Source organism: Schistocerca piceifrons, chromosome 7, assembly GCF_021461385.2.
Source record: "Schistocerca piceifrons isolate TAMUIC-IGC-003096 chromosome 7, iqSchPice1.1, whole genome shotgun sequence".
Taxonomy (NCBI): domain Eukaryota; kingdom Metazoa; phylum Arthropoda; class Insecta; order Orthoptera; family Acrididae; genus Schistocerca; species Schistocerca piceifrons.
The window spans coordinates 168771342-168915520 of NC_060144.1; positions in this window are offsets into that span (position 1 = coordinate 168771342).

The window sequence follows — 144179 nt, forward strand, 5'->3', positions numbered from 1 at the left end:
GCTTGAAAGATAATCGTTCATGTAGGAATGTTTATCTCGTACACATTATTGAAATAATTACACTAAATGTCAATTTGAGGATTGTCCTAATTAAATTTTTAAAAAAATACACATATATATTTATGAATAAACGTCAACGGATTTGGTGAATCTTCAGAGATTTCCGTTTAAAAACATAATTTGTTCCACTTTTTTCCCTGTCAGGCGATTTCTTCTGTCAGTTATAAGGTGTCCTGCCTTCGAGAACACTCTTTCACATGGCGTGGAGGTTGCGACAATACACAGTCGTATTTTTGCAAGTTCAAAGAGCGAGGGGTATACTGACAGCCGTTCAGACCACCACTGAAGTGGATTGCCTTGTCTCTGTAGCAGGGGCTCTTGTAAATATTTGTCCACTTCCACTATTGCAGCAGCTCTCGGGTGTGGATTACTCTGCAGCCTGGAAAACACTTCATCAAATTCGAGCCAGAGACTGGAAGTTGATTCTGTGGTTGGAACTGAGATTGTTGCAGTAGCAGTGGATGTGTTCGTCACAAATTTCTCACAGTGCCTGATCAGGTTTAATTTCACCTTCTCAGCAGAATTTTTATCAGAAAAACCATGTAATTTGAACCGGGGATCCAATGCAGTTGCTTCCGCGAAAATGGAATTTTCCTCTATATTTCTAAATCGTCGTTTTAGGTCTTCAGCTAACTTTCCGGCCATCTGTTGCACGTCTACATGAATTTCAGTGTTATTAACAAACCTGCAACACCATTTTTTCAACGACCGACTAAGTAGTATAACTTTAGAAGCAGTGACAACATTTTCACTTGACATTTCCTCAGTGCAGTCTTTGAAAACTTTCAACAGGTCACAGGCTTGTGTTACACTTGCAATGTCCTCTGCAGTCAGATTTGGAAGATCTGGATAATTCAGAGTGATAACTGTCATTAGAGAATTCTTAACCTCGATTATTCTTCGCAGCATATCATAGGTTGAATTCCATCTTGTAACAGTGTCCTGTTTTAGTATCAGAACTGGCTCTTTTAACTGTTCCTGCATCTTTTTCAGTTTCATGCAGGCCTGTGAACTTCTTTTAAAAAATTCAACAATTTTTTTTACTTTATTCAGAATGGGTTGAATGTGCGGAAGCCCATTCTGAACAATTAAATTGAGTGTGTGCGCAAAGCAGGGGATGTGTTTCCAGGCTGTGAGTCTTATAGCTGCCACAATGTTAGCAGCATTGTCGCTGACAACACAGATGACTTTTTCTTGAATGCCCCATTCCCTCGTGACATGTAGCAGTTCTTCCGAGAGTTTTTCTGACGTGTGCCTTTCGTCGTATTTAAAGCACTCTAGGAGGGAAGACGCCAGCTCCAGGTCTTTAACGTAGTGTGCTGTCACCGACAAATAACTCTCATTTGTAGTTGAGGTCCACCCATCCATTGTCAGCACAACCGCTTCCGCAGAATTAATTTTGGCTCTCACAATTTCTTTCATCATGGCGTACTGTTGCTGTAGCAGCATATTGGAAATGGTCTTCCGAGATGGCATTCTGTAAGCACCATTCAGTTTGCCTACAAAACTTTGGAAATGTTTGCTTTCCACTATGTTGAAGGGCAAATAATCCTTTACAACAGTCTGCAGAAGTGCGAAATCTATCTCCTGATTTCTTTTCTTAGAAAGAGGTTTCGGAAAATACATGGGTAATGTACCGTGATATGGAGGTCTGCTTTCTGATACTGAAGTGGTACTGTTATTTTCTGGCACCAACTGTTGTTCGCTTCTGGCATTAGCTGATGTTAGTTCCGGATTGTGCGGGTTTTTTATCCAAGAAATATCGGAAGATGCAGGAGCAGGGGGCGCTAAGCGTCTGACTGACAACGACACTGTTGGATGCAGCACTCGAACATGACGCGCTGGATTAAATGTATTTCCTCCTTTATATGAAATACACTTAGAACAATAATTGCACTTTGCTTTCCCATCACCTAAATCGGCGAAGAAACCCCAAATTTCACTACTTTTACGCGATCGCGAGTTGCTAGCCATTGTATAAGAGTGAACAGACACAAAAACTGCTTTCCAAAGAAAATAAAGAGGGATTTTACCTTAAATCGTACCAATGACTACAGGTGACAGTTTACGTTTTGAATTTGGTGGGTTATTATTCTCAACAAAAATAAAATCTACAGGAAAACTTCTGAATAATTACTTAACGTAGGTATATAGACTTTGTAACAGTGGTAAACATACTCATTCTATTTTGGTTTAAATTTTAAAAGGAACAAAATTGGACTGCATTTCGTTGGTAGCCCTAGTTTTCAGTCCATGAATACAACCAATAAGGTTTCACTTGGCGGATAAAGACTTTTTTGGGCGCTTCATGAGAAAATGTTGAGAAAGATTAAATGTAATCCCTTCTTTATATGTGACAGGTTTCTCTGTTTATCTTTCCTTTGTCCCCTTCAACCATGCTCTATTTAACTCCCAGACACTGTAAGAGCGTAAAACGTTGCGTTCACGTTACTGCATAGTTCGGCCATCTGTTGGTAAATTATGAAGTATTACGAAGCTTCATTGTACGAGCGAGGCAAAGCGAGCGTAGCCGCGGCTGAGCGGCGAACTGGGCAACTTCGCCAGCCTTCCGTACTTCATGAATGAACTACTTCATTTGAATGCTTCACGGCAAAGAGTGAAATGAATGAAGTAGTTCACGAGAATGAACGAGCTCGACCCATCTCTACATCTAACTGTGTTTTCAGCACTTGTTCAGACACTAAATTCACTCCATCCGAAATGGCAAAACCCAAACAAATTAAAAGCAAGTGATCCAGAAAGATTCTCTGTACATGTGTTATCTACAACAAGAAATGTAAGTGACCAGCCTAGTGACTTGTCAGTCACTGGGGCACAGAACTGGCTGAGAATAAGAATACTCTGTTTATTGTAATTCACTAACTTTTGTGACACAGGACGAAGTGGAAGGGAGACCAAGTCCATTTAAGTTTCTGAGTTCAAAAAGGTTATTTCAGATCCTGCTTCCACTTGTGTGTGCAGAACTTTGCAAAAAATTATAACATCATGCTTGTTTGGCTCAACAGAAATAGCCAGTACAATGTTTATTCTCCTATCCACATCAGGATTGTTATGCTGAATTTTTGCATTACAAACAGAGGCACTGTGACCTTTCTTGTTGCAATTATGACAGGTAGTCCTGCACTTTGGACAGTCTGGGTGCCCAAGGTTAATGAAGTAATAAGGGTAGGATGGAGGCATGGAATGTGTACATTGCTGTTTAATGGCCTGTTTACTTTGTTCATATGGCTGCTGCTGGGAGTGAGGCCAGGTGCCTTGATACTGTGATAGTGTGCAAACCACTGCGACCCTCTTCCCCCGCGTAACTATCTGAAGATTGGTGTGGACGAGAGGGTCGGATTGCTGATATCTCGCACCATGACTCAATATGTTTACCTGCAGCTTGAGACACCTCAGACAACTGTGTAATAGCTAAAGCCTCGGAGAGGAACAGATTTTCACACTAGAAGGCATGCTGTCACACCTCATGATCCGGAGCTGAAAAAATGATAGCATCTCTCACCATCTGATCATCATAAGGCTCTTTACATGCATCAGACACAAAATGATGGCAACAATGTAACCCATGGAGTTCAGCCACTCATGCTCGATAGGATTGATGTGGTTGCTTTCTATAGTGGTAATACTCAATCCAGGATGCGAGAACATGGATATGCTACAGTAGTATTTTGAAAGAAGTTCAACCATTTGGTCAAACGTTACAGAAGATGGATTCTGCAAAGGGGCAAGCAGACATGGGACTCGATACAGTCTTGATGATATCCTTGAAAGGAATAAAGCATGACATAAAATAGCATCAATAATCTCAAAAGCTTGACATTGTTGTCACAGACATTTCTCATATGTGTCACATTCCTCAATGGAATCATCCAGTGTAGAAAAGGGTGGCACAGATAAACCATGGAGGCCATTGGGGGTGGGAGTGGACCAGGGGGTCGGGGGATGGGAGGGGGGGGGGGGTAGAATAGCAGACAACTAGATAAAATGGAAGCCAATGATTGAGGTATCTGAGTCTGACTGTCCAGTGCCTGTGATACTTAGCAAACTGCAGATCTGATTTAATATATTTAATAATCTGTAAGAGCATGTGTTTGTCCAATGGATATGAGTAATTAACAGAACTTTTACCAAGAAAAAGTGATGAAGACATGTACAACAGCACATCTTTTTTTATGTGGTACCCTATTCTTTTATTGGGTAATCCACATCCTCTTCTCAAAAACTGTTCAGAAATGTATCACAGTGTCCCATTAGCACAAATATGTTTATTAAAAATGTAAGACTAAATTTTGAACAATCCCCGTACAATGTCCTCTGTAACTCCATCAGCCATCGTGAGAAAAACATAGGACCAACCACACTAGAAATTTATAAGATGTACAACTTTGCTTCCTCTGTTTGCTGATAGGTGGCAACAGTGGTAAGTAGCGGTCGAAAGAAACAGATCGCAGACATCAGGCAGTTAGCTTGGTCCTTGGTCAACATAACCTCATTCAAACATTAGTCAATTTGTGTCTGCATCATAAAGTTGTTCTTGATTGAAAATGTCAGTTTACGAGCCTAATTCTCGTCATTTGCTGGAGGTGTTACCATTTTGTTTCAATGTGAAGAAAACAGCGGCTGAGTCTCATTGAATGCTCTCAAGTGCATACGGTAAGTATGCTATTAGTGAAAGAATATGTTGTGAGTGGTTTCAACACTTCAAGAACGGTGATTTTAATGTCGTAAACCGGCACAGTGGTGGGAGAGAGAGTGTTTTCGAAGATGCAGAATTGGAGACTTTGCTGAGTGAAGACTCGTGGCAAACTCAAGAACAATTGGCACTATTAAAGGGAGTACACAGAAAGCCATTTCAAAATGTCTAAAGGCTATGGGCATGATTCAGAAAGAAGGAACTTGGTTCCCGTGTGAGCTGAAACCAAGAGGCGTTGAACAGTGTTTGTGTGTTTGTGAACAGTTGCTTCAGAGGCAAAAACATAAGGGATTTCTGCATCACATTGTGACTGGGGACAAAAAATGTGTTCATGATGATAACCCTAAATGCAAAAAATCATGGGGATATACTGGCCACACTTCCATGTCGATGGCCAAACCAAATATTCAAAATGATTAATGGAAAATCTCATATAAGATGTGAAACAAATACTAACAAAGAGATAGAGGGGCTGGCCAGTACTTACCTCAGCTCAGTACAGCCGATAGATACACATAAAACAGAACTGAAAATTTACATTCCTAGCTTTCGGAACTTTGTTCCTTCATCAGGGAGGAGAGAGGGGAAAAAAAGGGAAGAAGGGAAAGTGGATTCAGTTACTCACAACCCAGGTTATGAAGCAACAGGGAAAGGTAAACAGGGAGGGTAGCAAGGATGGAGGCATGGTTGTCAGAGGGAAGCCAAAGATATTCTACTGTAAGTACTGTGCCAGCTTCAAACCAAAGAGGATGCATACAGAAGTAAAGTATAAAGATAAACACAACTATGTAGGATGAAAAGATGCGTGAATGGCTAAAGAGGAAAGGGAAAGAGGAGAAGACTGAAGAGTGAATGGGAGTGAGGTTCTTTAACGTAGGTTCAGTCCAGGGGGATGGCGGGATGAAAGGATGTGTTGGAGTGCAAGTTCCCATCTCCGCAGTTCAGAGGGACTGGTGTTGGGTGGGAGAAGCCAAATGGCACATACGGTGTAGCAGGTTCCTAGGTCCCTAGAATTATGCTGGAGGGCATGCTCCGCTACTGGGTATTGGGCATCTCCTAGGCGGACAGTTCGTCTGTGTCCGTTCATTCGCTCAGCCAGTTTGGTTGTTGTCATGCCGATGTAAAAGGCTGTGCAGTGCAGGCACGTCAGTTGATAAATGACATGTGTAGTTTCACACGTAGCCCTGCCTTGAATTGTGTATGTTTTACCAGTAGCGGGGCTGGAGTAGGTGGTTGTGGGCGGATGCATGGGGCAGGTTTTGCAGCGGGGTCGGTTAGGGGGGTAGGAACCGCTGGGTAGAGAAGGTAGTCTGGGAATATTGTAGGGTTTAACAAGGATGTTACGGAGGTTAGGGGGGCGACGAAAGGCAACTCTGGGTGGTGTGGGGAGAATTTTGTCAAGGGATGATCTCATTTCAGGGGTTGACTTGAGAAAGTCATATCCCTGGCGGAGTAATTTGTTGATGTTTTCGAGGCCAGGATAATACTGGGTGACAAGGGGGATGCTTCTGTGTGGTCTGGGGGTAGGAACATTGTTGTTGGACGGGGAGGAATGTATTGCTCGGGAAATCTGTTTGTGGACAAGGTCTGCAGGATAGTTGCGGGAGAGGAAAGCACTGGTCAGGTTATTGGTGTAGTTGTTGAGGGATTCGTCACTGGAGCAGATACGTTTGCCACGAATACCTAGGCTGTAGGGAAGGGAGCGTTTGATGTGGAAAGGATGGCAGCTATCAAAGTGAAGGTACTGTTGTTTGTTTGTGGGTTTGATATGGACTGAGGTGTGGATGTGAGCTTCAACAAGATGAAGGTCAACATCCAGGAAGGTGGCTTGGGTTTTGGAGAAGGACCAGGTGAAATTCAGATTCGAAAAGGAGTTGAGGTTATGGATGAAATTAAGGAGTGTTTCTTCACCATGAGTCCAGACCACAAAGATGTCATCTATAAACCTATACCAGGCCAGGGGAAGCAGCTGTTGGGTCTTCAGGAAAGCCTCCTCCATGCGGCCCATGAAGAGGTTGGCATAGGAGGGAGCCATCCTGGTTCCCATGGCCGTTCCCCTGATTTGTTTGTAGGTCTGGCCTTCAAAAGTGAAGTAATTATGGGTGAGGATGAAGTTGGTAAGTGTGATAAGGAACGAGGTTTTTGGAAGATCTTCGGGTGGGCGTTGGGAGAGGTAGTGCTCAAGGGCAGAGAGACCATGGGTATGTGGGATGTTTGTGTAAAGGGATGTAGCATCTATGGTGACAAGAAAGGTTTCAGGTGGGAGAGGAGTGGGAATGGATTTCAGGCGTTCTAGGAAGTGGTTTGTGTCTTTGATGTAGGATGGGAGTCTGCGGGTGATAGGTTGTAGGTGCTGGTCTACCAGAGCTGAGATACGTTCGGTTGGGGATTTGAAGCCTGCTACAATGGGACGGCCAGGATGGTTCTCTTTGTGGATTTTGGGTAATAGGTAGAAGGTAGGGGTACGTGGCTCAGGTGGAGTGAGTAAGTCTATGGAAGCCGTTGTGAGGCCTTGTGAGGGACCTTGGATTTTTAGGATTTTTTGCAGCTCAGTCTGGATGGAGGGAATGGGATCCTGGGTAACAGCTTTGTAGGTTGAGGTGTCAGAGAGTTGACGCAGTCCTTCTGCCACATACTCCACACGGTCAAGTACGACAGTTGTGGAGCCTTTATCCGCTGGGAGGATGACAATAGAGTGGTCTATTTTCAGCTCTTTAATGGCACGGGATTCAGCTGGGGTGATGTTGGGGGTTGTCGGGATGTTCTTCAAGAAGGACTGGGAGGCAACACTGGATGTGAGGAATTCCTGAAATGTCTGCAAGGGATGGTTTTGGGGGAGGGGAGGAGGATCCCTTTGAGAAGGCAGTCGAAACTGTTCTAGACAGGGTTCAACACTGGGTCTAGTGCTTGGGGGCTGTGCTTGGGTAGTGAAGTGATATTTCCAGTTGAGGTTCCGGGTGAATGAGAGGAGATCTTTAACCAGGGCAGTGTGGTTGAATTTAGGTGTGGGGCTAAAGGTTAAGCCTTTTGATAGAACAGATGTCTCTGGAGGAGAGAGGGATCTGGATGAGAGGTTTAGGACTGAATTGGGACTGGTGATATGTGGCATTTGACTGTGGTTATAGTTGAGATTTGGTCTGTGTGGGGTATGTGCTGGGATGGGGAGATTGAGTAGGGTGGCTAGGCTAGGTTTGTTGGCTATGAGGGGGGTTTGTTGAAGGTTCTGTTGTGGTTGGTGTTTGTGAGGGATAGGGAGAGGGACCCCACTTCTTAGGTGTTGCACTAGCACTGTGGATAGTTTTTTCAGGTGTTGTGTGGCATGGAACTCAAGTTTGCAGCTGGCTTCTAGGATGATGTTCCTCAGTGTGTTCTCCAAGCAAGGGTTTGAGAGGTGGAGGACTTTGAAGAGAGATAGGAGCTGTTGGGAGTGGTGGTTACATGAAGTAGTGTAGAGATTCAGGACAAGTTGGGTAAGGGCTAAGGATTGAAGGTTCTGGAAGTCCAGGAGAGACTGGTGGAAGGAGGAATTGCACCCAGAGATGGGAACTTTTAAGGTAAGCCCTTTAGGGGTAATTCCAAAGGTTAAGCAGGACTGGAGGAAAAGTATGTGGGATTGCAGTTTGGCTACAGTGAATGCATGTTTCCGGAATGAATGTAAATAATGTGGTATAGGATTAGGGTACATAGTGGGTAACTGGTGGATAGGGAAATTAGATAACTAAAGTTGAGATAGTAATCATAAGAAGGAGTAAAACACGGAGGGAAGGACGAGAAGGAAAGAAATTGTGTTGGTAATGTTCAATACCAAAGGAAGACCAGTAAATAAGAAAAATACGGAAAAAGTTAACCAATAACCTGACCAGTGCTTTCCTCTCCCGCAACTATCCTGCAGACCTTGTCCACAAACAGATTTCCCGAGCAATACATTCCTCCCCGTCCAACAACAATGTTCCTACCCCCAGACCACACAGAAGCATCCCCCTTGTCACCCAGTATTATCCTGGCCTCGAAAACATCAACAAATTACTCCGCCAGGGATATGACTTTCTCAAGTCAACCCCTGAAATGAGATCATCCCTTGACAAAATTCTCCCCACACCACCCAGAGTTGCCTTTCGTCGCCCCCCTAACCTCCGTAACATCCTTGTTAAACCCTACAATATTCCCAGACTACCTTCTCTACCCAGCGGTTCCTACCCCCCTAACCGACCCCGCTGCAAAACCTGCCCCATGCATCCGCCCACAACCACCTACTCCAGCCCCGCTACTGGTAAAACATACACAATTCAAGGCAGGGCTACGTGTGAAACTACACATGTCATTTATCAACTGACGTGCCTGCACTGCACAGCCTTTTACATCGGCATGACAACAACCAAACTGGCTGAGCGAATGAACGGACACAGACGAACTGTCCGCCTAGGAGATGCCCAATACCCAGTAGCGGAGCATGCCCTCCAGCATAATTCTAGGGACCTAGGAACCTGCTACACCGTATGTGCCATTTGGCTTCTCCCACCCAACACCAGTCCCTCTGAACTGCGGAGATGGGAACTTGCACTCCAACACATCCTTTCATCCCGCCATCCCCCTGGACTGAACCTACGTTAAAGAACCTCACTCCCATTCACTCTTCAGTCTTCTCCTCTTTCCCTTTCCTCTTTAGCCATTCACGCATCTTTTCATCCTACATAGTTGTGTTTATCTTTATACTTTACTTCTGTATGCATCCTCTTTGGTTTGAAGCTGGCACAGTACTTACAGTAGAATATCTTTGGCTTCCCTCTGACAACCATGCCTCCATCCTTGCTACCCTCCCTGTTTACCTTTCCCTGTTGCTTCATAACCTGGGTTGTGAGTAACTGAATCCACTTTCCCTTCTTCCCTTTTTTTCCCCTCTCTCCTCCCTGATGAAGGAACAAAGTTCCGAAAGCTAGGAATGTAAATTTTCAGTTCTGTTTTATGTGTATCTATCGGCTGTACTGAGCTGAGGTAAGTACTGGCCAGCCCCTCTATCTCTTTGTTAGTATTTGTTTCACATCTTATATGAGATTTTCCATTAATCATTTTGAATATTTGGTTTGGCCATCGACATGGAAGTGTGGCCAGTATATCCCCATGATTTTTTGCATTTAGGGTTATCATCATGAACACATTTTTTGTCCCCAGTCACAATGTGATGCAGAAATCCCTTATGTTTTTGCCTCTGAAGCAACTGTTCACAAACACACAAACACTGTTCAACGCCTCTTGGTTTCAGCTCACACGGGAACCAAGTTCCTTCTTTCTGAATCATGCCCATAGCCTTTAGACATTTTGAAATGGCTTTCTGTGTACTCCCTTTAATAGTGCCAATTGTTCTTGAGTTTGCCACGAGTCTTCACTCAGCAAAGTCTCCAATTCTGCATCTTCGAAAACACTCTCTCTCCCACCACTGTGCCGGTTTACGACATTAAAATCACCGTTCTTGAAGTGTTGAAACCACTCACAACATATTCTTTCACTAATAGCATACTTACCGTATGCACTTGAGAGCATTCAATGAGACTCAGCCGCTGTTTTCTTCACATTGAAACAAAATGGTAACACCTCCAGCAAATGACGAGAATTAGGCTCGTAAACTGACATTTTCAATCAAGAACAACTTTATGATGCAGACACAAATTGACTAATGTTTGAATGAGGTTATGTTGACCAAGGACCAAGCTAACTGCCTGATGTCTGCGATCTGTTTCTTTCGACCGCTACTTACCACTGTTGCCACCTATCAGCAAACAGAGGAAGCAAAGTTGTACATCTTATAAATTTCTAGTGTGGTTGGTCCTATGTTTTTCTCACGATGGCTGATGGAGTTACAGAGGACATTGTACGGGGATTGTTCAAAATTTAGTCTTACATTTTTAATAAACATATTTGTGCTAATGGGACACTGTGATACATTTCTGAACAGTTTTTGAGAAGAGGATGTGGATTACCCAATAAAAGAATAGGGTACCACATAAAAAAAGATGTGCTGTTGTACATGTCTTCATCACTTTTTCTTGGTAAAAGTTCTGTTAATTACTCATATCCATTGGACAAACACATGCTCTTACAGATTATTAAATATATTAAATCAGATCTGCAGTTTGCTAAGTATCACAGGCACTGGACAGTCAGACTCAGATACCTCAATCATTGGCTTCCATTTTATCTAGTTGTCTGCTATTCTACCCCCCCCCCCCCTCCCATCCCCCGACCCCCTGGTCCACTCCCACCCCCAATGGCCTCCATGGTTTATCTGTGCCACCCTTTTCTACACTGGATGATTCCATTGAGGAATGTGACACATATGAGAAATGTCTGTGACAACAATGTCAAGCTTTTGAGATTATTGATGCTATTTTATGTCATGCTTTATTCCTTTCAAGGATATCATCAAGACTGTATCGAGTCCCATGTCTGCTTGCCCCTTTGCAGAATCCATCTTCTGTAACGTTTGACCAAATGGTTGAACTTCTTTCAAAATACTACTGTAGCATATCCATGTTCTCGCATCCTGGATTGAGTATTACCACTATAGAAAGCAACCACATCAATCCTATCGAGCATGAGTGGCTGAACTCCATGGGTTACATTGTTGCCATCATTTTGTGTCTGATGCATGTAAAGAGCCTTATGATGATCAGATGGTGAGAGATGCTATCATTTTTTCAGCTCCGGATCATGAGGTGTGACAGCATGCCTTCTAGTGTGAAAATCTGTTCCTCTCCGAGGCTTTAGCTATTACACAGTTGTCTGAGGTGTCTCAAGCTGCAGGTAAACATATTGAGTCATGGTGCGAGATATCAGCAATCCGACCCTCTCGTCCACACCAATCTTCAGATAGTTACGCGGGGGAAGAGGGTCGCAGTGGTTTGCACACTATCACAGTATCAAGGCACCTGGCCTCACTCCCAGCAGCAGCCATATGAACAAAGTAAACAGGCCATTAAACAGCAATGTACACATTCCATGCCTCCATCCTACCCTTATTACTTCATTAACCTTGGGCACCCAGACTGTCCAAAGTGCAGGACTACCTGTCATAATTGCAACAAGAAAGGTCACAGTGCCTCTGTTTGTAATGCAAAAATTCAGCATAACAATCCTGATGTGGATAGGAGAATAAACATTGTACTGGCTATTTCTGTTGAGCCAAACAAGCATGATGTTATAATTTTTTGCAAAGTTCTGCACACACAAGTGGAAGCAGGATCTGAAATAACCTTTTTGAACTCAGAAACTTAAATGGACTTGGTCTCCCTTCCACTTCGTCCTGTGTCACAAAAGTTAGTGAATTACAATAAACAGAGTATTCTTATTCTCAGCCAGTTCTGTGCCCCAGTGACTGACAAGTCACTAGGCTGGTCACTTACATTTCTTGTTGTAGATAACACATGTACAGAGAATCTTTCTGGATCACTTGCTTTTAATTTGTTTGGGTTTTGCCATTTCGGATGGAGTGAATTTAGTGTCTGAACAAGTGCTGAAAACACAGTTAGATGTAGAGATGGGTCGAGCTCGTTCATTCTCGTGAACTACTTCATTCATTTCACTCTTTGCCGTGAAGCATTCAAATGAAGTAGTTCATTCATGAAGTACGGAAGGCTGGCGAAGTTGCCCAGTTCGCCGCTCAGCCGCGGCTACGCTCGCTTTGCCTCGCTCGTACAATGAAGCTTCGTAATACTTCATAATTTACCAACAGATGGCCGAACTATGCAGTAACGTGAACGCAACGTTTTACGCTCTTACAGTGTCTGGGAGTTAAATAGAGCATGGTTGAAGGGGACAAAGGAAAGATAAACAGAGAAACCTGTCACATATAAAGAAGGGATTACATTTAATCTTTCTCAACATTTTCTCATGAAGCGCCCAAAAAAGTCTTTATCCGCCAAGTGAAACCTTATTGGTTGTATTCATGGACTGAAAACTAGGGCTACCAACGAAATGCAGTCCAATTTTGTTCCTTTTAAAATTTAAACCAAAATAGAATGAGTATGTTTACCACTGTTACAAAGTCTATATACCTACGTTAAGTAATTATTCAGAAGTTTTCCTGTAGATTTTATTTTTGTTGAGAATAATAACCCACCAAATTCAAAACGTAAACTGTCACCTGTAGTCATTGGTACGATTTAAGGTAAAATCCCTCTTTATTTTCTTTGGAAAGCAGTTTTTGTGTCTGTTCACTCTTATACAATGGCTAGCAACTCGCGATCGCGTAAAAGTAGTGAAATTTGGGGTTTCTTCGCCGATTTAGGTGATGGGAAAGCAAAGTGCAATTATTGTTCTAAGTGTATTTCATATAAAGGAGGAAATACATTTAATCTAGCGCGTCATGTTCGAGTGCTGCATCCAACAGTGTCGTTGTCAGTCAGACGCTTAGCGCCCCCTGCTCCTGCATCTTCCGATATTTCTTGGATAAAAAACCCGCACAATCCGGAACTAACATCAGCTAATGCCAGAAGCGAACAACAGTTGGTGCCAGAAAATAACAGTACCACTTCAGTATCAGAAAGCAGACCTCCATATCACGGTACATTACCCATGTATTTTCCGAAACCTCTTTCTAAGAAAAGAAATCAGGAGATAGATTTCGCACTTCTGCAGACTGTTGTAAAGGATTATTTGCCCTTCAACATAGTGGAAAGCAAACATTTCCAAAGTTTTGTAGGCAAACTGAATGGTGCTTACAGAATGCCATCTCGGAAGACCATTTCCAATATGCTGCTACAGCAACAGTACGCCATGATGAAAGAAATTGTGAGAGCCAAAATTAATTCTGCGGAAGCGGTTGTGCTGACAATGGATGGGTGGACCTCAACTACAAATGAGAGTTATTTGTCGGTGACAGCACACTACGTTAAAGACCTGGAGCTGGCGTCTTCCCTCCTAGAGTGCTTTAAATACGACGAAAGGCACACGTCAGAAAAACTCTCGGAAGAACTGCTACATGTCACGAGGGAATGGGGCATTCAAGAAAAAGTCATCTGTGTTGTCAGCGACAATGCTGCTAACATTGTGGCAGCTATAAGACTCACAGCCTGGAAACACATCCCCTGCTTTGCGCACACACTCAATTTAATTGTTCAGAATGGGCTTCCGCACATTCAACCCATTCTGAATAAAGTAAAAAAAATTGTTGAATTTTTTAAAAGAAGTTCACAGGCCTGCATGAAACTGAAAAAGATGCAGGAACAGTTAAAAGAGCCAGTTCTGATACTAAAACAGGACACTGTTACAAGATGGAATTCAACCTATGATATGCTGCGAAGAATAATCGAGGTTAAGAATTCTCTAATGACAGTTATCACTCTGAATTATCCAGATCTTCCAAATCTGACTGCAGAGGACATTGCAAGTGTAACACAAGCCTGTGACCTGTTGAAAGTTTTCAAAGACTGCACTGAGGAAATGTCAAGTGAAAATGTTGTCACTGCTTCTAAAGTTATACTACTTAGTCGGTCGTTGAAAAAATGGTGTTGCAGGTTTGTTAATAACACTGAAATTCATGTAGACGTGCAACAGATGGCCGGAAAGTTAGCTGAAGACCTAAAACGACGATTTAGAAATATAGAGGAAAATTCCATTTTCGCGGAAGCAACTGCATTGGATCCCCGGTTCAAATTACATGGTTTTTCTGATAAAAATTCTGCTGAGAAGGTGAAATTAAACCTGATCAGGCACTGTGAGAAATTTGTGACGAACACATCCACTGCTACTGCAACAATCTCAGTTCCAACCACAGAATCAACTTCCAGTCTCTGGCTCGAATTTGATGAAGTGTTTTCCAGGCTGCAGAGTAATCCACACCCGAGAGCTGCTGCAATAGTGGAAGTGGACAAATATTTACAAGAGCCCCTGCTACAGAGACAAGGCAATCCACTTCAGTGGTGGTCTGAACGGCTGTCAGTATACCCCTCGCTCTTTGAACTTGCAAAAATACGACTGTGTATTGTCGCAACCTCCACGCCATGTGAAAGAGTGTTCTCGAAGGCAGGACACCTTATAACTGACAGAAGAAATCGCCTGACAGGGAAAAAAGTGGAACAAATTATGTTTTTAAACGGAAATCTCTGAAGATTCACCAAATCCGTTGACGTTTATTCATAAATATATATGTGTATTTTTTTAAAAATTTAATTAGGACAATCCTCAAATTGACATTTAGTGTAATTATTTCAATAATGTGTACGAGATAAACATTCCTACATGAACGATTATCTTTCAAGCGTGGATTCCACGCATGCTTCAGTTCCAGACTCACAAGGTAAGCATTTTATTTTCATGTTGGCTGTGCGTGCTCACACAGCCAGCCTCTTCTTTTGTGTTTTAATATTCATTTGTCTGCAAGCGCTGCCAACGGTAGCTTACCCGTAGACGCGAAGTATAACTCCACAAATAGTCGCTAGTAATGATGTCAGCACTGCAGGAAGCAGCTGACGCTACCTTCCCCTCGCCCCACACCGCCTGTATCCCTCCTAACCCTATCGTTCCCCAGAAACACCGCGCGATTCATCGACAGGCAGTAGAGGGGGGACTGAAGTGAAGGGAGAATGAGTGACATAGCGCCGATGTACTGGGGGAGGGAGAGGGGAAGAGAGTGAGTGAACTGGAAAAAAGTGTGGAGTGTGCTATCTGTGAAGAGTTTGAAGTACCAGTTCATTGAAATTGAGTGGTTAGTTCACACTTCACTGGAGTGAAGCGTTCATTTGAACGACTCATTCACGAGCTCCCCATCACTAGTTAGATGCATTATGTTCTGAATTTTCCTCCTTGTTCTCTCTTGGGTTGGGGTGCACCAACAATTTTCGAGCACACATTGCCATTAAACCTTCTGCCTGGTCTCATTTTTTCCGGGTCCGTCCACTACCAGTGGCACTCAGGGAACAGTTTGAAGGTCAATTAGATCACCTCATGGAATCTGGCATTGTTCAATCTATTGCATCAAGGGTATGGTCTACCCCCTTAGTCATAGTAAAGAAACTGCTGGGCCAGTTATGCTTCTGTGGCGATTTTAAAGTTTTTGCGAATGCACAATCTATGATACATACATACCTGATACCATGCCTGGACGAACTCTTTGCAGAGTTGTCAGGTGGTCAATATTTCTCATAAACTGACTTGTTGGATGCCTATTTACAACTCCCTTTTTGATACAGAGATGCATCTTATGTTAGTTGTTAATATTGCTTTTAGGCCGTACCAATACTCACAATTGCCTTTTCGAGTCGCCAGCAATCCTGCTATTTTTCAACGTTTTTTGGAACAACTTACAGCATCTGTGCTGGGTTGTGCAAACTATTTGGATGACATTGTAGTTTTGAGTGCCTCCACTGTATTCTTTTTTCAGTCCTCCAAGTGGTCATATTGAAATGCATAACCTGGGTTGTGAGTAACTGAATCCACTTTCCCTTCTTCCCTTTTTTTCCCCTCTCTCCTCCCTGATGAAGGAACAAAGTTCCGAAAGCTAGGAATGTAAATTTTCAGTTCTGTTTTATGTGTATCTATCGGCTGTACTGAGCTGAGGTAAGTACTGGCCAGCCCCTCTATCTCTTTGTTAGTATTTGTTTCAAACCAAATATTCACGGCTCCAAGATCATTCTCTGCATTTCATGGGACCAGCTCGGTGTCTTGTACTGTGAGGTGTTGAAACCAAGTGAAACAATGCAATTAATGCATCTGAGCAGAGCATTAAAAGACAAACGGCCACAGTACATCAAGAGGCACGATAAAGTGATTTTGCAGCATGACAATGTTCAACCCCACATTGCAAAAGAGGTCAAAACATACTTGGAAACGTTAAAATGGGAAGTCGTACCCCACCCAAACCTATTCTCTTGACATTGCTCCCTCTGACTATCACCTGTTCAGAACCATGGCGCATGGTCTGGCTGACCAACACTTCTGATCTCACGAAGAAGTCACAAATTGGATCAATTCGTGGATTGCTTCAAAAGATGAACAATTTTTCCAACACGGGATTCGTACACTGCCTGAAAGGTGGGAGAAAGTAGTAGCCAGCAACGGAAAATACTCTGAATGATACATGTGTAACCAATTTGTTTCATTAAAGCCTCAAATGTTGGGGAAAAAATGGCGGAAGTAAAGTTGTATATCTTGTACTTGAAGTACAGGACCACACTCATCACCAATGCTGTTTTAATCAGATATAAATACAACAAGCCAGTAGACTGAACATAACTTTAGTTCTAAGAAGCATTAACAATTTGAACACAGTATTTAAGTAATGTTCAGAAGGAAACAATTATATTGACAAAGAGCTGTAACAATAGACAGAGAGTATGGTGGATGAGTACAGCTAGGCTAGCCTTAAATAGATTGTAGAGGGCTCTGATGGTGATCTCTCTCTCTCTCTCTCTCTCTCTCTCTTTCTCTCTCTCTCTCTCTCACACACACACACACACACACACACACACACACACACACACACACACACACACACACACACGTACGCTAGTCGAGGTGCCCTTTGCGGATGACATCATAAGGTTGTGGGATGAAAGAAAAGCCATTCAACAAAATGAAACAATGGAAACCCCAGGTAGGAATATCAGCAATGTGGGAAAAGACAGATTGCTACTTATTGGAAAGAAGACACGTTAAGCAGTTAAGTTAAATATCACAGGCACTGGACACTTTCATCAGTGGTGGTGATTTTCACCTGATTTCTTGCTCACACTGGGAAATGCCTTCTTCTAGTAAATCGTTTATGTTTTTTTTTTCTTTAGACACTGGTGGTTGTGGTCTTAATTTTGAGTTGTAATGCATCACTGTGTGTTTCTTATGTTTTTCACACAACACATTTTCGCTGACCACTGTTTACTGTTTACTGTGTCTAATGAAAAAAACATTTGTAGTTGCAGCAACAGAACAAAAATACCCTCAAGAACTGTAAAGCAACTACTGACAACATGGCCACACAAATGAAATACAGAGGGTGTTCTATTTATCTTGACCACTTTAAATAGGTCCTTCCCAGAAGCAAAATAAAAAATGCATCAATCAGGTGTTATTTAGCTACCAAGGGAACATTAACCAGCATGACTGGTTCTCTTGTAATTCTGTTTGTTATGAAGATATGAAAAACAGTACAGCTTTTTTTATATCGTACCACATATCTTTTATTGGGTAATCCACTTCCTCTCCTCAAAACATGTTCAGAAGTGTATCACAGTGTCCCATTTGCATAAATATCTTATTAAAAATGCAAGAATAAATTTCAAACAATAGAAACTCCTGGAAATAAAACCAACATGTAGGAAAAAACAGATTGCTACTTACCATAATGAATACGAATTAAGTTGCAGACAGGCACAATTAAAAGACACTTACATAAAGCTTTCAGCCACTGCCTTCATCAGTAAAAGAGAAACACACACTGTTCACACACACAAGCAAGCACACCTCATGCACACATGACTTCCAACTCTAGCATCTTGGGCTGGAATGTGATTGTTGAGACTAAATTTCCTTTGACTCTACTACGCTAACAGGCAGTGCAGGAATCAAGGATAACCAATAGTCCACTTGATAAACAAATGGAAACAATGAAAATGCATACTGACAACTCAGTCAACTATCTTCAGTTGAAGGTTTATGTGAGCACAATGTACACCAAAGAAGAGAAGGTAGAAATGCTACCCATCTTTGGAAAAAGTAAGTTTGTGGAACAGTTGTTTCAATAATATTTTCTTATTTACAATATTGGCACATGTAATATAGTACTGTAGTACTTTTAAACAATATGTTGTCCACAGCAAAGTTAATCCTTGATTAAAGGCTGCACTGTCATTACTTTTCTTTCCTTGTGGTTAAAGATTGGCATAATGCTACTAGGCAGAGTAGCTACACATAGAGTGATATCCCAACATGAACACACCTGCTCAATGAATGTTTTTCCATCTTCTCCTGACACTTCAGGAAATGGCAAATTTCAACTCAAAGCAACACAATTTTTATGGAACTCATGCAGATGAAATTGCTGAAGTTATTGTTTGCACTTCTTCTGTAATTACACCTTCTAACACATCCTCTGTTCCATCCTTAGCAGTTACACCTACCCTTAACAACTGCCTGGGAATTACTTCCAGAATCTGTGCAGTTCCATCAGTGGGCACAGCAGAAAATCTTCACCAACCAGAATTTCTTATGTGGAGCCAACACAATGACTGTCTCCTGACTTAACTCATCCAGGCTTTTTTCTATGAAGACATTGTGTATTGTGATGCTTTAACAACTCCACAGACGATAGAGAAACTACACTCCTGGAAATTGAAATAAGAACACCGTGAATTCATTGTCCCAGGAAGGGGAAACTTTATTGACACATTCCTGGGGTCAGATGCATCACATGATCACACTGACAGAACCACAGGCACATAGACACAGGCAACAGAGCATGCACAATGTCGGCACTAGTACAGTGTATATCCACCTTTCGCAGCAATGCAGGCTGCTATTCTCCCATGGAGACGATCGTAGAGATGCTGGATGTAGTCCTGTGGAACGGCTTGCCATGCCATTTCCACCTGGCGCCTCAGTTGGACCAGCGTTCGTGCTGGACGTGCAGACCGCGTGAGACGACGCTTCATCCAGTCCCAAACATGCTCAATGGGGGACAGATCCGGAGATCTTGCTGGCCAGGGTAGTTGACTTACACTTTCTAGAGCACGTTGGGTGGCACGGGATACATGCGGACGTGCATTGTCCTGTTGGAACAGCAAGTTCCCTTGCCGGTCTAGGAATGGTAGAACGATGGGTTCGATGACGGTTTGGATGTACCGTGCACTATTCAGTGTCCCCTCGACGATCACCAGTGGTGTACAGCCAGTGTAGGAGATCGCTCCCCACACCATGATGCCGGGTGTTGGCCCTGTGTACCTCGGTCGTATGCAGTCCTGATTGTGGCGCTCACCTGCACGGCGCCAAACACGCATACGACCATCATTGGCACCAAGGCAGAAGCGACTCTCATCGCTGAAGACGACACGTCTCCATTCGTCCCTCCATTCACGCCTGTCGCGACACCACTGGAGGCGGGCTGCACGATGTTGGGGCGTGAGCGGAAGACGGCCTAACGGTGTGCGGGACCGTAGCCCAGCTTCATGGAGACGGTTGCGAATGGTCCTCGCCGATACCCCAGGAGCAACAGTGTCCCTAATTTACTGGGAAGTGGCGGTGCGGTCCCCTACGGCACTGCGTAGGATCCTACGGTCTTGGCGTGCATTCGTGCGTCGCTGCGGTCCGGTCCCAGGTCGACGGGCACGTGCACCTTCCACCGACCACTGGCGACAACATCGATGTACTGTGGAGACCTCACGCCCCACGTGTTGAGCAATTCGGCGGTACGTCCACCCGGCCTCCCGCATGCCTACTATACGCCCTCGCTCAAAGTCCGTCAACTGCACATACGGTTCACTTCCACGCTGTCGCGGCATGCTACCAGTGTTAAAGACTGCGATGGAGCTCCGTATGCCACGGCAAACTGGCTGACACTGATGGCGGCGGTGCACAAATGCTGCGCAGCTAGCGCCATTCGACGGCCAACACCGCGGTTCCTGGTGTGTCCGCTGTGCTGTGCGTGTGATCATTGCTTGTACAGCCCTCTCGCAGTGTCCGGAGCAAGTATGGTGGGTCTCACACACCGGTGTCAATGTGTTCTTTTTTCCATTTCCAGGAGTGTATTATGCCTGCTTTTAACTCACATTAGTAGGAAATCCTGGAAGCAGTGATGAACTATTTCATCCAACTCATGGACTCTTATATTAGTGTCCATAGTCAACAAATTAAGCACCTAGGAATGTTCTATCACTTTTTGAGCCCACAATGGATTACAGTATTACAAAACAGTATTAAAGATTTCCATCAGTGTTTATTATTAAGCTGATACTGTGTTTATATGGATATGTGATAGGCTTCTAAACAGATCTTCAGGAGAGAAAATGGGTTACCAAATAAAAACAAATAGGGTGCTATTTAAAAAGGAAGTATTACTATTCATATCTTCAGAACAAACAATGTTCGTTATATTTAGCTTAGCTGCAGTTGTTATTTAATATATTTACTAATCTGTAAATGCATTTGTTTGTGCACTGGATATATGTAATTAATAGTACTTTTCCTAAGATAGAGATATTGCTCATAGTGTACGTTGGGGAAGGGGAGGGGGGGGGGGGGGGGGGGGTGTTTGAGTGTTGGGTTTCAGAAACAACAAAACTACTGCATCTTTAGCCTTGCAGGCTGAGGGTTTTCATGTGGCAAATTTTAAATCCTGCTCTAAAGACCAAGTCAACAAATACTGCACTATTTTACATAATTACAATTTTGTTTAATACCTTCATTTCATGTGTCTTTAATGGCGTACTACATGTGTGATGGATAAGTCCTTCAGAGAGTGCCATACCCAAAAAGGAGATACTCTTCGTGGTTGTGTATAGTTGTTAGTATTAAAAACTGTAGGGACTGCTCCCACAGCCTAGATGATTTGCATTGCGTGTTTTAAGCTGTTCTGTCTAATGCCAAGAAAATGAAAGTTTGCATTTCATAGCATATTTGCAGTTTGCATTCATCTGGGCCCACTGCTTCATATATATCATATAAGGACATTATTTATTACATTATGAAACCAAGATGCTGTTGTGTTTGATTACATTGTTTATTGCAATAGGTATTTTCAGCGCGATTGACACTTCAGGTCATATCAAGCAGTCTTGTTATCCATATGACATGAATGTCTCAGTTGCTGTCACATTATTGTGGAAGTTTGCACCTTTGATGTTGGTGGAGCTGTACTAGTTGTTAAACTTAAACTTTTGCTGGAGCAGTTATTTGTGAAGCTGTCGAATTACGAAAGTTTATTTCATAATGATGCAATGTTCGCCTGCTTTATTTCTTCGATGATAGTCTTCAGTGTCGACATACTGCACTGTTATACTGGCTGCAAAATAGGGGAGGGGGGGATTTCATACTGACTTCTGTAAATGATGTAGCCGACAGCTGCACAATAACATTTCACAGTTCTTTACGTTCACTGTTCACAATACCCCAATATTACACAGTTATATGGGCAGTTCACTATTGGTAAATGTTGATAAGCCTCATTAATAGGTTGCAGGCAAACATCAGCATACTGGTACCATAGTTTGATGTCAAACAGCAATGAGCACTAAAAACCACACAGTTCTCATTCTTGCAGAATAATACAGTCCGTGTGACAGTATTTTTCAAATACATTAAACAGACATTGTTCTAATGTTAATGGTAATTAGCAAAAATGAAAATAAAATGAATTTAAGGAGGCAGATGGCAAAACAAGAAAGGAAGTAAAGAGATCCCAGCTTGATTCGTCACAACATTGCTTGGCAGCTGTATTCACACTGCTGATTCAACTGTCAATGCAGCTGTCAAGTGACATCACTATGATGTAAAATTTCATAATTTGAGAACTTTACAAATAACTGCTCCAGCAAAAGTTTAACGCCTACTATAGGTACAACAGCGTCAAAGGACCAACTGAGACATTGATGTCATATGGACATCAAGACAACATGACATAACCTAAAGATGGCAATCATGCCAAAATAGGGCTATCGTAATAAACAATGTAATCAAACACAGCAGCATCTTGGTCACAAAGCATAATATATTTGCAGTTGTATCTAGTATATTCTAAGGCCAGTAAATGTACACAGTGTGATTTTGCTATGAGCAAAGAAAATCAAGAAATATACAGATAACACTGAAAGGAATCAGGAAGCAATCAGTTGCCAATAGTAGTCCATATAACCAAAAATGTTTTATGTCCAACCAATCAAAATATGAAAGAGGACTCTGTCTGCAATTCATCTGTACTTCCTACACAAACCAGAAGACACCATCTATGAATGTGTGCAACAACTATCTATTTTACCAGGAATAAGATATTGTGCATGCTGAGTGTTTAGGTGAGTTGGAAGTTGTTATTAGGATTCAGAATTGGTGAAGCAACCTCGGCACTCTAATATATCCTAAAATTTTCAGGAAATCAATTCCATTCTGTTCTCTACAAACTGAATAAATGAATGTTTGTCTCTTTTCGTCCATCTGTGATTGTATGTAGTATATTCACAATTCTGTCTGTATATGGATGTTTACCAGAAGTGTGTCACCAAAGGGGGGATAGTCTCTACGATGTGTGTTTGGGGAGTATGAAAGTTGTTTTAGGAATCTGATGTGAAGGATCTAAGAAATTTCAGGTGATTTCTGTTCTCTACAAACAATGCAAATCACTGTTCTGCAATTTGTATATTTATTATTACGGTATCTGTAAATGTGTGTATACTGGACATGCGTAATGAGTACTACTTCTCACAAATAGGAGATACTGCTTCTGGTGGTTATTTAGGTGGGAAATATCTAGGTATTAAGATTCAAATCTGGTGTAACTTCTTCTCTAGCTCATTAGACTGATAGGTTTCAGGTCGTGAGATTCGTTCTATTCTCTACAGATCAGGTTAAAATTGTTAGCTGGTTTTTATGAATATTCAGTTGCAAATTATATATTTGTTAGTCTGTATGTGCATGTATGTTTGCCTAATGTGTGTAATGAATAGAATTTTTTCCCAAGCACAAGATATTGCCTGCGGTGTGAGTCTGTTGGATGTAGGTGTACTTGCCATGAATCACAGGTGATGCAGCTTCTTCAGCCATCAAGTGGTCTGTGAGATTTCTGATGGCAAGTTCTGTTCTGTTCTCCACAGTGAGTGTGAGAGTATGTTGACTGTTTTTAACAAAAATTATATTGTAATTAATATACACTGCCAGAAAAAATTAATACAACTGGAAAGACAATGTTGATTCTGATCCAAAGACAGTATATGACACCTGGAGGATAGTCTATGTACTGATAATGGTTTCAACATTGTCTGCCAACAGATAGCATAGTGGCATAGGTACCAGAGCACAATTTGTGTTTACCGTTTAATAGGAAATGTTCACAGCCAGAAGGTTCAGTGTAGCACAAATGTGTGAAGCTAGTAGGCAACCATGTCATAGAGATGCACTCAGGCTTCCTATAGCCAACTGAATAAGTTTGAAAGGAGTCAAATTATGGCTTTCCGAGTGGCAGGATGGGCCTTTAAGAGAACTACCACACAGGTTGGATATTCTGTCAGTTTTACAATGATGCTGGTATCAGTCATCATGTGATCATGTGATCATTCTTGCACCTGTAGATGAGGTTCTAGAGTCCACGCAACACCGATGCCCACCGGGATCGGTGTATTGTAAGGACAGCAGTGGCAGATCATATAGCTGCTATAGCACACATAACAGCACTTGTGATCCCAGACATGTCAATACGAACTGCTGAAAACTGATTAGTAGCAATGGGACTTCAGGCATGCACACGGCATTGATGTGCATGGCTCGACTGGTGTCATCAGAGGATCACTTGGAAGATTGAATGGCATGCCATGCTCTTCACCGATGAAAGCAGATACTACCTGAATGCAAGTGATGGCTGTCTGCATGTAGTGCGTAGACCTGATGAGCACTGTCTCATAGAGTTCATTTGAGCATGACACTCTGGCCCCCTCAGGCCTTATGGTCTTGTGTGTGATGTGCTACAATTCTTGTTCATGTTTCTGGATTGGATGCTAATCAGCACTTCGTATATGCAGAATGTTGTTAGAGCCATTCTTTTGCCATTATTGCAACATGAAACTGATGTGTTGTTACAACAGGACAATGTTTTCCATACACTGCCTGTGAAATTCAACATGCTGTGCAAAATGTGCAGCAACTTCTCTGCCCAACACAATCTCCAGACTTGTCTCCAATCGAGCATGTGTGCGATATGATATGACAATAAATGATTTGTGCAACTTGTCAGTGAACAACTATTACAGAATTATGTAAACAGGTGAAGCAGGCATGGTATAACATATCCCAGGACAGTATTTGCCATGTGTATGATCGACTGGATGCCAGAGTCAGCACTTGCATTGCCTCCCATTTTCGCTACACCATATACTAATAAGGATGTTGATACCTGGTACCTAAGAACCACTCGTGCTGTTGATTTGTAAATCCAATCATTCCATGTATTCCATATGCACTGTTGCATCAATAAATCTTGAGTGAAATGGAAACCTCTGGCAATGTATTTACTAGTCTGCATGTGTATAAGCTTCTGAAGTGGATGTGTGTAACAAACAATAACTTGCCCAAGGAGGACATATTGTTAATTTGTGTATCTAGTCCAGATACACATGGCTGTTGGGATCTGGAACTAGTGCAGCTTTTTCCTCAATCTGGGGGCTTAGGGAATTCAGGTGTACGTTTTATTCCATTCTCTTCAGGACAACCCAATGAAAAGCTTTTAGTGAAATAGCAATTTTTACAAGCATTTGTATGTGTATGTACGTATAATGTGTAATAGTTTTCAAAAGGAGGAGATATTGTTTGTACTGTGTATTTAGGTGGAACAAGCCCAGCTGTTAGGATTCTGGAGTGGTGAAGTTATACCACTAGCCTGAGGGATTCAAAGTTGAATTTTATTTTTTCTCTACAGATTTGTTTTTTGTTTTTGTTGGTAGCAGAATTGTGATTGTATTTAAAAAAAATACTTAAATATGTTCATACTCTAGATGTGTGTGGGCCCAAAATTATTTTTGTCCACACTCATGATGACTCATACAGGTATTCTTTCCATTTTTTCTTTTTTACTACAAGAAATTGATTCATACAACCACCTATGCAATGGTAAGTAAACCTGCACACTCAGTGTACTTCAATAGTGTGCCCTGCATCTTCAGTTACAGATGGGAATGTGCAGCCTGTGTACTCTGTTGAGTGTGCTAACATAATTTTGAACTGTCATTTCAGACTTGGACCTCACATACGTTATCACAACATGACATGAAGGGTTGCCAACAGTGGGAGTTGTTCACTGAATTGGCATACAGTACAGTGTCACTATTTGTAGTTCCAACTGCTACCATGAGGCAAAGAATGCACAATCTGCCTAGACACATACAGAAATACATGCACTATCCTCACTTCCAGAACTAACAGTTCATTCCCTGAGGAGAAGAGGGGGGTAGACTGAGTAAGGTTGAATATAACTCTGTAACAAATAGTGCCTTTTACAAAGGGGGGGGGGGGGCAGTTTTCATGGTGCACATACAGGTGGTGTATGTGGTTACTATATTTGAGAATTGTTGTAGCTTCTTCCCCAGATATGACAGAGAGGTTTCATGTGCTGAGTTTTACTTCTTCTCTTCAGACTGAGTTAGCAAATGTTTATCATTTCTAGCATGACTGCTAATAGTATTTAACATATGTATTTGCCTATATGTGTGTATATGGATGTGCACCAGATGTGTATGTGAAAAGTACTTTTCGGAAGATGGAGATACAGTGCATGGTGTGAATTCATTGGATGTGTGTGTTGTTAGAATTCACAACTGGTGAATCTATCCCCGCCTCCCCCCCCCCCCCCCCCCCCCCCACACACACACACAAAAATTGGAGTCTTAGATATTTAATATGGTGAATTTTATTCTGTTTTGTGATTTTTTAGAGTAATTCCAATCACCAAAATGGCTTGTAACATAATGTAGTCAACTGTATGTTCAACCAGTAGGTGAATAATTTAACACTAAAGATCTGCCTTTATGGTTCCCCATGATCACTAACACCACCTGATGACACCAACCTAAAACTTATGGGTCATACGAGGGTGGTTTGAAAAGTTCTCAGAATGGAATAGAAAAAAAGTACTTATATCACTGAAACTTTTTTATTTTTTCAATATAGTCTCCTTGTAGGTTAATGCAATTGATCCAAATATGTTCCAGTGCCTTGATCCCATCTCAAAAAAGAGTTTCCTCCAGGCCTGCTAAATAGTTGTCAACTCCAGCTATCAATTCTTCGTTTGAAGTGAATCTTTGTCCCCAAAGAAAAATTTTCAGTTTTTGAAGAGATGGAAGTCTGGCAGAGCCATATCAGGTGAATAAGGTGCATGTGGCAACAATTCATACCTTAGTTTGTGTAATTTTGCCATGGTGACGGCACATGTGTGTGGGCACATGTCAAGAGTCATGGCACCCATCTTGCAGATAATTTTTTCATTTCTAATTCGTCAGTTAAAATGTGATATACCTTTTCAGATGACATCTGGCAAGCATGAGCAATCTCACACACTTTCAATCGGTGATCCTCCATGACCATTTTGTGTACTTTTGCAATAATTTCTGGAGTAGTGACATGTCTTGGCCAACCACTGCGCAGATCATCATCTAAGCTCTCTGAACCAAATTTAAATTCATTTGTCCACTTGGCAACTGTTGAATATGAAGGATCAGATGTATGCTATAAATCAGCATAAATTTTCTAGTTGCTTTCGTACCTTTCTTTACGAAGTACTTAATCACTGCTTGAATCTCAATTTTTTTCCATCTTTGCAAATCACTACAAGGGAACAACAACAGAGCCACATCACTGCCACAGCTCTCTCCAATGAATATCACATGAACAACTTGTTGCACTAGTGCTGACCTCTTGTGGCGATTCTGAGAACTTTTCAAACCATCTCGTATATATGTGAAAGAGAAAGCTCCTTAATTGTACACTTCCTGTTTGCAGGAATTTGAAGGGCTGTGTCAATCCAGACAGTACACAGCTGTCATCACAGGGTATTTGGTCTCCATTACACACAACAGTACAAACCCCCAGCACTACTGGTGATCCAAAGATACTGGGGAAGGGAAGACATGGATTTAATCTTGATTAAAGACACTCAGTTCTCATCACTAATTAGAGCAAGATTTATCTGACACCTAATGATCACCATAGAATTGAGTGGAGGCCACCATGCACCACTCTATGTCTAAAACATGCAGCCCTCACACAATGAATTACCTCTGGCGACCTCCCATCAAATTCTTTAGCAGTGAAGTCTTGACTGCTTGTGGACAGCAAACTGAGAGGATACAAGCATGTTATGATGCAAGAAGTGGAGAACCAAGTACTGAATGTTACCCAGAACAGATTTTGATTCCAGTGATGTGCAAAGATGTGCCCTGTTTAATATGATGCCCTTACAAGCAGTGAATACAACTGTCAGGAATTTGATGGGATGGAATATTTCCAACAGCTAAGGCTGAGGGGGGGGATTTCAGGTATTGAATTTTTATCTCATCTGTACAGATGAGACCAATAAAATATTTGAGATTTTTGTTAAATTGGGTCATCTGTGATACAGACTGGTATCAGGTACCGATAATGGACATCTCTCATTATAAGTGAGCATCTTTTCAGAGCTGTGCAGTGCTTTGAGAGGATCCTCCAATGTACTGTACAGCTCTACAGCCAACATTTCACCATTAGGTTAGTTTTTCTATACGACAATACATGAGCATCCTACATACAGTGTGGACAGCTTTTTCCAAGATGTCGAGATGAATCTGCCAAAATGAACACAAATGAACTTGCTTGGAACTTGCTGAAAGTTGCAGTTCATTTTCAGAACCCTTCTGACACACTGAATTACCTTGGGAGAGTGCCTGTCAAATTCTTGAGCAGTGACATCTTGACCACTTTTGGACAGCAAACTAAGAGGATCCAAGCATGTCATGATGGAAGGAGTGGAGAAACAAGTACTGATTGTTACCCAGAGGTGATTTTGATTCCAGTGATGTGCAAAGATGAGCCCTTTTTAGTATAATGCCCTTAGTTTCATTACTATTTTGTTTTTATTTTACAGTAAAGCTATGTTTTAAGTTTCATGAGGCTTATACTCTCAGATCCTGTTCCTCTTGAATCTTGGTCCACATGTAATTTGAGATATACATATGATAAATGCTCTACATGCATATAAATGTGCACTAAATGTGTAAAAGAATAGTACTTTCCCCAGGGAGGGAAGGAAATATGATTTGTGATGAATTTTGACAAGCAGTGAACACAACTGTCAGGAATTTGATGGTATGGAACATTTCCAACAGCTAAGGTGGTGGGAGAGGAGGAGAGCAAGCAGTTTCAGGTATTGAGTTTTTATCTCATCTGTACAGACTATCTAAACAAATATTTGATATTTTTGTTAAATTGGGTCAGCCGTGATATAGACTGGTATCAGGTACTGATAATGGACATCTCTCATTATAAGTGAGCATCTTTTCAGAGCTGTGCAGTACTTGGAGAGGATCCTCTAATATACTGTAAAGAAATATTTGAGATTTTTGTGATACTGGAGCTTTATTTATATTAAGTAGCCTCTGTGTGTTCTTGCATATGTAGCAGATGTATGTGACAAATAGCACTTTTCCCTAGAAGGAAAAGTTCTTTGTGGCTAGTATTTGTTGAAAATAGGTGCAGTTGGCAGGTCTCAGGAAAGATGGGGCTGCTGTACCAGTATAGGAAGCTGATAGCTTTTACGTAGTGGATTTTGTTTTGTTCTCCACAGACCACATAAATGATCATTTGTGGTTTTCAATGAAGCTGCAAGTGCTATTAATGTACTTACTGGCTTGCATTTGTTCATGTGTATGTGCCGGATGCATAGAACAAGTAGCACCTCTCAACAAAAAGGATGTATTATTTGTAGTTGTTTATATCAGCGATATGTGTGGTTATTAGGACGAGAAAGGAGATAAGCTTCTTTGCCTGCCTAGGGCCTGAGTGGTATTGGGTTATGAGTTTGACAAACCCGGAATTGTGTGGGTATTCATTTTGGAAATTTTCTATTAGAAATGACAACAAAAAATGTACTGTCTTTGTACTGAACTATCAAAAAAATCTAATTCCACACTTTTCTCAAAACACCTTTGAAATTATGAAACAGTCTTACAAAGAAATAAGCATTATGTACAAATGCATAAATACAGTATCCAAATTAAGAAGCATGATCCTGGTCAGTTTATGTAGACTGAGTGCAGCTTCACATGTGTATAACACAATTTTATAAACGTCTCTATGGTGACACCTCTTCATAAATATATAGACAGGTACTGTTTTTGTCCACAGCAAATTTGTGCTCGACAATTGAAAGCTGTCAAATGAACTGTCAGTTGTCATGGATTACCTTATTTTGACTCAACTACATGAGTGTCTTACAAGGGAATGGTCAGACTTGTCATGTCAAAACCTGTGTTGCTTTTTTTACCACTGTGAGTTATCATTGCAAGAAGTCTGTATGCAGAATTTTAGCTGCTGGCATGACCTGGAAGTCTGTAAACAATTTTATGAAGTAAGGCATTATTGTCGCATGGTTTCCGCGCTTATAACTGCCTCTTGTACAACCCTGACCTCTCTCACTACGTTGTACCAACGCCATCTAGGGACAAGGTGGCTTGCCACAGCAGTGAGAGAGCTGATTCCCCCAGTGAAAGCAATCGTATGATAACTGAACATTCGTTGACAAATGTGACTGATATGTTATCTACAACATTCTTTCCAAATAGCTATGAAATAGACACAAATAAATATACAACACGTCCAAATTTTATTTCCTGTAATTACCACAAAAATGCGAAATATTGATATAACGTTCAAAACGTAGGTTTTTTGTGCACCAAGAACATACAAGCAAAGACGACATATGACAGCCCTGCGAATCACAGACGTTGTTAGATGTCCGTAGACAAAACTGGACTGGTGTTAGGAATGAATCACGCCTAGTATCAGTATATTTCGAGGAGTGCCACACACATTCAATCAAATTCTGGAACCATGGGGAGGAAAATTGATAATGTACTACTGATTGCAGCTTTGGAATATTGTCATGGTGATAGACAGGAAATTGCAGTGATCTGTACACAATAATTTTCTCTGTTAGTTTTCTGTAAAATGACTTCCACTGATGGATAAATTCTCTGTCTAAAGGTTGAATTACGTTTGTCGTGCCAGGTGGAATCTGAAGTATCCCTACTTCTTTGTCAGGGTGGGCTCAAAATACAGCTTTTAATGAATCAGACCTTTTATGACCTGACCACGAATCTAGAAGGAGACGAGATTTGTTCCCTCAGAACAGAGGAAAAGCATGATGCATGAAAAGTGTAACATTTTCATTTCCCATTTTTCCAGACTTCGATGCGTGTACCACAAGATTGTTTGCGTAGAACATTGTTCTTTTGACATGTGGTCCAAAACGTCCAGTTGGTTCTTGAAGACACACATATAGTTCAGGCAGCAATGAACCATCCAGACTAATTATGGGCATTATAGTGTATGAATGGGTGAGTGCAGTCGTGGTCTGCGCAATCGCCTCAATATGTTTTCCCCCTTTGAATGACAGTGTTCTTTCGCACGCATTCCTTTTTGAAAACCTGACTGATCTGCATTGTACACATACGATTCACTAAAACTAGCGATCTTATTTTTTGCATTTGTAAGAAAAACTTCTATCATTTCGATTTGTGTCACTTCATTTTCCGGCATGTTTCACGATACAAATTTTGTTATTTTTCTTGCTACAATTTTATGTGATCTTTTGAAGCAACTAATCCAACTTTGAGAAGCTGTAAATTCTTTAGCGCCTATCGCGTTGACAATCTCTAACGCCCAATCACGCAAAGTTGTATCACTGACACTAAATGACTGTTGCCTAGCATTGGTAAATAGCTCAAAAAGTCGAGCATTTATCTCTGTCGCAATTTCCAGTCAACTCTTACTTCATCCAGCGACTTCCTTTTTCCATCTATACAACTCATATTCAGAACTGACAAAGTGATACTTATTTTGAACAGTACTGACACGTAGGCATTTCTTACCACTTTTGTTCAACCAATACGTCGCCGGCCGTTGTAGCCGGGCGGTTCTAGGTGCTTCAGTCTGGAACCGTGAGACCGCTACGGTCACAGGTTCCAATCCTGCCTCAGGCATGGATGTGTGTGATGTCCTTAGGTTAGTTAGGTTTAAGTAGTTCTAAGTTCTAGGGGACTGATGACGTCAGATGTTAAGTCCCATAGGGCTGAGAGCCATTTGAACCATTTTTTGAACCAATACGTCACTGCTTTTTCTTTGTCTGATAAGGTAATTGTAGTCGCTGGTGTTACTTTCGGAGATAATTTATGATGGTACATGGTACTATCAATCGAAGAGTCTCCATGAGTGCAACTTTCATCGGTGTCTTCGCCGTCTGTAGATTCACAGTCTGCAATATCAAGTGTTTCTGTTGTTTCTAGCCACATGTCTGCGCCATTTACATGCTCGTCTAGAAGTTTAACAACCATGTCGCACAACACATAGTCTTCACGCGAGTTTTCTGTTGATTGCTTCATTTGGCGTCTGTGGTATATCTCCATGGCAAGCAGCAAAACATTTACAGGGTTCGTCATCACCTGTGAGGGGAGATTGAATTTTCACCGTAAAGTGACTTGCGGAGTATAGATGAACATGTACAGAACATCTTTCACGTCTCTAACCAGTTTCAGGGCGGTATGTCTCGGAATACATACCAGAAATTAAAAGGACGTGCATGCCACAGAAACAAACATTCATTTCCCCTTTCTACCAAAACCGTGCAGCGATATTCCTCTTTAGTGAACGCTGCGATAAGGCGGCCGCACTTCCCAACCATGTGCACAACACTCGTAACTCGCCATTTCCAGAGGTGGCCAGCCGTCACTGCAAGTGCCAAGCAGGAAACACAGCCATGTTCGTAATTTTAGTTAGGTGACTTCTAGTTCATGTCAGCAGCTACAGTTTTGCATACGGACCTTTTGCACAGTTAAATAACAGTGCTAAAAAAAGCAATACATGTTTCGGCATGACAAGTCTGATCATTCCCTTGTTAGTAGTCAAGAATGAATCACATTATTAGAAAACAAACAAAAAATTTAAACATCATGCACAATGCAGCAGTTTTTCATGCACCTCACTGTTTATGACATCATATTTCCTGAACTGCGTGTGGTACCAAGATATTCTGTTTTAGGTGCATTTAGTGGTATATGATGACACTGCCTGCAAAATTTATTGCGAATACAGTTAGTAGCACAAAAGTGCTACATTTCAATGTCATGGATGATGCAGTAGTTTTTCACGCATATCATTGTTTATGATCATATGTACTGAACAATGTTAGATGTTTGTGTGTGTGGTCTTCAGTCAAGAGACTGGTTTGATGCAGCCCCCCTTGCTACTCTACCCTGCGCAAGCTCCTTCATCTCCAAGTAACTACTGCAATCTGCTTAATGTATTCATCTCTTGGTCTCCCTTTACGATTTTTACCCTCCACGCTACTCTCCAATACTAACCCTTGATGCCTCTGAACATATCCTACCAACCGATCCTTCTTCTAGTCAAGTTGTGTCACAAATTAATCTTCTCCCCAATTCTACTCAGTACCTCCATCTAGTCTTCAGCATTCTTCTGTAGCACCACATTTCGAAAGCTTCTATTCTCTTCTTGTTTAAACCAGTTATCATCCATGTTTCACTTCCATACATGTCTAGACTCCATACAAATACTTTCAGAAATGACTTTCTGACACTTAAATCTGTTCTCAGTGTTAACAAATTCCTCTTTCTCAGAAACACTTTCCTTGCCATTGCCAGTATACATTTTATATTGTCTCTGTTTCTACAATCATCTCTTTAATTTTTCTGTAGGCAGTATCTATCTTTCCCCCAGTGATATATGCCTCTACATCCTTACATTTGTCCTCTAGCCATCCCTGCTTAGCCATTTTGCATTTCCTGTCAATCTCATTTTTGAGACTTTTGTATTCCTTTTTGCCTACTTCGTTTACTACATTTTTATATTTTCTTCTTTCATCAATTAAGTCCAATATCTCTTCTGTTACCCAAGGATTTCTACTAGCCCTTGTCTTTTTACCTACTTGATCCTCTGCTGCCTTCACTGTTACATCTCTCAAATCTATCCATTCTTCTACAGTATTTCTTTCCCCCGTTCTCATCAATCATTCCCTAATGCTCTCTCTCAAACTCTCTACAACCTCTGGTTCTTTCAGTTTATCCAGATCCCATCTCCTGAAATTCCCACATTTCTGCAGTTTCTGCAGTTCATAAACAATTGATTGTGATCAGAGTCAACATCTACCCCTAGAAATGTCTTACAATTTAAAACCTGCTTCCTAAATCTCTGTTCTACCATTATACAATCTATCAGAAACCTTACAGTGTCTCCAGGCCTCTTCCATGTATACAGCCTTCTTTCACGAATTTTAAACCAAGTGTTAGCTATGATTAAGTTATGCTCTGTGCAAAATTCTACCTTCCTCTTTCATTCCTTATACCCCAGTCCATATTCACCTACTACTTTTCCTTTTCTTCCTTTTCCTACTATGGAACTGCAGTCCCTCATGACTATTAAATTTTCATATCCCTTCACTATCTGAATAATTTCATTTAACTAATCATACATTTCTTCAATCTCTTCATCATATGTGGAGCTAGTTGGCATATAAACTTGTACTACTGTGATAGGCATGAGCTTTGTCTCTATCTTGGCTGCAATAATTCATTCACTATGTTGTTCATAGTAGCTTACCTGCACTACTATTTTTTTATTCATTACTAAACCTACTCCTACATTATCCCTATTTGATTTTGTATTTACAACCCTGTATTCATCTGACCAGAAGTCTTGTTCCTCCTGCCACCGAACATCACTAATTCCCACAATGTCTAACTTTAACCTATCCATTTCCCTTTTTAAATTTTCTGACCTACCTACCAGATCAAGGAATCTGACATTCCACGTTCCGATCCGTAGAACGCCAGTCTTGTTGCTCCTGATAATGACGTCCTCCTGATAAGTATCCAGCCAGAGATCCAATTGGGGGACTATTTAACGTCTAGAATATTTTACTCAAGAGGATGCCATCATCATTTAACCATACAGTAAAGCTGCATCCCTTCCGGAAAAATTACGGCTGTAGTTTCCCCTTGCTTTCAGCCGTTCACAGTACCAGCACAGCAAGGCCATTTTGGTTAGTGTTGCAAGGCCAGATCAGCCGATCATCGAGACTGTTGCCATTGCAACCACTGAAAAGGCTGCTGCCCCTCTTCAGGAACCACATGTTTGTCTGGCCTCTCAACAGATACCCCTCTGTTGTGATTGCACCTACGGTACAGCTATCTGTATCGCTGAGGTATGGAAGCCTCCTCACCAGCAGCGAGGTCCATGGTTCCTGGGGGGCTATGTTAGATAGGTGGTTCTTATCCCAATAGCAGTTATTGCCAGACAGAAATGTGGAACACCATTGCCCATGTGGAACATCAGACCCTCCAAAGACCTGACACAAGACTAGCCGGTATGGAACTAACGCGACGTGCCTGGAAAACAACTAATTGGATCCACAAAGGCCATGGCATCTCTGCTGATAATCTCTACCAGTGGGTAAGGGCTTCATCTTCTCAGTGCGACTGTGGAAATGAACATTAGATGATCCATCACATTGTACCAAGCTGTAGCAGAAGAGCCTACCATAGGAACTTGGAAGATTTCTTTGAAGTGACAGAGGCAGCCCTTGAATGGATCGACAAATATGATATTAATTTATATACTTATTTTTTAAATTATGAAATTAATATATTTTTGTAAAATTTTGTAAAACTATATAATCTACAAATGCTAGTCACTGTTCATATGTAATGCCATACGTTAAATAAATAAATAATAAGTAAAGGATATGTGTACCATGTTTGGCTGAAATTTCTCCAGCTTCACAGAGTTGATTTGTTGCTGTTGGGAAGAAACAAGCTGAGGTCCTTGTGTAACAAACACTGACCAAGTGGGTAGCAATTTCCACATTAATTCATGCCACATAAGATTTTGAGTTTCAATATTGTTTATTTCTATGTTGAAGTAATTCCAGCAATAAGAGAAGACATAGTACAACTGTACAAAATTGGCCCAGTGTGTGCCTCTAAGAATCATAATTACAAAACTGATCAACACTGAGGTCACCTCGAATATCTTGGGCAAAACTGGGCACATAACAGTGGTTCCACATGGATCTTATGTGCATTTTGCTACAATGACATGATTGTCAAAAACAAAAAGTTAAAGAAATATAATGAATTCTGACAGATATCAGAACAGTAAATGACCTCGTACGAATCATGAAATAGAATGACATTACATAGTATATGAATTTTATTACAGATCAGTCTCATTCACAATGAAAATAGTCAGACACCTAGATATTACAATAAATATTGCATTTTAGTGGATTACTCACAAAAAATTGAAAATAATTTCTTCCTAGTCTGTTTCCTAAAATAAAATTAAAACAATTTGGAATATTATTAAAAGAGAAACAGGTCACCCAAGAGCAGAGGAAGACAGTATTACCAATAAACTGAATGAAAACTTTACAAACAAAAAGTCAGAAGTTGAAAATATTTTTAATAATCATTTTCTAAATGTTGTGGATATAGTAGGATCCAGGTGTTCATTAGAAGATGCTAGGCTGTTAATGGAAGAGGCCATACCTATGCAATTTGATACAATTGAAATCTCACCCACTTCTCCCTCTGAAATTAGGAAAATAATAAACTTGCTTAAAAGCAAAAACTCACATGGAATTGATGGCATTTTGAGCAAAATGCTAAAAGCTTGTTCTCAACAGATAAGTAAGATTCTCAGCCACCTGTGTGATAGCTCTCTGAAACAGGGCATTTTCCCTGATAGACTGAAATATGGTATTGTTATACCTTTGCATAAAAAAGGGGATAGATCTGATGTCAACAATTACTGTCCAATCTCCCTTCTAACAGCTTTATCCAAAATTTTTGAGAAAGTAATGTATTCAAGAGTAGCTTCACATATCTGTAAAAATGAAGTACTAACAAAATGTCAGTTTGGTTTCCAGAAACGTTTTTCAACAGAAAATGCCATACATACTTTCACCAATCAAATTTTGAATGATCTGAATAACCGAACACCACCCATTGGGATTTTTTGTGATCTCTCAAAGGCTTTTGATTGTGTAAATCATGAAATTCTGCTAGATAAGCTCAAGTATTGTGGCATGAGTGGGACAGTGCACAAATGGTTTAATTCGTACCTAACTGGAAGAGTGCAGAAAGTTGAAATAAGCAGTTCTCATAATACGCAAAGATCAGCACATTCCTCAAACTGGGGAACTATCAAGAATGAGGTTCCACAGGGGTTGGTCTTGGGCCCTTTGTTATTCTTAATATATATTAATGACTTGCCATTCTATATTCATGTAGAGGCAAAGTTAGTTCTCTTTGCTGACGATACAAGTATAGTAATCACACCTGACAAACAAGAATTAACTGATGAAATTGTCAATAATGTCTTTCAGAAAATTACTAAGTGGTTCCTTGTAAACGGACTCTTACTGAATTTTGATAAGACACAGTACATACAGTTCCGTACAGTAAATGGTATGACACCATTAATAAATATTGACCTTAATCAGAAGCACATAGCTAAGGTAGAATATTCAAAATTATTAGGTGTGTCCATTGATGAGAGATTAAATTGGAAGAAACACATTGATGATCTGCTGAAACATTTGAGTTCAGCTACTTATGCAATAAGGGTCATTGCAAATTTTGGTGATAAACATCTTAGTAAAGTAGCTTACTATGCCTATTTTCACTCACTGCTTGCATATGGCATCATATTTTGGGGTAATTCATAACTGAGGAATAAAGTATTTATTGCAAAAAAGTGTGTAATCAGAATAATAGCTGGAGTCCACCCAAGATCATCCTGCAGACATTTATTTAAGGATCTAGGGATATTCACAGTAGCTTCTCAGTATATATACTCTCTTATGAAATTTTTTATTAACAACCAAACCCAATTCAAAAGTAATAGCAGTGTGCATAACTACAATACTAGGAGAAAGGATGATCTTCACTATTCAAGATTAAATCTAACTTTGGCACAGAAAGGGGTGAATTATACTGCCACTAAAGTCTTTGGTCACTTACCAAATACTATTAAAAGTCTGATAGATAACCAACAAGTATTTAAGAAGAAATTAAAAGAATTTCTGAATGACAACTCCTTCTACTTCATAGAGAAATTTTTAGATATAAATTTAAAAAAATAAAAAAGTTGTTATATTAACTTAATTATGTTGTTAAATTAACTTAATTATGTCACGTATTGGAAAATTTGACTCGTTCCACATCATTACGAAATATCGTATTCATGATCCATGGAACTAGTATTAATCTAATCTAATCTAACAAAAATGCACTTCATTTCCGTAATAACAGTCTTTTGGAAATAAGCACATCATCTACTTGAGGCACAAGGAGTACATTGTGTGGGTTTATTTCATCCTAACTGTTTCCAAAGTGTAGTATTACTTATAGTGCCCATATATGGCTATGCTTAGGACGTTACTTGCTTATCTATCAATTAATGTGAGAAAGAATCTGTTGGTAACAGCCTTTAAAGAAGCAGAAATGTGCTAGTTGTTATGTTACAACACACACACATTTTCAAAACATGTATGGATTTACAAGTTTGCATGAGAGCATGCCAGATGTGTGTAATAAACAGCATGTTTCCTCAGGAAATAGATACTGTATTTGTTAGTATTCATACGGGTGCAGCTGCTTAACCAGCCTAAGGAGCTGACAGATTTCTGTTTTCTACAGACAATGTAAATAAATATATTTGATTTTTTTTTAAATTGGAAAACTAATTTTTATATTCACTTATCTGTAAGTGTGAATGTTTATTCTCTGGAAGTGTGTTATGAATAGAACTTTCTCCAAGAAGGATATACTGTCCTAAAGTCTGGAATTGGTGGAATTTTTTCACCTGTGCAGGTGATCAACAAGTTTCAGGTGCTAATTTATTTTGTGTTATCTACTTTTCACACAAACTAATCTTAGCAGTTTATTTAAAAATTCAACTGTAAATAATTTAATTACAAGTATCTATCTTCTTTCTTTTCCCTAGTGTTTACACGTTATAGTACAGGGTCCACTTTTCAGGATTTCGCAAGATTCATGTTATTTTCTTTGTGGCAGCATGCTCTTTCTGAACCTAAAGTAGCAAGGCAATCCAAGAAAGGGCAATCATGTGATCCATCTACCTATTAATTGTGCAAACTCTACTCTGAGTGTCATCATATTTTAACTGTTTGCATATTGCATTCTCTGAGGGGGAAGTGCGAGACCAGCTCAGCATTTACCTAAACAAGTGTGGGACAAAGCCAAAAAACTGCACTCTGCCTGGCTGGTGAACCAGTCCACAGTTATTAATACACCATGCAGATTTTTTTGGGTCTGGCTCACCTTCATGCCTCACAAGCTAACGTACTGAGTATTATGCTGTACAGTGGCTAATTACCAGTCTCTCTATATGTAGGCCTACTGAAAAGTAGTTTTCCAAAGAACTATTGTTCATGGTGTTTGTGGAGTGGGAACGAGTTTCAGCTAAATGGGAAATATATTTAACTTTATTGCTATTCACTATACGTATAACTGTTGGCACCAGATGAATTTACTGAATAGAACTGCCCACTAGGCTGTATTGCTCGTGGAGTGGAGGATTCATGTAACTGTTGGGCTTCTAAAGTGGTGGACTACCTGACTGAATCAAGGGGTTGAGAAAGTCCACTTACTGAGTTTGTTTTATAGATACATTTTAAATGATTATGCGTGGAATCCTGCTACACTGCAACTCCATAGAACCGAGGAGAAATGGGTGTAGTTGTCAGAGCTCTAAAGCACTGAAACTTCACATCAAACCAATGGCCAACAGTTTTAGGTGTTGAGTATTGCCTTGGTCTGAACCATCTTTGTGAATGATTCTATGTTGATGTAAGCAAAATTGCAAGTATATTTAATTATTTTTCTAATCTCTATATTATGTATTTGTATCTGTATCAAATGTGTGTCCTCAATAGTATTATTTGCAATATATGTAGGTAGGGGGAGGGTGTAGAGTTAGCTTCCAATGTCAGCATGAGTATGTTAAGTTTGTTTGATTCCCTACATATTTTTTTAAAAGTATTGTGTGTTTCATGGTGTGGGTTCCTGTTTTCATGTCCTAGTTCATTAACCACGGGCAACGTATGAGTGGCCAAGTAAGTGGCCCTGACAGTCGGGATACCAGTTACTTTGGAATAAGCCTGGGCATCTCGGACATATTCTGAGTCGTGGTCACCTTTGTGCTCAGACGGCAAAGACTACCAAATCCACCGGTTAGTCCCTCACCTGTTAGGGGTAAAACTCAATGGGACCCAGGGCAAGTAAGGCTAGCAGCCTGCTTCCCTGGTACTTTAAATATGATGTTGACAGTGCCTAGCAAGAAAATTAGGATTGTGTCAGTATATTCGCATTGTGAAGGGACAGATCAAGGTAAGATGGATAGTTTTTATGACACACTGAGTGACGTAGTTGTCAGAGTAAAGAATAAGGACAGTGTTCTGCTCATGGGTGATTTTAATGCCAGGATTGGAAATCGAACAGAAGGGTATGAAAAGGTTATGGGTAAATTCGGTGAGGACATGGAGGCCAACAGGAATGGGAAACAACTCTTGGATTTCTGTGCCAGTATGGGCTTAATAGTCACAAACTCCTTTTTTTAAACATAAGAACATTCACCAGTATACTTGGGAAGGCAGGGGAACCAGGTCTGTCATTGACTATACAATAACAGATCAGGAATTCAGGACGGCTGTGAGGGACACACGTGTATTCAGGGGATTCTTTGATGACACTGATCACTATTTAATCTGCAGTTGAATTGGTATTGTGAGGCCGAAAGTGCAGGAGGTCAGGTCCATATGTAGGAGGATAAGAGTGGAGAAACTTCAGGATAAGGAAATCAGGCACAAGTACATAACAGTGATCTCAGAAAGGTACCAGTTAGTTGAATGTAGTCAATTACAGTCATTGGAAAAGGAATGGACAAGGTACAGGGACACAGTACTAGAAGTGGCTAAAGAATGTCTTGGAACAGTAGTGTATAAAGGTAGGATGAAGCAAACAGCTTAGTGGAATGACACAGTCAAGGCAGCCTGTAAAAGGAAAAAGAAGGCATTTCAAAAATGGTTACCTATGAGAACTCAGGTAGACAGAGAAAGTTGTGTTGAAGAAAGAAACAAATCCAAACAGATAATTGCAGCATCCAAGAAGAATTCTTGGGAAGACTTTGGAAACAGGTTGGCAACTTTGGGTCAAGCTGCTGGAAAACCATTCTGGAGAGCAATTAGCAGTCTTCAAAGGGAGGTAAGAAGGAAATGACAAGTATTTTGGACAGGTCAGGAAAACTGCTGATGAATCCTGTTGATGCCTTGGGCAGATGGAGGGAATATTTTCAAGAGTTGCTCAGTGTAGGTGAAAATATGATCAGCAATGTTTCAGATTTTGATGTACAATGGGATAGGAATGATGATGGAAATAGGATCACATTTGAGGAAGTGGAGAAAATGGTAAATAGATTGCAGTGCAATAAAGTGGCTGGGGTGGATGAAATTAAGTCGGAACTCATCAAATACAGTGGAATGTCAGGTCTTAAATGGCTACAAAGGATAACTGAAATGGCGTGGCAGTCAGGACAGGTTCCATCAGACTGGACGAAAGCAGCAATCACACCAATCTTTAAACATGGAAGCAGAACTACAGAGGTATTTCTTTAATCAGCGTTGTGGGTAAAATCTTCTCAGGTATTGTTGAAAGGAAAGTGCGAGTATTAGTTGAGGACAAATTGGATGAAAATCATTGTGTCTTTAGAGGTTGTCAAGACCAGACCTTTAGCTTACGGCAAATAATGGAGAAGTGTTACGAGTGGAACAGGAAATTGTATCTATGCTTTATAGATCTAGAAAAGGCATATGACCAGGTTCCTAGGAGGTAGTTATTGTCTGTTCTAAAAAATAGGGGGCAAACTTTTGCAAGCAATTAAAGGTCTATACATAGATAGTCAGGCAGCAGTTAGAGTTGACGGTAAATTGAGTTCATGGTTCAGAGTAGTTTCAGGGGTAAGACAAGGCTGCAACCTGTCTCCACTGATGTTCATATTATTTATGGATCAATGTTGAAAACAAGAGATTGGCTGGGTGAGATTAAGATATGTGAACACAAAATAAGCAGTCTTTCATATGCGGATGACTTAGTTGTGATGGCAGATTCGATTGAAAGTTTGCAAAGTAATATTTCAGAGCTAGATCAGAAATGTAAGGACGATGGTATGAAGATTAGCATCTCCAAAACGAAATTAATGTCAGTGGGAAAGAAATATAAACGGATTGAGTGCCAAATAGGAGGAACAAAGTTAGAACAGGTGGACAGTTTCAAGTACTTAGGATGCATATTCTCACAGGATGGCAACATAGTGAAAGAACTGGAAGCGAGGTGTAGCAAAGCTAATGCAGTGAGCGCTCAGCTACCATCTACTCTCTTCTGCAAGAAGGAAGTCAGTACCAAGACTAAGTTATCCGTGCACCGTTCAATCTTTCGACCAACTTTGTTGTATGGGAGCAAAAGCTGGGTGGATTCAGGTCACCTTATCAATAAGGTTGAGGTTATGGATATGAAAGTAGCTACGATGATTGCAGGTACTAGCAGATGGGAACAATGGCAGGAGGGTGTCCACAATGAGGAAATCAAAGAGAAACTGGGAATGAACACTATAGATGCAGCAGTCAGGGCGAACAGGCTTAGATGGTGGGGTCATGTTACACGCATGGGAGAAGCAAGATTATCCAAGAGACTCATGGGTTCAGCAGTAGAGGGTAGGAGGAGTCAGGGTAGACCAAGGAGAAGGTACCTGGATTTGGTTAAGAATGATTTTGAAGTAATAGGCTTAACATCAGAAGAGGCACCAATGTTAGCACTGAATAGGGGATCATGGAGGAATTTTATAAGGGGGACTTTGCTCCAGACTGAACGCTGAAAGGCATAATCAGTCTTAAATGATGATGATGATGAGTATTGTGTGTGGATTTCACGTAAACTGGAATTAAGCATAATTGTTTCACTAGTATTTAACAGTATACAGATAGTGCCGGGCATGAGTTCTGAATAGAACCTTCCACAACTAGGATGTATTGATTACATAGATTTATCTGGTGTAATGGTTGTTAGTGTTCTACATGGCTATGTGGCCATAATTAATTGTCCTAACAAGATGATATTTTGACAGTCCAACTGGCCACCATCTGCAGGTAAGATTGCAGATGCACTGTCATGCCGAAACTGAGGTAACATCCTCAGATACTGCACCTCCTTAATACACTGGGAACAGGCTGCTGCTGCTGCTTGTGTGGAGAACGAAAGGGCTGTCCTCTGCGAAGCAAAGAATTGTAGTGCTGCCAGTGGTAGAAACTAACAAAAGCAATGAATAGCAAATTAAGATGCAGCTGGTCAAAACCCAGACTGTTGTTGTTTTATATCTGATAAAATAGGGTGCCACGTCTTGTATAAAGGAAAATATTAATCTCTGCTAATAATGTCACTGGATAATCTTATTTTTGTGGTTTCCTTAAGTACAAAATCCCAGTAACCAGAAGTCATAACAATAATTTGTTCTTCTGTAAATGACATATTATGCCCTTCATTGAGACAGCATTCAGTGATCATAGATTTTTCAGGCTGGAGCAAACATGTGTGATGTTGATGTTCTACACACTGGTCATCAACTGTATGAATAATCTATCCAAGTATAAGTCTTTCTGCAGTGACACGGAATTTTATACACCCCAGGCTTCCTCAATCCCAAATCATCTTTTACAGATCCAACAAGAGTACTATCTTTGGCCAAAGGCAAAAGGGCACTATTAATATCACATTTTCTGAGGAATCCTGAAATTTTCAAAGAAATACTTCCTGCAAGGGTAAAAAAGTAACTCATTTACAAGTGTCCACTGTTGGTTCACAAGACAGTCCCAACTGAAAAGCACGAACAATCTGATGATCAGTGTAACCCTACAATAATCCAGTTCCTGTGTCAAATTGTCAGAATCTAAAATATCTTAAGCTCTTTTGACCAGTGTACATAAAACTCACATGTGTTGAAATTATCAGAATCCAAATTAGCATAAGTTCTCTTGACCAGTGTGTGTAAAACTCCAATACGTTGGTGTGCATGTAAGAAGGCAGCTGTGTGATGCATTCTGTGCAGAGAGAGAGTTACTTTGCAGCACTGCCAGTGAGATCCAGCTGGCATGTACCCTTGTAACTGGGTAAGCACTAAACCAGGCTACTGATTCTGTTTATAACTCTCCAAAGAAGACACAAAGGAAGTAAAGACATTAGCTGCCAGTGGACATTGATTTATATCAATGAGGAAGTTGGAAATTGTGCTGGACTTAAATTTGAACCAGGGTTTCCTGCTTATTAGGCAGATGTGCAAGCCACTACACCATCTGGACACAGTGGTCACCACAGTCGCAGACTACCCTAGCACATCTAGATTGCTGATTCCCATTAAAGTTCGAGCTTAATGTTCATCTGCATGGAAGGCTAACTGGTTACCATCACCTTAATTATATTTCATATATAATTAAGTCAAAGATGGCTAGGGATACCTTCAGTGCAGATACACTTCATGCTTATATATAATTAAAATGATGATGGCCAATGATCTCTTTACTTCAGATGCACACGAAGTTGAACTCTCACAGGAATAGGCAAGATGCCATCAGTAGTGTATGGTGTCAGCTGACCATTTAGGTCCGCTGGGAGATGTACTAGAGCTGTCCGTTCAGTTGTGGTGACCACTGTTTTTGGACAGTGTAGTGGTTAGAGCGTCCCCCTAGTAAGCAGGAGACCTGGATTCAAATATTGGTCCAACACAAATTTTCAACTTGCCCCACTGATATAAATCAATGCCCACTGGCTGCTAGTGCCTTAATTACTTGTGTGTTTTTATTCATAGTGGCTGCAGGATCAAAATTGTGTCTGTTCTTTTGGGTATGTTCAAAAGAACAGACACAATGTACATATTTCCTAGTAGACTTTGTGTGCCTGGGAAAGTATAGCTGCCCATTTCAGAACAAAACAGTCAAGGCCCCAAGAAATTAAAATAACTCATAAAAATCAGGATATCGAAGAAGTGGATTCTGTGAAATTTTTAGGGTTAAACCTAGATAATAAATTAAATTGGAGTAAACATGTTGACTACCTGTTAAACAAATTATGTAGCTTTGCATTTGCTATACAAATATTAGCTGGTGCAACAGACATGAATACAAGGAAAATTGCATACCACAGCTACTTTCAATCAGCTGTGAGGTATGGTATTAATTTTTGGGGAAATTCAAGCAATATATTGCGCATACTACAGTTACAGAAAAGAATAATGAGGAACATGTGTACTGCCCATCCAAGGACATCATGTCGCCCACTATTTGAAAAACAACAGTTATTAACAGTTCCCTCTCTATACATCTATGATATTATTACCTTTCTACACAGCAATTTAGAGTTATTCGAGAAAAACTGTTTCAATCACACATATAACATGAGAAACAAAGACAATTTTATGCTTCCTACTCATCACTTAAACCTATATGCGCAGTATATGGCAATGAAAATTCATAACAAGCTAAAAGAAAAGAATGTTCTGAGTATGAACCTAGAGACACTGAAAACAAAGTTACATGATATACTTGTCAAATGCTGCTACTACACTGTTGAGGAGTTCATGAAGGATGAACTGAACATTTGAGCAGGAATTGTATGTTATGAGATGAATAAAACACTATTCTCTATTCCCTCCTTCATATAATACTTGTTCTGTTTGCTTTATGCTACCCATAATGAACACTGTAATGGCTAAGTAACCAAACCATACCTAAACTTGCATAAAAATCAACAGTAAATGTTCTATGCACACCCTGAAGCATATTCTACAAGCATATGTATAAAACAATGTTACCAGATGGTGTGTCATGTGGTTTAGTGCTACTTGCCACTGTGTACCACCCCACCACCCACCTTGTATGTGCACACCATTATAGCACTTCGTCACAAAAAAAGCCCAAAATGTCACAGAACCACTTCCAACTGAAAGGAGGCAAAACTGTGTCATGAGACTGTACTATGTGCCTACAATCAGCTAATGTCCAGATGAGTTGTTGTTCAGCACACTTGAGATGTGATGCTTTTTAAACTGCTGTAGGCCTAAGCAACGGTCTTTTGCAATGTACCTGACTCCAAACATCTGTTGCTCCTAGTTCCCTCTGTAAAGTTCACTCACGAACTGGTTTAGATAGAGCTGGATTCAACGACAGCAGAAATTCCTGTCAAGCTTGAAACCAACTGTCACTGATAAGGTGGGATACTCATTTCTGTTCTCTGTTGGCATCTTTGTCAGACCAAGGTCTTGTGCCGTATTATATCAGTGTAAGTGGTGAATATTCCTTATAGAGAGCGACAGGAAAAAGTCGTTTTATTTTATGCCCAAAGTTGGTGTTCCTTTTTTGTCAGATTCGGTACTATTGTTTCAATGATATTTGTTACTTCTGCAAATTCGTTGAATTTTTTGCCAAATCTGGTATTTTTTTGTTACTGTCACTGTAATTTTTACGTCAAATTTGGTGGTTTTACCAAAATGGTGACTTTTTCCCAAATTTGGCGTTCTTTTTTCTCCAGATTCTATGTTATTTATTTTTTCCGAATTCAGTGTTGTTTTCCGAATTCAGTGCTATGTTTTTACCAAATTCTATTATTTTTGACAACTTCTGTGTTATTTGTTTTTGCCAAATTCGGTAATGTTTATTGTCAAATTCAGCGTTGTATTTTTGCCAAACTGGACGTCGTTTATCACCAATTCAGAATTATTTTTTGCTAAGTTCGTTGCCTTTTGTCAAAATTCCTGTTTATTGCCAAATTCTACGGTTTTTCTGAATCGGTGCCAGTTTTTTGCCACATTTGGCGTTCTTTTAAGCCAAATTTAACGCCATTTTCGTCATACCATCAAGTTTTGTTACTTGGGAAATGAACTGTTGTTTTAAAATTATACATGAGGAGAGTAGAAGACAAAATGCAACAATCAGTAACTGTCAGTTATCATTATCAGTAAATGGCTCTGAGCGCTATGGGACTTAACATCTGTTGTCATCTCAGAACTACTTAAACCTAACTAACCTAAGGACATCACACACATCCATGGCCGAGGCAGGATTTGAACCTGCGACCGTAGCAGTCGCGCGGTTCCGGACTGAGCGCCTAGAACCGCTAGACCACCGCGGCCGGCCGTTATCAGTAACTGCCATCCTCAGAATTATAACATTTATATATGGCAGAATTACATGTTTCGAGATATCTCTTTAAAATCGCCTATTTCACGTTATTTCACTAAAAATCTATAATTTCACGTTACCGTTTTCCCGAAATTTTCCTGTCCATACTCATTGACACATTGTAAAGTTCGCACTAATATACCACCAAACTGAGAATCTTCATTTACAGTATGGTCTTGAGGACATCCAAACATGGTCATCCCTTTCTGCTATGCTTTCAGGTCTCCACAATAGTCATTTAATTGCGTTGATACCACACAACTAACATATACACACCACTTCACAGCCATGACTTACATCACCGTTCAATGGTCACATGTACATCTGCTACAGATCCACACCATATACAATGCTTCATAGTGACCATTGTGTTCTTTTAAGCGAATGCCTAATATTTAGTAAGGGTTTTTTTATTTTTGCTGATGGGTGTAGCAAATACTATTGTGTTTCGCCTACCAAGAGAGAGAATTGAGTGTGCATGTGATGAATTGATAGTGTTGGAGTTTCTTATTGACCAATGTGGCTAAAAATTTCCTGTGTTATGATATTTTCTAGCCACTACTAACTTTTAACTGATTGTATGTACATTTCATCCAAAATGGAACTCCATTTTCATTATTTTGCTAGCATGAATATGTATGTATATTTATGAATAATATTTGTGGTAAACAGTAATGTTGACCAAGTTGGATGCATGGTTTGTAGTGTTCATAGATGGGGAGATAGGTGTGGTTATCAGAAAACTAAAGCTGTCGCGTTTTTAATCAGGCCAAGAGGGTGTCAGAATTCGTATGACGAGTTTTGTTCTCTTCCCTGTAAAGTTTGTAAATGATTGTGTTTAGATTACAGCTACTTTGAGAAGCTATTTAATTATTTTGTAGTCTGTGTATGTACAGCACTTTTCACACAGTACCAATCACTGTTGATGGTGTTTCTAGTAGTATGAGTGCGTTTGTTAGGAAGAGAATGTGGCAGAGTTTTTAATGAAGTCCTGGTGACAATTAGCTTCACTTGCTTAAATTTGTTCTTTTCCAATATACTTTATAAATGACAGTGTGCAGATCTTAAATTAATTGCAAATCCAATTAATTATTTTGAGAGTAAGAAAATGAAGAAATGATTTTGTTAGGTTTATGTAATGAATGGAATTTTTCCCCAAGTAAGATAGACTGTTTGTGGTATCTGTACATGAGGAAGAGATGTTGTCATCAGGAAATGAAGCCTGTGGAGTTTCATATCAAGTCAAGGCGTTTACATGACTCACAAGTTAAGTTTTGAACAGTTTCCTATATGCTTTGTAAATAATTATGAGAGGTAAATTGATATTTTTGTATTATTTTGCTAGTTTGTATATTGAGTAATCAGTCTTATGACTAGTTCAATGAGAACCACCATGAATTCCTCTCCTGTACCAACCTTTTCATCTCAGAGTCACATTTCCACCCTACATCCTCAATTATTTGTTGGATGTCTTCCTATAGTACTTTGACCCCAACATATTGTATTGTCCATGGTGCCTGTAGAGGATGGCTGGGCATGGTTATTGGTATTCTAAAGTGACAAAGTTTATAACTGAACCAAGGAGCCTGCAAGATTTACATGCCAAGTGTGGATGTTAGCTACACTGCAACTCTGTTTTACTAGTTTAACAATTGCAAATTTCAGGGAAAGCCTACAGCAGTTAGACTGGGATGAGGTGTACCGTGAACCTGATGCCAATTTAAAATATAATTTATTTCATGACATTTTTGTAAATGCATTTGAAAACTGCTTCCCCAAGAAAATAGTTAAATATACTCGTAAGAAACCTTGTAACAAACCATGGCTTATTAAGGGTATAAAAATATCTTGTAACCGGAAAAGGGAAATGTATCTGACAGCAAGAAAGAGTAGTGACCCAGAAACTATCAAAAATTATAAAAACTACTGTGTTATATTAAGAAAAGTTATTAAAAAATCCAGGAGTATGTGTATCATGTCTGAAATCAGCAACTCTGATAATAAAATTAAAACAATTTGGAATATTATTAAAAGAGAAACAGGTCAACCAAGAGCAGAGGAAGACAGTATTACCATCAAATTGAATGAAAACTTTACAAACAAAAAGTCAGAAGTTGAAAATATTTTTAATAATCATTTTCTAAATGTTGTGGATATAGTAGGATCCAGGTGTTCATTAGAAGACGCTAGGCTGTTAATGGAAGAGGCCATACCTATGCAATTTGATACAATTGAAATCTCACCCACTTCTCCCTCTGAAATTAGGAAAAAAATAAACTTGCTTAAAAGCAAAAACTCGCATGGAATTGATGGCATTTCCAGCAAAATACTAAAAGCTTGTTCTCAACAGATAAGTAAGATTCTCAGCCACCTGTGTAATAGCTCTCTGGAACAGGGCGTTTTCCCTGATAGACTGAAATATGGTATTGTTATACCTTTGCATAAAAAGGGGGATAGATCTGATGTCAACAATTACTGTCCAATCTCCCTTCTAACAGCTTTATCCAAAATTTTTGAGAAAGTAATGTACTCAAGAGTAGCTTCACATATCTGTAAAAATGAAGTACTAACAAAATGTCAGTTTGGTTTCCAGAAAGGTTTTTCAACAGAAAATGCCATATATGCATTCACCAGTCAAATTTTGAATGATCTGAATAACCGAACACCACCCATTGGGATTTTTTGTGATCTCTCAAAGGCTTTTGATTGTGTAAATCATGAAATTCTGCTAGACAAGCTCAAGTATTGTGGCATGAGTGGGACAGTGCACAAATGGTTTAATTCGTACCTAACTGGAAGAGTGCAAAAAGTTGAAATAAGCAGTTCTCATAATATGCAAAGATCAGCACATTCCTCAAACTGGGGAACTATCAAGAATGGGGTTCCACAAGGGTCAGTCTTGGGTCCTTTGTTGTTCTTATTATATATTAATGACTTGCCATTCTATATTCATGAAGAGGCAAAGTTAGTTCTCTTTGCTGATGATACAACTATAGTAATCACACCTGAGAAACAAGAATTAACTGATGAAATTGTCAATACTGTCTTTCAGAAAATTACTAAGTGGTTCCTTGTAAATGGACTCTCACTGAATTTTGATAAGACACAGTACATACAGTTCCGTACAGTGAATGGTATGACGCCATTAATAAATATTGACCTTAATCAGAAGCATATAGCTAAGGTGGAATATTCAAAATTTTTAGGTATGTCCATTGACGAGAGATTAAATTGGAAGAAACACATTGATGATCTGCTGAAACGTTTGAGTTCAGCTACTTATGCAATAAGGGTCATTGCAAATTTTGGTGATAAACATCTTAGTAAATTAGCTTACTACGCCTATCTTCACTCATTGCTTTCATATGGCATCATATTTTGGGGTAATTCATCACTGAGGAATAAAGTATTTATTGCACAAAAGCGTGTAATCAGAATAATAGCTGGAGTCCACCCAAGATCATTCTGCAGACATTTATTTAAGGATCTAGGGATATTCACAGTAGCTTCTCAGTATATATACTCTCTTATGAAATTTTTTATTAACAACCAAACCCAATTCAAAAGTAATAGCAGTGTGCATAACTACAATACTAGGAGAAAGGACGATCTTCACTATTCAAGATTAAATCTAACTTTGGCACAGAAAGGAGTGAATTATACTGGCACTAAAGTCTTTGGTCACTTACCAAATAGTATCAAAAGTCTGACAGATAACCAACAAGTATTTAAGAAGAAATTAAAAGAATTTCTGAATGACAACTCGTTCTACTCCATAGAGGAATTTTTAGATATAAATTAAGAAAAAAAAAGAAAGAAAAAAAAAACAAAAATATTAAAAAAATAAAAAATAAAGAAAAACAAAAAACACAAAAAATAAAGTTGTTATATTAACTTAAGTATGTTGTTAAATTAACCTAATTATGTCATGTATTGGAAAATTCGACTCGTTCCACATCATTACGAAATATCGTATTCATGATCCATGGAACTAGTATTAATCTAATTGTCTGAATATGTAAAAACGTGTATGAATCCTTGTGTATCAATAACACAGGTTGTATCAAAAAGAATCATCCAATTTAAAATAATAATTTGATATGTGCCTGAACGATGTACTGTTGGAAAGAGCAAACGCGAATTTTACATGGTTCCTGCTAGGTAGCAGCAGTGTGCACCAACTTCAGATCTAGTAAAAATAGTGTTGGAACAACAGAAGGCACTTTGTGTCCTACATTTTTCGCAGTGCAGGTCAGTAATAACTGTTCAACGTGACTTTCGTACTAGGTATGGTGTGAATCCTCCTACAGCACAGAGGATTAGATGAAGGCATGAGCAATTCTGAGAAACAGATTGTTTATGTAGAGACAAATCGCCAGGCCATTCCCAACTGTCTGACACAGACATCAAACACATCTGATATAGTTTCACAAGGAGTCCATAGAAATTCATTTGCTGTGCAGCTTCACAGCTCAACATGACCTCAATGTCAAAAACCATACAAAATTCAGCTTATGCAAGCTCTTCATGAAGGTGACAAACAACAACATGTGGAGTTCTGTAATTTAGTTCTTGGCAGGACGGAAGGTGACAGTTTTCTTCCATGCTTAGTCTACAGTGATGAGGCAACATTCCATTTAAATGGAAAGGTGAACCATCATAATGTGAGAATATGGGGTACGGAACAACCACACGAAGTTGTACAACATAAGAGGGACTCTCCAAAAATTAATGTGTTTTGTGCAGTTTCACAGGAAAAGGTGTATGGTCCATTTTTCTTTGCTGAGAACATTGTTATAGGAAGCACATATCTCAATATGCTTGAGAACTTTCTTATCCCACAGTTGGAGACTGATTTGAACAAGTTTATTTACCAAGCACGATGGGGCACCACCACATTGGCATCTTGAAGTGTGGGAATTTTTACATTAAAGGGTTACTGAACAACAGATCAGTCGCACAGGACCAAATAATTCAGCCTTACATTACTGGCCTCCAAGCTTACCAGACGTGACTATATGTGATTATTTCTTGTGGGGGTTTATAAAACACTCTGTTTATGTGCCTCTGTTGTCAACAACAATGAATGAACTGAGACATTGCATAACAACAGCTGTGGGAGCTGTAACTCAAGATGTGCTCACTGCAGTGTGGGAACAATTCGAATACTGCACTGACGTATGCCATGCATCTCAAAGGGGGGCATATTAAAGACCTATGAAAAAGAAAAAAAAGTTTTGAGTTTCCCATTCATCAAAAAACAAAATTCATTGTATATGTTCATTAGTTTCAGAAACATGTTGTTGTTATTGTTATTATGGTCTTCAGTCCTCATACTGGTTTGATGCAGCTCTCCATGCTACTCTATCCTGTGCAAGCTTGTTCATCTCCCACTACCTACTGCAACCTACATCCTTCTGAATCTGCTTAGTGTATTCATCTCTTGGTCTCCCTCTACGATTTTTACCCTCCACACTGCCCCCCAATATTAAACTGGTAATCCCTTGATGCCTCAGAATACGTCCTACCAACCGATCCCTTCTTCGAGTCAAGTTGTGCGACAAACTTCTCTTCTCCCCAATCCTATTCAATACCTCCTCATTAGTTATGTGATCTACCCATCTTATCTTCAGCCTTACATTACTGGCCTCCAAGCTTACCAGACGTGACTATATGTGATTATTTCTTGTGGGGGTTTATAAAACACTCTGTTTATGTGCCTCTGTTGTCAACAACAATGAATGAACTGAGACATTGCATAACAACAGCTGTGGGAGCTGTAACTCAAGATGTGCTCACTGCAGTGCGGGAACAATTCGAATACTGCACTGACGTATGCCATGCATCTCAAAGGGGGGCATATTAAAGACCTATGAAAAAGAAAAAAAAGTTTTGAGTTTCCCATTCATCAAAAAACAAAATTCATTGTATATGTTCATTAGTTTCAGAAACATGTTGTTGTTATTGTTATTATGGTCTTCAGTCCTCATACTGGTTTGATGCAGCTCTCCATGCTACTCTATCCTGTGCAAGCTTGTTCAACTCCCACTACCTACTGCAACCTACATCCTTCTGAATCTGCTTAGTGTATTCATCTCTTGGTCTCCCTCTACGATTTTTACCCTCCACACTGCCCCCCAATATTAAACTGGTAATGCCTTGATGCCTCAGAATACGTCCTACCAACCGATCCCTTCTTCGAGTCAAGTTGTGCGACAAACTTCTCTTCTCCCCAATCCTATTCAATACCTCCTCATTAGTTATGTGATCTACCCATCTTATCTTCAGCCTTACATTACTGGCCTCCAAGCTTACCAGACGTGACTATATGTGATTATTTCTTGTGGGGGTTTATAAAACACTCTGTTTATGTGCCTCTGTTGTCAACAACAATGAATGAACTGAGACATTGCATAACAACAGCTGTGGGAGCTGTAACTCAAGATGTGCTCACTGCAGTGCGGGAACAATTCGAATACTGCACTGACGTATGCCATGCATCTCAAAGGGGGGCATATTAAAGACCTATGAAAAAGAAAAAAAAGTTTTGAGTTTCCCATTCATCAAAAAACAAAATTCATTGTATATGTTCATTAGTTTCAGAAACATGTTGTTGTTATTGTTATTATGGTCTTCAGTCCTCATACTGGTTTGATGCAGCTCTCCATGCTACTCTATCCTGTGCAAGCTTGTTCAACTCCCACTACCTACTGCAACCTACATCCTTCTGAATCTGCTTAGTGTATTCATCTCTTGGTCTCCCTCTACGATTTTTACCCTCCACACTGCCCCCCAATATTAAACTGGTAATGCCTTGATGCCTCAGAATACGTCCTACCAACCGATCCCTTCTTCGAGTCAAGTTGTGCGACAAACTTCTCTTCTCCCCAATCCTATTCAATACCTCCTCATTAGTTATGTGATCTACCCATCTTATCTTCAGCATTCTTCTGTTGCACCACATTTTGAAAGCTTCTATTCTCTTCTAGTCTAAACTATTTATCGTCCATGTTTCACTTCCATACACAGCTACACTCCATACAAATACTTTCAGAAACGACTTCCTGACACTTAAATCTATACTTAATGTAAACAAATTTCTCTTCTTCAGAAATGCTTAACTTGCCATTGCCAGTCTACATTTATATCCTCTCTACTTCGACTATCATCAGTTATTTTGCTCCCCAAATAGAATAACTCCTTTACTACATTAAGTGTCTCATTTTCTGATCTAATTCCCTCAGCATCACCCAATTCAATTCGACCACATTCCATTATCCTAATTTTGCTTTTGTTGATGTTCATCTTATATCCTCCTTTCAAGACACTGTCCATTCCGTTCAAATGCTCTTCCAAGTCCTTTGCTGTCTCTGACAGAATTACAATGCCATCAGCGAACCTCAAAGTTTTTATTTCTTCTCCATGGATTTTAATACCTACTCCAAATTTTTCTTTTGTTTCCTTCACTGCTTGCTCTATATACAGATTGAATAACATCGGGGAGAGGCTACAACCCTGTCTCACTCCCTTCCCAACCACTGCTTCCCTTTCATGTCCCTCGACTCTTATAACTGCCATCTGGTTTCTGTACAAATTGTAAATAGCCTTTCACTCCCTGTATTTTACCTCTGCCACCTTCAAAATTTGAAAGAGAGTATTCCAGTCAACATTGTCCAAAGCTTTCTCCAAGTCTACAAATGCTAGAAACATAGGTTTGCCTTTCCATAATCTTTCTTCTAAGATAAGTCGTAAGGTCAGTATTGCCTCACGTGTTCCAATATTTCTACGGAATCCAAACTGACCTTCCCCGAGGTCGGCTTCTACTAGTTTTTCCATTCGTCTGTAAAGAATTTGCATTAGTATTTTGCAGCCATGACTTATTTAACTGATAGTTCAGTAATTTTCACATCTGTCAACACCTGATTTCTTTGGGATTGGAATTATTATATTCTTCTTGAAGTCTGCGGGTATTTCACCTGTCTCATACATCTTCCCCACCAGATGCTAAAGTTTTGTCAGGACTGGCTCTCCCAAGGCCATCAGTAAATCTAATGGAATATTGTCTACTCCTGAGGTCTTGTTTCGACTCAGGTCTTTCAGTGCTCTGTCAAACTCTTCACGCAGTATCATATCTCCCATTTCATCTTCATCTACATCCTCTTCCATTTCCATAATATTGTCCTCAAGTACATCACCCTTGTATAGAGCCTCTATGTACTCCTTCCACCTTTCTGCTTTCCCTTCTTTGCTTAGAACTGGGTTTCCATCTGAGTTCTCGATATTCATACAAGCGGTTCTCTTTTCTCCAAAGGTGTTTTTAATTTTCCTGTAGGCAGTATCTATCTTACCCCTAGTGAGATAAGACTCCACATCCTTACATTCGTCCTCTATCCATCCCTGCTTAGCCATTTTGCACTTCCTGTCGATCTCATTTTTGAGACGTTTGTATTCCTTTTTGACTGCTTCATTTACAGCATTTTTATATTTTCTCCTTTCATCCATTAAATTCAATATACCTTCTGTTACCCAAGGATTTCTACTAGCCCTCGTCCTTTTACCTACTTGATCCTCTGCTGCCTTCACTATTTCATCCCTCAAAGCTACCCATTCTGCTTCTACTGTAGTTCTTTCCCCCATTGCTGTCAATTTTTCCCTTATCCTCTCCCTGAAACTCTGTACCACCTCTGGTATAGTCAGTTTATCCAGGTCCCATCTCCTTAAATTCCCACCTTTTTGCAGTTTCTTCAGTTTTAATCTACATTTCATAAGCAATGGATTGTGGTCAGAGTCTACATCTGCCCCTGGAAATGTCTTACAATTTAAAACCTGGTTCCTAAATCTCTGTGTTACCATTATATAATCTATCTGAAACCTGTAAGAGTCTCCAAGCTTCTTCCATGTATACAGCCTTCTTTTATGATTCTTGAACCAAGTGTTAGTTATGATTAAGTTATGCTCTGTGCAAAATTCTAACAGGCAGCTTCCTCTTTATTTTCTTAGCCCCAATCCATATTCACCTACTACGTTTCCCTCTCTCCCTTTTCCTACTACCGAATTCTAGTCACCCATGACTATTAAATTTTCACCTCCCTTCACTACCTGAATAATTTCTTTTATTTCATCATAAATTTCTTAAATTTCTTCGTCATCTGCAGAGCTAGTTGGCATATAAACTTGTACTACTGTAGTAGGCATGGGCTTCGTGTCTATCTTGGCCACAATAATGTGTTTGTAATAGCTTACCTGCACTCCTATTATTTTTATTCACTATTAAACCTACTTACTCCTGCATTACGCCTATTTGATTTTGTATTTATAACCCTGTATTCGCCTGATCAAAAGCCTTGTTCCTCCTGCCACCGAACTTCACTAATTCCCACTATATCTAACTATAACCTATCCATTTCCCTTTTTAAATTTTCTAGCCTACCTGCCCAATTAAGGGATCTGACCTTCCACGCTCCGATCCGTAGAATGCCAGTGTTCTTTCTCCTGATAACGACATCCTCTTGAGTAGTCCCCGCCCGGAGATCTGAATGGGTGACTATTTTACCTCCGGAATATTTTACCCAAGAGGGCGCCATCATCATTTAACCATACAGTAAAGCTGCATGCTCTCGGGAAAAATTACGGCTATAGTTTCCCCTTGCTTTCAGCCGTTCGCAGTACCAGCACAGCAAGGCCATTTTGGTTAGTGTTACAAGGCCAGATCTGTCAATCATCCAGACTGTTGCCCCTGCAACTACTGAAAAGGCTGCTGCCCCTCTTCAGGAACCACACGTTTGTCTGGCCTCTCAACAGATACCCCTCCGTTGTGGTTGCACCTGTGGTACAGCTATCTGTATCGCTGAGGCACGCAAGCCTCCCCACCAACGGCAAGGTCCATGGTTCATGGGGGGGATTCAGAAACATAGATGTGCGAAATTGGATGATTTTTTTTATGCGCCCTGTATTTTTCCCCAAATGGGATCAATGTTGATTGTCATTGTACATGGGGGTGGATGCAGTTGTCAGAGGACAAAAGCAGCTGTATTTCTCGTCAAAACCTAACAGTTCACATGTCAACTTTTAACCCCATTCCACATACATTTTGTAAATTATTGTGTCTGGATACAGCTAAACTGTAAGTGCACTGTGGCGTTTTGGTAGTATGTATAATCATCTGTGACAGATATGAGGGCTACCCAAAAAAACAGAATTATATTGCCCTGCGTGGAGCTTATGTAGTATGCATTTCTACTACAAGGGGTGTATAGCATAACTTATTGCCAGTTCAGTGCGCCTGTGTTGTTAACTTGACATGTGTTGTTCATTTGCAGTGATAGTTTTTGTTAGTGCCATTTTATTCTTGTTTTGTTTTTTATGACACCAAGTTTAAGTGAACCATGAGCAGCTGTGAATTTTTTTTTCTACTTAGTAAAAATGCTGCTGAAACTGTTTTAATGTTGAAAACACCTTGCCAAGATGACGCCGTGGGAAAAATTCAAGTTTATGCGTGGTCTGCTCAATTTAAAAAAGGGCAGCATGTCAACTGATGACAAACCTTGTTCTGGACATCCATCAACTGTCCAAATCAATGAAAATATTGAAAAAATTCTAGAGCTTGTGCTCACAGACCATCAACAGACAATTGATCAACTGTCAAAGATTGTGCAACCATGTTTGCTAAAAAAGACTCGATTTTTGGCAGACAGGAAACTGGTTCTTCCACCATGACAATGCACCTGCACACACAGCAATCTTTGTTAGACAGTTTTTGGCTAAAAGTGGCATGAGTCCACTGCCCTTCACACCATACTTGCCTGATCTGATTCCATGTGAATTTTTCTTATTTCCGTGTAAGGAAAGGGGCACAAAAGGACACAGATTTCACAATTTGAAGAAGTAAAAAAAAGGGAAAAAAGAAGGCCATTACTAAAGATGACTACAAAAAATATTTCTAACAGTGGAGGTGGCTGTGGGACAATTATATTAGTTGTAATGGAGAACATTCTGAAGGGAAACAATCTTGAAAATATATAGCTTTTAAAAAATAATTTCAAGTTTCTTTTTTTTGTGTGCCCTCTCATAGGTGTACCAAATACCACAATTCCCCTAGCTGAACGTATGCTTTATGATGTATTTAGAGGGTGGATGGGTGCGGTCATCAGAAATCTTAAACAGTGAAGTTTCTATTCAAGCTAAGATACCATTAGGATTCATGACTTGAGTTTTCCTGCATTCATTATATGCTTTTTAATGATTGTGTGTTGACTTTAGCTGGTTTGCAACTCTGTTTCATTATCTTGCATCCCATAAATGTATAAAAATTTGTACTGCATGTGTGTACCAAACAGTATCTTTCTCCAAGTAGAATGCATCGTTTCTGGTGGACACAATGGGGAATGGGTTTGATTGTCAGGAATCAAAAATGTTTGAATTTTGAAATGAACCAAGAGTACAAATCTGTTCATACAGTATGTTTCATTTTTTTCTGTTCTGTAAATACTGTGCACATTATTGTGTGTCTTACAACTAAATTGCTACTATATTTAATATGTTGTATATTTGTATATGAATAAACATATTTGTCAGATGTGTGCACCAAACAGTAGTTTCTTCCTAAGTAGATGCATTGTTAATGAATGGCATTGGATAATCCTAGAACATATTTTTGAATTCAAAATTTAATGAAGTCTCTCAAACAGAACGACTTCCCCATGCAAATGGGAATGTATTTCAAAAAACACCCATCATGTGAAATCCGCCTTCCACTTTCCTCTCCTGACATCAGGAAAGAGATAGATAAAGGAACCCAGGTGGGTGTAGTATTTTGTGACTCCTGAAAAGCATTTGACTCTGTAGCAAACCAATGTTTATTAACATAAGTATGTTTATATGGAGTGTTTGTTAACAAAAGTATGATTACGTGCAGAGTTAAACAAAAATTATGACTGAATTGAGAAGTTATTTGTTGGCAGGATACAGCATGTTAACTTGGGTTGATAGTCATTGACAGAAGTGGAAATACCTTAAAGTGTGCCTCAGGGAAGTCCATTAATGACATGGCGGACAATATTAATAATAATCTCAGACTTTTGGCTGATGAAACAGTTAACTGTAATGAAGTAGTATCTGAACAAAACTGTAAGAATATCTCTTCAGATCTTGACAAGAGTTTAAACTGGGCAAATATTGTTAAATTGCTTTAAATGTTCAAAAATGTTAAATTATGCACCTAACAAAATGCAAAAATGTAGTATACTGTGACTATAACATGAATAAATCAAATACATGACTGTAACAACTGGTAGGGATGGAGAATACAAGAACGACATAGCCCATCATAGATAGGAGTGAGAGAGGTGGAGTAGGAGATTGACAGAGAGAGTGAGGGAAGGGGGGGGGGGGGGGGCAGACAGCAAGTGGTGTTTTAAGTGAGTGTGCATAATTAAACTGTGTGCACCTTCACAGCAGGCGTAAATGGGGCATGTACAAACAGCCATATATAAGCCTATGCACCATACTCTCAGCCACTCTAATGTTTTTGTGTCTACGGAACACTTCACGTTTAGACAGTGCTTTAATGTAACCACTGATTTTGTGTGCTGGTACTTATTTCCAAGTTTTCACTGGCATCGACCCTGGCATGTGTAAGGCTTCCTTTCTGTCATGGATTTCTCCTTGTGTTCATCATCCTTTGTGTCAGCTTGCTCCTCTGCAGGAATCTGCCAGTTTCTTTTTTGATGATATGTGTGGGTTGCACTGTAATTATCACTGTAAACATACTCATGTTATTGCTGCTTGTGCTGAGTTCTACGATTGTTAAAAGTGGCCATGAAAATTGTATCGAGCTTGGGCAGCAGAATTTCATGGACTTAGCCATCACTTCCATTCTGTTACTGAAGTGCATCAGGACTCATATACTCAGTTGATGGTTCATGATGCTATAATATGCTAGGCCACTGACAGAGAAGTACATGTGTGTACTTTACAATGTGAAAGTCCCTCTCTCACAGAGGTTTTAAACATTGCCCAGTCTTTTGAAGTATCTAGGAAGACAGGAAGTCGGGCTGAAGCTTGGTGTGGGGTAGCTGCTGTTTCATCTCCTCCTCAGCCACCATCGATTAGCACACGGGGAAGAATGTCGCGACCATGCAATTGCAGTCTCCATGTCACATGGGGGCAGCACTGTGCTAAACATCAACAGGAGTCAGCATCACAACAGCAGCTGCATGCTCCTCTTCTGTCATGCCCTTATTGCTTTGTTCAACATGATTGGGCTGTATGCCAAAGCACTGGGCAACATGCAACAACTGTAAAACAAAATGACATATAGTGTCTGTGTGCAGCTCTCAATCTCATTCATCATCAGACATAAACATGGATGTTAACAGTGTTTCCCAAGTGACTGTGGCCCCCAACAGACTTTATATTGAAGTACGTGTTAGGGGCAAAATGTTAAAAATGCAAGTAAACAAGGGTGCAGCAGTGGCTTTGTTAAATCCTGAACCTATGTGGATCTCTGGTCACTGGTGCTGTACCCTCTCCCTGACTGTTTGGTGAGTTACAACAAATAGTAAATACCCGTTCTGGGACATCTTTCTGCTCCCACAGTGTATAATGCTGTTGTTTGGCCTTTTGACTCTTCTAGTCGTAGATGATGTCAACGCTGAAAACTTATTTGGGTTAGACGTCTTCAAAATCTTTGATGTCCCCCAGTTTTTTTACACATGTGCCATATCCACATTGCTTTACAGCACAAGGTCAAAGCAGAACACCATCGACTTCCATCCTTTGGTGTTGTCACGCCTGTTTTCTCTAATGGACGGCCTACTCAGCAGGTATTTGTCATAAAACCTAACAGCAACCTTCGGTGTTGTAGTGATTTTAAAAAATTCACACTCTATTACTGATACCTACCCTTTATTTCATCAGAATGAACTCACAGCTCAGCTTTCCAGGAATCAATATTTTTTCAAAATTGCCTTGTCTGAAGGTTACTTGTGGCTGCCTCTAGATGATGATTCCAAAAATATCCTCATGTGAATACCTCCTTCGGGTTATAGCAGTACCAGGGACCCTGCAATTTTCCAAAAATTTTTGGAGCAATTCATGGCCTCCATGCCAGGATGCATAACTAGATGATACAGTGGTCTACAGTTCCCCAAAAATTGAATACTTGCAGAACCTTTGTCCCTTGCTCATGGTGCTGCATGCGGCTGGGTTAAAATAAAATTTAACTTGGACAAATAAAACTTTTTTCAGCTGTCTATTTCTGTTTTAAAGTCTTGCATACTGGCATAAAGTCTTTACACCAGCATTTCAATGCAGATTTGTGATGTCCTACCAGTTTCAAAGAGTTGCAGGCTTTTCTCGGAAAGATTGCATACTACCATAAATTTCTTCCTGATCCAGCCATGCTGGCTCAGCCCCTTCATGCTCTCTTATGCAAAGGTGTTCCTTTTCACTGGCCAATCACCTGAAGGTGTGCTTTTAACAACGCGTTGAAGTCAAAATTACACTCAGCATGTTGCATAGTTATCTTCTAACCAGCCCAGCATCTTGTTTTGACCTCAGTTGCCTCCCAGTATGGCCTTAGGGCCATTGTCAAGCACAAATGTGTGAATGATTCTGGACACCCTATCGTGTACACTTCAAAAACTCTGAATAAGGGACAACAGTGTTTCTCCCACAAAAAAAAAAGCCCTTGCTGTTGTGTACGCACTCAAAAAAATTCATGTTTTTCTCCACGGCTCTAAATTTCATTTGATGACTGATTGTAAACCTCTGGTGTCATTTTTACATCCTTTGGCATCTATTCCAGACAATGTGGCCCATGACCAGCAATGCTGCACTCTGCTTTTGTTGCACTATAACTACGAGATCAACTTCTGCCCCACAGCACAACACATTAATGAGGATGCTCTTTTTCAGTTTCTGTCTGGGCTGGATCCTACATTTAATCAGGATAAACTGTTGAATTTCCATTTAGATGCTGAAGCCCAAAACGCTGTGGGTGGCTTTCCCATTATCAGTTCTTGAATTTCAATGACTGTTGTAACCCATTCTGTCATATATGGGGTTGTTCAACTTGTCCACCACAGCTGGCCAGATAAACCACCAAGCTGAGTGTCCGATTTTTTGCATAATTATTATGCTCTCCACCACCGTCTCTCAGTTCTTGCTGGCGTGTTACAGTTGGCTACTGAAGAGTTGACACCCAGGGTTGTTCCCCATCTATGTTGCAGCGGGACATCATGCGCCTTCCCCACCTGGACCATTGGGTTGTTTCTTACACAGAATTGCTGGCCCACCGCCACATGTTTTGGCTGCATATTTACAATGACCGCCCCCCCCATGAACCATACCATGGATCTTGCCGTTGGTGGGGAGGCTTGCGTGTCTCAGTGATACAGATAGCCATACCGTAGGTGCAACCACAACGGAGGGGTATCTGTTGAGAGGCCAGACAAACGTGTGGTTCCTGAAGAGGGGCAGCAGCCTTTTCAGTAGTTGCAGGAGCAACAGTCTGGATGATTGACAGATCTGGCCTTGTAACACTAACCAAAATGGCCTTGCTGTGCTGGTACTGCGAACGGCTGAAAGCAAGGGGAAACTATAGCCGTAATTTTTCCCCAGGGCCTGCAGCTTTACTGTATGGTTAAATGATGATGGCATCCTCTTGGGTAAAATATTCCGGAGGTAAAATAGTCACCCATTTGGATCTGCGGGCGGGGATTACTCAAGAGGATGTCGTTACCAGGAGAAAGAAAACTGGCGTTCTACGGATCGGAGCGTGGAATGTCAGATGCCTTAATCGGGCAGGTAGGTTAGAAAATTTAAAAAGGGAAATGGATAGGTTAAAGTTAGATATAGTGGGAATTAGTGAAGTTCGGTGGCAGGAGGAACATGACTTCTGGTTGGGTGACTACAGGTTATAAACACAAAATCAAATTAGGGTAATGCAGGAGTAGGTTTAATAATGAATAGGAAAACAGGAATGCGGATAAGCTACTACAAACAGCATAGTGAATGCATTATTGTGGTCAAGATAGATATGAAGCCCACACCTATGGCAGCAGTACAAGTTTATATGCCAACTAGCTCTGCAGATGACGAAGAAATTGAAGAAATGTAAGATGAAATAAAAGAAATTATTCAGATAGTGAAGGAAGATGAACATTTAATAGTGATGGGTGACTGGAATTCATCAGTAGGAAAAGGGAGAGAAGGAAACATAGTAGGTGAAAATGGATTGGGGCTAAGAAATGAAAGAGGAAGCCGCCTGGTAGAATTTTGCACAGAGCATAACTTAATCATAACTAACACTTAGTTCAAGAATCATGAAAGAAGGCTGTATACATGGAAGAAGCCTGGAGATACTGACAGGTTTCAGATAGATTATATAATGGTAAGACACAGATTTAGGAACCGAGTTTTAAATTGTATGACATTTCCAGGGGCAGATGTGGACTCTGACCACAATCTGTTGGTTATGAATTGTAGATTAAAACTGAAGAAACTGCAAAAAGGTGGGAATTTAAGGAGATGGGACCTGGATAAACTGACTATACCAGAGGTGGTACAGAGTTTCAGGGAGAGCATAAGGGAACAATTGACAAGAATGGGGGAAAGAAATACAGTAGAAGCGGAATGGGTAGCTTTGAGGGATGAAGGAGGGAAGGCAGCAGAGGATCAAGTAGGTAAAGAAACGAGGGCTAGTAGAAATCCTTGGGAAACATAAGAAATATTGAATTTAATGGATGAAAGGAGAAAATATAAAAATGTAGTAAATGAAGCAGGCAAATAGGAATACAAACGTCTCAAAAATGAGATCGACAGGAAGTGCAAAATGGCTAAGCAGGGATGGATAGAGGACAAATGTAAGGATGTAGAGGCTTATCTCACTAGGGGTAAGATAGATACTGCCTACAGGGAAATTAAAGAGACCTTTGGAGAAAAGAGAACCACTTGTATGAATATCAAGAGCTCAGATGGAAACCCAGTTCTAAGCAAAGAAGGGAAAGCAGAAAGGTGGAAGGAGTATATACAGGCTCTATACAAGGGCGATGTACTTGAGGACAATATTATGGAAATGGAAGAGGATGTAGATGAAGATGAGATGGGAGATATGATACTGAGTGAAGAGTTTGACAGAGCACTGAAAGACCTGAGTGGAAACAAGGCCCTGGGAGTAGACAACATTCCATTAGAACTACTGACAGCCTTGGGAGAGCCAGTCCTGACAAAACTCTACCATCTGGTGAGCAAGATGTATGAGACAGGCGGAATACCCTTAGACTTCAAGAAGAATATAATAATTCCAATCCCAAAGAAATCAGGTGTTGACAGATGTGAAAATTACCAAACCATCAGTTAAATAAGTCACGGCTGCAAAATACTAACGCGAATTCTTTACAGACGAATGGAAAAACTAGTAGAAACCGACCTTGGGGAAGATCAGTTTGGATTCCGTAGAAATATCAGAACGCGTGAGGCAATACTGACCCTATGACTTATCTTAGAAGCTACATTAAGGAAAGGGAAACCTACTTTTATAGCATTTGTAGACTTAAAGAAAGCTTTTGATAATGTTGACTGGAATACTCTCTTTCAAATTCTGAAGGTGGCAGGGGTAAAATACAGGGAGCAAAAAGCTATTTAAAATTTGTACAGAAACCAGATGGCAGCTATAAGAGTCGAGGGACATCAAAGGGAAGCAGTGGTTGGGGAGGGAGTGAGACAGGGTTGTAGCCTCTCCCCGATGTTATTCAATCTGTATATTGAGCAAGCAGTGAAGGAATCAAAAGAAAAATTTGGAGTAGGTATTAAAATCCATGGAGAAGATATAAAAACTTTGAGGTTCGCCGATGACATTGTAATTCTGTCAGAGACAGCAAAGGACTTGGAAGAGCAGCTGAATGGAATGGACAGTGTCTTGAAAGGAGGGTATAAAAACTTTGAGGTTCGCTGATGACATTGTAATTCTGTCAGAGCCAGCAAAGGACTTGGAAGAGCAGCTGAACGGAATGGACAGTGTCTTGAAAGGAGGGTATAAGATGAACATCAACAAAAGCAAAACGAGGACAATGAAATATAGCTGAATTAAGTCGGGTGATGCTGAGGGAATTAGATTAGATGAGACACTTAAAGTAGTAAAGGAGTCTTGCTATTTGGGGAGCAAAATAACTGATGATGGTCGAAGTAGAGAGGATATTAAATGTAGACTGGCAATGGCAAGGAAAGCATTTCTGAAAAAGAGAAATTTGTTAACATCGAGTATAGATATATGTGTCAGGAAGTCGTTTCTGAAAGTATTTGTATGGAGTGTAGCCATGTATGGAAGTGAAACATGGACGATAAATAGTTTGGACAAGAAGAGAATAGAAGCTTTTGAAATGTGGTGCTACAGAAGAATGCTGAAGATTAGATGGGTAGATCACATAACTAATGAGGAAGTACTGAATAGAACTGGGGAGAAGAGAAGTTTGTGGCACAACTTGACTAGAAGAAGGGATCGGTTGGTAGGACATATTCTGAGGCATCAAGGGATCACCAATTTAGTATTGGAGGGCAGCATGGAGGGTAAAAATCATAGAGGGAGACCAAGAGATGAATACACCAAACAGATACAGAAGGATGTACGTTGCAGTAGGTACTGTGAGATGAAGAAGCTTGCACAGGATAGAGTACTATGGAGAGCTGCATCAAACCAGTCTCAGGACTGAAGACCACAACAACAACATTTACAATGATATCACATGTGTTGTGTCAGCTTGCCTGCAGTGTGCCACACATCAGGTGGCACCACAGGCCTCTCTTTCCCCATGGTTGCTCCCCAGCACTCCTGGGAGCGTATTCAAGCTGATTTTGTGGGTCCCTTCATTAACACCTTTTGGCTTATTGTAGTTGATGTGTTTTCAAAATTTCCTTATGTGTTTCACTGTCTGTCTACATCCATGGCAGATATGGTCATTGCCCTTGCAACAATTTTTCCTTGGATGGATTACCACACATGCTTGTGATGAGCCATAGCCTGCAATTCATGCTTAAGATTTTAAAGATTTTTGTATTAAGAGTGACATTTGGCATGTTACAGCCCCTTAATTTCACCCTCAGTCAAATGGTGTGGCAGAGTGGCTGGTCCACACTTTCAAAACTCAGATGAAAAATAGCTCGTGCAATCCTCCCCCCAAGGAAGTCTGTTCTTCAGCTCCTATACTTATTTGTCATTAGCCAAAATGGACAATTTAACAATTTTTAGGTTTGTCACATTTGACAGTGAATCTAACAATGGGAAATTAAGTATATTCATATTTCACTACATGTGGACGAAGAGATTTACTCTTCACATTCAAATTCCTTAGCATCACAGATACACTTACAGCTAACAATTTGTGAAGCTGGTTCTTGATCAAGTATCATCTTGTAGGTCTTTCAGTGATGTTGGTAACTTGTTATATAATTTTATGCTGGTTTGTTTAAAGCTACATTGGACCTTACACAGTCTTGTAAAATCTACGTCGAGATTGTGTTGTATCTGGTTCCATGTGAACGAGCATCTGTTTTGCAAGGTAATGCATGAATTTGTTTTTTTTTTTATGCAAAAGAAACACATTTTAATATACAGTCAAGGTACAGTCAAGATGTTGAGATCTTTACAATGCTTTTGACATGATTCTTGGCTTTTAATATCTATAATTGCTCTAATGGCTTTCTTCTGCCACGTAAACAGTCTGAGCATCAGGAGAGTTGCCCATATTGCTAGTGCAACTGAAAGAAGGAATAATACAAAGATAAAAGTTGTTGACTGTTAACTAATATTTTTAGTTTCCTTGACAAAAAGACTACTCTAAGATAGTCTGGTACATAACTGTTCCATGTGTCTGTTCCAGGTTAATTTGGGGTCCATATGGATTCCAAGAAGTCTTACAGAGTCAGACTCATTTACTTTTTCCTGTTGATTGTGCAAGAAGAAAACATAGATTTCAGTCTTGCTACTGTTGCTGATCTAGCCCAGCAGAGCTGCTTCACAGCCACCAGCCCTGTATGGTGCTTCTTCTGCTCTGGCAGATGTCACCTGCCACCACCCGCCTCGCAGCAGTTCCATCTAGGCTCTACCACATGGGCTGCGGGTTTGGCTGGTCACCTAACTGAATACCAGCAGTCACCCATCACTGCTGCAGCTGCCAGCTCTGCTTGTGTGCACCTTAGATGGCTTGGTGTCCTGACACTGTGACCAGCTCCACTCATGCATGACCGACCATGGGTCGGAGACCCTGCTGCCCCGGTGTCTACCTTCATTGTCCGCGGTGGCCCCTGCAGCACAGTCCAAGCCCCCTTCGGCTCCTGTGCCATTTTTGTTCTTGGTGCTAATGCCAAGGAGCAGTATAGTAAGTACTGGGCTGCCTCCATTCAGCAGCGCCTGTTGCTGCCGCCAGTTCTTTTGTCTTGAGTGCTGCCTCAGTCGCCGGATGCTTGCCCAGAGATGGACATGAACACAATGACTCCATCACTGTTGGTTCCTTACAGTCTCTCAGGGGGACTGGGCACCGCACCTGTCCACGCCCATGCCATTTGAGACAATATTATCCTGTGACAGCATGACACCTGCTCCAGAAGTCATCTCCTTCTGACAAAGTCATGGACATCTACACGGTGAAGAGAGAAAGAGTATTGCAACCATATACAGTGAGGGTGCATAATTATAAAAGTGTGCATCTCCACGCCCAGCTTAAAGAGGCTGCCTCACATCGACACAGCAAGCACTGTGCCCTGTGCAAACAGCTGTATATAACCTGGCATGTTGTACCCTCAGCCGCTCTAATGCTTTCAGGATTATGGAACACTCCATGTTTAGACGATGTGTTAACATAACCACTGATTTTGTCTGTTGATACTTATTACATCATTCGATGTATGTGTGTGTTTTTCCATTTATATGGAAGCAAATTAAAAGTTGGTTGGTGAGGATTCTAATATTATGTTTGTGCAACATTACAATGTGTAGCAGATGGAGAGAGAGGGGAGGAGTAGATAGACAGAGAGGGAGTAGGAGGAGATGGATAGAGATAGAGAGTACAAAATGGTCAGAGAGTCGGGGAGGAGTACAAGATGGACAGAAATATTGGGCAGAAAGGAGAGGTGTAGAATAAAGATGGAGAGTGGCAATGGACAAGTGTGAAAGGAAGAGGGTATGAAGAGGTAAATCGAAGAGGGAGATGGTGCGAGGAAGCAGTTGGCAGAGGGACAGGTTGTCAGGAGATTAATGGGAGAGGGACAGAGTGTAAGGAGGCCAACCGAAGAAGGACAGGGTCGAGGAGGTAGGTGGAAGAGGGACAGGGTGTGATGAAGTACAAAGAAAGGAGAGAAAGAAATAGGAGGGGAGGCAGATTAGGTGGAGAGATTAAAATTTTTCCTAATCATTTAATAGCAACCAATATCAGAATCCGTTCCTCATTTTTCAGCATCATGAGGCTCAATCCAGATGATGTTTTGCACCTAGGTGTGTGTGTGTGTGTGTGTGTGTGTGTGTGTGTGTGTTTTGTGCAAAGGGGGTGGTGAGGTGCAAAGACAGTGAAATATCAGCCCACCTCTGTAATGCATAAAGCAACTTGACACACGTATCACTTGCAATGTGGAAAAAAGTACTGTGACAGTTAGGCACCCATAGCACTCATGCAGCTGTATGGGGGTGAAAAGAGGTAACATAAAAGCAGAACACAGAGATGCCTGGAGCTTTTTCAAAACATTTTGTATACACCTCTGGATGCCTGGAGCAATTTCAAAAAATTTTGTGTGCATGACCTATTTTTTGTGTAAAACTAGTGCAGGAGTAGGGTACCTCTACTAACCCTAGGGGCAGGGAGTGGGGTAATGGTGAGAAGGGAGTGATTTATGAAAATGCTCCAGAACAACCTGTTGGTATTTCTTTCCTGTATTTAGCTGACTTGGAACACTTTAAACACATAAAGTGCAATTTGTTCCTTATTTGTGTTGTTTAGTGTGTCAACTAGGTTGCAAGAATGAGCACTGCAGCACACCAATATTTTTGTTAACATGTTTTGTAACCAAAGATCATACCACATGGCTGAATACCACAGATAAATTTCACAATCTCTCTGGAGTCATATAGTGTAAAACAGCAGATATTCAGACATACAGGGTGAGTCACCTAACAGTACCGCTGGATATATTTTGTAAACCACATCAAATACTGACAAATCGATTCCACAGACCGAACGTGAGGAGAGGGGCTAGTGTAATTGTTTAATACAAACCATAAAAAAAATGCACGGAAGTATGTTTTTTAACATAAACCTACGTTTTTCTAAACGGAACCCCGTTAGTTTTGTTAGCACATCTGAACATATAAACAAATACGTAATCAGTGCCGTTTGTTGCATTGTAAAATGTTAATTACATCCAGAGATATTGTAACCTAAAGTTGACGCTTGAGTACCACTCCTCCGCTGTTCGATCGTGTGTATAGGAGAGCACCAAATTACGTAGGGATCCAAAGGGAACGGTGATGGACCTTAGGTACAGAAGAGACTGGAACAGCACATTACGTCCACATGCTAACACCTTTTTATTGGTCTTTTTCACTGATGCACATGTACATTACCATGAGGGGTGAGGTACACGTACACACGTGGTTTCCGTTTTCAATTACGGAGTGGAATAGAGTGTGTCCCAACATGTCAGGCCAATAGATGTTCAATGTGGTGGCCATCATTTGCTGCACACCATTGCAATCTCTGGGGTAATGAATGTCGTACACGCCGCGGTACATCTGGTGTAATGTCGCCGCAGGCTGCCGCAACACATTGTTTCATATCCTCTGCGGTTGTAGGCACATCACGGTACACATTCTCCTTTAATGTACACCACAGAAAGAAGTCTAGAGGTGTAAGATCAGTAGAACGGGCTGGCCAATTTATGCGTCCTCCACGTCCTATGAACGCCCGTCGAACATCCTGTCAAGGGTCAGCCTAGTGTTAATTGCGGAATGTGCAGGTGCGCCATCATGCTGATACCACATACGTCGACACGTTTCCAGTGGGACATTTTCGAGCAACGTTGGCAGATCATTCTGTAGAAACGCGATGTATGTTGCAGCTGTTTGGGTCCCTGCAATGAAGTGAGGACCAATGAGGTGGTTGCCAATGATTCCACACCATACATTTACAGTCCACGGTCGCTGTCACTCTACCTGTCTGAGCCTGCGAGGATTGTCCACGGACCAGTAATGCATGTTCCGTAGATTCACTGCCCCATGGTTTGTGAAACCCGCTTCATTGGTAAACAGGAAGAACAGTAACGCATTCTCTGTTAATGCCCATTGACAGAATTGCACTCGATGATTAAAGTCATCACCATGTAATTGCTGACGTAGCGACACATGAAACAGGTGAAAGCGGTGACGATACAGTATGCACATGACACTACTTTGACTCAGTCCACCGGCTCTCGCAATGTTCCGTGTACTCATGTGTGGGTTCATGGCAACAGCAGCTAACACACCAACTGCACCCACTTCTCCTGTGACAGGCCTGTTACGGACCCGTTTGCATGCTACGACCATACCTGTTGCATACAGTTGGCGGTAGATGTTTTGCAATGTGCGGCACGTTGGATGCTCTCTGTCCAGGTCCGTTCTGCATACACCCTGCAGGCTTCAGCTGCATTTCGTCGATACTCACCATAGATGAGTATCATCCCCACCTTTTCAGAGTTCGAATGCACCATGGTCACAGTTCCTACAACACTACACTATCACAGACGTCTGGTAAAATGGTGTACTACAGTTGGTCTGCATGCAGAGACGAATGCAGAATAACAATAGCAGCAAGCGCTACATGCGGACACTGCGACAGCTACACCAAACCACAACACTGCACTACAGCCACACTCGTAAACACGGTCATCATCGTAAACATGTCCCTGCAGATGCTGCTCGCCGACCGTGGCCCGTGTTTGTTACAACACGCAACTGAACATCGGAGGTTTCAAGCGTCAACTTTAGGTTACAATATCTCCGGATGTAATTAACATTTTACAATGCAACAAACAGCACTGACTACGTATTTGTTTATATGTTCAGATGTGCTAACAAAACTAATGTGGTTCCATTTAAAAAAAACGTAGGTTTGTGTTAAAAAACATACTTTTGTGCATTTTTGTATGGTTTGTATTAAACAATTACACTAGCCCCTCTCCTCACGTTTGGTCTGTGGGATCAGTTCGTCAGTATTTGATGTGGTTTACGAAATATATCCAGCGGTAACATTAGGTGACTCACACTGTATATGGGTTCAGTATGTGTGTTATTCACATACACAAGCAAAGACACAAGTAAAAATCTAGTGTTGTTACATTTTTCAACCTGTTCTGTATTGTTCCCATATTTATTTATTTTTAGTTATTTATTACATTCGTGTTCTGTAGACCCATTAGCAATAAATCGCTTGGGTGTAGAACGTGTCATTTACATAGATTTGCGACATTTGTTTATAATAATAGGTTGTACAATGAATAATATATTACATAGTGACAGTGAGGACAAGATTATGCTAATTACAGCACACATAGAGTTATTTAAGCAGTCATTCTTCTCTCAATGGAATGTGAGAAACCATTACATGTAGCATCATGCAAAGTACCCTCTGCAATGTATTTCACAGTAGTTTGCCGACTATCTCTGTGGATACGTTGACATATTTGTATAGAAAGAGATTGGTGGAGTTCTGAAACACGCCAAGAACAATAAAGCATCTTGTGTTGTGTTTTATTCAGTTTCTTACATACTCTGTAATGACTGTGTATGGATTTCACCTCAATTGCAAGTCCACTTAAAATTTTTCTTGTCTAGATATGTATAAATATTTGTGTCAAATATATGTACCTAATAGTACTTTTCCCCATGAAGAATGCACTCCTAATGATGTTCATAGATGGAAGATAGGTATATATGTCAGGATGCTAAATTGGCGGAGTATCTCTTCAAGCCAGGGGCCAATAAGATTCTCGATTTGGGCTTTGTTCTGTCATTGTACTCTTTGTAAATGATTATGTGTGAACTTCAGTAGATGTGTTGACATCATTCTCTAAAATTTTTGAGATGAAGATGCATTCTAGAATAGTGTCTCATCTTAGCAACAACAGTATCCTTAGCAAATTAGTTTGGGTTTCAGAAGGGTTGCACTATTGTGGATGCCTTTAAAACATCCATTCACCAGATTTTACAAGCATTAAATAATAAAACAGTGCTGGTTGGTATTTTCTGCAACCTCTCTAAGGAATTAACACTGTGAATCATAGTATTCTCCACAATAAATTGACATTTTATTTTATGAGGTTGATGGTATAGTCATCCAATGGATAATGTCATATCCAACCAAAAGAATGTAGAAAATTGTACTTAGTAATCCAAGGAATATAGTACGGAGACAAAAGTCTGACTGGGGAGCAATCATACATGGGTTTCCCCAGGAGTTTGATCTTAGCTCTACTACTTCTCCTCATAATCACATATTAAAAAATGTTTTGCACCACCTCGGTTCCGAGAGTTCCAGAACCTGTACAGAAAATTGAAATAGAGATCAACATTAACATCATATCTGCCATTTTTATTGCTTATGAAAACCACACATTGCATGTTGTACCACCACACAGTGAGACCTTCAGAGGTGGTGGTCCAAATTGCTATACACGCAGGTACCTCTAATACCCAGCAGCATGTTCTCTTGCATTGATACATGCCTGTATTCATCGTGGCATACTATCCACTAGTTCATCAAGGCACTGTTTGTCCAGATTGTCCCACTCCTCAAAGGCAATTTGGCATAGACCCCTCAGAGTGGTTGGTGGGTCACATCATCCATAAACAGCCCTTTTCAATCTATCCCAGGCATGTTCGATAGGGTTCATGTCTGGAGAACATGCTGGTCACTCTAGTTGACCAATGTCATTATCCTGAAGGAAGTCATTCACAAGATGTCCATGATGGAGGTACAAACTGTAGTCCATGAAGATGAATTCCTCGCCAATATGCTGCTGATAGGTTGTACTATCAGTCGGAGGATGGCATTCACATATCGTACAGCAGTTATGGTGCTTTCCATGACCACCAGTGGCATACGTCGGCTCCACATAATGTCACACCAAAATGGCAGGGAACCTCCACCTTGCTGCACTCACTGGACAGTGTGTTAAAGGCGTTCAGCCTGACTGGGTTACCTCCAAACATGTCTCTAACGATTATCTGGTTGAAGGCTTATGCGGCACTCATCAGTGAAGAGAACATGATGTCAATCCCGAGCAGTCAATTTGGCATGTTGTTGGACCCATCTGTACCACACTGCATGGTGTCGTAGTTGCAAAGATGGACCTCACCATGGACGTTGAGAGTGAAGTTGCGCATGATGCAGCCTATTTCGCACAGTTTGAGTTGAAACACGACATCCTGTGGCTGCATGAAAAGCATTATTCAACATGGTGGTGTTGCTGTCAGGGTTCCTCCAAGCCATAATCTGTAGGTAGCGGTCATCCACTGCAGTAGTAGCCCTTGAGAAGCCTGAATGAGGCATGTCATTGACAGTTCCTGTCTCTCTCTCTCTCTCTATCTCATCCATGTCCAAACATCACTTTGGTTCACTCTTAGATGCCTGGGCACTTCCCTTGTTGAGAGCCTTAGTTCTTTTTGCAGATGACACTAGTACTGCAACCAATGAAAGATCCACACAAAAACAGAAGAAATGGTAAACAATGTTCTTAAAAAACTAATTGACTCGTTTTCTGCAAATGGTCTCACCCTCAATTTTAAAAAGACACAACATGCTCAGTTGTGCACATCCAGAGGTATATGCCAATGAAACACGTAACACATGGTGAGAAAATAATAAATAGGATGGAAATTTCAAAACTCTTAGGGGTCCATATTGATAAAAATTTAAATTGGAAAAAAAACACATTTTGGAACTCCTAAAACAACTTAGTTCAGCCACATTTGCACTTAGAATCATTGCAAAACAGAGAATAAAGGACAATTCTGAGGAACAGAGACATGAGATATAAACTAAAAACATTTATACAAAACAATACACCATAGCTGAAAAAGGAATTGCAGCCACATTGGAAAGATTGAAAAAATTTTGGAAGCAGAAGGGAGAGCTGAAAAGCTGAAAACCCAAATCCTTATTTGGGAAACTTGATTCTGGACTAATTCAAACTTAAAAAAACATATGAAGGCCAAATGTGTACACCAAATCGTATTTTCCAAGCAGGCTGTATTGTTCGTTATGTATATACTGAGTGTGAATAGAAGTGGTTGTCAGGGTTTGAAAGCAGTTGAGCTTCTAATTGATTCTAGGCAACAATCCCCAGACACTTACTGAGTGAGGTAGTGCAGTGGTTAGAACACTGGACTCACATTTGGGAGGACAACAGTTCAAATCCTACCATCCGGATTTGGTTTTCCATGAGTTCCCTAAATCACTTCAGGCAAATGACGGAATGGTTCCTCTGAAAGGGCATGGCCGACTTCTTCCACTTCCTTCCCTAATGAGATGAGACTGGAGACTGATGATGACTTTGCTGTTTGGTTCCCCCCCCCCCCCCCCCCCCCCCCAAACCAACCAGCCCAAATACTTTCCAAAATATTGTGTTTGGGTTTCAAGTAAATTGCAGCTCTATTATTTTGAGTCACAGATAGATACCACAAAAAGATTGTCACAAATAACACTTTTGGTCAAAGTGCAGTGTGGCTTCAGCTGTCTGAGACTGCAGTCATGTGTGTGTGTCTTTGTGTGTGCGTGTGTGTGTGTGTGTGTGTGTGTGTGTCATCTATTTTTGACAAAGACCTTAGTGGGTGAAAGGTTTATTTGTGACAGTCTTTTTGCTGTGCCTATCTACGACTCAGCATCTCCCCTATATGGTGAGCAGCAACTTTCCTTTTCATAATATTGTTACATTCCATCCTGAATTTTCCATTGTTTACCTCTATTATTTTTCTATTCTATGTATATGTACATATTTAAACTAAATGTGTGCACTAAATACTACTTTCCCCCAGTAAGATGCATTATTTGTGGTGGTTGTATGTGGCACTTGTGTGTGGTAGTTAGGAATGGGAAGTGATGGAGTTTCTGATCAAGGCATGGGGCCATTCAGGTTTACATGTTTTGACGTGTTAATTACATACTTCATAACTAATTTTATGTGATTTTCAGCTAGATCAAAACTTTATTTAATTATTTTTCTTATCTGTGTATCTATAAACATTTGTACTGGATGTCTGCACCAAACAGTATGTTTTATCAAGTAGTGCACATTGTTTAAATCAAACAATGGAAAATCCAGGATGGAATGTAACAATATTATGAGAAGGAAAGTTGCCACTCACTGTATAGCGGAGGTGTTGAGTCACCGATAGGCACAACAAAAAGATTTTCACACTTGTAGCTTTCGGCCAATGGCCTTTGTCAACAATAGACATACATATGCACACACACACTCGTGCAAAACACAACTCACACACATGACTGCAGTCTCACACAACTGAAACCACACTGCGAGCAGAAGCACCAGTGCCACTCCCATCATGCACTGGTGCTGCTGCTCGCAGTGTGGTTTCAGTTACCTGAGACTGCAGTCGTGTGTGTGAGTTGCGTTTCTGTGAGTACGTGTGTATGTGTGTCTATTGTTGACAAATGCCTTTGGCCGACAGCTTTAAGTGTGAAAATCTTTTTGTTGTGCGTATCTGCAACTCAGCACCACCACTATATAATACATATTATTTGTAGTTTTTGTAGAGCAAGGATGGATGTGGTTGTGAGGAATCAATAGTGGCAGAATGTTTAAACAAGCCAATGGACAATTAAGTTTCATGAGTGTAGTATTGTTTTGCTGTGTACACTCTTAGGTACATCACTTACATTGCAGTTCTATTTAATTATTTTGCTAGTCTGCACACTTATAAATATTTTTGCAGGTGGTAGGTAACAAAGAATTCTCTTACACAAGTAGGATAAATCTTTAATTAGATAGGTTTTGTTGTCAGGAAATGAAATCATTTGGTTTTTATTCAAGCCAAGTGCCTAGTACAATCCACATTTTCAGTTCTGTTCTTTTGGACATATGGGCCAAACAGTATTTCTTCCCTGAGTAGCATGGTACTGTGGAGTTTGTATTGAGGGGTTGGGTATTGTTGATTGGAATCAAAAATGGTGGAGTTTGAAAGCAGTGCCTTTTCTTGTTCATCTTTTCAATGCTTGAGTTTATTTGCAAAATTATCAAATTGCACAAAAGTGTCCTTGTGAAAAGTGTGAAAATTGGAAGCTGAATTCACTGTTAAAAGTTCTGCGCTGCAAATGCCTTATTTCCTTGAGGTTCAGCATGTTCTTTGTCCAGATTTTCTGGTAAATATCTTCAGATTGGGATGTGGGATTATGTATATGGTGATGATAAGGGGGATGATTCTATGTGACCACATGCTATTAACATTTATCTTTTTGAATTTTGTCTCATTTATCTTCGCCTGGGGGCTCTGCAAGTTTAAAATTTTTGTGGGTAGTGGTCATTCCTCCATAAAAGATTTGGAATTTTTCCTAGATGCATTTTTTGCACACTGGTTCACTTCTTCCATCAACAGTCACGTGAAAAATGTTAGTTGCCCATTTTTTCTCTCTATATGGCTGTTCGTGGGTTGATGAAATTGTGGCATTTTCTGTTTTATCAGGCCATATAACAAGTAGAATTCATCTATGTCTGTTATGTCTAAGACATTGTATATTATAAAAGCTTTCAAATGCTAGAACCTATTAATTGTGATGTGAAGTAAAACGAAAATGAGAAAATAAGAAACAATGACCACCACTTAATGACTCTGACCGCAATTAAAAATTTTCATTGCGACATCTGTTATCATCCCAAGTAATTGGTTCCCTGATGCTGCCTTATCATTCTAACTCTTGGTGAAGCATAATGAAAATAATTCAAATAACTAAAGAAGAAAATCCTATTGCTGAAACAGTCAGAAGATTCAAAAACTCAAAACAGTAGCACGAACAGTGGCTTCATTCCCAGCTACACCACTTTAGTTGTCAACAGGTAGTTGTGTGTAATTACAGCAGAATTTTGTGCTGATACGTATGTGATTGCTATGCGAGTTATGAATTACACCATTTGCACTGTTAACAGAATGTCACTTGCTGAACAAGATCTCAGCCATATTCAAAAAAGTTGAGTTACAGCAGTTGGGTTTGAAGGGGTTAATACATACACATATCTGTATGTATGTCTTTAGCAAGTGTTACATTTTTCCATGCAGAATACTTTTTTGTGGTATCTGCAGAGGAGGGAAGGTAGTTTGGGATGTCAGGATGATATGATTTTATTTTATTTTGTGTTCCATAGATCCAACTGTGTTGGGTTCATAAGGATGTGGAACGAGTCAGTCTTTTACAAATACAATATGATAATCTAATAGCAAATACAGACATTTGAGTACTAAGTATATAAAAATTTATACAGTAAATTCTTTGAGCAGCAATACAGAAAAAATATGATACATATTTTCTTAGAATCATTAAAGCACTACGTAAAAACAGATACAGAGCACACACTGATACAGACCTCAAGTTAAATAACATTCTTAGTGGCATTATGTCAAGTTGTATTATATAATATTAAAATTTTACAATTTATTTATTTAAACATTCATCTAGACTGTAAAAAGCTTTTTCTAGCAGAAATATTTTTAGTGGTTTCTTAAACTTATTCTTGTTATGAATCTCTGTCTATTTCATGAGGAAGAGCATTGAAGAGTTAACATTGTGGACTGTGTAATCAAATCAAAGGGATCACAGGTTCAGGTGATGAGTGTTAATCTTTTCATTATGTTTCTTTTGAACAACTGTGTGTAGATTTAAGTGATATTACAAATGCTTTTATATTTCTCCTTGCCTGTATATTTACATATATTCATATGCAATTTGTGCACTGAATATACGTTTCCCCATATAGGATGTGTTGTGTGTGATGCACAGTGGAGTAGGTGTGGACAACATCAATCAAAGTTATTGGAGTCTCCAACAAAGCCAAGGGTCAAACATGTTTCCAGATGAAGACTTTTGTTCAGTTAATTACATACTCCATAAATGCTTGTGTGTGCATTTGAGCAAAACTGCACCACAATAATTTTTTTTACTACTCTTTTTTACTAGTATAGATATTTTCCCTGGATGTCAGTAGCAAACAGTCCCCAAGTAAGTTATATAGTTTTTAGAATCTGAAGGGGTGTAAGATGTATCTGTCAGGAATGAAAAGCGAGAGATTTTATAATCAATCCAAAGGACCCACAGGATCTGCACGATGGCTCCTAATATGTTTCCTGAGTACTTTGTAAATGACTGTGGATTTAACTATAACTGTGATTTTATTTCTGTATATATAAATAAATAATTGTGTAGAAATGCTTGTAGTGTTTTCAATTGAGCCTACTGGCAGACAGAATTCATGTGCCGATTTTTATACTGCCATTTTCATACTTTGAAAGTGATTGTGTGTGGATTGCAGCTAAGTGTAAAATCTACTGAATTATACACTGAAGTACCAAAGAAACTGGTATAGGCATGTGCATTCAAATACAGAGATATGTAAACAGGAATAATACTTTGCTGCAGACAGCAATGCCTATATAAGACAACAAGTGTCTGGTGCAGCAGCTACAATGGCAGGTTATCAAGGTTTAAGTAAGTTTGAACGTGGTGTTATAGTCAGCACACGAGCAATGGGACACAGCATCACTGAGGTAGTGATGAAGTGGGGATTTTCCATATGACCATTTCATGTACATACTGTGGATATGAGGAATCCAGGAAAACATCAAATCCCCTCACATGATTCAGGTTCATTAATGACATCTTTGCGATCTGGATTGAGAGTGAGGACACCCTGTTCACATTCCTCCAGAACCTCAACAACTTCTCCCCCATTTGCTCATCTGGTCGTACTCAACCCAACAAGCCACCTTCTAGATGTCGACCTCCACCTCAAAGATGGCTACATCAGTACCTGTGTCCATATCAAACTACTAACCACCAGCAACGCCTCCATTTTGACAGCTGCCATCTGTTCCATACCAAAAAGTCCCTTCCGTACAGCCTAGCCATCCGTGGTTGTCGCATCTGCAGTGACGAGTGATCCCTCTCGAAATATACTGAGGGTCTCACTGAAGCTTTCACAGACCGTAATTATCCTCTGAACCTTGTACAAAAACAAATCTCATGTGCCTTATCTTTACAGTCTACCACCACCTCCCAAAAATCGCACCATCTGCCCACAGAGGAGCATTCTCGCATAACTCAGTGCCATCCAGGACTGGAGCAACTGAATTACATTCTCCGCCACGGTTTTGACTACCTCTCAACATGCCCTGAAATGAGAAATGTCCTGCCCACTCCTTCCCACCCGTCCCATAGTGGTGTCCCGCCTTCCACCAAATCTACATAATATACTCATCCATCCTTACACAACCCCCGTTTCCAACCCGTACCTCATGGCTCATACCCCTGTAATAGACCTGCCCCATAAATCCTCCCACCACAACCTACTCCAGTATGGTCACAAACATCACCTATGCCATCAAAGACAGGGCTACTTGTGAAACCAGTCATGTGATCTACAAGGTAAGCTGCAACCACTGTGCTGCAATCTATGTGGGCATAACAACCAACAAGCTGTCTGCCCGCATGAATGGCCACCGACAAGCTATGGCCAATAAACAAGTGGCCATGCTGTTGCTGAGCATGCTGCCAAATATGACATTCTCAATTTCAATGCCTGTGCCATATGGATCCTTCCCACTAACACCAGCTTTCCTGAATGGCACAGATGGGAACTTTCCCTGCAATACATCCTACATTCCCGTAACCCTCCTGGCCTCAACCCACATTAGTCACTGTCCTCAACCATCCAGCCCCTTTTCCTGTTCCTATTCCAGCACTACACAGTCGTCATCACACCCAGTCTGTTTACTTCTCTCCTTTTCTGCCATTTCCTGCCCCCACCTCTCCCTTGCCCACCATCTAACCTGCAGCATTTCACTGTCTGCCACCCCTACCATACTATCCCTTCCCTTCCCCACCCCAGCCTCCTCCTTACCCTTGCCCAGTCACCACTCCCATCATGCACTGGTGCTGCTACTCGCAGTGTGGTTTCAGTTGCCAGAAACTGCAGTCGTGTGTGTGTGGGGGGGGGGGGGGTGTCTATGATTGATGAAGGCCTTACTGGCCGAAAGCTTTATTTGTGACAGTCTTTTTGTTGTGCCTATCTGCGACACAGCATCTGCACTATATGGTGAGTGGCAACTTTCCTTTTCATAACATTGTTGCATTCCATCCTGAATTTTCCATTGTTTGATTTAAGATTTTAAAGTGGTGCAAATATTGGCAATTTGCTTTAATGATATAAATGTAAAAAACGTGCATTTCACAAAAGAATGTTGTATGCTATGACTATAATATCAATGAGGCAGAGATGGAATAGGCAATCTCATACAAATACCAGGGTGCAACACTTTTAAGGGATATTAAACAGAAAGAATACATAGGCTCAGTCATGGGTAAAGCAGGTGGAAGAATTCAGTTTGCTGGTAGGGATTGGGGAAATGCAATCAGTCTACAATGGAGACTGCTTACAAATCACTAATGAGACTCATCTTAGAATACTGATCAAGTGTGTGGAACCTGAAGAAAATAGGACTAACTGGGGATGTTGTACATATATGGAGAAGGGCAGCACAAATTATAACATGTTTGTCTAACCTGCTGGTGTCACAGAGATGTTGAAAGAACTGAACTGGCAGACTCTTGAAGGTAAAAGCAAAGAGTGCCGAGGAAGCATCTTGCTTACAGAAAGCTAACAAAATTTCAAGAACTGGCTTTAAATGATCACTCTAGCAATATACCACAGCCCTCCATATATCACTTCCATAAGGAGTAGTACAAGTTTACATGCAAATCAGCTCTGCAGATGATGAGGTGATTGAAGAAATGTATGATGAGATAAAAGAAATTATTCAGATAGTTAAAGAAGATGGAAATTTTATCATGATGGGGGATTGGAATTCAATAGTAGGAAAAGTAAAAGAAGGAAAAACAATAGGTGAATATGGACTGTGGAAAAGAAATGAAAGAGGATGCCGCCTGGCAGAACTTTGCACATAGCATAATTTAATCATTGCTAACACTTGGTTTAAGAATCATAAAATATGGTTGCGTATGTGGAAGAGACCTGGAGACACCAGAAGGTTTCAGACTGATTACATTGTGTTTTTTGTTTTTAAAATTCAGTCTTAATCACACCATGTATGTTACAAATACATAGGTGACCGGTTTCGGTCATATCACATGGCCATCATCAGACCCATGGCATCCTTCAAAGATGGTAGGTGGAGCACTCTTCTCAGCAGCTATGATGTCAACCAAAAATGTTTATTAAGATTATATAATGGTTAGAAAGGGATTTAGGAGCCAAATTTTAAATTGTAAGACATTTCCAGAGGCAGATGTAGACTCTGATCACAATTTAGTGGTTATGAACTGTAGATCAAAACTGAAGAAATTGGAAAAACCTGGGGAATTAAGGAGATGAGACCTAGATAAGTTGAAAGAACCAGAGATTGTTGAGAGCTTATGAGGGAGCATTATACAACAGTTGACTATAGCAGGGAAAAGGAATATAGCAGAAGACAAATGGGTAGCTTTAAGAGATCAAATAGTGAAGGCAGCTGAGGATCAAATAGGTAAAAAGGCAAGGCCTAGTAGGAATCTTTGGATAACACAAGAGATATTTAATTTTAATTGATGAAAGGAGAAAATTTTAAAAATGCAGCAGGCAAAAAGGAATACAAATGTTTAAAAAATGAGATTAACAGGAAGTGCAAAACCGCTAAGCAGAAATGGCTAGAGGGCAAATGTAAGGATTTAGGAGTATATTTCACTAGGGGAAAGATGGATACTGCCTACAGGAAAATTAGAGTCCTTTGGGGAAAAGAGAAGCAGCTGCATGAATGTCAAGAACTCAGACGGTAAACCAGTCCTAAGCAAAGAAGGAAAGCTGAAAGGTGGAAGGAATATATAGAGAATCTATACAAGTGACATGAGCTTGATAGCAATATTATAGAAAGGGAAGTGAATGTAGATGTAGATGAGATGGGAGGTATGACATTGCAAGAAGAATTTGACAAAGCTGTGAACCATCTACGTAGAAACAAGGCCCTGGGCGTATTCCTTCAAGACGATATTCCGTCAGAACTATTGATAGCCTTGGGAGAGTCAGCCACGACAAACCTCTTCCATCTGGTGTGAAAGATGTATGAGACAGGCAAAATACCCTCAGACTTCAAAGATAATGTAGTAATCCCACTTCCAAAGAAAGCAGTTGCTGGCAGTTGTGAAAATTACCAATCAGTCAGTTTAATATGTCATGGTTGCAAAATACTAACACAAATTCTGGTAGACACAGACCTAATGGAAGATCAGTTTGGATTCAAGAGAAATGTAGGGAGACACAAGGCAGTACTGACCCTACGACTTATCTTAGAAGATAGGTTAAGGAAAGGCAAACCTACATTTGCAGCATTTGTGGACTTTGAGAAAACTTTTGACAATGATGACTGAAATACAAGAAAACCAAACAAAAATTTGGAGTAGGAATTGAAGTTCAGGGAGAACAAATAAAAACTTTGAGATTTGCTGATGACATTGTAATTCTCTCAGATACAATAAGAAGAGCAGTTGAACGGAATGGACAGTGTCTTGAGAGGTGGATATAAGATGAACATTAACAAAGGTAAAACATGGATAAGGGAATGTATGCAAATTAAATCAGGTGACACTAAAAGAATTATATTACTAACTGAGAAACTTAAAGCAGCAGATGAGTTTTGCTATTTGGGTGGCGAAATAACTGATCATGGTCAGAGTAGAGAGGATATAAAACGTAGACTGGCAATAGCAAGAAAAGCATTTCTGAAGAAGAGAAATTTTTAACATCGAATATAGATTTAAATGTTAGGTAGTCTTTTCTGTAGGTATTTGTCTGGACTGTAGCTATGTATGGAAAAGAAACATGATGAACAGTTTAGATAAAAAGAGAATAGAAGCTTTCGAAATGTGGTGCTACAGGAAAATGCTGAAGATTAGATAGGTCAGACATGTAACCAATGAGGAGGTACTGAATAGAACTGGGGAGACAAGGATTTTGTGGCACAATTTGACCAAAAGAAGTGATCGATTGATAGGACACATTCTGAGACACCAAGGGATCATCAATTTAGTACTGGACAGAAGTGAGGGGGTAAAGTCATAGAGGGAGACCAAGACATGAAGACAGTAAGCAGATTCAGAAAGATGTAGGTTGAAGTAGTTATTAGGAGATGAAGAGGCTCACACAGGATAGGGTAGCATGGAGGGCTGCATCAAATCAGTCTTTGGACAGAAGACCACGACGACAAACACAGGGATTGTGATGACAACATTAGATTAATTGCAGTATGCACAGAGCCACTTAAAAAATCATTATTTCTGTGCTCCATATGTGCATCAAATGGGAAAAAACCTTCATAAATGGTACAATTGGAAATATCCTGTCAGGCACTTCATAGTGGTTTGCAGAGTACAGAAGTAAATGTGTATATAGACAATGGGGTCAATAGCAAATAGTGTAAAAGGTAGGAAAACACAAAATCTGGGAATGTAAAAGTTGGGTTTTAGGTCTTACTATGTATGAGGTCTCTTCAAAAAATTCCAGAGCATTCATAATTTCATGCCATTGATTTGTTGGACTAAAATGCAGTTTGCTTCCCCGCACACACCTGTGTTTAAAGTGTAACTGCCCGAAGTTTCATTGTTGTATGTCTCTTAGTTATTGTTCAGTGTTGTATTGAGTAGAACATTGTGTTGCACAGTTTGCAAATTCTGAGATGGCAGATTAGAGGAGCAACACGTCTGCATTAAACTTTGCATAAAACTCAAAAACTCTCTTCACAGAGACACACCAAATGATGCAGGAAGCCTATGGTATTGAGTGCTGAAGCCATGCTCGGTGCTGCGAATGGTTAATATGGTTCAAAAATGGCCGGATGGAAATTAAAGATGACCCTCATTCAGGACACCCGTCGACATCTACCAACACTCATGTCAGGAACTTCAATGAAGTTGTGCATACCAATTGAAGACCGACTGTCCAAGAGCCTGCAGTACAATGTAACATTTCAGTTAGATCATATCATAAAATCCCGACACAGTATCTTGGAATGCATCATGTCACTGCCAAGTTTGTTCCATGGGTCTTGAGTCAAGGCTGGAAAGACCTTTGCCTCCAAATCCACGAGGAGACTGGATCACGCAAATGAGAATGAGATGTTCCTTAAGAGGATCATAACTGGTGATGAGATGTGGGTCTATAGTTATGATATTGAGACCAAGATTCAATCTTCACAATGGGTTGGGAAAGATCTCCAAGACCAAAGAAAGTTTGTCAGATCAGGTTAAATATTAAAGGCATGCTGATAGTTTTCTTTAGCTTTGAAGAATTAGTTCATCATGAATGTGGACAAAGTTCTGGAGTTTTCTGGACAGACCTCATATAAGGGCATAAGCAATAAATGTTCACAACATACCTTAGTGGTTACATAGGAAGTCAAAATGAACAATTTGATAAAAGGACACTTGTGGTCTATAAAGTCAAGGAACTACCTCAAATTAGGCAAAAAACATCAGTCAAGCTGCACCGTTTGTACATTGCACAAGACTTTCAATGTTCTCTTGCTCTCTTTGTGCAAACTATTGGTACTGGAGAAAGAAATGTGCAGAATCTTTTGTGTAGGAAATCTGTGAGTATATGAATTATTTCCCACATTCAAACATTTTTTGTCTTCATTGACTAGCCTATTATTATGCCAATAGCTTAGTCATGCACTTACAAATTTAAAATTTATGTTTGTGTAAATTTTACCTCAGAATCTTGTTAATTTTAACTGAATTAAATGGAATGTTATGCTGCCTGACTTTCTTACCACGAAACTGCTGTGCTTGTGGGAGTTGAGATTGTGTCAAATTGTAAACATAGTTGGATTCTTTTTTCTGTCAAAAGCCTCACTCAATGCTTTAATTTAATAATGTTAACAAAATAGCTGACTAAGGCGATCACTTAATAAGCCAGTCAATGAAGAACAAAAAAAGGTCAAATATGGGAAATAATTCACACAGTCAAAAATTTTGTACAGTAGCAGGAGGGAGTGCCATGATTAACATACTAGACATCCAGACTGACTGATTGTGGACGAGTGTGAGGACTGGGGAGTGTCTGAAAATCACTTTTGTACGATTTTTTTGAATAACTCAGAAACCGTGGCCTCTAACAAAAATGTATTGTAGCACGTCATTAAACTGCATTTAATCAGTACAAAAAAGATCCTGCTCATTTGTTCTCCAGGACCAATAGTTTGCATGAAGAGAGAAAGAGGAAATGAAAAATCCTGTGTGACATGCAGTCAGTGTAGCTTAGCTATTCTTTTTTTGGCCAATTTGTGGTAGTTTCCAAAACTGATGGACAACAAGCAACCTACATCAAATTGTTTGACTTGACATCCTTTGTTATGTGGAAAGTTGTGAACAGTATTATTGTATACACACTGTATACATGTTGTTGCTCCTAAGAGTCATCAGGCTCATTTTCTCTCGAGTTTTGGCAGATAACTTCAATTTTGTTTCTGCAACACGTTGCTGTTGTCAACCCAAACAAATACTCCTCATAACGTTTTTCATATGATACCCATTGTCAACAGCAAGTGTTGGTTATTTTCTCTTACAACCAAAAACATTTTTAAAGTGAGATTTTACGTTCCCCTTCCATAGAGCGATCCCAGATTGGCTAAGTGTGTTACTTGTTTCATCGCTATATATTAACAGGTACAATAAAACATCAAGGATAAGCAGTAATCCAGCAGTGACTGCCCAGCCCTGGCCTGCACTGACTGCTACCACAATGCAGAAGTGCTGCTCAGTCACTTCTGAAGCATTGTTGTTACTGAATATTGATAAAAAAATTCATACTGAACTAATTTAGAACCTCTCTATTGAATGGCTACGTAAAATTCTGCTTTAAAAATAATTTTGTTTATAATGGGTAACAAATTGATGTTTTCTAACAACACTGGTCGTCTCATAAAAGATTTGATCAGTAGTATGTGTTTGGCCTGGCTCCAGCTCAACACTGCAAAAACAAAAATGCAAATATCTGCCAAAACACCTATAGTTGGAAATCTAAAGCAGTGGAATATCAATGAGGCAAGTGCCCGATATTATGTGAAGATGAGACTTTGTTCTGTTCTGTATATGTATAAACATTTGTGCCAGATGTTTGTAGGTAATAATATTTTCCTCCAAGTAGTATGCATAGTTTGTGGCATGCATAGATTTTGAGGGAGGGGGAGGGATAATAATGGTTGTCAGGAAGCTAAAGAGTTGTATTTTCTAACTGAACTGAGGAGCGTAAAAGGATTTACTTGTTGAGTTTTGTTAGGTTCTCTTTATACTCTGGGAATGATTGTGAGAGGATTTGAGATAAGGTGCATCTCTACTGAAATATTTTGCTCATTGTCTTGTGTACTTATAATCCTATGTGTACTGAATGTTATTTTCTCCAAGTGCAATGTACTGTTTTTGGAGTTTCTAGATGGAAGCTGGGAGTACCTGTCATGAATCAAAAGCCATGCAATTTGTAACTGAACCAGGGGTGCAACAAGATTCACAATCGGAGTTTTGAACTGTTGCCTACGTACTTAGTAAATGATTATGCATTGATTTCAGCTAAATTACTACTGTATGTAATATCTTCTAGTCTGTATATGTATACATATTTGTGCCTGATGTGTGTGTGTGTGTGTGTGTGTGTGTGTGTGTGTGTGTGTGCGCACACGTGCGCATGTGTGTGTGTTTTAAAATGTCATAAAACGAGTAAGAATGTGTTTTACACAACTACACTCGCTCTCTCCCAACCCTGCTCATGGCCAACAGCACGAGCACACTATTTCACATCCTTCAAGATAGTGCAAAGTTGTTCAGATGTTCTAAGACTGTCCAGTAAAATAACTTATCTCCCCCACCAGTACCTTGCTACCCATGCCTCTTCGCCACTCCACTCTGGACTGCTGTTTCTATTTAGATGATAGTTGCATTCTGGCCAGAGTGGGCAAAGATAACGGTCATGTGTATATGAGGTGTGCTTGCTTGCATGAAAGTGTGTGTGTGTGTGTGTGTGTTCCTTTCTTTAGTAAGAAGGCTTTGTCTGAAAGTTCAGTGTGTAACAGCCTTTTCATTGTGCCAGTCTGCAACTCAACAAGTCATCTTTACAGTGAGTAGCAATTTATTCTTTTCATAGTATTGTTCAAGTAAAATAACAGTAATACAAGAGAGAACTAAAATAACTACTATGCAGGGATACTTCACTAGCTGTTCACTTACAAATAAAAAAAAATTTTAAAAAAAGTATGTGTCAGCCACCCTGATAACACATTAAAAACTTTTCTCTAAAATTTTAAGGACCAAGTCGGACATTTCACAAAACCTTAAAAGTTGTACCATATTTGTTAAGACTGTTGGTTAAAATGTAGGGAAAATCTCTTGGTAAATTAGCTGTTGTCCTCTTATTCAAACGCAAAACACAGTTTCCTGAAATGTGGTGCACTGTGATCCATGTGCAACAAGCACCACACATTGGAGTGTCCTATCACCAGCGCAAGAAGCCTTTTGTCACAGGGATGTGTTCCATGAAGGCAAGTGAGAAAGACCTCATCATCTCTGTGTGACTGAAAAGAAGTACGCCATGACCCAGCTGTTGACTTCACCAGGTATAGCTCATTATCTGTCGGGGGCAGATATTCTTCTTCCCCTCTGCACAAGACTCTTACCTCAACAGCGAGGTGACAGCATACAGGGGGCTGGCGCACTGAACTATCTGATTATCGTGCATGCCTGCTTGGCTGCTACATCTGCTATTTAATTTCTATTAACACCTATGTATCCTGGTGCTCAGCAGAAACTCACATTCTTTGCCAACGTTTGTAGATGGAGAAGGGTGTCCTGGATGTCCTAGACTACTTTGTCTGCTGCATACGAGTGTTGTAAAGAGTTAAGGGCACTCAGGGAGTTAGAACAGATGAGGAATTTAGCACTCACAACACATCTCACCTGCTCCAGCATCCTTAAGATTGTGTGAAATTCCATATCAAACACAGTGAATTCTCGAGGCAAATGAATATTTAGAACATGATCACAGAAACCAACAGAACAGCCATCAGAGTTTCCCTCTTTAGGCACAGCCATAAATACAGTTGTGGTGGTCATTTAAAATGTCGTAAATATTGAATTAAAAACAGATGTATGAATGCAGCCTCTCCTGTATGTCACTCAATTTAAAATTACTCTGGGCTGAGGCAGTAATCAGGGTGGTAGTTGGTTCCAAACCCGGATTTGGGTTTGTATTTGAGTACCTTTCTTCAAGTAAGCTGCATTCTATGTGGTGCTCATATAGGAGTGGAGAGGAAGAGGGGGGATGGGTTGCCTGAGTGATGGCATTTCTAATAGAACAAGGGACCAACAATGTCATGAGTTGCATTTCATTATGTTCCCTATGTGCTTCGTATATGACTATGGCTCAGTTTCAGCTACACATTTATATGTATTTAAGTTAGATATTTAACTAGTAGTACTGCTCCCTAAGGAGGATGTACTGTTGAGGTGTAAGGGGAGGGGGACAGGATGGATTTTTTGCAAGGTCTACTTTATTAATTTTTCTCTGTTCTCTAAAAAAATGTTGCAAATGAATTATTGTAGATTTCTGCTACACTGCAACACCAGTTACCTGTTTTTCTAGCCTGATTATGGTAATTCTGTGTCAAGTGATCCAACTGCCAAATTCATTCCTAATTTACTGCCTCCGATTCTGTTCACATTTGGCGTGAGGATGCCTATACATGTTTCACGTAATTCCGTAAATTCTTTGCTCTTAATATGCAGTACTTCTCCTTCATCAGTTTCTTAACACATTGACTGCGATGTGGACAACGTTGCTGTGCCAGAAGCAGCCTCATGGCAGTCAGTGTGTTGAGTCAGGTGCAAAATTTTGTGACAAGACTGCAAAAGTTATTTTTGGAATAGATGTCTCCCCATGAAAAATTAATCTACAGCCCTATGATAGTTTGGTAGATATAAAACATACAAGTTTTAAGAATTTGGAAATACAAGGGCTGCTCAAAAAGTAATGTTTTTATAAAGTTGGCAATGTGATGATACGAGTATGAATTTGGCACACTTCTGTGACTCATGTCCTACAGCCCACCCAAGTAACAGCATCTCACATCAGCAGATAGTACCACTTATAAATTCAGAAAAAAGATTGACAGCTTTCTGTGAATGAACTGCTCATTGTGGAAGGTGAAATGCCCACCTACATTCATGAAAGGCTGAAGAAGGTGAATGGAGATACTACGGTGGATGTCAGCAGTGTCAGACGATGGCTTCATCACTGTAGAGAAGCTGAAGTGCAAATCCAGTTGGCTGCTGCAACATGGGGCAGCCAGTCAGTGACTGCAGTGACCTCATAAAACATACAACACGTCAATTAAATTATCTGTGATGGCTGCTAGGCAACAACAGATAAATTGTGTCACCAGTTATCCATTAGTAAGGGCAGTGTGATGGCCATTATTTTAAAAAAACTGGACTACTCCAAGATTTGTGCACAAAGGGTACTGAAAATATTAAGTAACCAGAATAAAGAGGCAAGGGGACCAATTGCAGCCAATCTGTTGCACCATCAGACTTCCATCTGCTCAGCCTCTCATAGAGGCTCATCAGAGGTATCACTTTGAAGATGTGGAGACCTTGCAAAATTCTATGTGACATAATTTTTACTGTCCAGGTATACATGCCATTGTTTCAAAGTTAAAAAGTAAGCCGCGGGCCATGGTGGTAACTTTATTGAGAAGTAACAAATTTATCATGAATATTGCAGCTGTTACCTGACACATAAGGCTTTTCTTGTAAAATACATATAAAAAATAGGACCTTCTGACTAACCCTCATAGTTTTTGCCCCACCAGAGACCCTTAGAGACATCAAAAATTTTTTTGTAATAAAAATGTTCAAAGTTGATGTAGAATTATTTCCTGAAAAAACTGTCACTGAAAGCTCTGCTTTGGATTATTAGTATTTGAGTTTCTCTGTGGTATCAATAAAATTTAGCTTTCGAGAATGAATGGTGCTTGAGATAATTAGAGGCAAATTTGTTTCAGAAAATTATTTCTTAATATGTAGGTAATTCTGAATTCTTATGTACAATACAGATCATCTCTAATGCTGTTTGTTCAACATTAATTACAAATAGAATTTTTTTTCTATACAAGATACCACAACTTTGTATCATGTTTTCAGGTATTTCCAAGACACTTTCAAGGAAATGACATGAATGGCCATAAGACTTTCTATCTGTTTCCAAACAATTAGTGCATTACAGGAAACAAATAGAATACCATTGAATTAACAATCTGTTGGTCTGGACTGTTGGCCATTACTCCACCATAGCTTCAGGAAGCTATATGTGAGGATAGACATACTGTTTTCTTAGAAGTTTCAGAACTGAAGTGCAAACTTCATATTACCCTAACTGGTACACTAGGGATAAGTTTGCGTATATTACTTACCTACTTAACTTTTACGTAATGAGGTTCAACAGGCCACGTACTGCTACAAGTTCCCTACTCCATCGACTTCTATCCATCAGTGCCATCTGTCCACATCTGTCACTGGATGTTGCAGATCATCAGGGAAGCCATCCCTCCATGTCTTCTTGGTCTCCTGGGAATCTCCTACCTCTGAAAATGAAATTGAGAAGCTTCCATGGCCATCTGTTCTCTTACATCTGAGCCACATGTCCACCCCATTGCAGTCACTTGCTTCTGATAATTCCAGTTATACTGGCATCTTGGTACAGTTCATCTAGTTCATGGTTTTGTCTGATCCTCCATTCACCCATATTTGTGTCTGACACTGGCCCAAAGATCTTTTGCAGCATACGAGAGGTTTACGAAAAGTCCTGCTTTCAGATACTCCATGTCTCATAGCCCATATAGTACCATGGGTTGGATCAAGGTTTTATATAGCCAAATCTTGAACCATCAGAAGAGACATCTGGACTGAAGCAGTTCTGTTAGTCTGTACAAAGATCGGTTTCCTGCCTGGATCCTGGCACAGCTCTCTACTTCATACAACAAGTTCCCCATAAAAAATGCTGCCAGGTATTTAAATGCATGGGCAACAATGACTCTAGCTGTCCAGCATCCTGACCTTGTTGATAATTCATAATGTGGTAATCCTTCTTGGAGCAGCCCAAATTTGCTTACTGCCATTTTCAATGATCAGGTCATTTGATTCAGTTCCTCTTCAGAGCTGCTGTTTAACCTCATATTTCCAGAATGTGTAGGCTAGATATGCCAGTTATATTTCCTAATTACTTTATTTTCGTAGATATTATGTTCTATCATTGTCATCTACATTGTTGTACGAGAAGTGTGCAGTAATGTTTTATTTGTTCAGAGATGTAATAAATCCTACGTACCATATCAACATTCCTTAAAAAAAAAAAAAAAAAAAAAAAAAATGACAGGGGTAACAGTCTGCCCTAAGGGACATGGCAGCAAAGCATGGGAGGAATTACCTTGTGCACTCTGTCTGAAGGAGACTACATTCAACACACTGAAAAGCTGTTCTTGGAGCCAATGATAAAACAAGATGCAACCAACCGCAGATTATGACATGTGCTGGAGTGAACAATACCTGTCATCTGGGATCTGACTAATCATTGTAGCATTCCAACAACTGGCAGAGAAGGCTGAGAAGACCAGCCTTGCACATGGAATTTCAGCAAAACTCACCATCTGCAGCACTGACCCCCCAACAGATCAAGGCCCTCTGGTTTGGGTCCCAGAAGAACGCTTCAACCACAAACTTCAAAGACACTGTCATGAACAAGGAAGTGACTTCCTGGATCTGTACCATAGAATTGAGAATTTACGGCCCCCTTAACATAAATGGATCAGGCTTGCACCACAGATAGGAGCCTGCTCTCCTGATGATTGACAGTGTGTGGAGCACATACACAGCCTTTTTTAGCTTAGGTGATGCTCCATTCATCCCAGATTATGATACCTGTAGGATATCCAAAGTATTACAGTAACATTCAAAGAAATGGCCCCCACAGATGGACAAATTAAAATCCTAGTGGTCAACAAAGGGTAAGATTTTCAAGCAGCCATAAAAAGCAGTGAAGTTCTTAAAATAGTACACACACAAGGGTGCCTTAACCCCAAAACTGACAGTAATGAGATTTTTTAGGTAAATGTAAGTGCATATTAGAAGGGCAGGCTAATGGTAAATGGAAGTGGTGTATTCGTCACAGACAAGGAACTCAAATCCACTGAGATAGAAATGGAAGCTGTATGCAAGATTCCTTGGGTAGGGCTTAATATCAAAGGTGGGCATAAACTTGTAACTGGTTCTTTCTTTTGAAGCCAGATTTGCCCCTAGATGTAACAAAAAACTTTAGGAAAGACCTCAGTTCACTAGTGTGAATATTCCACAATTATACTGTCATTGTTGGAGGAGACTTTAATAAACTAACCCTCAAGTGGGAAAATTACAATTTTTTTAAGTTATGGGCACGACAAGGCATCCTGCAAAATATCACTAAATTCCTCCTCTGAAAACTATCTAGAAGAGGCAGTTTGAGAGCATAATTATGATGGAAATGTATTAAACCTAGTGGGAATAAACAGACCTGACCTATTTGAAAATGTCTACATTGAAACCATTAGCTGTGACCATGAGGCAATTTAGCAATAATTACCTAAGTACAGAGGACAACTAAAACAAGTAAAAGGATCTACATTTTAAGCATAATAGATCAAGAGGCAAAACTGTCATATTTCAGTACAGAACTCACAGCATGTAGCTCGGGAGCAGAGCTTTTAGAAGAACTGTGGCTCACATTTAGAAGCATAGTTGACAATGCCCTTGATAGATATACACCTAGCAAAACAGCTCATCATGGGAGGGACCTTCCATGGTATACTGTCACTGTAAAACACTTCTAATGAAATGACAACTTCTGCATAATATTATAGGTGTAAAACAAATGATGGGGCTATAGACAGATGCCGAATGAAACAAATTCAGTTGTAATGTGGGGAATGTGCGAAGGCTTAAATGATTATCACAACCCAATCTCATTGAAAGATTTCTCATAAAGCCCAGTGAAATTGTACGGATATGTAAAGGCTCTCAGTGGCACCAAAGTTAATGTCCTGATGCTCACGGGTGACACAGAAACTGAAATGGAGGGTATCAAAGCAAAAGCAGAAATATTGAACTCTGTTTTAAACCCATTTTACTTCTTCATGGTGTGTATGTGGATAAGGAAAAAAAATCCCGGATTTTTCCCGGATTTCCCGGTTAAAAATACACTTTCTCCTGGGTGACAGTATATTTTCCGTTATCAATCCTTTGAATGGTTATGGTTTTATACACGGGCATACAATTTCACGGCACTTTAGGAAACAGAATTCAGGGAAAAAGACACATTTTGAAAATATCTTTGATGTGCAGCAACATGTACGCTGCGTACTTTCATATAACAAAGTATATATTGGAATTCCACCAAACACTGCATGTTACTTTCCGAATCATTGAAATCGAGATTTCAATGCGCTTTTGTAAGCCGTTTGTAGCTCATGTCACATGATCTCGGCAGCCGATGACAGTGGATATTCAGGGCATAGGACATGTGATTTAGTCGGCCAACAGCAACATCACTGTTAAGTAGCACGAACACACAAACAGGGAAGTTAATAGTTTAAATTAATATACAAAGTGTTGCTACAAGAAATGCAAAGCTTTCACATATAATATTGGTCTCAAGCTGCAAGCGAAGCTAAGCTTTCACATATACTGTTGATCTTTTTTGCGCGTGTTACACTTTAAGATACATCACACAAATTCAAAAGTAAAATTTTTAATAATAACATAAATGTCTGATCTTCAGAGTTCGAAATTCTTCTAAATGGCTTGTCATCAATGAGTTGAATTTTAAATGAGAGTCAAACGCTCTGTGATTTAATAAATTCATGGTACATTCTTGCACATAGTTCAACTCACGTAAAAGGATACTTACTTTGAAAGTAACGCTTTTCAAACCACTATTCGCAATATTTTCCCGACCTGTTAGAAATAAGTTCGTTTCAGCAGTTGCCAGAGAGCGCAGATAACAGGTGACACCACGTTTGGGTAGCTATCATGACGTAGGAAGCCCGTATGTACGTACTTGTAAAACATTGAAAGATCATACATTATGTCACAAAAGAAACAAGACATCAGAGGATACTGCAAGAGCATCGAAATTTTGTGAACCATATTAAAATGTGCACATTTAAAGTGTATACTTAAAGGGCACATTCGTTATGTCCAGATTACCAATGAAGCAGACCTCGACCTGATATTAAGCTTCTCAGTGTGGTTTTCGGGATGTAAATTTTCTTGGAGCGCCAGTACTGTATTATATCATGTTTGGTTTTTTATTGTGGCATAATGCCATACATGCTATAAAATGAAAACATGCACTTGAAATGCAGTGAACAGTTGAAACTAGCCACACTGTGGAATTAAACCTGTGGAATTAAACATTGCGTTTCAAATACATTGACTGCCTCTGCGGAAAAGGTTAACGAAAGTCAAATTTCTTTAGCAAAAAAGACAAAAATAACTTCATTGTTCTGCAAGGCGATTAATGCTTGACTGTCAGAAAGGTGGAAATAAAATAAAATATGAAACTAATGACGTATTTCAGCCTTCCGTAATTATGTGAATGTGTTTTAATTAACTTGATAGCTCCCGACCACGGATATCAGGTTTTTTTTTCCATTTGACGTGAGGGTCAATGAAATGTCATTATCTAATACTGAAGAAGCTGTTAATACAAGTAACACCCAAGACTGACATGGTTTCTCAACCTGATTACGTCTATTTTGTCACTGTCTGCTAGATAAAACAAAATAGGCCTTTCTAATATGGCAGCAATTTTGTAACACACCAAATAAACGAGACTGTTTTGGCACAAATGGCCATTTTTATAACACAACAGAGTATAATCCACGAAGTAACAATATCAAATGCCTATTAGGCCTACTACAAGCAAAAAGCTTTATGTTAGGAAATATTTTCACATTTCATTCATACGCACCAGCTTCTCAAGCATGAGATCGAAAAGTAGTATTACAAAATTTTTATATAAATTTGGAATAATCTTATTCTTCCATAATTTGTGTGATGTCCCCGTTTCTTCTCCTTCCTTGTTCTAACAAACAATCTTGTCATCACCAATTCTGTAGCTATTGCTGCCACTGTCAAAATTTGTTCACCGATTAAATTCACTAACCCTGCCAGAATCACAAGTTTAGTTATCCCGCGACTATTTTCCGGTTAGGCGTTATGACATGTTCAAACAACGTTTTCTGCGTTACTTCCAGAATAGAACTTAATTGGCTGCTAGCCGGGGACTGTACTACTAGTGTAGCGATCTGGCCAAATTTTCTGTCAAAATTTCATTTTCTTGGATACACAGAGAAGATAATATGTAATCTTTCTCATATGTTATTCCTGTCAGTCGTTTATTTTCATTCTGGTAGTCTGAATCTATGGATTTCGCTAGTAATTATAGCAATGCTGATCATTCACAAACCCAGTCAACCACATAATGAGACAGCGATTGGCATTCATCCGTTCGGCTTTACTCCCTCAGCTCGTATAGCCCCGTCCCATTTTGTCTGCAGAAAGTTTATTTCTAGATGCGACGAGGATTCTTCTGACAGAGACATCACATACGCTATGCATGCATTCAAAAGTCAACTTACGATTCATTCAGAAATCAACTTAAACTGTGTTCAGAAACCAAGAGGGAAGCGTTTCAAAATCACATGAATAATCGATAGACAAACACGGGCTGGATGCTAGGTGCTTTGTGAAACAAGTTTTTTTCCTCAAGAATATGAATTTGGTGCCACCTTCGCCCAGTAGCATCTAGCAGCTTGCTGCAACTGCTTGCACAGCCAACAGCCACATTCCTGTAGCCAGAAGCGGGAGAATCTACTAGTCAAACGTGACTCAACTGCACATGCGCATGAACCCACGCATAACTGCTAAAACAAATCGAATGTAAACAGCTGCGACTTCACACTCATTGGAGGCAATTTGTTGTTATGAAGCACTGCATAGTCTTCCTAAAGCCTTTGACACATTTTCAATTGGCAGACGCTTGCATGAGCACTGTGTGTCGTTGTTGTATATGGCGCATTTCCTTTGCAATTTAAGTTATTTTCGTTTTTTTTATCTAGTCTATGTTTTATTGTTGAAGTGTTATTCTGCAGTAGCGGGATACAGTAATATCCTTTGTTAGAGTATCGGTTATTACCAGCCAAAGCTACAAAAATTTAACTGAAAATTAAAACAATGAAAAATTCCCGGAATTCTAAAAATATCCCAGGTTTTTCCCGGTTTTCTCCCAGATGAAAAAAATTCCCGGGTTTTTCCCGGATCTCCCGGTTGTCCCGGGTTGTATACACCCTGTTCTTACACCACTGCAAAGATGGATGATATATTAGTGGCAGTGGAACTGAGAAAAAGCTAAAATGCAACAGGGCTCCAAGGTCTGATGGGATCCCTGTCAGATACTATACAGAATCTGCAGCTATGTTTGCTCTAAATTTAACTGTAATACACCGCAAATCCCTTAAAAAAAAAAAAAAAATAAATAAAAAACTGTGCCCAGTGACTGAAAGAAAACACAGATCACACCTGTCTACAAGAAGGGCAACAGAATACATTCCACAACATTCCCATCCAACACATTTCAAAAATACAGATCATGTGAACCAAACCTGTATTTTTGGATGGTTGGCTGACTGGGGGCAGGGGACCAAACGGCAAGGTCACTGGTCCCGATCGAAGGTGTCAGAAATCAAGGGAGAAACAACACAAACCACACAGTGCAGTAAAGGGAAGGGAAAAAGGACAAACAGAGGTAAAAGGAATGTCAGGGCAGCAAGAAGAGGAAAGGACAGAAGAGGGTTGGGGGAAATGAAGAGAGCAGGGGTGCCCCAGAAACACTAACCAAGCAGCGGCAGCAGCACTGCCACCCACCCATTCCAAGACCACACCCTACCATGACCATGACACAACACGGACAGCACCAAGGGAAAAAGACACAAGAATAGGGGAAATAAAACTGTACAAAAGACCAGATAAAACACAGGGAAAAGGCACGGACAACTTGGCCAATGCTGAGGCAAGGCTAAGGCCCCATAACCAGTACCAGCACTAACTGAGTGTCTCCAATACCAGAGGAAAATGGAAGGACATAAACCTGGGATGACAAACCACTTTTCAAAGAAAACCAAAGGCAGATGTGAGGGTCATATGCTAACATCCAGGACAAGGCAGATAGGAGGGCATATTTGGTGTGAAGTGCCAGGTGGGGGCAGTTCAGTAAAATATGGATCAGTGTGAGGTGGGCCCTTCAACTACAAAGGCAGAGGAGGGGGGAGGGGGGGGGTGAAAACTGCATCAAGATGGTGGCACTGAGAAGAGGCTTGCCAAACTGCAGTTTCCAATTGAAGTTTGGGAGCTTCCAATTGAAGCAAATGATCGATCGGAGACTGTCCCTCCTGAAAGTTGCACTAGCAAGGAGATAAAAGGCCACAAGGTTCGAGGACCCAACTGAGGCAATGAGCCACCATCCATTCTAATAACTTGCAAGGGACATTGGTCAGGCTGACTGACCGATAACTATCAAGGGACAATGGATCTTTGCCCGGCTTGGTGTTGTTGTGGAGGATTGAAATGTTGAATCAGCTGGTTATGGATGGACTCAGGGCCTGAATTGTGGGAAGAAGAGAGGGCTAGAAGAAGCTCCCATTAAATAAAAGGTTCATTGTAGGATTCCACCTGACAAAGGGTAAAATATTAGCAGGAAGTTTCAGCCCACTGTTTCCGGAGGAGGCTAATGCTAATGCTGTCCCAAATTGGGTCGCAAGTTGTTCTGTGAGAAATGATGGATCTGTGCAAAGGCGACCTGGATGGGAAAGACCTGGAATGGAAGGCTACTGCTGACAACCTTGGAGTGTGCAGAGTGCAGCCCACAACTGTGACAAAGGGACACAGGAACCTAGAGAGGAGACAAAATGTTTCTAACACATCTATTTCTCTGCTTTGTTGCGAAGACATTTAAATGTAATAAGATTGGCAAAGTATGAGCGCTGCTTCAGATGTTGTGAGGTACGATGATGATGACAGATGGTGGTGGCAATGGCTGCGTGCCACCATAGAACTGGCTGATGGTGAAAGTGGCCCATCAAGTGGGGAATGGCAATGACAACAGCATAAATTATCTTATCAGTCATATCACAGATGACTTCATCAATACAACCTGACAAAGAGAGTGTAAACGCGACCTGGAAAGTACATAGAGGTCAATCAGCACAATTGAAAGCCCAGTGGGGTAACCTGGTCATCTGGCAGCAGAAGGGGAATGAGAGAATCAATGGGAAGTGGTCACAATCAGTGACCAGTGGCCAGTGCAAGGAAGAAAGAAGGGGAGGGAAGAGATCAAAAGATCAATGGCAGAGAAATTGCCATATGCAGCACTAAACTGAGTAGGAGAACCATCATTAAGAAGGCACAGGTACACAAGAAACAGGTCAATGAGGAGCCCATGACTAGATGAAAAAGCACTAGAGGCGGGGGGGGGGGGGGGGGGGGGGGGGGGGATTGCTGAAGGAGGGCAGTTAGGACAGCAGGTGTAGATAACCTGTCAGGAGGGAGGCGTATTGCAAACTGTGAACACAGAGTCTGAGTGGACTCACATGGCAACTTCTTCCAATGTGGTACAAAGTGGGAACTACATACTAACAATGCACATGTGGACCAATGTGGAGACATCACTGGAAGACCTCAGAGGGCTGAGCCAGCTCCAACAGAAAGCATGGAACCCACAAAGGATTGGTGTGTGTTAGTAAAACAAGATTGCTGGAGAACAACACAAGCTGCTGAGTAAAAGGCAATAAGGGATTGCAACTCTGGGAGGTGACTGTAGTATCCATTACAGTTCCACTGAATAAGCATGGAGCAGGTATCCAAATGGGAAGTGAATGTGCTGGAGCCAATCACACTGGCAAATCACCAGCCATTACCAATGAGTAAGGGGTGACATCCATAAATAGAAGGTCAAACTACGGTTGCAATGGGGGAGATGGCACCAGTGGGGGGTGGGGGCAGGGAGGGGAGCGAGCACTTGTCTTGGGACTTGTTTCTTTTTCTTATCTTTCATAGGTTGATCAGGGCAGGTCATAGAGGCAGAGCAGGCTTCTGCAAGATCCAAGACTGAAAGAGGTTGTACGAGCTTGGTGTGCACAAACTATGTGTACTCTGGCCAAGTCGCAGTAGCAGGCCTGTGGCCTGAGAGACATGGGGAGGGTGAGCAGTCCCAGGAGGGAGCCCCATCATCAGTGAGTGCTGAAGATTTGGTTGGGACAGTTCTTCAGCTGGGAAGGGCCTGGGAACCACAAGGGAGGATAGAGGAAAGGAGGATAGGACTGGGGTAATAAAGAGGGAGGAGGGCGAAAGGACATAACAGGCGCAAAGGTAGCAGTCATCAACACAGGATGAAGTTGATTCTATTTCTGATGAGCCTCAGTGTAACATAAACAATCAAGGAACCTATCTCTCTCTCTCTCTCTCTGTCTCTCTCTCTCTTCTCAGTGATCACACGCCTTGAAGACCATGTGCTGCATCAACGATATGCTTCCACTACCTTCTGTCTCTCGCAGTCTCTCCATCCTGTGGAAATTCCTAATGCTGTGATATCCTTCTCTATGTCATCTTTCCACTTTGTACAAGGTCGGGCCAATGTTCTTGGTGCCTGGAGAGTTCCTTCAAATGCTTTCTTGATGATTCTGTTGTTTTCCATTCTAGCCACATGTCCAGCCCACTGCAGACTCCTACTTTTTAATTTCTGGATGAAAGTGGGTTGCTTCATTAACTGATAAATTTCATTGTTCTTTCAAATTATCCACATGAGATTCTCCAACACAGGTCCTCAGATTTTTCTCATTACTTTTCTTTCAAAAAACATTTAGTTTTTCTCTTTCATTCTTTGTAAGCGGCCAGCTTTCTGAACCATATAGTACTAAGGGGCAGATGATAGTGTTGTATATCTTCATCTTTGTAGTGATTGACACAGCTTTACTTTTGAGTGGGTTGCTTAGTGAGTACAGACATCTCGACCCTGAGGCTATTTTTCATTTATATCCGTTGTTATGATATATTTACTGTTGAAACATAATACAAGGTATTGAAATCGAAGAACTTTTCTGAATTTAGAATGTTGGTCAATTTCTAAGTAAGGATTTGGGTTCAGCAAAGTCAGCAATCGTGATAATTTAATATATAAGAAACTATCAGCCTCAATTGCGGTAATGAAACCAAACTTTACCTAGGTTTCAGCCCAAATAATTGGGCCTTCTTCAGAAGATATACTTGAATCTATAATTTGTCTAAGAGGACATGGTCTAGAAATAAATCTAAAACAGCCTGAATGGGTGTAGTCACATTTTAAAAATGTGGTACATAAGTACTAAGTCAACACCAAGACTTAACTTAAGCTCTGGCGTGCATCTCGTCTCCATGGACGCTATGTGGTGGGTCTCGGGAGCTCATGTCAAACTACGTAGGACTAGATAATGTGCTGCAAATCAACATGGTGGGGAACACTGCCCATGTCTAACTGAGACCATGACTGTCAAAGATAAAAGACCAACACAGTTATATCTTAAAACAAATAACTTATAGAAGGGTTGAAAATCTTAAACATATAGCCTCTGCTCCAGATTATGACTAAAATGGAACAAACTAGGTTATGACTAAAATGTAACAAACTACACATAGATTTATATAAGTTTAAACACACTACCCTGACTTACACTATTAGAATAAATGTGAATGCAATTACAACGTGGGTGCACAATTTTGAAGAACCAGGATCTGCCTTGAAAAAGAAACCTCCAGGTGGCATTCCAACGGTACATATCCCAGAGAACATTGCAGCTGCTAGAGCTGCAATCGAGAGAAGTCCTCGCCGCTCCATTCGACAGCATGCATCTTTGCTAGGGATTAAGCGATGCAGCTTACAAAGAATACTGCATGAATTAGACTTCCATCCCTATAAGTTGCAGATAGTGCAACACTTACATGAACAAGACCCAGCGTCACATATGGAGTTTAGTAGCCACATATTGGCTAAAATCAATGTGGACGCGAATTTCCTTGGTAACTTGTGGATATCAGACGAAGCCCATTTCCACCTGAATGGATTCGTGAACAAACAGAATTTTTGTTATTGGGCATAGGACAATCCTTGTGAGTTTCACCAGCGACAACTACATAGCACCAAGGTCACAATATGGTGTGCTGTATCATGTCATGGTGTTATTGGCCCTTATTTTTTTGAACGTGAGGATGGTAGTGCAGTGAGAGTAACATCCGCTCGATATGTTGAGCCGGCCGGAGTGGCCGTGCGGTTCTAGGTGCTACAGTCTGGAACCGGGCGACCGCTACGGTCGCAGGTTCGAATCCTGCCTCGGGCATGGATGTGTGTGATGTTCTTAGGTTAGTTAGGTTTAATTAGTTCTAAGTTCTGGGTGACTGATGACCTCAGAAGTTAAGTCGCTTAGTGCTCAGAGCCATTTGCACCATTTGATATGTTGAAATACTTCAAACATTCTTTACACCGAGACTGTACGAGCTTAATCTTAACGTCGAAAATGTGGTTTCAGCAGGATGGTGCCACGTCACACACTGCTCGACAATCGATGGCAGCAGTTCGTAAATTGTTTGGAAGACTCATTATTTCACGTAATGGTGACATTGCATGGCCTGCGAGATCCCCTGATCTTAGTGTGTGCGACTTCTTCCTGTGGGGATATGTTAAAGGCAAGGTGTACCGTACACATCCTGCAACAATCCATGAACTGAAGGAGAACATTGAAAATGAAATTACTGCCATTCCCCAAGATTTGCTACACCGTGCATTCCAGAGTTTTCATAACAGGCTGTTAGAGTGTGAACGCCGAATGGGAGCACATCTTTCCGATGTCATCTTTAAAAAGTATAGAGACATTTTTGGACATTTTGATTGTAAAGACATACTGAATAATGGTATACTGAATACATTCACTTTCATTAATAAATTACTAGTTTTATGAATTTATTCGTGTAAATGAAGTTATTTCGAAATTTCCTGTTTCCCTGCTCCCCCTGTACCGCGGGAGGCTGGATCCAGAGGAGGCAGCGGGCGGGGTGGAGGGGGAAGTGGGTGCGCCATTCGTGTCTCTGTCAGAGTACTCCGGTCGCGTCTCGTGAGCTGGACGGTTCTTGGTGCATTCCTGGCGTATTGCGGATAATGCTGAATCCCAGGCCGCACTCAGTTGATAACCTTTGTCCCTGTTCACAAGATTCTCGTGGACCCGTATTTCTATTGATTCTTTAATGACACTGTCCCAATAGCTCCCAGCTCAGCACAGCACCCTGTTGTTCTCGAAATCTAAGGTGTGGTTTCGTTTGATGCTATGTTCCGCTATAGCAGATTTCTCTATCTGTCCAAGTCGGACATGCCTGGTGTGTTCCTCGCACCTTTTTGAGATGCAGCTCTGCGTTTGTCCAATGTACTGTACACCACATTCGCAGGCAACGCTATATATACCAGGTGTGTTGAGCCCAGCAGCTCTTTCGTCCTTGGCGGTGGTCAGAAGATGGTATTTATGTTTGATTTCCTCAGTAGCCTCCTGATTTTGGCTGATATGGGCCCCAAATGTGGAAGAAAGGTGAGTCTCTTGTTAACTTCCTCTTCCTCTTCCTGAAATTTGTCAGCCTGTCTCCTCTTGAAGGCCCTACCAATCTGTGTTTCACTGTACCCGTTTTTCCGAAATACCTCTCTTAGGTGGTGTAATTCAATGAAAGGCTTTCTTTGTCACAAATGACGTGCGCCCTATGTACCAAGGTGGTCAGTACTGACTGGCGTTGCGCCGGATGGTGGCAGCTGGTTGCATGGAGGTACAGGTCTGTGTACGTCTTCTTTCTATATACTGAATGGCCCAGTGTGCCATCCGCTTTCTTCCTGATCAGTATGTCCAGGAATGGAATACAGCCATTCTCTTCTACTTCCATCGTGAAGGTGATATTCTCATGTATGCCGTTTAGGTGGTCCATAAACTCTTCCAGTGCCTGCCTACCATGCTGCCAAATCACAAAAGTGTCGTCCACATAGTGGAAGAAGTGCCTGGATTTACGGTGAGCAGTTTGTGGTGTCACCTCCTCAAAGTGTTCCATATAAAGATTCGCGATCCCTGGAGCAAGGGGAGATCTCATGGCCACTCTATTCACTTGTTCATAATGCTCTCCACTGCACTTGAAGTAGGTGGTCGTAAGTGCATATTCAAAGAGCTTCACTGTTTCAGGCTCGAAGTGCTGATTAAGGAGTGCCAAGGCGTCTTGTAGAGGTACTTTCATGAACAAGGAGGTGACGTCGAAGCTCACGAGTAGGTCATCAAACATAAATACCGTCTTCCGACCACTGCTGCAGACGAAAGAGCTGCTGGGCTCAGCTAAAGACCCACTCAAACTCAACACACCTGGTATATACAGCATTGCCTGCGAATGTGGTGTACAGTACATTGGACAAACGCAGAGCTGCATCTCGAAAAGGTGCGAGGAACACACCAGGCATGTCCAACTTGGACAGATAGAGAAATCTGCTATAGCGGAACATAGCATCAAACAAAACCCCACCTTTGATTTCGAGAACATCAGGGTACTGTGCCGAGCCGGGAGCTATTGGGACAGGGTCATTAAAGAATCAATAGAAATACGGGTCCATGAGAATCTCGTGAACAGGGACGAAGGTTATCAACTGAGTGTGGCCTGGAACCCAGCATTAGCCACAATACCCCAGGAATGCACCAAGAAATGTCCATCTCACGAGATGCGACCGAAATGCTCTGACACAGACACGAACGGCGCACCGGCTTCCCCCTCCACGCCACCCGCCGGCTCCTCTGGATCCAGCTTCCTGCGACCAGGTGGTGGCGGGCACGCCACCCTGTATAAAGGGACTGGCATCCACAAAGTCTCAGCATTTCGCCAGAAGATGAGGAATATGTCATTCGTCAAAACGTCGCAGTTTGAAGACACCGCCACCCGGCTGGAAGCCCGAGAACTCTTCGCTAACTATTAGAATATATCAGCCCTTTCACAATGAATGCTGCATAATGCACCCATCGTTATTAATGAAAGATGACATTGAACATAAAACAGTGACCTGTAGTATGTAAATGCCATAATGCAATACTCTTGGTTAACCTGTACACATATGGTCGAATAGGTGTTTTTATCAGTTAATGTAGATATACTTCATATTGCTGGCACGCACCGAATGAAGAATATTATCCAGATTAATTTTTTATCTTATTACTAAAAATGAATGAACAATGCCACTTCATCGCCATGTAATAGCAAATGATCAGCATAGGTCAAATTACGTTTTACTTGTAAAAACTATGGTTATATGTGTGAACAGATGTGCAACGCCCTTTCATCTCCCTTATACTCTATCGACCGACAGAGGTCATGTTCACTACGCACTACAAAAGAGAATTATCACCTCTTATTAGTAACTATCTTTTATTTCTTTTTAATTCTTTCCTGTGAAGAACATGCCGATTTCCCATTTCAAGTGTCCATAAAATTTTCTTATGTGTCTTTTCGAGTCAAGCACATTTTATCATATCATATCTATTTAACAACAGTGTTTAATATAAGAGGCGATAATTCTCTTTTGTTGCGCGTAGTGAATTGACCTCTGTCAGTTGATAGAGTATAAGGGCAATGAAAGAGCGTTGCACGTCCGTTCAGGCAATTACCATATTTTTTACACATAAAACATAATTTGACCTATGCTGGTCATTTGCTATTACATGGCGATGCAGTGGTGTTGTTCGTTCACTCATGTGTCATTTTTAGTAATAAGATAAAAAATTTATCTTGATAATATTCTTCATTCAGTGCGTGTCAGCAATATGAAGTATATCTACATTAACTGATAAGAACACCTACTCGACCATCTGTGTACATGTTAACAGAGATTATTGCATTATGGCATTTACATACTACAGTTTTGCTGTTTTATGTTCTATGTCATCTTTCATTAATAATGATGGGTGCGTTATGCAGCAATCATTGCAATCGTTGTGAAATGGCCAATATATTCTAATAGTGTAAGTCAGGGTAGTGTGCTCGAACGTATATAAATCTAGACATAGTCTGTTACAGTTTAGTCATAACCTGGTGCAGAGGCTTTATGTTTCAGATTTTCAACCATTCTATAAGTTGTTTTAAGATATAACTGTGTTGGTCTTTTATCTTTGACAGTCATTGTCTCAGTTAGACATGTACAATGTTCCCCACCTAGTTGATTTGCAGCACGTTATCTAGTCCTACTTAGTTCATTGTGAGCTCCTGAGGCTCACCGCACGGCGTCCATGGAGACGAGATGCCCCCCAGAGTTTAAGTTAAGTCTTGGTGTTGACTTAGTACTTATGTACCGCATTTTTAAAATGTGACTACGCCTATTCAGGCTGTTTTAGTTTTATTTCTAGACCATTTCCTCTTAGAAAAATTATAGATTCAGGTATATCTCCTGAAGGAGGCCCAATTATTTGGGCTGAAACCTAGGTGAAGATTGGTTTCATTACCGCAATCAAGGCTGATAGTTTCTTATATATTTAGGTTTATGACTCTATCTATTTCCATATATTGTGTTTTCTCTTGTTTCATCAAAAGCCCCACTTTGCTGGCACTGTGCCTGAGAGATTAGTAGATGTCTTTCAGTTCTTCTTCCGTTTCACTCAGCAACACTATATCATCTGCATAAGCCAGGAGTTTTACTTCATTGTGTTCAAATCGGAGACCACTATACAGATGTAAATTACTCTCCCGAACCACTTTCTCCAATGCAAGGTCGAAGAGGACACATGGAAGAGTGTCTCCTTGTCATAGGCCTGTTTTAATTGGAAAGGTGGGGGATATGGATCCTCTGAACTTCACTGCAGCCTGGGAGCCATCCATGCACAGTTGTATCATCCTAATGATTTTACTGGGTATACTAAATTCTTGTAATGTGTTGTAGAGGCTACTTCTGTGGATGCTGTCATAGGCTCTCTGGAAGTCAATGAAGAGACAGAGGATGTTTTTGTCAAAGTCCCAGTATTTCCCAAAGATCTGTTGTATAGTAAACAAATTATGAGTTCTGGAATGGTTTGTTCAAAATTCAGCCTCATAATCTTCAATAATGTTTTCTGCGTAAGGCTTAAGTTTTTCCAGAATGGACATTGACAGGATTTTGTATGTTATGATCAGAAAACTGATTCCTCTATAATTTACAGATTCCATTCTGTTTCCTTTCTTGTGTATGGGACAAGTTATTGCTGTTTTCCGACCTTCAGGCAGTGTTTCAGTTTACCACAGCATTGTGATAAGGTTATAAATTTCTTTGTGTAGTTTGCTTCTGCCCTCTTTTAACATCTCTGCTGATATCTGGTCTTTGCCTGCTGCCCTGTTGTTTTTCAGCTCTTGAATGGTGAGGATCACTTCCTGTTCTGTGATTCTACATTCATCATTATTAATACTGTCCTTTCAGACATCGCATAATTGAAGGTTATGTGTGGAATTTAACATTTCTGAGAAATACTCTTTCCATCTTTCTAGGACATATTCCAGCTGTGTTTTTATCTTTTATGAATAGGTTTTCACTTTGATAACCTCACTTACTTTTCTTCGTATACTGAAACAACTTCTTTGAGTTCCCATTCCCGCTTTTCACTTCTATAGATCCTGGGACTCCAGTTAGATATTTCCTTTTCTCTGTTTGTAAACTCTTGCTGTTTCCCTTCTAACCACTTTGAAGGTCTCTCTCCTGTTCTCACTCTCCTTATCATGCAGCCACAATATCCTGGCTTATTTCCTCTTTTTCCACTGCTCTCTGACACTTTTCGTTGAACCATTTCTATTTCTTTGTTTACTTTTTCCTGCCCAGTGCATTTTCTGCTGCATCTGTTACTACTTCTTGCAATGCTGTAAATCGATTATTTATTTCAGTCACAAAGGTTTCTTTAACAGACAGTTCCTCAATTGTTTGATGTCTAAATTAGGTTTTGATGTGGCTTTTGGATGTTGTTTCCAAATCATCTTGATTTTCATCTTTCCTACCACTAGGAAATGATCTGACAAGGGGAGGCCACCAATTGTGAAATTCAGTTTCAATTCATACTGCGCATAATAAAAGCTCATGGCCAGAGGTGTAATGTGGCAAAGCACCAAGATGCACTTCTCAGCCATTGTCAAGAAAATCGACAGTTAAAAGAAACCGTTGCGGTGAAATACTCTCTACGATTAATAATTTTCAGCAGAGTCGTGGCGCAGCGGTAAGCGCTTGGGTTCGTAATCCGAAGCAGTCTGTATATGTGTGGATGGATATGTGTGTGTGTGCGAGTGTATACCCGTCCTTTTTTCCCCCTAAGGTAAGTCTTTCCGCTCCCGGGATTGGAATGACTCCTTACCCTCTCCCTTAAAACCCACTTCCTTTCGTCTTTCCCTCTCCTTCCCTCTTTCCTGATGAGGCAACAGTTTGTTGCGAAAGCTTGAGTTTTGTGTGTATGTATGTGTCTGTTTGTGTTTCTATCGACCTGCCAGCACTTTTGTATGGTAAGTCACATCATCTTTGTTTTTAAATATATTTTTCCCGCGTGGAATGTTTCCCTCTCTCTCTCTCTCTCTCTCTCTCTCTCTATATATATATATATATATATATATATATATATATATATATATATATATATATATATATATATATACACACACACACACACACACACACACACACATGAATTACAAAAAGCTAATAATAAAAAAAAATTTCGATCCGGCGACCTTCGGATTACGAACCCAAGCACTTACCGCTGCGCCACGACGCTGTAGAAGATTATTAATCGTAGATAGTATTTCAGTCAACGGCTGAGAAGTGCATCTTGGTGCTTTGCCACATTACACCTCTGGCCATGAGCTTTTATTATGCGCAGTATGAATCGAATCTGAATTTCACAATTGATGGCCTCCCCTTGTGAGACAATTTCAGCTCCTCTGTATGTTCTGACATCTCTTATAAATGAAGTGCAACGTTGATCTGTCATAACATGGTCAATCTGATTTACTGTTCTGACATCTGGAGAGCACAATGTACCTATGTGTATTTCTTTGTGAGGGAACGTCGTCGAGCAAATTCTCATATTCTTTGACAGTGCAAAGTTGATCATTTTTAATCCATTTTCATTTGTGGTTGAGTGCTTGCTAGGTTTTCCTATTGTGGGGATGAACATATCCTCTTTACTTATTTTTCCATTAAAGTCCCCTAGGATAACTCTCATATTTCTTGTTGGAATACTTTCAACTACTCTCTCTCATTCTTCACAGTACTCATCTTTCTCATCCTCAATTAAATCTTCAGTCAGTGCATGGACATTTATGAATGTTATATCGTGCCACTGGTGTTTGATTGCTGTGTAAGACATTCTTTTGTTAATGGGATGGAATTCCTTAACCCGATTTACAATCCTTTCTTAACAGCAAAACCAGTACCAAATTCATGTTTTTCATCTCCCCCATAAAAAAAGACACAATTATCCTCTGTTTGTATCCCTTCTCCAAGCCACCTAACTTCCTGTAGTGCTACAAGTCTGTCTTGTAAGCTTTTAATTCAGATATCAAAATTGCTGCCACATCTGGTTTATTAAGATTACAAATGTTCCATGTCCCAAATGTGAAGCAGTGTTAATTGTTTCCATCTCACGAATTCCTGTTCCATAGCCTATGTCCATTTCCTTTGAGCTTATACTATCCCTTTTTATACACGGGACAGTCTGGTGGGTGTGGAGAGTGATGGTTGTGACAATTAACACAACATGAGTGGCAGAACACAGGGACTCACCTCATGGAATAGGTGTCTACATTCACCGCATGGAGGGTCCACCCTACAGTGGGAATACATATGCCCAAAATGCAAGCACTGAAAACACTACATGGGTGACAGGACATACGGTTTCATGTCACATGTCACACAACCTTTACCTTCTCCAGAAGAGTGTCTCACTCAGATGCCAGAATAAAGGCATCAGTGTCCGTGCAACTGACCTCACAACCTTCCTGAGCACGCCAGACAAAATGAATGCCCGTCATTCCAGATTGGCCCTGAGTTTCTCATAAGTTTGTAGGATGAGGTCCCTATGAAAAATGACATAGTAAAAAATAGATGAGTTATAATGGGCACTGGGCCATTACAAGCACAAAGTGTTGCAGGTTGTGTGGTAGATGAAGTTTTGATCAACAGTGAACCTGACCACACCTTACTGAGAGACTTCACTACACCAAACTTGTCTTCGATATTTTCCACAAAAAATAATGGTTTTGTAGTGGTGAATGTGTCCCCATCCACGCTATCCCCATCTCCACTGGGAAAGTGTTTCAACCCAAGATAGTGAGCCTGGCCCTCCTCCCAACGTGTAGCCAGGGAAGGAAAGGCTGCATGGTCATAAGAAACAGCATTAAATGGTCCATTACGAAACAAAGAGATGGCCATAGAAGAGCAGCCAATTTTTTGGAGCTTGATATGTTTCATACACAAAGTGTCTGGCCCAATACATCCACTCCAATCATAGGCTCTCCCCACAGGCACCATCCAGCCATAGCAAGGGCCACCTTGCATGGCAGCCATTGCCATGAGTTCTGATGCTGCAGAATGACAAGCAACAACTCTAATCATACACAGGGAGCCAAACGCTCAGGTATTGGAAGTGTGATCCCTTTGTTGTCAGGGGGCTCATCCAGATGAGTACATAACAGCCCCACCACACAGACTGGTTATAAGTGCTGCTGATATTGCTCAAATTTAAATGGTATAGTCACTAGGCATTTAAGAGCTACCAAACCAAACCTTGGGGGAAAGGGGGGATATGGTGGGGAAGGGATACATGCCATGGATGCCAGGGAGGGAGTTCTTCCGCAAATGGCTCACACTATGGAGAGAAAATGGAAAAGCAGATTTCAAACCCCAAAGGAGAGCCAAAAATGCCAAAAAGAAAGGATGACAAATAAAAGGCAAGAGGAACAAAACCGCAATAACAACACAGAGAGGCGAAGGAGGGGGCCGAGGGGAAGGAGCAAGGATGGGAAGAGAGGAGCATGATAATAATAATAATAATAATAATAATAATAGTAATAATAAAGATTTATTGTCTTTAGGCCATTACAGCAATTGACAACATCAAATGAAGATACAATTTATAACACAGTGTGATAAGGTATTGACTACTGAAATATTTTATCTTATATTACAATAAATGTACAGCGGGTCATCTGTTGGATTACTGCATTTTACAGTTGAAGAATTCGTTGATATCATAGAATGGGTGGGCAATAAACCATTCATGCAGTCTTGTATGTTCAGGAAGATCCTCTATAGCATGTGGCAGCTTATTAAATAGTTTGTACCCTGTGACTTCATAGCTATTTATTGATTTTGTTAATCTGTGCTAAGATGCGTATATGTGTTTGATGCTTCTTGTGTTGTAACAATGTACATTTCATCTACGTTTTACATCTCGTAGGTTCTTCTTCATAAAGATTAAGACATTGTATATATAGAGGTTTATTACTGTCATAATTTTTTGTTTAGTAAATAAGGGTTTGCAGTGAGCCTTATGTGAAGAATTTGTAATTATCCTAATGGCTTTCTTCTGCAATAATAGGATGTCATGTATATGACTACAGTTACCTCACAAGATAATGCCATAGGATATTATACTTTGGAAAAATGCAAAATAAGATGATCTGATGTATGTTTCAGGTACACAATTTCTGAGTTGTCTTAATAAATAAAATACTCTAGATAGCTTACTACTAATATAGTTTACATGTTGGCCCCAGGATAACTTTTCGTCTAAATAAACTCCCAGGAATTTAACAGAACTAGGGTCATCAGATAGTGGCTTGTCTCTTAGAGTGAAGATTATCTGCTGAGTTTTATTTTCATTTAGCAGGAAACCATTTTCTCTGAACCAATATGCTGCGTGAGTGAGTGTATTTTTGGCACAGGTTTTAAGATCATTAAGATTGTTAGTGCTATGAAGAAAAGTCGTATCATCTGCATACAATACAGTGGTGGATCTAATAAACAAGGGGAGGTCATTGATCATTATCAGAAACAGGAAGGGGCCCAGTACAGATCCCTGAGGCACACCTACTTTAACATTTTCTATGTTTGACATTTCCTTACCAACACAAACTACCTGTTTAGAGTTGTTGAGATAAGCTTTTAATAGTCTGAGACCGTTTCCTTTGATGCCGTAGAATTCTAGTTTCTCTAGTAGTGGCGTGTGCTCAACACATTCGAAGGCCTTGCTTAGGTCACAGAATGAGACCTGAGCAAAGCATTTGTCCTCAAAAACTTAGAAGACGTAACTGACTACCATGTTGATTGCATCAATGGTCGACAGATTCTTCCTAAACCTGTATTGTGTAGCGTTAATTACTCCTAGATTCTCAAAGTGAGATGATAATTGTTAGTACATGATGCATTCTATTACCTTGGAGAATGTGGGTACTATTGAAATAGGCCTGTAACTAGATGGAGAGTCTTTATCTCCCTTTTTGTATACTGGGACGATCCTAGACAGTTTTAACTCATCGGGAAAATATCCCTCAAGTAAGCACTTGTTTATGCAATGGGTTAAAGGGTACAGAATCCAATCACACACTTTTTTTAGCAGGTTGCATGATATGCCATATATATCTGAGCTATCAGGTGATTTCAATTGTTTTATGACCCCTTCTACAAATTTAGGCGATACTTCAGAGAAGGTTAGCATGCTTGTATTTAGTGACTGTCTACCCCAATTTTGGGAGAGTAACTCTGATGGACTAATGTCTGGTTTGATAATTGCGTCTCCTATTTCTTTCACTGAATTAATAAAAAACTCACTGAGTGTTTGAGGTGGGATATTAATTTTGCCTTTTTTAGAATCTGTGGCAGCACTGTTAACTACTTTCCAAGCGGTTTTGCATCTATTGGTGGAATTATGTATGCTGTTGGCATTGTAGGTTTTTTTTGGCTTGCAGGATGGGGAAGGAAATGCTGCCCAGAAGGACAAATGGGCTGCAATAGCTCAGGGCCTTAGGGGTGCCATTCATGAACTCACAAAACAACTGCGAGTGGCTTGGGGGGACACCTGTACTTTTCTCACATGGCATCCTTAAACCCATGGATCAAGGAAATCAGGTAATGTAGTATTTCTTGAATTCCAAAAAGCATTTGGCTTGGTACCACACCAACATTTATTAATGGAAGTATGATCACACAGAATATCAAGCAAAATTTGTGACTGGACTGAGGATTTCTTTGTAGGGAGAACACAGCATGTTATCTTTGATGGAGACTCATTGACAGAAGTAGGATTAATTTCAAGTGTGTTCCAGGGATGTGTGTTGGTAACATTGTTGTTCATGTATATTTATGAGCTGGTAGATAATATTTACAGTAACCTCAGCATTTTGCACATGGTACAGTTATCTGTAAGTGCTGTCTTCAAAAACCTGCATAAATATTCAATCATACACTGACAAGTGGGAAGATGCTCCTCTTGGAGCAAAGGCTGGTTCCCTTCTTTTCCCTGCTACAGTAGGGCATGTCACTCATCTGAAAAGAACTTTATGGGGAAGCAAAATTTAGACAATTTATTTACATGAAATTGAAATACTGCAAAATTAATTTTATACCTCAGATCACATTTCAGGTGCACAAAAATTTTGAATGTGCTCCAGTGTAACAGCATGGTGTTCCCAGAATCCTTCTTATGATAATGGAGACAACTTCCAGCAAATTTCTCCATGCTACATCACTTTATAAACTATGTTTTCACCTCACATTAGATTTTACATGCGTATTTCATGTGCACAAGTAGGGTGACTTTGAACTTCTCTATCTTCGAAATGGATAAAGATATCAAGACAACTTTCAAGGTTGTTTCAGACTGGGATATCTCAAGATTTTTATTGTAAAAATTTCAGCCATTTTCTGCGCATAGCCATCTTGGAATCCACAATTCAGGTTTGGTTTGGTAGCTCTTCTAGATAAATGCCTAGTGACTATACCATTTAAATTTGAGCAATTTCCCGCAGTTAGTTATTTAGATATCTCCTGCTGATGGTAAAGAATGGTGAAAAATTATTTTTTCAGTTTTTCTCAGGAAACGCCGATGAACTAAATGGCGACTTCATAAGCCACTTAATGTGCACCATAGACCACATCAAATTCAAAAAGAACCAATGAATTTGCTCCATTTTCCTAAGCTGGAGGTAGTGTGCAACATTCAAGCTTTGACCTTGCAGTGCAGGATAGTTACAGTAAAATGATCCTTTTGATGGGTATAAAAATGCTACCTAGCTCAAGAGCTATCCAAAACACTTGGCCCTATCTTTCTGTCATCAATACAACCAAAGGTATGAGTCCCAGAAAAATCCCATTTTTAAGCATTGTGTTTTGCAGCATACTGGTAACACATGTGCCACATTCTTCGATGTTGACCTCCACCTACCTAATGGCTCCATTCACACACCTGTCCACATTAAACCCACTAACCACAAACAGCATCTGCATTTTGACAGCTGTCGTCCTTTCCACATTAAAAAATACCTCCCATGAAGCCTGGCAACCCTCTATGTCTATGGTGTATAAGCAGTGACAAGAACTTACAGTGGCCAAGAACAAGTTCAATCATCCAGTGGTACACATAAAACTGAGCACAATATGGTGAATTTCAATGGCTGCTTCACAACTTGGGCTATCTGAATCTTTATCTTCGCCACCAGCTTTTCTGAACTATGCAGATGGAGTTATCCCTGCAACACATCCTTGGCTCTCACAACCCTCCTGGCTCCAATCTCCCAGCCCGTGCACCTGCCAGCCTTCCTCTCAAATCCTTAGCCAGGAAATTGGCTGCCTCCCTCTGAATGCTAGGCACCCACCCAATTCCTTTTTCTGCCACCACCTCTTTCTACCTCCACCCGCCCCCATGACACAACTTCCAAGTCACCCATCCCACGTTGCTGAACAGCAATCACAGCATCGCACATCCAGGCAGCACTGTGTAGGCATACAGGTGTGTGTGTGTGTGTGTGTGTGTGTGTGTGTGTGTGTGTGTGCACTCTAGCTCAAGAAAGCATTGATTTTGATTTAGCAAGTTTCCTTTCTCTTTTGTGTGTGTATATTTAAAATTCAATGCCTATGCTATTCAGCAAAAGGTCTCCTTTACTCCTAAAATTATTTACATTCTACTGGAATCAAAAGACTGCATGCTTCATCCATGCAAAAGCTACCAAGGACAAAATGCATTTGAGTTATACCTTTTGGATTTGTGCAAAGATGATGGAAGATGATGTTGAAATAAAACACAACCTGCTGAAAAATTTCATACTGGAATTGACCACAAAATTCTCTGACTTAACAATTCACAATATTTTGAAAACTCAGACAAAGAATGTTATAACTTCAAAACAACCCTGACTAATTGATTTTGCAGATCATTGTTTATTTTTAGTTCAGGGTTTTGTGTACAGGCTTCATCGTCAAAACAGTTTGCTGTGCACCCGTAGTGATTTATTTTGTTGAAAATCAACAAACATACAGCAAATGTCTGTGCATTATAAGTGACAGCCTAAGGTATGATACACAGCTGTTCACATTTTGTGACAGAACTAGTGAACTTCCTGAAATAGATGGTGCCTGAGTTACAAAAATTTTGTACTTTAGCAACTGGTTTGCTGCCCAGTATGAAGCTGTTAAAAACTTCATCCATCTGTACCACTGTAAACATTATTTCCATTAACATTGGTCCTAGCCTTGCTACATCTGCACGTCACGGTGTTGGAAGAACTGTCAAACAACTGACTGTATGGTTATCTTGCAGTGCTCAAAGAAAAACAGATTTTAAGATGATTTTTTTCTGCACATTTTGTCACAAAAGCCTGACAAACATTAAATTAATTTTTGTTGACGAGGCTGAGATAAAATCATCTAGACAGATCACATTTAACATATTCTTCCGTGTCCACAGTTACTGAAACAAGCTAAAATCACCAAATTGTTCCTAAAGATTCAAGTGAAACAATGCTCTGGGGACTTCCAGCCGTTTATTAGCAAGCTTTCAACATAATTGAAAGTTACAATTTTGTTACCAGATCAGTATGTTGTCTGCATTTACAAAAGCTTGCAGGTTGGTAATGTTTTTGAAATTTATCTTGAATACAATGCTCTCATTACTTTTGTTCAGCATTGAGACCCTTCACATTTATTCCACTGCTGAATTTAGAGGGATAACTGCTGAACCTGTGACCAGCAAATTTTTAATATGCAGCAAGTTCTTGAAGCATTGCCTTCAGGACAACATTATGCTTTCATTGATGTTACCATTTTATAAAATGATACAAAATTTTAAGTTTTGACACTGATAAATGGACGGTTTTCTAGACATAATTCTAGTTTGTGAATTGCTGGACAACCCAGATGCGGTTTAGGAATGTTTGAGAGGTTCATCAGTCTTCTGACTGGTTTGATATCCCCCCCCCCCTCTAATTCCTCTTCTCTGCCAACCTCTTTATCTCAGAATAGCACTTCCACCTTATGCACTCAATTATTTGTTGGATATACAGAGTGGTTATAATTAAAATTTCCCTATTTAACACATTATAATACAGAAACTAATTACTGTATGAGTACCAGACTTGGTACGAACTATTCTCAAATGATATCCATACAAGATCCATATCATGCAGCAGCTTGTATCACAAGACGAACAATGACATGTAGACTTCGCTCTCCACTTTCTCACAAGGACTGAAGTTGATGAGGGCTGGCCCTGGACCATCCTGTGGACAGATGGAGCTCATTCTTCTCTGATAGGTCAGATGAACACACGGAACTGCTGAATGTGGGGATTTTCACCTGCAGTCACTGTGCATGAAGTTCCTCTGTATGGTGCACATGCCACTGTATGCCGTGGCATCATATCTATGTTCAATCACTGGCCCATTCTTTTCTGAGCAGATTGGCATTTAAGGATCAAAGATGTGCAGTGTAACTGGCCAGCGTTACTGATATATGCTTCGCCAGCACATCATACCCGCCCTACGGGAGAGAGACACATTCAACTAACAGTTTTCATGTAACTAACAATTATAATTCAGGATGGAGACCCACCGCACTTTGATCGTGAAGTTCACCTGCTTCTGCAAAACACATTTGGAAATGATCGAATTATCAGCTGATCATTTCCAAATGCTTGGCCAGCATAATCACCTGATCTCATTCCCTGTGATTTCTGGTTGTGTGCTACCTGAAGGAAAGGGTTTACCAGGTGAATATTCACACATGTACTGGTCTGAAGAGCAGCATATCAAGAGAAGCAGCCAGCATACCTATGTACATGCTACATTCCGCTGTGCAGAATGCTACCCTTAGCTTTCAGACTCTTCTGGACACTGATGGGTGCCATATTGAGCCCCTTTTCTAGCAGTAACGGTACTGGTATGTAATGGTATGATGTACCATAGCAGCTCAATGGAAGTGTTTCACGTGAACTGATTCTGCTTCCCCATGTCCTTGATATTAATGCTACCAAATCTGGTTCTCGTATGGCAATTAGTTTTCGTGTCATAATGTGTTAAATAGGGAAGGTTTGATTATAACCACATGTTATTCCAATCTCTTCTTCTCCTACAGTTTTTAATCTTTACAGGTTTGACTAGTACCACGGAAGATATTTTGTCAATGTTTTCCATATATTTGCTATGCGTATGTACCAAATAGTACATGACTTGTTTGTTGTGTACATACAAGAAAGATAAGTGTGGTTGTCAGAAATCTTAAATAGTGATTCTTTAATCAGGCCAAGGGGCCACCTGGAATCTCATGCTGTTTTCTTCTGTTCCACATATACTTCTTAAATGATTGTATGTGGATTTCAGCAAAATTGCGTTTATAATTATGTGTCTAGTCTATATATGAATAAATATTTATGCCATATATGTGTGGTATGGCAAACGGTTTTCCCCCCCAAGAACACAGTGTGGCAATCTTAGTGGGTATCAGGAATCAAGAATGGTGAAGTTCCCATATGAGGGAGCTGGATGAAAGGGCTCAGGTGTTAATTTTGTTCCTTACCCTGCGTATATTGTAAATGACAGTCTAAAAAGATTGAAGATAATTTGTAACTACATTTAATTACTTTTTAGTGTTATATGTATGTGTCACTGCATCATATGTGTGGGCCAAATGGTACTTTTCTTAGTTTTGGTTGTCAGGAACATAAATTCTTGATGTTTTGAATCAATTCCAGGAAAATGGCTGGACCGAGGATCAAGGACTGTTTTCATTCCCTAAATAGTTTGTAAATGTTTGTGTGTTGATTTCAGCTGAATTACAATTCCTATTATTTTGCTAGTCTGTCCATGTATTAACATTTGTGTCAGACGTGTGTACTAACATGTGCTTTAGACAAAGAATAATTTATTGTTTGTGATTTATGCAGAGGGATGATGTGTTGTTGTAAGGAATATAAAGTGGTGGAATTTGTAATCAAGAAAAAGGGGTCAACTGCATTCACATGCTGAATATCTTTCTGTGCCCTATACGTATGTCAAATGATTGTGGAGTATTTCAGCTAATCTGTAACACTGTTTAATTATTTTTTGAATCCATATACACAAAAAAAATTTTATGGGACATGTAATAATACTTTGTCAGAAATTGAAAGCAATGGAGTTTCTAATTATGTAAATGAGGCCAACCGGATTTTTACGTTGATTTTTCTACAGAACACTACATAAATTTTAAATCATTTTTTTAAAATATCAGTGCTAAACCACAATTCTATTAATTTCTTTAGTGGTCTGTGTATGCCTTTGCTGTAGTCATGTGTACCAAAAGCAGTCTTCCCAAGTAAGAGGGATCATTTCTGGTGTATGTAGAGGGACTGAGGTTACCATTTTCTAAATTGGAGGAATTTCTAAATGATTTAAGGAAAAACAGGCTCAACATATTAGAATATTTTTGTTCTCTGCATACTTAGTGAATGGGTGCATGCAGATTTTGGCCAATTTGCAACTCTAATTTTATTGTTTGTCTGAAAATGAACGAATATTTGCACTTGCATACTTGCAAGTATGGAGAAAATGATACCTTCCCCCATATAGAATATTTTCTTAGAGTCATATGTAAAAAGAGAAATGGGTTGTGAGGAAATGAAAAGTGTTGAATACATAATCAACTCAAATGGGTCAACACAATTTACATTTTGATATTTCATATGTACAAGATATGTATTTTAAATGACTGTGTAGTTATCAGCTAAACTGCAGCTCTAATTACATTATTACTTTGCTAGTACATATAGATATAAATGTTTGTACTAAATTGTGTACAGAATAGTACTATTTCCCAAGTATGATGTGTTATTTGTTGTGTACATATTGGGTATAATTGTCAGGAATTTAAAGGGGTGATGTATCTAATTGAGCCATGAGTCAACACAGTTCAAGTCTTGAGTTCTGCTCTGTTGCCTACAAACTTCATAAATGAGGGCAGCTTTAATTATTTTGCTAGTCTAAACATGAATAAATATTTGTGCCAGATGTCTGTAACAAACACAATTTTTCCCTTAGTAGGATGTATTGTTTGTGGTGTTGCTATAGGGAGCTTGGGTATCAATGCATGGAATCTAAGTTGGTGGAGTTTCCAACTGAGCAAATAGGCAAAAGGACTAAGTGGTTAGTTTTGTTCTGTGCCGTACCCCCTTTTAAAATGAGTGTGTCAAGATTTCAGATAAAATGTTACTTTACTTAAAAATTTACCTTATATTTATACATAATAATACTTATACCAGCTGTAGGTACTGCATATTAGTTTTCCCTTGTAAGATATATTCTTTATGGTGTACAAAGTGTGTTCAAAAAATTCCAGAACTTTGTCCACAAAATTTTTCTATTCTTACCTTTTACTTATTGTGCATGTTCTCCTTTGAAATACTCTCCTCTAAAATTGATACGCAGCTCCCAAAGCCATTTCCACTTCCAGAAGCAGTCTTGGTACACCTCGTGCTGGATCATGAGAAGTGCCATCTACAAATTTTCTCTTATCTCATATACACTCCTGGAAATGGAAAAAAGAACACATTGACACCGGTGTGTCAGACCCACCATACTTGCTCTGGACACTGCGAGAGGGCTGTACAAGCAATGATCACACCCACGGCACAGCGGACACACCAGGAACCGCGGTGTTGGCCGTCGAATGGCGCTAGCTGCGCAGCATTTGTGCACCACCGCCGTCAGTGTCAGCCAGTTTGCCGTGGCATACGGAGCTCCATCGCAGTCTTTAACACTGGTAGCATGCCGCGACAGTGTGGACGTGAACCGTATGTGCAGTTGACGGACTTTGAGCGAGGGCGTACAGTGGGCATGCGGGAGGCCGGGTGGACGTACCGCCGAATTGCTCAACACGTGGGGCGTGAGGTCTCCACAGTACATCGATGTTGTCGCCAGTGGTCGGCGGAAGGTGCACGTGCCCGTCGACCTGGGACCGGACCGCAGCGACGCACGGATGCACGCCAAGACCGTAGGATCCTACGCAGTGCCGTAGGGGACCGCACCGCCACTTCCCAGCAAATTAGGGACACTGTTGCTCCTGGGGTATCGGCGAGGACCATTCGCAACCGTCTCCATGAAGCTGGGCTACGGTCCCGCACACCGTTAGGCCGTCTTCCGCTCACGCCCCAACATCGTGCAGCCCGCCTCCAGTGGTGTTGCGACAGGCGTGAATGGAAGGACGAATGGAGACGTGTCGTCTTCAGCGATGGGAGTCGCTTCTGCCTTGGTGCCAATGATGATCGTGTGCGTGTTTGGCGCCGTGCAGGTGAGCGCCACAATCAGGACTGCATACGACCGAGGCACACAGGGCCAATACCCGGCATCATGGTGTGGGGAGCGATCTCCTACACTGGCTGTACACCACTGGTGATCGTCGAGGGGACACTGAATAGGGCACGGTACATCCAAACCGTCATCGAACCCATCGTTCTACCATTCCTAGACCGGCAAGGGAACTTGCTGTTCCAACAGGACAATGCACGTCCGCATGTATCCCGTGCCACCCAACGTGCTCTAGAAGGTGTAAGTCAACTACCCTGGCCAGCAAGATCTCCGGATCTGTCCCCCGTTGAGCATGTTTGGGACTGGATGAAGCGTTGTCTCACGCGGTCTGCACGTCCAGCACGAACGCTGGTCCAACTGAGGCGCCAGGTGGAAATGGCATGGCAAGCCGTTCCACAGGACTACATCCAGCATCTCTACGATCGTCTCCATGGGAGAATAGCAGCCTGCATTGCTGCGAAAGGTGGATATACACTGTACTAGTGCCGACATTGTGCATGCTCTGTTGCCTGTGTCTATGTGCCTGTGGTTCTCTCAGTGTGATCATGTGATGTATCTGACCCCAGGAATGTGTCAATAAAGTTTCCCCTTCCTGGGACAATGAATTCACGGTGTTCTTATTTCAATTTCCAGGAGTGTATTATTGCAAATCTTCAACTTTTCAATGGGATTTTCAACTTCAGAAATAACAAAGTCCACAAAGGCCAAGTCTGGAAAGTACGGAGGATGAGGCAGTACAGTGATTTCGTTTTTTGTGCGGTAGTCACACACCAACAGGGATGAATGTATGGGTGCTTTATCGTGATGCAAGAGCCATGAATTGTCTTGTCACATTTCAGGCTGTTTCCTTCTCACATTTTCTCACAGGTGTTGGAACACATCCCAATAGTACCATCGTTTAACAGTTTGTCCCTGTGGCATGAACTAATGATGAAGTAATTCTTCAAAGTCAAAGAAAACTATCAACATGACTTTGAAATTTGACCTGGTTGATGAGCTCTATTTGGTCTTGGGGAATGTTTCCTGGCCCATTGTTAAGAGTGTACCTTGGTCTCAACATCATAACCATCAAACCACATCACACCACTAGTTATGATTCTCTTAAGAAATATCTTGTTATCATTTGTGTGATACAAAAGCTCTTCACAGTCTGTGAGATGATAGTCTTTCTGGTCTTGACTGATGAGCCATGGGTCAAACTTGGCAGCAACATGATGCATTCCAAGATGTTGTGTCAGGATTTCATGACATGATACAACTGAAATATTACATTCTTCTGCAATCTTTCAAGCAGTCAGTCTTTGACTGACATGCACAATTTCGACAATTTCGTTAACATTCCTGAGTGTCGTTGGGAGAGGTCAAAGGGCATCCTGAACAAGTGTCATCTTTAACTTCTGTCAGGCCATGTTTAAACCATGTGAACCATTCCTAACACCAAGTATGGCTTAAGCACTCATCACCGTAGGCTTCCTGCATCATTTGGTGTTTCCCTGAAAAGATTTTGTTGAGTTTCGCGCAAAATTTAATGCAGTCATGTTGCTCCTCTAACTAACATCTAGAAATTCACGAACTGTGTGACACAACATTCTACTCAATAGAGCACTGAACAATAATTAACAGATGTGCAAAAATGAAAGGTGCGGAATTATGAAGGTTCCAGAATTTTTTGAATAGCCCTCATATATAGAGAGGAGACGGACATGACTGTCAAGAACCTAAATCAGTGGTGTTTCGAATCAAGCCTAGGGGCAGATTGTATTCACATCTTGTGCTTTCTTCTGTGTACTATGTGCTATGTAAATGACTGAGTATGTATTTCAGACTAATTGCAATTGAATTTAAATACTTTTTAGTCTGTTTATGTATAAAATTAATGTACAGGATGTGATAACAGAATACCATTTTTCTGGTCGGAGTGCTCGGATGTATTTTTCTAATGTACTTAAAGGGGTGATGGATATGGTTCCCAGGAATCTGAAGGACAGAAATTTGTAATCGATCTGAAGAGACTAACTGGACTCATGTGTTGTACTGTGTTGTGTTGTGCGCCCTACATAGTAAATGACTGTGAAAAGTTTTATTTAAATTTCAAGCTAATTTAATTATTATCTTAGTATGTATATGTACACACAGCAGGTGTTTGTATCAAACATAACTTTTCCCAAGTGGGGTGTATTGTTTATATTGTACATATGGGGGGGGGGGGGGGATATTTGTGGCTATCATGTATCTAAAGCTGTCTACATGTCTTGTTTGTTGAGTTCTATGCACCGTTTGCAAATGACTGTGTGGAGATTTCAGTGACTTCACAAATTTAGTCAATTTTCTTCTGTTTATTTGCATCTACAGTCCTGGAGGATTTTTGAAATGGCAACACTTTTCACATAGACTGTGATTTCATTGCATTATGCATTCTCAGGCATCCTGTGAACCACATACAGTGAAATCTGCACCCACAAAAAGTGTGCTGAGCCCACCTCCTGCCACCTCCCGCCTGTCCCTACATGGTGTGCTGAACAAGTACTGCAATACCAAAATTTTTACAATGAGACATGATTATGATTTTTTTACTATTTCTTTTTACTTATGACTAGATCATCAGAAAATACAATGGGAAATGTTAAAACTGAATTACAAAAACAAATTTTAAAAATCTTGTCTCTTCTACTGCCAAAACATACCTTGAAATAAAATATGGTCTACACCCAAGGATCACCATATGGTACATGTAATGTGCATAAGATGTGTTGGATGAACCAGAACACCATTGAGAAAATTTAGGACATTTCCCAGGTATCTTTGGGTATTTTGGTGAAAAGTACCCATGGTCTCCAGTTACTTGTTATAGAGTAAATTCATTTTGTTTGATTTCTTACCCAATGCACTGGAAATATTTGCAGAACAGTGAAAACATCGATCGTGTGTGCTGTGTATCTTGTTTGGAAACAAACTTGTTTTGTTCACTCGTAGTACTTCCTGATGACAACAATAAGGGCTACTTTACTCTTTGTCCTCAAGTTTACATTCAGTACTGCTCAGTCAAGTCTCAGAATGGTTATTCCAGCAGTACTAGACGTATGTTAACAGCGGTACACAACAGTACGGACAGGTTTACTGATGACAAATCAGCCAATATGAATCTTGTGGTTGACTACACTGAATGCAATCAAAAACAGCATGACATTCATACGCTCAGCTGTTTCCACAGCAACGGCAACCATGTTACGGTAGTTTTGCATCTAGACATAGGTGCCCACATAAAACTGTATCCTTTCCTGTTACTGCATTTTGGTTATTTGATATAACAGGTTTTTCCACTTTTGTGAAAGTATTTTCACAAAAACAAAGTAACTTTGGTAACAAGGCCAAATAAGTCATAATTACATTATTACTTTGTAACAAGCCATCAGAGACCGTGGGTCTCTCACACCAGAGTACTTAGGAATCATCCCTGAACAATCTTCAAAGTTATGTTGGTAGAGTTCTGGTTCATCCTGTATAGGTGACATGAGCTGTACATAGCTTTTTCTTCCATTCCTATAGGTACATGCGGTGTCCCTTATATGTGACTCAAAACATTTCTTTATAACAATAATTCTACATCTACATCCATACAGTACAAATCACTGTGATGTGTGTGGCAAACGGTACATCATCGTGCCAGTTATTATGGTTTCGTAACACATTCTATTCAAGGTTGGAGCACAAGAAGAATGATTGCTTGAACACCTCAGTTGGCACTGGGATCAGTATAAAATTGTACTTGCAATCCCTATGGGATCTATGTAGCATATTCCTAGACTCATCATTTAAAGCTGATTCTTGCAACTTACTAACTAGGCTTCCTCAACCTTCAAATGTCTGCCAGTTCAGTTTCATCACCATCTCTGTGACACTTGCCCACTGGTCAAATAAACATAAGACCATTAGAGCTACCCTTCCATTTTTCGTCAAATGTTCCCTCTTAGGTCTTCTGGTATGGGTCCCACATACTTGAGCAGTATTCTAGGATTGGTCACACAAGACTTTTGTATGCAGTCTCCTGAACTATGTTTACCTAGTACTCTACCAATGAATCGAAGTCTCCCACCAGCTTTACTTATGACTGGGCCTATGTGGTTGTTCCACTTCGTACCCTAAAAAATGTTACACACAGGTATTTGTATGAATTGACTGATTCCAAGGGTGAGTTGTTGAAATTGTAGTCATAGGATATCCCATTGTTTTCATTTTGTGGAGTACAAAATTTTGTGTTTCTGAACATTTAAAGCAAGTTGCCCATCTTCACACCACTTTGGAATGTTATCAAGATCTAAAAGAATATTTGTGCAGCTTTCTTCAGGAAGTAACTCATAATAGGTAACTACATCATCTCTGAAAAGTCTGAGGTTTCTAAGACATTGTCTGCAAGGTCACTACCATACAACATTAACAACACAGATCCCCGCACACCTTCCTCATGCTCACTCGAAGTTACTTCTATATCTGTTGTTGACTCTCCAGCAAACTTGCTGCATCCTCATTACCGAAAAAAATCTCCACTTCACTCACAAATTTAACCATATGGCCACACTTTTCATGGTATGCATGGATGTGGTACTGAGTCAAATACTATTCAGAAATCGGGAAATACTGCAGCTACCTAACTGCCTTGATCAATGGTTTTCAGTGTGTCATGTGAAAAAACTGCGAGTTGGGTTTCACATGGCCGATATTTTTGGAATCCACACTGTTTGGCATGGAAGTGATACCTCATTATGTTTGAGTTCAGAATATGTCCTATGATTCTACAAAAAATGGATCTCAAGGATATTGAATGGTAGTTTTATAGTTCACTTCTGACACGCTTTTTGTAAATAGGTGGTTTCTTTCAACCACTGGGCACCATTTTACATTTGAGGAATATATGATAGATTATGATTAAATGACAGATTAACTAGGATGAAAAATGGTATTGAATCTGATAGGGTTTCCATCAGGTGCTGATACTTTTTTTAATTTTATTAATTTCAGCTGTTTCTTAGTACCACTGAGACTAATATCTATAGCACTTCTATTTGCACAGATGCTAGAAATATGTAGGAGTAATACTCCTGGGTGTCACCAAGCCTTGCCACAGTTGTTACAGTGGTTCCTATCAGACCACCAAAGTTAAGCACTGTTGCACTTGGCTAGCACCTGGATGGGTGACCATCAGGGTCTACCGAGTGCCATTGGCAAGAGGGTTGCACCCAGCCATTGTTAGGGCACTTGTGGAGCTAGCTGACTGAGAAGTAGTGGCTCTGGTCACAAAAGCTGACAACAGCTTGGAGAGTGGTGTGCTGACCACATGCCCCTCCATATCTGTATCCAGTGGCACCTAACAGCTGAGGATGACACGGTGGTCAGTATATCCATTGGGCCTTCCGAGGCCCGTTCAGACAGAGTTTAGCATAGTTAATACTCCTGGTGCAAATCACTGTAATTATGGAAGATACATAAACACTCTAAAATTATATATTAAGTAAGATACACTATAAAAGAACAGTAAATTCATCACAACTTACGTAATATCATAGTTTAAATAACAAAATAACATTTTTTAAGGTGACAAAACATAATCATTTTTCACATAAGACAAAATATGAATGATAATGTTACTGTTGACAGGCCACTAAAGTGCAGTTACTAAATCTGGTTTTCCAAAATTCTTTCGTCACAGAAGAGGAAGTAAATATTCCAGAATTTGTATCAAGAATTGCTGCCAACGTGAGTAGCTTAGACGTAGATGACTTCGGTAAAGCAAATAATAGCCTTAATAAAGGCAAGCCTTTCAGTACAAATTGCATTCTGATTAGGTTCCTTTCAGAGTAAGCTGATGTAGTAGCTGCATATTTAGCAGTCATATACCACCTTTCACTTGATGGAAAATCCATACCGTAACATTGGAAAGCTACACAGGTCACACCAATACAAAAGTATTGGTGTGACTTGTATCAAAAACCTATAGCACTGATGTCATTTTGCAGTAGTATTTTTGAACATACACTATGTTTGAAAATCATGAATTACCCCCACAAAAACAATCTGCTAACACATGGCACAGATTCAGGATAATTGTTCTTGTGAAACACAACTGGCTTTTTATTCACATGGACTAATGAGTGCTATCAAGAGGGGATACCAAAACTGATTCCATATTTGTAGATTTCCAGAAGACTTTTTACACTGTTCTTCACAAATGGCTTCTAATCAAATTGCTTGTCGATGGAGTATGTCCCAGTTTGTGAGTGGATTCATGATCTCCTGTCAGATAGGTCATAGTTTACTGTGGCAAGTCAATGAGTAAACCTGAAGTGATATCTGGCATTCCCCAATGAAGTGTTACAAGCTTTCTGCTGTTCCTAAGCCGTATAAATGATTTCAGAGAGAATCTGGGCACTCATCTTTGAGTGCTTGCAGATGATACTGTCATTTACCATCTAGTAATGTCATCAGAAAGTCAAAACCAATCACAAGATGATTTAAACAAAATATCTGCATGATGTGAAAAGTGGCAATGGTGACCATAAATAATGAAAAGTGAGCGTCATTCACATGAGCACTAAAAGGAATCCATTAAATTTCTGTTAAATCATACAAATCTAAAGGCTGTCAGTTCAGCTAAATATCTAGGGATAAGAGTTACAAATAACTTACACTGGAATGATGACACAGACAATGTTATGAGGAAGGCAAAACAAACACTCCATTTTATTAGCAGAACACTTGGAAAATGCAACAGAGCCACTAAGGAAGCAGTCAACACTATGCTTGTCTGTTCTCCGCCAGAGTACTGTTGTGCAGTATGGAATCCTTACCACATAGGATTGACGGAAGGATTCAAAAATGTTCACGAGATAGGTGAGCAATAATTAAAACAAAGGCATCCTTCATTGTGGCAAGATCTTTTAGCAATATTTTAATCTTCAACTTTCTCCCCTGAATGCTAAAATATTTCATTGACTCCCACCTACACAGGAAGAAATGGTCAACATAATGAAATAAGAGAAAAAAAAGCTTGCATGGAAAGATTTATGTGATTATTTTTCCCACATGCTGTTCAAGAGTGGAATGGTTGAGAAAGGGCATGAAAGTGGTTTGTGAACCTTCTGTCAGGCACTTAGGTGTGAACTGCAGAGTAAAAAAAAAGATATATATATCAAAACAAAGATGAGGTGACTTACCGAATGAAAGCGCTGGCAGGTCGATAGACACACAAACAAACACAAACATACACACAAAATTCAAGCTTTCGCAACAAACTGTTGCCTCATCAGGAAAGAGGGAAGGAGAGGGGAAGACGAAAGGAAGTGGGTTTTAAGGGAGAGGGTAAGGAGTCATTCCAATCCCGGGAGCGGAAAGACTTACCTTAGGGGGAAAAAAGGACAGGTATACACTCGCACACACGCACATATCCATCCACACATACAGACACAAGCAGACATATTTAAATATGTCTGCTGTTGCCTGATGAGGCAACAGTTTGTTGCGAAAGCTTGAATTTTGTGTGTATGTTTGTGTTTGTTTGTGTGTCTATCGACCTGCCAGCGCTTTCGTTCGGTAAGTCACCTCATCTTTGTTTATATATATATATACATATATATATATATATATATATATATATATATATATATATATATATATATATAATAGAGGGAAACATTCCACGTGGGAAAAATATATCTAAAAAGAAAGATGATGAAACTTACCAAACAAAAGCGCTGGCAGGTCGATAGACACACAAACAAACACAAACATACACACAAAATTCTAGCTTTCGCAACCTATGGTTGCCTCGTCGGAAAGAGGGAAGGAGAGGGAAAGACAAAAGGATATGGGTTTTAAGGGAGAGGGTAAGGAGTCATTCCAATCCCGGTAAGTCTTTCCGCTCCCGGGATTGGAATGACTCCTTACCCTCTCCTTTAAAACCCATATCCTTTTGTCTTTCCTTCTCCTTCCCTCTTTCCTGACGAGGCAACCATAGGTTGCGAAAGCTAGAATTTTGTGTGTATGTTTGTGTTTGTTTGTGTGTCTATCGACCTGCCAGCGCTTTTGTTTGGTAAGTTTCATCATCTTTCTTTTTATATATATATATATATATATATATATATATATATATATATATATATATATATATATATATATATATATATATAGAGGGAAACATTCCACACGGGAAAAATGTCTGCTTGTGTCTGTGTACGTGCGGATGGATATGTGTGTGTGTGCGAGTGTGTACCTGTCCTTTTTTTCCCCCTAAGGTAAGTCTTTCCGCTCCCGGGATTGGAATGACTCCTTACCCTCTCCCTTCAAACCCACATCCTTTCATCTTTCCCTCTCCTTCCCTCTTTCCTGACGAAGCAACCATTGGTTGCGAAAGCTTGAATTTTATGTGTATGTACGTGTTTGCTTGTGTATCTATCGACCTGCCAGCGCTTTCGTATGGTGGGTCACATCATCTTTGTTTTCTGAATATATATATATATATATATATATATATATATATATATATAAAAACAAAGATGAGGTGACTTACCGAACAAAAACGCTGGCAGGTCGATAGACACACAAACAAACACAAACATACACACAAAATTCAAGCTTTCGCAACAAATTGTTGCCTCATCAGGAAAGAGGGAAGGAGAGGGGAAGACGAAAGGAAGTGGGTTTTAAAGGAGAGGGTAAGGAGTCATTCCAATCCCGGGAGCGGAAAGACTTACCTTAGGGGGAAAAAAGGACAGGTATACACTCGCACACACGCACATATCCATCCACACATACAGACACAAGCAGACATATTTAAAAACATATTGGTTTTTAAATATGTCTGCTTGTGTCTGTATGTGTGGATGGATATGTGCGTGTGTGCGAGTGTATACCTGTCCTTTTTTCCCCCTAAGGTAAGTCTTTCCGCTCCCGGGATTGGAATGACTCCTTACCCTCTCCTTTAAAACCCACTTCCTTTCGTCTTCCCCTCTCCTTCCCTCTTTCCTGATGAGGCAACAATTTGTTGCGAAAGCTTGAATTTTGTGTGTATGTTTGTGTTTGTTTGTGTGTCTATCGACCTGCCAGCGTTTTTGTTCGGTAAGTCACCTCATCTTTGTTTTTATATATAATTTTTCCCACGTGGAATGTTTCCTTCCATTATATATATATATATATATATATATATATATATACAAAGATGATGAGACTTACCAAACAAAAGTGCTGGCAGATCGATAGACACACTAGACACACAAACAAACACAAACATACATACAAAATTCAAGCTTTCGCAACAAACGGTTGCTTCATCAGGAAAGAGGGAAGGAGAGGGAAAGACGAAAGGATGTGGGTTTTAAGGGAGAGGGTAAGGAGTCATTCCCATCCCAGGAGCGGAAAGACTTGTGTCTGTGTATGTGCGGATGGATATGTGTGTGTGTGTGTGCGAGTGTATACCTGTCCTTTTTTCCCCCTAAGGTAAGTCTTTCCGCTCCCGGGATTGGAGTGACTCCTTACCCTCTCCCTTAAAACCCACAGCCTTTCGTCTTTCCCTCTCCTTCCCTCTTTCCTGATGAAGCAACCGTCTGTTACGAAAGCTTGAATTTGTGTGTGTGTTTGTGTTTGTTTGTCTGTCTAGTGTGTCTATCGACCTACCAGCGCTTTTGTTTGGTAAGTCTCATCATCTTTGTTTTTAGATATATTTTTCACACGTGGAATGTTTCCCTCTATATATATATATATATATATATATATATATATATATATATAAAAACAAAGATGAGGTGACTTACCGAACGAAAGCGCTGGCAGGTCGATAGACACACAAACAAACACAAACATACACACAAAATTCTAGCTTCCGCAACAAACGGTTGCTTCGTCAGGAAAGAGGGAAGGAGAGGGAAAGACGAAAGGAAGTGGGTTTTAAGGGAGAGGGTAAGGAGTCATTCCAATCCCGGGAGCAGAAAGATTTACCTTAGGGGGAAAAAAGGACGGGTATACACTTGCACACACACACACACACACACACACACACACACACACACACACACACACACATATCCATCCACACATACACAAGCAGACATATTTAAAGACAAAGAGTTTGGCATCTCTGCCCAAACTCTGCAGTACCCTAACTCAAAACATTTCTTGTAAATCGAAGTCAAGTCTACTTTGTCAAGCTTAGGTTATACACTGTCTTTTTGACCATGATGGGTATACATGTACCTATAGCAGTTTTGATATTCTCTTGACAGACAATGGACCCCAGTGGAAAACTGTACGATGAATGAATGATGAAGCTACCAGTATTAGTGTGTTCAGATCATGACTCGAGGAAACTGACTGGTTGCCACTATATGATGAAGGTTTCTAACTCTTTATTAACTCTATTTATTAACAACTAATGTACCAAGATTTTCTGAAAGTTTTTCCTGTAACTCAAATTACTATTTATTTTTAATAAAGGTTGCAACAGTTTCTGAAAGTGTTTTCCCTAAAAAGACATGCAGAGTCTAACCTCTGAAGTCTGTCCTGCTTAGGTCATAAGAGCATCCTGTGAGACAAAAAGAAAATTCTAAAAAGCATAAAAACATGTACACAATTACGGAATCATAATATCTATTGCAAAATTCTGGCAAAAGCGATTAGAAAATCCAAGAGTTTATTACTGGTGTCTGAAAATGTTAACTCAAGCAATAAAACCAAAGGAAATAGGAATGCAATAGAAAGAAAAACTGGAGTTACACAGCCTTAAATGTGAACATTTCAAAAACAGATGACAGCAAAGAAGAAGACGAAATTTTTAACCAGCACTTGTAAACAGTCACTTTACAAATAGATTGCACTGATCCTGCTGACACAGCCCTCTGGATATACTGAAATGTATCTTCCCTGAACCAAGCAAACAAATTTGTGTATTTTCTGTAATTGCTGCTGAAATTATATATATATAAACAAAGATGATGTGACTTACCAAATGAAAGTGCTGTCAGGTCGACAGAAACACAAACAAACACAAACATACACACAAAATTCAAGCTTTTGCAACAAACTGTTGCCTCATCAGGAAAGAGGGAAGGAGAGGGAAAGACGAAAGGATGTGGGTTTTAAGGGAGAGGGTAAGGAGTCATTCCAATCCCGGGAGCGGAAAGACTTACCTTAGGGGAAGAAAAGGACGGGTATACACTCGCACACACACACATATCCATCCACACATATACAGACACACACACACACACATATATATATATATATATATATATATATATATATATATATATATATATATATATATATAAAAAGAAAGATGATGAAACTTACCAAACAAAAGCGCTGGCAGGTCGATAGACACACAAACAAACACAAACATACACACAAAATTCTAGCTTTCGCAACCAATGGTTGCCTCGTCAGGAAAGAGGGAAGGAGAAGGAAAGACAAAAGGATATGGGTTTTAAGGGAGAGGGTAAGGAGTCATTCCAATCCCGGGAGCGGAAAGACTTACCTTAGGGGGAAAAAAGGACAGGTATACACTCGCACACACACACATATCCATCTACACATACACAGACACAAGCAGACATTTGTAAAGGCAAAGAGTTTGGGCAGAGATGTCAGTCGGGGCGGATGTACAGAGGCAAAGATGAAGTTGAAAGACAGGTGAGGTATGAGCGGCGGCAAATTGAAATTAGAAATTAGCGGAGATTGAGGCCTGGCGGATAGCGAGAAGAAAGGATATGCTGAAGGGCAAGTTCCCATCTCCGGAGTTCTGACAGGTTGGTGTTAGTGGGAAGTATCCAGATAACCCGGACAGTGTAACACTGCGCCAAGATGTGCTGGCCGTGCACCAAGGCATGTTTAGCCACAGGGTGATCCTCATTACCAACAAACACTGTCTGCCTGTGTCCATTCATGCGAATGGACAGTTTGTTGCTGGTCATTCCCACATAGAACGCTTCACAGTGTAGGCAGGTCAGTTGGTAAATCACGTGGGTGCTTTCACACGTGGCTCTGCCTTTGATCGTGTACACCTTCCGGGTTACAGGACTGGAATAGGTGGTGGTGGGAGGGTGCATGGGACAGGTTTTACACCGGGGGCGGTTACAGGGGTAGGAGCCAGAGGGTAGGGAAGGTGGTTTGGGGATTTCATAGGGATGAACTAAGAGGTTGCGAAGGTTAGGTGGACGGCGGAAAGACACTCTTGGTGGAGTGGGGAGGATTTCATGAAGGATGGATCTCATTTCAGGGCAGGATTTGAGGAAGTCATATCCCTGCTGGAGAGCCACATTCAGAATCTGATCCAGTCCCGGAAAGTATCCTGTCACAAGTGGGGCACTTTTGGGGTTCTTCTGTGGAAGGTTCCGGGTTTGAGGAGATGAGGATGTGGCTCTGGTTATTTGCTTCTGTACCAGGTCGGGAGGGTAGTTACGGGATGCAAAAGCTGTTTTCAGGTTGTTGGTGTAATGGTTCAAGGATTCCGGACTGGAGCAGATTCGTTTGCCACGAAGACCTAGGCTGTAGGGAAGGGACCGTTTGATGTGGAATGGGTGGCAGCTGTCATAATGGAGGTACTGTTGCTTGTTGGTGGGTTTAATGTGGACGGACGTGTGAAGCTGGCCATTGGACAGGTGGAGGTCAACGTCAAGGAAAGTGGCATGGGATTTGGAGTAGGACCAGGTGAATCTGATGGAACCAAAGGAGTTAAGGTTGGAGAGGAAATTCTGGAGTTCTTCTTCACTGTGAGTCCAGATCACGAAAATGTCATCAATAAATCTGTACCAAACTTCGGGTTGGCAGGCCTGGGTAACCAGGAAGGCTTCCTCTAAGCGACCCACGAATAGGTTGGCATACGAGGGGGCCATCCTGGTACCCATGGCTGTTCCCTTTAATTGTTGGTATGTCTGGCCTTCAAAAGTGAAGAAGTTGTGGGTCAGGATGAAGCTGGCTAAGGTAATGAGGAAAGAGGTTTTAGGTAGGGCGGCAGGTGATCGGCGTGAAAGGAAGTGCTCCATCGCAGCGAGGCCCTGGACATGCGGAATATTTGTGTATAAGGAAGTGGCATCAATGGTTACAAGGATGGTTTCCGGGGGTAACAGACTGGGTAGGGATTCCAGGCGTTTGAGAAAGTGGTTGGTGTCTTTGATGAAGGATGGGAGACTGCATGTAATGGGTTGAAGGTGTTGATCTACGTAGGCAGAGATGCGTTCGGTGGGGGCTTGGTAACCAGCTACAATGGGACGGCCGGGATGATTGGGTTTGTGAATTTTGGGAAGAAGGTAGAAGGTAGGGGTGCGGGGTGTTGGTGGGGTCAGGAGGTTGATGGAGTTGGGTGAAAGGTTTTGTAGGGGGCCTAAGGTTCTGAGGATTCCTTGAAGCTCCGCCTGGACATCAGGAATGGGATTGCCTTGGCAAACTTTGTAAGTAGTGTTGTCTGAAAGCTGACGCAGTCCCTCAGCCACATACTCCCGACGATCAAGTACCACAGTTGTGGAACCCTTGTCCGCCGGAAGAATGACGATGGATCGGTCAGCCTTCAGATCACGGATAGCCTGGGCTTCAGCAGTGGTGATGTTGGGAGTAGGATTAAGGTTTTTTAAGAAGGATTGAGAGGCAAGGCTGGAAGTCAGAAATTCCTGGAAGGTTAGGAGAGGGTGATTTTGAGGAAGAGGAGGTGGGTCCCGCTGTGACGGAGGACGGAACTGTTCCAAGCATGGTTCAATTTGGATAGTGTCTTGGGGAGTTGGATCATTAGGAGTAGGATTAGGATCATTTTTCTTCGTGGCAAAGTGATATTTCCAGCAGAGAGTACGGGTGTAGGACAGTAAATCTTTGACGAGGGCTGTTTGGTTAAATCTGGGAGTGGGGCTGAAGGTGAGGCCTTTGGATAGGACAGAGGTGTAAAACCTGTCCCATGCACCCTCCCACCACCACCTATTCCAGTCCTGTAACCCGGAAGGTGTACACGATCAAAGGCAGAGCCACGTGTGAAAGCACCCACGTGATTTACCAACTGACCTGCCTACACTGTGAAGCGTTCTATGTGGGAATGACCAGCAACAAACTGTCCATTCGCATGAATGGACACAGGCAGACAGTGTTTGTTGGTAATGAGGATCACCCTGTGGCTAAACATGCCTTGGTGCACGGCCAGCACATCTTGGCACAGTGTTACACTGTCCGGGTTATCTGGATACTTCCCACTAACACCAACCTGTCAGAACTCCGGAGATGGGAACTTGCCCTTCAGCATATCCTTTCTTCTCGCTATCCGCCAGGCCTCAATCTCCGCTAATTTCTAATTTCAATTTGCCGCCGCTCATACCTCACCTGTCTTTCAACTTCATCTTTGCCTCTGTACATCCGCCCCGACTGACATCTCTGCCCAAACTCTTTGCCTTTACAAATGTCTGCTTGTGTCTGTGTATGTGTGGATGGATATGTGTGTGTGTGCGAGTGTATACCTGTCCTTTTTTCCCCCTAAGGTAAGTCTTTCCGCTCCCGGGATTGGAATGACTCCTTACCCTCTCCCTTAAAACCCATATCCTTTTGTCTTTCCTTCTCCTTCCCTCTTTCCTGACGAGGCAACCATTGGTTGCGAAAGCTAGAATTTTGTGTGTATGTTTGTGTTTGTTTGTGTGTCTATCGACCTGCCAGCGCTTTTGTTTGGTAAGTTTCATCATCTTTCTTTTTAGATATATTTTTGCCACGTGGAATGTTTCCCTCTATTATATATATATATATATATATGAAGCAACCGTTGGTTGCGAAAGCTTGAATTTTGTGTGTATGTTTGTGTGTCTATCAACCTGCCAGTGCTTTCGTTTGGTAAGTCACATCATCTTTGTTTTTTATATATATATATATATATATATATATATATATATATATATATATATATAATGGAAGGAAACATTCCACGTGGGAAAAATTATATATAAAAACAAAGATGAGGTGACTTACCGAACAAAAGCGCTGGCAGGTCGATAGACACACAAACAAACACAAACATACACACAAAATTCAAGCTTTCGCAACAAACTGTTGCCTCATCAGGAAAGAGGGAAGGAGAGGGGAAGACGAAAGGAAGTGGGCTTTAAGGGAGAGGGTAAGGAGTCATTCCAATCCCGGGAGCGGAAAGACTTACCTTAGGGGGAAAAAAGGACAGGTATACACTCGCACACACGCACATATCCATCCACACATACAGACACAAGCAGACATATTTCCATTTGAAAAATGTCTGCTTGTGTCTGTGTATGTGTGGATGGATATGTGTGTGTGTGCGAGTGTATACCTGTCCTTTTTTCCCCCTAAGGTAAGTCTTTCCGCTCCCGGGATTGGAATGACTCCTTACCCTCTCCCTTAAAACCCATATCCTTTTGTCTTTCCTTCTCCTTCCCTCTTTCCTGACGAGGCAACCATTGGTTGCGAAAGCTAGAATTTTGTGTGTATGTTTGTGTTTGTTTGTGTGTCTATCGACCTGCCAGCGCTTTTGTTTGGTAAGTTTCATCATCTTTCTTTTTAGATATATATATATATATATATATATATATATATATATATATATATATATATATATATATATATATATATATATATATATATATATATACTATCAGTAACTAAACAGTAAAATATCTGCCTGGCATAGATAATATTTGTAGCAAGGTGCTGAATGTCTGCTGTAACAAAATATAAAAAGTTTTGACACATATTTACAACACCTCCCTGTAACATAAAAGTTGTTCCAGAAAGAATGTAATATGTTGCTTTTACGCCTTTATACAAATCTAAGGATGCCACAGGTGAATCAGCAGTACAACATATTCCTTATGTCTCACAACAGGGTTCCGACATACCTCAGAAACTTAAACATTATTAACTGCTGGCAGTCTGTCTATCTAAAAGGGGCTTCTACATATCATGCAATTTCTCTTCAGTAATGATGTCCTAGAATCTCCAAAAAAGAAAAAGTAGACAATTAGTGCCTTGTGTAGTCCCTCAAAGGCCTTTGGTTGTATTGATCACAAAATACTCTTAGCAAATGTTTGGCATTATGGAATCACAGAACCTGTAGGCACCTGGTTAAAATCATACCTTGTAGACAGAAGGTAGTTAGGGGTGTGTATTGGAGTCCTTACTGGTCCTAACATATTGCTAAGCAAATGATCTGCATCAGTTCATCAGCAAAGAATGTAACTTCACATTGTTCACTGATGACATAAGCAGTGTGGCATAAAATGCATCAGTTACTAAACTGGAGCCTGATGTTGATGAAGTCATGGCCTGGTTCTCAGTCAACTCCCTTTGAGTTAATCTGTGTGTGACAATATTTGTTTTGTAAACAAAAATAAAAAAGCCTTCTCTTGATGCACTGTATTTAATTTATCCGAGACATGTGTTGCCTTTTTTCATTTTAAGGCATATTTCTGTGCTTGCTGTGGAGGATGGCTACGCAAAAATAAATAAATAAAAAAAAAAATCTCATAAGTCTGACAAGTTTCATTCACTTCCATGCAAATTACAAGAAGCCAGAAGAAGCAGCTATTAAGCTATTAGCTAATAAAACAAGTGGGCATTTTAGAATGTTTTGGCATTCGTGTAGACAGTAGACTGGTCAGGGAATTACCATGTTCTCCTGATACTGCAACAGTTAATGTCAGCAACAGACATCTAACTCTGTCAACAGCAGTATCTAAGAGTGAGCTATTTTCATTCAGTAATATCTTACGGCATAATATTCTGGGACAATATGTTGGAAAAAAAAAACACAGCACAGAAAACAGCATTTACAATCAAGTGGGAGTTATCCCCTGAAACCTCATGCTAAACTCTTTACAAACTACTCTGTCAAATTATTACAGCATCACAATTTGTCTACTCCGTGATGTGTTTCTTCATAAACAACTTCACTCAATATGAAACAAACTGCCAAAACCATGGTTATCAAAATACATAAAATGAAAGATGATCTCTACTCATGGCTGAAGTATTGGCTGGAGTGCAGTAGTAGACCCACTGAATTCTGCACTGTGATGACAGAGTGAGCTGTACCGTAAATCAAGGTCTAGGTTAGGAAGGAAGGTGATATTTTTGTTGTGAGTTGACAACACTAAAGAATGTGAATGGGAAATAAATTCTGTTGTGACGTACTGATCTGTAGCATAGCATTACTTCAATGTTCATATCATATTTTAACCACTGTTCGTTATAAAATCTAGAACTTCAAAAGTAAATTCAGAAGCCTGGTTCCTGCATAAGTTAGTGGACAATCCTCCAATGCGTATTTTGATGCATGTTAAGCACATCATACATACACTCAGTAGCGTCCACATTAATGTTTCCTGGTGTGGGGAAGGGGGCTGGACTCTAAAATTCCCATTTTTTTAAGTAAATTAATTTTTCAGTGTCGAAACATGTCATGCCATAAATACTTAACTTTATGTATGACTGTACTAAAAGCTTAATACATCCCTATGAATTACTGGTTATCCACTCAATCCATGAATGAAAACTCCGTATACCAGATTCCAGGTGCGGGGAACAGAGGCCTACACATACACATGCAAAAGAAAAAACATTGAATGAAAGTGGGGCACTACGTAACTTTTACCATTTTCAGTTTACAACCAAATGATTGGCACAAGAAGTAATATACTATCGTTTAAAAAATAATTTAAAGAAATATCTGATAAAATATCGCATTTTACACTTTACAAGAATTAATTTGCAGTACCGGTAGTAAATAAAACGTTTTATATGATATCCTCATGTTTTATACATAATTGGAAATTCGTGTTAACTGTCTTCGACATATGTTTAATCTACGATGGAGAGCAATACTGTAGGACACATCACTGTCGAGTTTGATTACTGCATAGCTTGTGTACACGTACAAACTTATTCCAGAACCAAGTGACTTGCTGGTACTAAATTAGTGAGATCCGCTTCAGTTGAACTACTGAAGCGGATCTCTCTAAATTAATTATCATGCCAGTCAGTTGCACATGTCTTACGTACCAAATCTCGTAAGTACTGTTCTACGGAAAATATTTTTCACTGTAAATTAACACTATCTCTGCCTCCATTTAGCGGAGACAAAATCCGCTGTTGTACTCACATTGTCGCTGTCCAATGGCGCCGCAGCATCGACAGAAACGATCCAAACGTGGATAATACTGCCAATTTTTGTCGTTTCAGTGGAAACCGATTCTGGGAGACAACAATCGCCAGTGTTCATACGTTAGGGAAGATGCAGTCTGTGGTCTGTGAGTCGTGCGATCGTATTGTGTTTGTATTCACGCTTTCTTAGACTTGTGATTCACAAGGACTTTTTAACTAAAAAATTCTCTGCGACTTTCGAATTTCCTGTTGTTATGCGAAATATACCTGGTAATGGATTAAAATGAATACAAAATGCTTTTTGCGACCGATTCTACCGCCCGAGCGTTTGGAGTCCTCACCGGCACGTAATTACAGACAACAAATTCGTTGGTAACCTGCTCATGTCCTAACACGATAATATAGCGTACAAATATGTTCGAGGAACTTAAATGGAATCGGCATGTAATTACAGACTGAAAAAAAATCATTGGTAACCTGCTAATGTCGTAACACGATAATATAGCGTACAAATATGTTCGAGGAACTTAAATGGAATCTCCCGAAGGACGACAGTATTGTTCCCTCGAAACCTTATAGCGTAAATTCAGAGAACCTGTATTCGAGGAAGAGTGTATGACTATTCTGCTACCACCACCGTATAGCTCGCGTAGTGCTCACGACAATAACGCGAGAGTGATTGATACATAGGAGTAGGTAGTTTTACGTCTCTCATTACGTGAATGAAATTGGACAAAGATTGCTGCGACTGGCGTGAGGCAGCCTCCGTCACGCATTGTAGAGTGGCCTGTGGCGTACGTATGTAGATGTATAATTTTGACGCTAAAACCTTTGGACGCCCTCTACAGGTCCTACTTCCGAAAGAGACTCGAAGTCCAGTTATATCCTAACACTGCGATTCTCAACCTTTTTTTTCTTTGAGGCACAACAAAGTATTTTTCAAACTTTCGGGACACCCCTAGACGTGATTTTTTTCCTAGATGCAAAAAAGCAAAGCCATAAAGTACATACAATACATTTATTATTATTATGCGATAACTACGTATAATGACGGCCAATTTATAGCAGATTGGGCTCCTGCAGGACACGATTTGGCGATAAATTTTGTATGTTCTAGTTATTTTATCTACGGAAGATTAGAAGACGTCGAAAATCTCGCGATACACCTGACATTTGTTCGCGAGACACTTATGCCGTGAGACCCGGTGACTGAGAAACAATACCTATCACATTCAAGGAGCAGTGAGAAGTGGTGGTATATTAGAAACTCTCTCCCATAGCTGAGGCGGCACTCGAAACCTCCGTTAGAGAGCGGTGACATGTATGCTTTCAAGAAATTTGTAGAGGGTCAGGAGTTCTGTCCAAATTTATAAGGACATAATATTCACTAGTTAATTTCAGCCCCAAAAATTTACTGATTTAAGTAAAAAGGCAAATGTGAAATAACTCTTAGTACTCACCTTTAGCAACCATTTATCTGTCGTGACATTTTGAAAAAGTGGAATAGAGTTCTAATATTGCGAGAAAATTTGAATTGCTTGTGTCTAACGCCACCAGAGCGTTCTCCAATCTTGTACTTAGTTCTTATTTAAGTTGCTGCTTTTTTTTTCTTTGCAAATGGAAATTCTACAGTTAGAGGCGAAGAGCTGGTAACACTACTGAAGGAATCCAGCAGTGTTTTAGCAGTGTGGGATCGGCGTTACCAGATATATTTATTCCAAACTACGTCTACGCAAATTTTATTGTAGTCAGCAGTCATGAAATTCATTGTGTGCAAGGAAAAAGACGCAAAAGAAAAGGTCCCTGAATATCTTAGACTACTCTATGAAAACTACTACGTTGAATACTTTATTCCACCTAAAGTAGTGGACTGCAGTTTATCTTTGATACTGCGATTAAGGCATTTCCCCGGATGGATGGTACTGTTCCTATAGCTTACTGATAGCCTACACGGAACATGAATCAGCTAAGGCTATGTTTAAAGAGTGGGCACCGCGATGTATATCAACAGCCATTAGGTATTCTTTTTTAATGAAAGCTTGTGCACCGCGTAAATGACCGTTCATTGCCGTTGCTCCGCTCACAACGAATACCGATTAGTTTCAAATTCGACAATATTAAGTTCGCTAGCCCATGTCCTGTTAAGTATGCAGCAGGTATAAACATCAGAAGTTTTCAGGAACCATATTTAAACGTACATACTGAGCGCACAAAGGTAATTGCTCAATTCTAGCAATGTCTGGCGCTTCGTCAGCAAAAACGGCGAAGCACTTAGACTTGTTTACTCCTTGCGCAATTTGCTCTTTTATATTGCAGTATAACCTCGTTAATACGAATCCGTAGGGGCTGAAAAATCAAGAGCCTGTGTTAAAAAAATTCGTGTTACGTGAAAAACGCAGATTTTAATTCGTGTACATGTATCGTAGTACAATAATGCGTAATACACTACAGTATCAATCACTTTACATTCCTGTAGACTTATAACACTATAAAGTGACTGTAAAAGCACAAGTATTCAGAAATTACACTATTTTCTTGGAAAAAATTCAAATATGATTTACTGACGTTTACAGGAACGAAAATATCTTATAATTTCACAGCCAATTGCAACTATAGCGTCCGTAAGCCGAGAAGTGACGTCGTTTGATGAAGGAATCGTTCTAAACTGATGTGTAGATGAAATACTATCTGTATTCCCCTCTTCCTTATTTTCTTCTGATGGCCCTTCTTGAACCTCGTCCACATCTTACAAGTCGCTTGTGATAAGCTCTCTTCATGAGAGAAATTATGTCTTGGTCCAAGGGCTGAAGACGGCTTGTCGCCTTTGGCTGAAAAACCTGAACCTTTATGTTGGTTAGATTCAGATCCTGTATGTTATCGGCAGTACACCGTCCAATGTAAGAAGAAGACGTCTGTTTTGATGAATCTTTCGACTGTTGAAACGAAGAAGCCGCTTGGGAAATGATGTGCCGTCGATCCAAGCTTTCTCACGGTGAGAGTTGATCCAAGATAAAGTGTCCACCTGTTTTTTAAACAAAGAGCTCATTAGTAGAGATGAAATAATGGATGAAAACATTGGCAGTCCACTGATGTCAAAATACAGACAGGTCTGCTTCGAAGTTCTGGATAATATTGTAACATAACTGGAAACAATTTATTGTTATAAACTGCTCTTCGTTAAATTAGGAGAATACCAACTACCCTCAGCATTTCTGTGTAGACGGTGTGGATTCATTATTACAGATATGTTTTTCGTTCTTCAGTTTTTCGCATTTCTTCCCAGCATAAATAAACATTTCACTCTGCCATTTTGGGAGAGGTACCGGTAATCCAAAGAATGTCTGAGAATGAAACGGACCAAATTCTTCTTGAAGCTTTCAGATTATTTTGTCTAATTGCTACATTTCCTAAAACAAGAGCTTGATTGAAAGGAGTCTTTCTTGTCTTAAACTCGTAAAAACGTATTAGAGGAACACAATGGCCCAGGATCGCTTATCAGCTCATGCTTGTACCTCAATTGAAAAATCAGTACTTGAATGCCGAGACGCATGGTATAACGACGTCATTGAAATATTCTGGAAGAACCGGGATAGTCGAGTTAACTTGTTTACAAGTAACAACTCTCTGATGCCAAATCTACCAGTTGGTCTGTAAACAAAAATGTCATTATTATTATCTCTCTTTCCTGTCTCAGACGTTATGTCTGGTTAAAAATGGAAAGTGACGCTGACCTTGATCAAGCGTGACTTCCTTTTAACTGTACGGTATAATTGGTAAAGTGTCAACTTTATCCTGATGCCACATGTCTTTGACTTCCTCAGCCAGCTGGATGTATTTTTCAATTTTTCTCTCCTGTTTTCTTCTGTATATTTGTTGTATTGGGTATGGATATTTCGATTAGTTGTGTTAATTTCTTCTTTTTATTGGTGAGTATGGTGTCAGGTTTGTTATGTGGTGTTGTTTTATCTGTTATATTGGTTCTGTTCCAGTATAATTTGTATTCATCATTCTCCAGTACATTTTGTGGTGCATACTTGTATGTGGGAACGTGTTGTTTTAATTATTATTATTATTATTATTCTTAACGTTTATTATTATTCTTAATGGTAATGGTACTAATGGTAGACGTCGTCGTCTTAGTAGTAATAGTAGTAGTAGTGGTGGTGGTCGTTAGAAACGCTAGGCATGCGCACATTAAAAGAGGAAGGAAAGGGGATTTTCCAATATGTCATGACCTTTCCAGAATTTGGGCCCATAATCCGCCACTGTTCAGTGTTCTAACTCGATTTGGCTACGACTAAAATTTATTTAAATGTACCGTATAGGCTGATTGTTGAGGTGATAATCGCGGCTGCCGACCTACAATACGTTAGAAACGAATCAGCAACGGGTAGTTAGCTTTGTAGTTACACTTCTTGCATTCATTTCGGAAAAAAATTAAGACTTAAAAATACTGTAACATCAGAAGTTTGTGTTACAAGGAAATTCAATTACTCTAAGAACTGCAACAAAAGTTCGCAATTCGCCTTAACCGAACTTAGTGTTAACCGGTAAAACTTCCCATAAGAACTAATGCATTCCTGTCGGGGCCAATATTTTTTTCACGTTAACCGCGAGTTCGTCTTAAGCGAGTTCGCGCTAACTAGGTTATATTGTATCATCTGATATTTCTATTATATGGTTCTGAATACCAGCAGCTTAGGAACACTGAAGACGCCTTTTGCAAAACTAAATAGCCAGCCAGCTTCAGGTCGGAGCCTCGACAGGAATCGAAAATTGCCATCGATTAATTCACATCACATCATGTGACATTAAATTTCCAGAGTCGTTTCTGCCGTAAAGAGCCAGTTTCTTCTGGCCCCATAGTATCCCAGTTTTCACAATTGACAGGAGTGCTTTCTATAGTCAGCAACTTAACATGCCTTTTCGCTGTTCAACTGATGTTCAAATGTGTGTGGATTCCTAAGGGACCAAACTGTTGAGATCATCGGTCCCTAGACTTACACACTACTTAAACTAACTTATGCTAAGAACAGCACACACACTCATGCCCGAGGGAGGACTCAAACCTCCGGCGGGAGCGGGCCGTGACATGGCGCCTCAAACTGCGCGGCCACTCCGCGCGGCGTTCAACTGATGAACAAAAGATTTTTTCTGTCATGCTTTCTTCAAAAAACTATCAGCGGATATCACACATTATAGATGATGCAATGGCTAAGCATGAGCCGAAAAACCTTCTAAAATTTGTTTTCAGTTAGTGTACGGCCGCGTTAATAGAAGCCCCAAGTACTGATGCACACCTTTCCAAATAGCGTCTTGTTCAGAATACGTCATCCAGTAGCACCTGGGAAGGCACTATTTTTGGAAACGACGGTTTTTCTGCGGAGGCGCCGGCAATAGTCTGCGTTGTCTTCAGAAGGCACTCACGGGAAAATGACTATCTATCTATCTATATCCGAATCCCGCTCCACTTGCTGCCAGGTCACACCTCTCCTTTCTACATATATTCTCACTCGACCGTGTTCTTGGGCGCCCTCTAGGTCTTTTCCCATCCATCTTTAGTTCTTCCATAATTTTGGGGAGTCTCTGCCCATGCATCCTCTTAACATGCCCATACCATCTTAATCACTTTCTTTCAATTTCTTCTCTCATACTTTCTTGTTTAAGGTCCTTTCTAATCTCTACATTCCCTACTCTGTCCATTCTTTTTTATTTCCCTTAACTGCTCTGAGAA